A 110,190-nucleotide genomic window follows, 5' to 3' on the forward strand; every position below is an offset into this window, starting at 1 on the left:
TTAGCCAGGGATTTTCCAGATTCCAGAGAAAGTGGAGGGTGGGACCAACAGCTCAGAACTCAGGCCTTACAGGCTCTGTGCCCTAGAAAGTTCCCTGAGACACATGTCCCAAAAGCTTGCTGAACACTCAGCAGACCACAAAAGATCTGAAAACCCGACTCTCTCAAGAGTTTGACTTCCTATCTCCCTTGAATGGGAGAAAGAATTAACAGTATAGGACTCCTAGCTAGAAAACCCTAGTGACCAAAATTACTAGCAGTACACGCCTCTGCCCATAAACCAACATACCCCAGTGTGCTCACACTGTCTCAACACATATCCCTATTTGCATGTTCCTATGCACATTTGACAATGCCCTCAGGAAGCTTATACTCTAGTGGACGGAGCATACATGACTTCAACAGCAGTACAAGGCAGAAGGGGAAACACATCCTGCACTGAGAGTACTAAGAGAAAAATAACATATTCCCACTGAAGCGATGAAGAAAGGCTTGGTCAAGCAGCTGATACCAAGAGCTGACCAGAGTTCTGATAGTGGAGATAGCTACTCTAGGGAGAGGGAAGGTCATGTGCAGATAAGGTGTTCTGGAGTGCAGGATACTAGCATGCATGGTAGGGGCTGGGGTAGAAAGCCAGGTCAGGGTCTGGTCATGGAGAGCCTTGCAGACCATGCTAAAGAGCCTCGACACTGCCCTGTAGCAAAGGCGGGCAGGGAGAGAGTCACTGAGGACTTTGGTGAAAGAAAGTGCCACAGAGTGGCCTTTTTTTAGGATAAAAACTGGCAAGAGTGGAATGGCTAGATTGGAGAAATGAGAGACTGGTGTCAGGAAAACCACTGAGGAGACTGCCATCCAGGTGAAAGATGATGAGAGCTTAAACTAGGGCGGAAGCAGTGGGAATGGAAAAGAAGCGACAGATAGGAGGGATGCTATGATGTTAGGTTTAATAGGACTAGGACGTGAGGAAAAGAGTGGAAAGGAGTCCAACTTGAATCCAAGGTTTCTAGCTCCAGGGACTTGGTGGTGCCAAATTCTTCAAGTGACAAGCTGGTGCAGTTCTAGAATTGCTCCTCCCTTCCTATCCCTACTCCAGCAACTACCTCAGGACCCCCAGGTCACACCAACTCTCCCTGCTATGGCAGCTCCCACCCTGAAGCCTGATGACACAGAGACAAGTCACCCTGTTAAGGAGCTGCCGTAGACAGCTCTGCCCAGAGTTCGTCCCCCAATTAAGGAGGCATCAGCCACACTGGTGCGACCAAGAGGAGTCGGGAGAAGCAGGTCCTGACCTCTCCTGTACCACCTCTTCAGAAGCTGTCACTATTCCATCTGGAGCAGCAAGCATGACACAGCCCTCTAAAAACAGGGGAAGTGAACAGAAAGAACTTGTCATCAAAAGGAGGTCGGGATGTGTCCTGCAACGAGTGCTCAGGAAATGGCCAGATCTGTTGACTTTGAATCTGTTCCAAGATCCCTAGAGAGAGACCATGATAAATGGCAAAGGATCTATGAGGGACCGTTACCATGGCCCTCTCCGCACCCTGACAGCTAAGAGATGAGCAAGGTGTCTTGCTTTAGGATTCACAAGAGATGGTTCCCTTTGTCAGTCCACTGGACCCAAACGAGCCAGGCTCTGCTACCTATCATTCCTGCCATGACACCTGCAAGCAGTAACTTGAAGCAGTGCCTCACTAAGAATGATTAAGGGAAGAAGCAGCCATAAAACCAAATGGGAATCTGCTCCCTAACCTAAGAATCCATAACCCGATGCAGACACAATGCTTAAGCTTCTTTACACACAGCCACCGACTCCAAAAAAGCAGAATAGAAAAGTACCAGGAACCAGTGCAATAGGTGCGGCCCACTGCCTGGTAGTTTAAGGAATCACCGGCATCTTTAATCTTCTGAGTTAGAGATGAGGGAGAAAGAGAAAAAGAAGGGGTCCTGGGGAGGGAGAAATTAATATTAGTCTGAACATCAGGCTAGATATTATTCAGTCAAACAGGCAATGATCTATTCAAGATATGGTATCAACTATTTCAGAGAATTTGAAAAATTCTCTATTTGAGAAATGTGACGTATCCCAACACACATCCCATCTCCAGAAAGCATAGGGCAGGTAAAATCTCCGTCCTCATGGCAAAGTGCCTAATTAGCTATATACATAATTACCTATGTTTAACTATTTAAACATCAGGAAGAACCTGGAAAATCTGCATTTATGGATCACACAAATGTCAAACAAACCTTCTGCCAGAAAAAAATTTAAAAATGGGCTAGCTATATTCTACCTTCTTTCTCCTTTTTGCCTGGCTTCAGAAAAGATATGGGCAAGGACAGGGCCAAATGGGCAGGAATTATAGAAATGAGGACGGTGGGGGTAAGAGAAACCATATTTGTTTAATGACTACTAGAGCTCATTTATTCATTCGAAAAATATTGAGCTAGGTTTATTTATAGCTGGACACTAGCGATGAAATAGTGATTAAAAACAGATTCAGCTGCTACTCCCTTAGAGCTACAGTCTAGTGAAGGACAGTGACAAAGCAAACAGTCACAGATAAATGTATAAGTATAAATGAGGTAAGAGCTCTAGAGGAAATAAGCCTGATTTAGATGAAGCCTATGCTGAGAACTGAAGGACAAGTAAGTATTCACTAGACAAAGAGAGGAGGAAAAGGTGTTCTAACAGAAACAGCAGCACATGCAAAGGCCCTTCAAAAAGAAATAACACCAAACAAGAAGAAGCATGGTTGGAGATGATGCTGGGGAGGTCAGTGGAAGCCAGGCCATGCCAAGAATTTGGCCTTTATGAAAGCTGAAAGCCAGGAAATGGTTTTTCTACATACACATTTTAGAAAGATCATTCTGGCAGCCGCTGGGAATACATACTGGAATGGAAGCCAGATTGAAAGGAAGAAAATCAGAGTGGCTAGAGAGATTAGGTAGGAAACCATGAGCTAGTCTAGGTGAGAGAAAATGATGACCTGGGCTAGAGTGGTAACAGAGAAGATATCTAAGAAAGCAGCCCTGAGATCTGCTATAGCAAATATATGGCACATGTCCTAACATTTCCCTCCAAGCCTGAGACTATGGGAGACATCATTAGTCAATCATAGCACTCTAGACATGGCTTTAGAACCATCAATATTGTACTCCAAGTAGCACTTATCAAAAGATCAGATGAAACCTGATAAGATCTACTTGCCACCAGGCCTGAGACCCTCTATGAGCCATAACTATTATAGGGGAGGGATCATCCAATTGCACTCATCCATCTCCTGCTAATCCCAGAATCTAGCAAGAGAAAAAGGTAGCTCATATACCTCCTCCAGGAAGCCCTCCATGGCTAACCTCAGCCTCTCCCATCAACTTATAACCTCCTCAGCAGTGAGAACATAGTTTTCATGTGTTCATAGGCATATTACTCTTTTTTTTTTTTTAACGCCTACAGCACCCGGTCTTCCTAGGTGGTCTCCCATCCAAGTACTAACGAGGCCCGACCTTGCTTAGCTTCCGAGATCAGGCTTGTTCAGGGTAGCATGGCCATAGATGCATATTGCTCTTAATATTACTTTTTTCTATGGAAATGTGTTCCACCTCTCCTGTTAAATCACAAACTTGCATGGGCCATGCCCCCTCCTTCCTCTGCATTTTCTGACCAAGCCCAAAATAAGATAAGTAAACTGGAGGGACTCTGTCTCTGCTATAAACCACTAACACAGAACCAAAGTATCTCAAGAGCCAGAAAAACCCGTAAGAGCTTTCATCTAACTGCCCCCCACCCCATGCCAAATTTTTCCTCTCTCTGCTTTAAGTGATAGACAGCATAGCGGTTGAAGCATCAGCTTTGGGGCCAGAAACACCTGGATTCAAATCCCAGCTCTCACTCTTACCAGCTGTATTGGGCAAATTAAGCAACATCCTCTACCTCTATACCTCATGCATATAACAGAAACAATCATGATAATCTACATCAAAAGGTTATTTGAGGATGAAATGAGATACTTCTTGTAAAGTACCTAGCATAGTCCCTGGTACACCATAAACAAATTTAGCAGTATTATTGATGTTATTTGCCAATTCCATGGTTAGATAATTCTTCACTATGAAAAGGTCTTTCCCATATTAAGCCAAAAATCAGTTTCTCAGAAACTTCTTCTATTGCCTGTTCTGCCCTCTGTACCTACAGACAGCAAGTTTTCTCTACTCCAAGCTAAGCATTTCCTTCCATTCAATACATGCCACTGTTTCCCAGTCCTTCGATGTTGTGGCTACCTTCCTATGAATGCTGTCTGATTTGTCAGCATAGCCAAAAAACTTTGTACACCTGAACACTAACAGAGCAAGCATATACATGCATATGCATGATTACAGTTCCCTATGTATTTATTTCTTCCTCCCTCCTTGAACAATTATAAAGTTCACCACAGTGGGGGAAAAAAAGATTTACTGGAAAAGGCTTTAGGGAGACGGTGGAAGACATTAGAGTTGATTGTGTAGTAGTAATGAGCACAGTTTTTAGAACATTCTTAGCTTTAATGCCAGCTCTACCAATTACCAGCTGGGCAAGTTGCTTCAGTTTCCTCATCTGTAAAATGGGGATAACAATATCTATTTCAAAAGGTTGTGAAGTACTATAATCCAATACATGTAAAATACTTAAAACGTAGTAAGATCTCAATAAATGTCAGTTGTTGTTGTTATTACTATTCACATTTTTAAAGGGCTTGTTCTACATTGTTCCAGAAGACAAATTCAGTACCAGGGAATATAAGTTAAGGCCATTCAGACATTCAATAACCAGTTATTAAACATCTGCCACGGGTCAGGCACTGGGCTGTTAGGGCTACAGACTTGATTACACGTGGGCTTGAACTCCAGTTCGGCCTAATCAGAAAGCCAAGCACATAAACACATGATTACATAACATGTTAGGCAGATTAAGGGAAGTAACAGAAAATACAACGGGACACAAAATGGCAAATAACCTTACTTTGGAAGATCAGGGAAAGCATCATAGAGTAGAGGACCATTGCGATGGTTCTTAAAGGATAAGCAAGAGCTCACCAGGATAAGGGAGTAAGGGGATTTAGGGCAGAAGAAACAGCATGCACAAAGGAAAGAAGGAGGAAAGAATGTGGTGGCTGCAAAGAATTGATTATGACAACAAAAGCTTATACTCACTTAACACTTCCTATGTTCCAAGAACTGTACCAATGCTTCATGTAAATCATCTCACCTCATCTTGTCAACTAGATATTATTACCCCCATTTTTCACATAAGGAAACTGAGGCTTAGCAAGGTTAAAAAAAAAAAATTGCCGAAGCTTTTGCAGCTAGTAAATGGCACAGCAGAACACACACACACCCACAGCTATGTGACTCCAAAGCCTGAGCTCTAACCACTCTGACATGACCTGAGTGCTGGGCGCAAAGGAAGGGGTGTTAGAAGAGAGATTACAGTGGAAGGCAAGGAGCGCATTAAAAAGGGCTCTACCGTGTACATTATGAGGAGCCAATACAGGATTTCACATAATTATGACAGCTGTGTAAGAACTAATTAGAGAAGGGCAAGAAAAGAAGCAGAGAAACCACTCAGATTTTAGACATGGCTTTAGAACCATCAATATTATTATCCTGAAAGCACGGCCAAAAAATTATGAACTAAATTAGTGAGTGTGAGAATGGAAGGGACCAGAGCCTATAGGTATTAAAAGCAGAATAATAAGACTTGACGTCTACAGTGAGAGAGGAAGGAGGGAAATCAGAGCACTTAAGCCAGTATCCTGTTCGCTGTTATCTGTTCATTTCTACGCCAATAGCCCCACCTAGCATACTGCCTAGAATATAGGAAATACCCAACAAATATTCACTGCATATATTAGATGAATGAAATCCTGGTTCAGACTTGGCTAAGTGAATGGTTAAGTCCTTCACTGAGAGAGGAACTACAAGAAAAGGAACAGATGAGGGGAAACAGGAAGGGCTAGGGAAGTGTGCAGTTGAGGATGATCAGTAAGCAAGTCTGAGCTCAGGAAAGAGGTCTGGCTGTAGCCATAGTTTGGGAAGTCACTGTTAAATACATGGTAACTGAACCTCTGGGTAAAATCACCCGGAGCTGGCTGTGTGAGTAGAAAGGAGGCTGCAAGGGCGGCTGAGGAGGGCTGAGTTAGAAGAACCAAGAGAAAGCAATCTTGGAAGCCAAGAGAGGACAGCGGTTCCAGGTGGAGACGGTAGATTTTAAAGAATGTAAAGAAAGTGAAAAACAAAACCTTTCTAACTTCCCTGCTGCAAAAGACGGCAGAAGGTCTGCTAACCCTAAATTCCGACCTGGAGGAAGCTTCCCCACAAGAGAAATATTCAAGTAATGTTCGAAGGCCGGGCCTTACACACTGTGGACTGGACAAATAAACGAGCGCCTCGCAAGCTCACACACTGCCCGCGGTCACTCCTTCGCCAGCACCATGGCCCCTTCCGCCACTCAGAGATTTTGGATAGATGCACTGTAGTCCGGTCTCTCCTTTTTCACTTTTTCCTTCAGTTCCCGCCCACACTCGTGCACATCCCGCTCGTTGGCACACGAGTGCCTCGACTCTCCCTCTTCCTTCCTTTCCCCACCACCACCCAACCACTCCCTCAGGGACATCCTCACCTGTCCCCGACCCTGGGAGGCTCTGAGCTAGAGGGCTCCGGGAACTGCGCAGCTTCCCCAGCACCACCCCGGCTCCCCGCTTCCAGGGACGCCGGGGTGTTGCCCTGCAGCGGCCAACAACCACTTCCGGAAAGGGTACCAACTTAGCAACTGAAAGTCCCGCCTCTACCCGGAATCAATAGGTTACTGAATGAGAGCTCTGTAATTGGATTGGTTAGATGTCCCGTCGGATCACCAAGGCGTTCTGCCCAACGGGAGATGTAGTCCAAGACAGTTGATGAGGAGTCCTCAAGGAATTAAAAAAAAGCTCTGAATTTAGATATGAGGAGAATTTCTTCCGAGGCAGGAAAGTACCATTCACAGTATTTACAGTAACGTGAATTAACTAAGGCAATTTATTGCTCATCATTTTTTAGTAGTGCGATTAATATCAGGTGAATAATACACTGATCATCAATAATCAACCCACTGAAGCTTTAAATAAACAAAAGAAATGTGAATGTAAGGTAAAGAGACACCCCCCACACACACACACAAAAAACCGGCTCCCCCGTGCTCTGATTAAATCAACGAGCACCTGACCAGGAGTTAAGAGACTAGTTTCTAGTCATCTTTTCACCAGAGCACAGGGCTCAGTTTGCACATCTGCAAGATGGGGATAATAATATATCAAAGAGTCTGTTTAAGAAGAAAAAAAGTGGCACAATGTGTAGCCCCGCCACACACCTTGTTTGGCAGAAGGGTTGCTACTAATACAATTCCAAAGAGCTTCAGTTTTGCTTACGCAGAAGGCAAATCTTCCTTTCTCTCATACATCTTCAACTCCTGGAAAAGTTAAGAGTGGCAAAAACAGCTCTGGACTTTACATCAGTGGGAAAACGAGAACAGTAAATTTAAGAGATGCTACTAGTTGAAAAGGGGAGTGGAGCACCTGGAGAAGCTCCTGATCAATTCCGTTGTGGAAAAGTATCTGGCTCCTAACTCCTGAAACTAGTCCCAGCACCACTCTGGGCTGGTCCCAGAATGAGGAAATCAGATTATTCTTCCTGTAGATCCCAAACTAGATATCCAGAATGCAGTCATCATGGTTAACTTTAAATCCTTCTGTGGCAGGTCTGCCTCTAGTTCCTTCGGTCTGCCTGCAGATGACAAATCATCGCTCCCCTTTCCTCTTTATGCTCCTTAAAAGTCTCACAAAGAGGCCAAAGGGACCAGACTGGAAATAAACTCTAAGGGCTCACCAGTTCATCTATAACAGACCTTGCACAAAACAGATTCAAAAACCCATTTGTAGACTTGGTCCCTATGTCCAAGAACTTGCAATCAATCTGGTTAACTTTAATAGCCATCAAAATTCTTAACTGTTGTCCTTCAGCATGGATCTCTTGCTCTCTCAAAAGAAGACCTAATAAAATAAGGATCACTATGAGATTAGTGGGATTATCCATACAGATAAGCAATACGCATTTTATCAGGTTTCCCTATAGGTTTATACTCAGAAATGCAAACCAGTTTTTAAATGCTTGTAGGCAAAAATAATTAAGAAAGCAAGTCTTTGGGGCAGGGGGTAAATAACTAAAACGATGCACCAATTGATGTACCAGTAATACGCCCAATGAGTGAGGAAGAGAGGCTGAGAATTTCACATACTGTGTTTATCTTCTGCAGTCAGGGATGACCACTTAGGGGTGGTTTTTCAAGGATGGAGGAGGAAAAAAACAAATCGGTCCCAGATTTTATGATTTACTTCCAGGTCAGAAATTCCACTATTAAAATATTTCTTCTCTTTTCATACTGTTTACTTTTAATATACAGAAAATCACCCACACAATAAGAAAGAAAAACACTCGTTAATTCTATCATTTAAAAAAATTATATAAAGATGTGATATATTCCCTCTGTGCTTTCAATCCACCTTATTTAAAATTGCAAACTGCCCTTCCATCTCCCTCCTCTGCTTTATTTTTCTCCATACCACATATAACCATCTGAAATACTGTATATTTTATTTCTTTATTGTCTGTATTCCTATATTAGAATGTAAGCAGCATGAGGACAGGAATTTTGTCCACTTTACTTATTGTTGTATCCACAATGCTAAAACAGTGCTTAGCACGTAGTAGGCACTCAATAGACATTTGCTGAGTGAATGAATGAATGAGCAGACAAAGGAAGGAATGAATCCGACACTTCAGAGAAAACTACTGTTGACATTTTGGTTCCTATCTACCAGAATTTTAATGCTTATGCAGATGTAAATTTATATGTATAGATATATATGCACAAGTGTATACTTTTTAATTTTTACAGAAATGGGACCATAATGTACATATTGTTCTACAATTTGCTTTTTTCATTTAACATGTCATAAACATCTTCCAAGGTGAGTTCGAAAGAAGTTACTCCATTCTTTACAATGGTTAAGCAGGATTCAGTTGAATGAATGTCTCATTCCCTTACTGATAATCATTTCTTTTGTTTCCAGTTTCGATATTGTACACAATGCAAAATTACTGTTATTTTTGTTGGATAAGATCCTAAAATTAATATTGCTCAAAAAGTTTTTTTTTTACATTTTAATAGACATTGACAAATTTCTCTCTAAAAATGGAATAATTTACAGTCCAATCAACACCTTCACCAACACCAAATACTACCATTATGAGAAGCAAAAAAATAATGATAATGGTATCTAAATGTTGTTTTAATTACATTCTTTTACTTTTAATAAAGTCGAGTTTTTTTCATATGTTTATTGGCCATTTGAATTTCTGTGAGTTACCTGTTCACATCCTTTGTTATTTTTCTACCAAGTTATGGGGGTTTTATTGACTTGTAGAAGCTCTTTATATATTATAGACATTTATTTTTCGTCTCTTTATTGTGTAACAAATGTTGTCTACTAGTCTGTGACTTATCTTTTAACTTTGTCAATGTCATTTTTCTCAGAAATTATAATGCTAATAACACTAATAGCTAACCTTTATTAAGCATTTACAATATGCCAGACACCGTTCTTTGTGATTTACATGGGTTATCTCTTTTAATTCATACATTACAAGGTATGTACTGTTGTTCTTTTTTTACAAATGAGAAAATTGATACACTGAAAGGACAAGTAATTAGCCTGGGCTCTCTCAGTTACTAAGTGGCAGAACTGGAATTGGAATACTGGAAGTCTGATTCTACAGAAGTGTTCAAAATTTAAGTATTTAAGCCTGCCCATTTAAAAAAATACATCTTTTACCTTTGTTAGAGAGACATTCTTCAACATAAGATTATTAACATATTCTTCTATTTTTCCAATAGTTTTATTTTTAATGTTAAGCTCTTTGAACTATCTGAGATAGGGGTTTTCTTTCCTTCCAAATGGATAGCCAGTTGTCCCAACAACAGTTATTGAATAATGTATTTTTTCTGATATGAATGTCAGCTTTATCATATACAAAATTCCCATACATACACTAATCTATCAATTTTTATTTTTAACTTGTGCCTAATCAGTTTATTGATTAGGATTTTCTGTCCTATCATATGATCTGCAAATAATGATTCTTTTGCTTCTAATATTTATAGCACTTGTTTCATTTCCTCATCTTACTGAGTTAGCTAGACTGACCTAACCATGTGGGGTAAGAGCAGTGATAATGTCCTTTCCTTTCCTGAGCCTGACTTTGATGGAAATAACTTTAGCCTGTTACTATTATGTTTTCTGCGATTTTGTTACCTTATTTAAGAAGTTTCCCTGTAGTTTTCATCAGAATGACTGCTGAATTTTAACAACAGCTTTCCACATTTGATAAATAATATGTTGATATAATCAAATGGCTTTTCTCTCTTAAGCTATTAGAGCTCTAAAGCTTTTCACTTTAAGCTCTTACCAATTAATATACAGATATTTCTTGGAGTGATAACACTTTAAAGCTGACAACAGCCATTTACCTTTAGTGTGACTGACAGCACAGAAATCAGAAAGGTCATGAGAAGTCACAGCATCTGCAGTGAAGTGGAGGGCAGGTAGAGCATCAAAGACACAGAAAGATTCCGAGAGAAGACCCAACTGGCTCTCATCTGGCCACAGATTGCAGGCTCCAGTGCTCGTGGAAATTCCACCCATTCTTTAAGGCTCTTATTAAATATCACCACCTCCTTCACTGAGTCTTCTCAAATCTCCCAGGGGTCCCCCCCAAACCCCTACTCCTTAGGGCCACATCATTTTGTTGGGTTCATGTGCATTTTATTTCTCTCTGTAGCCCCAGTGCCTGGCAGAATGCCTGGCATACAGTGGATGCCAGAATGAAGGATGGACAGACAGAATGAGCGGTCTGCTGACACTCGACTCTAATGGCCCTTCTCATACTGCGAGGGACAAGGCAACCTTGCTCACCAGGGTCCTGCAGGGTGGACTCCGACTCGGCAGAGGGCATCCCAGACCCCTCACCAGCGCCGGAAGCTGGGCTGCCTGCCCAGGGAAGACTACACTTCCCAGCGATCCCAGGGAACAGCGAAAACCCTTGGCTTTGACAGCCGCCGCCACAAGTCTTTCCGCCTCCCCAGCCTGCCTGAGAGCTGGGAGCTGGATTATGGTGGCCTAACCAGCAAACGCAGCTGCAGGAGCCCGGAGCCTTGCTTCTTCCCCCGCTGCTGACCTGCCGGGAGGACGGAGAAACCAGTCGCTGCCGACCTGCCATGCCCGCCCCGCCCAGCCGCCCGGAGGTCCCAAGCCATCCTCTCCCAGACCTGTGCTGAGGCTGGACGCCGCTGGCCAGATGTAACCAGTATCTGTCTCTTCACCTTCTCCCTCTCTGCGGATTGCTCCTGCCGGATACCCACAGCCTGGACCCGGGACTGGCTCAGGGGCCTGCAGACTCTGGAGCCCTGATGCCGCACAGCTCTCTCTCCTGAGAAGCCACCACCAGAGTTGGGGGCAAACAACAGGGACAGACGTGGGCCCAAGTGAGTCCCGCGGGCCAGAAGGCCAGGGCCCACTATGGCCCAAGCACTGCCCTGGCTCCTGCTGTGGATGGGCTCAGCAGTGCTGCCTGCCCACTGCACTCAGCCTGGCATCAGGCTGCCTCTGCGGAGTGGGATTGGGGGGACTCCGCTGGGACTGAGGCTGCCCCGGGACACTGACGAGGAGCCGGAGGATCCTGGCCGGAGGGGCAGTTTTGTAGAGATGGTGGACAACCTGAGGGGCAAGTCCGGTCAGGGCTACTACGTGGAGATGACCGTGGGCAGCCCCCCACAGACGGTAAGGTCGTCAGGCTAGCCCTACCCTTCTTCCTGCATGAGCAGAGTGAGAACAGGCTGGGAATGCAGCATGCTGGCTCCTGCTAAAGTGGGCTGGATGGTGTGGGCAGGAGAGACCCTCTCCCAATCCTTTCCTCTGGGATCATATTGGTAACAATCATTCCCAAAGCTCCCCTTTCCCACCTCCCTTCCCCTCACAGGCTTCCCAGCCTCCCCTCAGTAAGGATTCAGGGCAAGAGAGACACTTCAGTGCAGAGAACCTGACCTGGGGAAGGGTCCAAGCCATAGGGGGCACTATGAACAGGTGTCAGCCCTGGCCAAGCCTGAGTCCACCAACCCCACCACTCCAGATCTTGGTCACCCAACCCTATCCCCTCCTCTGCTGTTCCTGGAACTGTGGTTCCCACCATAATTCCTGGCACCTTGAAGACCAAGGAATCCTGGCATGAGTTGGGTCAGGCCCTTTCTCCCACTGTCTGGACTGCTACATGGACAGCAAAGTAAGGTGTCTGAGCTCCTCTGACCTTCAGTCTAGCCCAGAAGCCCTGGACAAACTCTTGCCTTCATCAGCCCCTCCCTCCTCCTCCACCCTCACCTCTTTGCATCTGCACTCCAGTCCCTCCCCTGCTCCATGCCTCCAAGCCTCTGAACACAGGCCAGAGGGGACTGAACTGAGCCTGGAGAAAGGACAAATTGCAGCAAAGGAGCCAGTACCCTCTTCTATGAATGAGACTCCTTCCATGAGCTGATATAGGTGCTGGGGGGAGCAGGGATGGAAATGGCCATGATGGTGAAAATACTGCTAGCTCTTTCCATCCTTCCTTATAGTCCTCCAGGGTACCTCCAAGGTGGCTGGTGGAGGTTGCATCCTCTGCACCTCTGTGGGTGCATGGGAGTGTGGGCATGAGCAGCCCTCCATGGGGTGCCGTGGCTGACCTCTATGCACATTTGTCTCCTTTGTGGGTATCTGGGCATGGGTGCCAGGACGGTTCTGTGAGTGCTGGTGTGTGTCACCTTGAACCTGAGCCTGCCCATCTCTGTGAGCCACTCTTCCTTCTCTGGATCTCTGTCCAGGACTCCTGTCCTTGGTAGGGTCTGTGAAGGTACAAGTGTGTTTATGTATAGGAACAGCTACACTTCCCTGGACAGCTCTTACAAGCCTCCACCTCCCAATTACCTGATGGAAGCAAGCCTTCCTAGGTCCCTGCCATCCAGTCCTCCTGCCTCCCGGCTGATCCAAGTCTCTGGTCTCCCCCTACTTATCCCTTCTCTTTCTTGTGCACCATAGCTTGCCCAGAAACAGTCTCAAATCAGTCCTCAGTTTGAGGACATTTTCTGAATCTAGACCCCCAGCTGCATGGTCACCAGGATGCCAGGTGTTGTCAGGCATCAGAAGGACATGGAGACCTGGGACCGTGATGTGCTGTGAAAACTGTGCATAGATCCCGTGACATGGACACAGAACAGGGCTGTGGAACCAACAAGGGCTTTGGGGTCAGACAAACCAGGAATTCCAGTTTTTCCTCTTCTTAGCTATGTGGCCTCGGGCAAAGGATATAACCTCGGAGGCTGTTGCCTCTCTTTAAAGTGGGTGAAATGAGAGCTCCTTTGCTAGGTAATTGTGAGGATTAAATGAGACTATGTAGGCGAAAGCACCTGGAACAGTGCACCTGGACACATAATTGAGCTCCAGTAAATATGAAGTTGCTTTCTCTTATCTTGTCTAGCCACTTCTGCCTCTTCTGTGCTATGTGATGAAGCATAAAAACGAGTGTTTTGGGCCTCTGTGTTTTTTACACGTGTAGAACCGAGGGACCAGTTACTGTACTTCCTTGGACCTCTGTGATACATCCCCCAGCCCAGAAATTGGCAGAGTAATTGCCCAATAAATGTCAGTACCTTCCTGCTCCTTTTTAGGAGAAGGGGAAAGTGGGCTTAAAGTTCAACACCAGCCCAAGGAGCCAGTGCCAGGGAGACCACTGTCAGAAGGACTGTGAATATAAAATAATATTGAATTATTTCAATTCTACTTGAAAAAAATATTAAAAACTGGGTTTTTAGATGATAAACAACAAAAATGATTTAAAAAAAAAAAAAAAAAAAGGACTGTGGATTACCCTATGCTCCAAACCCGAATCAATGACAGCAGTCTCTGCTCTGCAGTGACTTTGATTCTCTCCCTGACAGTCTGCAAGAAGGAGGCCCTTTCTCCCTGCCTGGTGGGCTGTTTTAAGTACTATGTAAGAATATGGATGGCAAAATACTCTGAACAAGTAAAAGTGAGCACTTTCTATGTGCCATGCAATTAATTACTGGGTTTGGGGGCTGATCCACAAAGAGTTGGAACATAAGTTTTCTGCCTGTAAAAAGTTTAGTGTGGAAGTGAAAGTATAAATGCTGGTACAAGGTAATCCATCGCAGTGGCACTCAAAATGAGGTCGCCAGAATTTGTCATTAGAGCCTGTTAGAAATGTAAATTCTTTGGCCGAATCCCAGACCTACTGAGTCAATTTCAGAGGCTGTGGCTCAAGTTTGACAAGCACTGATCTATCTACAGTAGTACCAAGAGTGAGTGCTATAGGTGTTCAGGAAGAGGTAAAATCAGGGAAAGCCTCACAGAGGAGGTGTGCTGTAGGCATGGTCTTGGAGGATGGAGAAGGAAGGAGGCCATTCCCAGAGGGGAAATTCACCTGTCCCATGGAAATGTAATTGCATTTTACTTATATATCCACTTCTTCCCTCCCTTAGATGAGGTCCCGCAGACCAGGAGAGGCTCCACCAACAAATGAGAGAATGAGTTATGTGTGTTTGGGCTTAGGCATGTTTGTTCAGTGAGAAATCCAGTCCAGTTAATGTTACGGGTTTGGGTAAATAAGATAAAACCAAAATGCCAAAGGCCTTAAGTGTCAAGCTATACGGTTTGGACTTTCTTCTGCAGAGGGAAAAACTGGATTTATTTGTGCAGGGGAATGACATAAAGAAAGCAGTCTTTTAAGAAGAGATATCTGAATTTTAGAAATAGAACTGAGATACAGGACAGGAGTTTCTGTCACACAATCCAAATGTGAAGCACTAATGTCAAGGACAGTAGGAAGCTATGATAAGATGAAAAGGAAAGGGAAGACCAGGATGCAAGGAATAGTACAAGGCAGATGGAAAGGACTTGGTGACACTGGTGTGAAGGGTGAAGAAGAAGGTGTCAAAGATGATTTCGAGATTCTGATATGGAGTGAATGAAAGAAAACAAGACCATTAAGGGAATAGGCAAGAAGGCAGGAAGTGATGCCTTAGCAGAACTTGTATAAAATATATACCTGTATTTATAGTTGTAGTTTATGTAAAGTTTTGAAAATATATTCTACATAGATTATTTTATTCTTTACAATAAATATATATCTACATATACACATATATTCTCTTATGATTCATAGCTTCCAGCAGAAGGAGTAGAAACTGAAAAGGTAAACAGTTGGCAACGTGGCAGGCCAGTAAGCTGAGATCCCCGTCTTATCCTTGTTCCTCCTGCTACACCTAGCCACCTATTTGTGTGTCCTGGAAGAGAAAGAGAGTTTATCATGAACATCCCTCTTCCATTCTCCCATGATACCCGCTCATATGTCCCTTACTACACTTATCCAAATGTAATATAACTGTTTTTGTGTGTCTCCCAGATACAACATCAAGCACTTGAGAACGATGCCTTTTTAATTTGTTTATTTATTTTTTGCAGTGTCTTATTTCTCTTTATCTAATACTTATGACAGTACCAGGCTCAGAACATGCACCTAAAAATGTTGAGCAAATGAATAAATAAACTGTAAGAATGGGACTGTTGATGGGCAACTGTAACTGCAGAACTGGAGCTCTTGGTGAAAGTATTTTTATTCTTTTTTCCTTAAATGAAGGAATGTCATTTCATTATAATGGTATGAGCATCACTATCTAAGTACAGGATAATAATTGAATGTTAGGATTGAAATCTGGTGATAGTCGATTGAGTTTAACAAATATTTGTTGAGCACCTATTGTATGCAGAAAAGAAAAATAATGTCACAGTCTTAGCACTTGGAGAGCTCACAATTTGGCATGAGACACACATATAAACACCTAAATAACACACAAGACAAAATGCATTTAGTACAAATAGAAGAACAGTGAATCTTGGAAGTGCAGAGACAGAAGTGGTAACTTCTGACAGGGTGTTAGGAAGGCTTGCTGGAAAAGGGTAGCATTTGAATATGGCCTAGAAAGAGGAGAACGCTTTGCTATTTGGAGAGTGGTAGGGAGGAACACTTCATGAAGAGAGGCACGAGCAATGCTAAGAAGCTGGAAGTTGTCGTCAGGATGCTGTTTGGCGGGTGGAGTTTGGGTTTTATTCTAGAGGCAGCCGAGTTCTTGTAATAAATGAGAAGAGAAATGGTCTAGTGTAGTTTTGATTTGAGGAAAACGCCTTCAGTGTGGAGGATAACTTGGATACTCTAGAGACTGAGAGGAGGATCTCAGTTGGGATGCAAGAGGCCTAAAGGAGGGTGGTGGCAGTGAGGACAGAAAGAGGGAGAGGTCCTTCGAGGGCCAGCGCTCACCTATTGGGTCACCCAAGTGGTCTTTGCCCCTGGTAAGGGAAAGGGAAAAGAAGGTGCTTCCCCTCCTTCCAACCTCCCTGTTTACATCAGGGAACACTGCAAAAGGAACAAGCTTTTAAAGCATAAGATATAGTTTACCAAAATTTCATATCTATTATTCTGCTTTTATTAAAAGATATGGGTATTAGCATGTCCATTTGGGGGTTGAGAAAACTGAGGGTCAGTGAGATTAAGTGGTTTGCCCAGTTACTCAGCTAAGAACAAAGCTAGTGTTCAAATCCAGGTCTTTGGACTCCAAGTCCGAATACTGGATTCTTTCCAGTGTTCTATAGTCTGAGACATGTTGGTTGACTTTGAGATGCCCATGGACCATTCTTGTGGATGGATCCAGCAATCAGCTGAGAATGGGAATCTGGAAACCAGGAGAGAAATTAGGACTAGGCAGGTAGACCCAGAGTCATCTGCAGAGAGGTAGTTGTGGAAGCCATGTTAGCAAATGAAATACTCTTTGAGAGAATGAAGATAAAAGAAGAAAATGATCAGGGAAAAAATATCATCTGTAGACTAGGGATCAAGGAAGCAAGATGAAATGACCAGAGAAATATAAAATGATGAGGATTCAGGGTCTCAGAAACCAAGAAGGGCTAAGTGGTTTTCCTCCACTGTGCTTAAAATGGTTTTCAAACTGTGGGTTTTGAAATTCTGTAAAGGGACCATGAGCATGAGGGAGAAGGTTAGGAGAAAGGTAAGCTCTATACCTTCCACTCTTCCCATTGCCAAGTACTCCCCACTCCTACCTGTTCCCAGATCTCTTGGCCCTCCCAGAATAGCTCAACTTTTATTTTTTTTATATGGTGGAATTCTAGGTTATGTTTCTTCCTTTTCTTTTCTTTCTTTTCTTTCTTTCTTTCTTTCTTTCTTTCTTTCTTTCTTTCTTTCTTTCTTTCTTTCTTTCTTTCTTTCTTTCTTTCTTTCTTTCTCTCTCTCTCTTTCTTTCTTTCTTTCTCTTTCTTTCTTTTTCTTTCTTTCTTTCTTTTTCTTTCTTTTCTCTCTCTCTCTCTCTCTCTCTCTCTCTCTCTCTTTCTTTCTCTCTCTCTCTTTCTTTCTTTTTAAGTTCTGATACTAAAAATGTTGAAAACGATTGAATTCAAAGAATCACCCTCCAAACTAGACAAAACAGGAGGAATCCTAGTTCTAAGGGTGCCTACCCAGTCCCTGAGACCACTAGATTGACTGGGATTGGGCTTCAGGTTGCACATAGGCCCTTGCTAGGACCCTCCTGTTGTCAGTTCACACACTCCTTCTCTGCCTCCCCAGGTCAGGGAAAAAAAAAAGAGTTCATCTGGGAGTGGGGGCGTTGAGAAAGACTATGCCCTCTCACTAAGATTGAAGGTCAGGATCCCTTCTCCAGTATCTCCAATAAAGAGCTAAGCAGAAAATTCTGGTTGAAAATCCAGGAAGAGAAACATTTCCCAGGGAAGTCCCGCTACTTGACAGCTAACTTCTCTGTCTGCTGGAGCCATCTCTCTTTGGGGCCTGGGCAATGGGCATCTCTCTTTGGGAGTTCTGGGAAGGAGCCGGGCCATTTTCCCAGTCCTAGAGCTGCCCTGAGCTTCCCCTGGCAAGGGGCTACAGAGGACTGGGAAGCATTCACTGATGCTCATCTGTCACATCTTCAGGTGCTGTGGCCAGTGGATCCTGAGAAGGGAGGTACATGCTCTGAGGAGAGTGATGAATCAGTAGTCCTAGGGGCTGACATGGAGGAGCCAGGACTCCTAGGTCTTTTTTCTCGGAGATTCTGACAAAAACACAAAGCAACTGGCTGAGTTCCCTGCCTCTCCCACCACAACACATCCTTTCATCAAACCTTCTAAATGGTGACAGCCCTATGGCTACCTTCTCTGTTGCCCACTATAATCCTACTGTGTCCAGTCAATATGTCTCCTTGGTTGGCTTCTCAGGCTCAGTGAACGCCACCAATAATTCTTTTCCAGTGCCTGTGGAGTTTTTGCCAAGGGGCACAAGAAGCGAACCCTGGTATCTCCCAATGGCTCAAGCAAACAAGCCTATGTGCTGAGCATGACCTAAGTGCCATGGAGGAAAGTGGGTTTATGCCGCATCAGCTTCATTTGCAACTGAGGACAGACCCAGAGAAGATTGAAGCCACTGTGACCTGTGGGTGGGATATGGTTAGACAGCAGGAAGGACTTAGGTCTGACAATGAAAAGCAGGTAGCTAATAGCAGCCATGATACCTCACAGACGAGGGGTTTGCCAGCTACCTTGGGGATGGGATGGACACAGAAGAAGTAAAACCTCCTTCAAACAGAACATCTCTGCTTTTTCTCTCTTTGGGACACTGGGATTCTGCATGAGATTGGAAAAGGGTTCTACTGCTTTAAAAAAAAGTTTGCCAATCGTCTTAGATCTGATCTTTCAGAACAGACATGTATATTTTTGACCATTCATATCCACCATCTCATTGGAATCAGAAGCACTGATAAATATTGGTTGAGTTGGATTTAAGGCTGGGGGGAAATGGAGCATCCTGTCTAAACAGGGTATACTAGATAAGGTTTGGTGTGACCCACCCACCTTGAGATTCCCTACAAAATCCCAATCCAAGGTAGGGAGCCTGGCAGCCTGCTTGCTCCCAGGTATCAGTTGCCAGCTTCAATCTGGAGAGCGAAGTGGAAGGTGGGGGATCTATCTGGGGAAAGGAATCCATTTTCATTGAGTCAGCTGATTTGGTCAAGGTAGGAGAAACCTGGACAGGTTCCAATCGCTGGACTCAGTTTGAGGCAGGAGCTAGGTGCCCTGCTGCCCTCAGCCACTCCCAGCTGCTGACATTAGGCTCCTTATGTCCTTTCCTTGCCCCCTTCTCTCAGCCTTAGGTATGCTCAGGTCTGAGAACATCCACTTAGGAAAGCAGATGAAGTTGGCTCAGAAGGCTCTGGGAGCAAGGATCCCTGAAGTCACTACAACTTACTCTAAGAACTTGGTGGATATTCAGTCAGCTTGCATGGCTATGGTGGGTGTCAATGTCATCGTCACCAGGCACAGTACCAGATTGAAAATCACCCCTGCAAAGACTCTGGGGCTGAGAATTAATAGCAAGAGTCTGTGGTGTCACAGAGAACTACAGGAAATGAGGCAATTACTGTCAGTTTAAAAATATCATTATGGAGCACCTACTGAGGGCTAGGTAAGAATTAGATAATAAGGACACAAATGTGCTCCCACCCTGTGGAGCTCACAGTGTGTGGGACAGACAGGCATTAGATAAATAATTAAAAGTTTATGAGTGACATACAAAGAAGCACAGGTATTATTGAGGACCTACAAGAGGAGGGACCTAATCTTGTTTGGGGGCATCAAGGCAAGAGCTTTGGGAGAAAGTATGTTTAAACTGTGACTTGAAAGTTTAATTCAGGCAAAGAAAACAGCATACGCAAAGGTGCAGAAGTGAGAGTCCGTTGTGCTACTGAGAAACCTCACAAGAAGCATGGTGATGAAGGGGAAAAGTGACCACTGGAGTTGACCTGTGGTTGGTTAGATGCCCCCAAGGTCAAGAATCCCAGGAATTTATCCCAGTTAGATACTTTTACTATCAATTCAGATAGTTTTGTATGAGTTATCTGATGCTGTGTAACTACTCTAAAACTTGGTGGCTGAAGACAAGAGCCATTTTATTTCTTGGAATTCTGTGCATTGGCTTGTGGTTCTACAGGTCTTACCTGGTTTCACTCATGTAGCTACATTCAGCTCGTGGGTCAGCTGGGGGCCGGACTAAGCTGAGCCTGCTGGGCTTCTTTCTCCATGAAGTCATTCATCCTCAAGGAGGCCAGATTGAGCTTCCCATACAATCTCAGGGTAGCATTCCAAGAGGGCAATGCCCAATGCACAAGCACTTATCAAACCTCAGCTTAACTCCTTTGCTGATGTCCCATTGGCCAAAGCAAGTCACATGGCCAAGCCCAGAGTCAGTGTCAGAGGGGATCACACAAGGACATGGATACAGGGGGTATGATTCATTAGTGTAACAATCTACCATATGCTTTCTCTCCAATTGAGAGAAGGAAAGGTAAAGGAGATGAAAGAACACACTTGGGCTTGGTCAGAACCAATAGATCCTTCTCCTGGCTTTGTGGCTTATTGTGTAAGATAGGTCAAGTCGCTTACTCACTCTAGGTCTCAGTTTCCTCCTCAGAAATATAGAAGAAAGGCTTCTACATCTCAGTTTAGCTAAAAGGCTTGTTATACAAAAGTATAAGAGCTCTTCTCCGATCAACTCTGAGGCCAAACAGAAGGAAAAAGACTAGGACAATTAGAGGTAGGAAGAATTAGAGTTAAAGCCCCCTCCCCAGAGGTTTGCAAACTGGTAACACCCTAGGATAAACTACCAAGAAATGTGGATCTTAATAGAGATCTTTCAGAATTGCAAAGAGCCCCATCTCTCCAGGCTAATGGACAGATGCCTCCTAAAAGGTCTTTTTAGCCTGAAGTATCTGAGCTGCCTGCTAGTGTGAGCTGGGCCCAAGGTAGCTGGGATTTGGGGAACAAAGAGTTTACCATAAACTCACCACTTCTATACCTATCTAATCACCCAATATCTATTGCTGAAGACTTCCCCAGGGGAGCCTTATCTGCAGAGTGAAATGGGCAGGTGTGTCTTTCCCTGTGGTACTTGTTAGCACTTCCCATGAAGCTGGCTTCCCTCGAAGGTCCCAGGGGCACATTTGTTTGTTAAGTGATTGGCACTGACCTAGTCTTGACCCCCAGTCTTTGGTCCCCTGGGCACCTAAAGGCAATAGCTAGGAGACTCCTGAGTTGGCAGGGCCCCAAGTGATGTGGAAGAAGTAAGATGGCTCCAGGACTTCAGGCTGCCTGAAGACTCACATCTTGTGTCAAACCAGGGAGACTGGTGAGAGGAAGGCAGGTCTGAGAGCCACACTTATAACCTAAAAACTCTCACAGTTTGGGAGTCACTGAAGGAACCTTTCCTCCCCCAAAATATAGGGTAGCTCTTTCCCCTTTTCTTTCCTTTAATCATTCATTAATTCAAGAAATACTTACTGCTAGTCATTGTGACACCTACTAAGGACACAACGGGGATTTTTAAAAATTCAGATACAAAAGGAGATGAGAGTCAATGTGAAATTAGGGTGGCAAGTTTTATGGCAGCATTTTAACAAGAGAATACCACCTGGTCTTGCTCCCTTAGGAAGTCCCTTTTGAGCTCAGAATGAAGGATGATAGGAGATGAGTAGATAAGACGGCAAGTGAAAAGGAGGATGGTCTAGCAGAGTGAATGACCTGTGCAACAGCCTTTGAGTAGAGGGACCATGGCTGGTTTGAGGACCTGAAATAAGGCCAGTGTGGCTAGTAGGCAGAGGGCATGGGGGAATACGAGACAAGCTAGGCTAGATATGTAGGCAGGGCTGGACCATGAAGGACCTGGTAGGAAATGTTAATGCTTTAAGTTTTTATTTTAATAGCAAAGGGAAACCACTGACCTAGAGAGGGTTAACATGGTCACATTTGCACTTTGAAAAGATCACTCTAGCCAAAGTGCAAAAACAGGTTGGAAAGGTCAAGGGTGCTGGATGTGCCGTGACCAGTTGAGAAGCCACAGTCATATTCCAGGGTGAAATGATGATAGCTTGGCCTACAGGTGGCAAGGGAGATGGCAAGAAATAAATACATTCAAGAGTCTTTTAAGGCTGTTAAGTATTGAGGCATTGGATAGAAATGTGAAGAAGAGGAAAGTGTTAGGATGTCTTTGAAGTTGCTGACTTATGGAACAGAAGGATGGTGATGTCATTCACTAGTATAGAGAACACTGGGAAAAAAACAGATGGACTGGTCCATGTAAGGTCAGCTTTGGACATCATGAATGTGAGGTACCTTTGAGGCAGTTTGATATGTGTTTCTGGATCTCAAAGGGGAGGAAAGGGCTAGAGCTCTAAGCTTAGGAGTTATCGGCATATTGGTGGTAACTGCAGCTGCAACCATGTTAGGGAGAGAGTGCGGCAGAAGAGGGAAAGGGCCAAAGCCCAAAGCTTGAGAAGTGAGCCTGCAGAACAGACAGAGAAGATATGACCAGAGGGACAGAGGACAACCACACAGTAGGATGCAAGGAAGAGTGTTTTCAGGAGGGAGAAGTCAGCAGTATTGAATGATCCGGAGAAAGCAAGTAAAATGAGGCCCGATTTGAAAAATGTCTTTTGTATTGGGTGACATGAAATCATTGGTAACTGTAGTAAAGGCTGTTTTATAGTGGAGAGAGGGATAGAGGCGAAACTCACTTTTAGAATGGGTTGTGGAATGAGTGGGAGGTGAAGAAATGAAGACAGCTTGGCTGAGAACTTTGGCTGTGAAGGGAAAGGAGAGAGATGGTAGCTGGAGGCGGATGTGAGATTAAAGATTTTTTTTTTTTTTTTTTAATGTATAGACTCAGCATTTGTAAATGCCAGTAGGAAGAATGCAGGTTTGGGGTGGGAGTCAGATGGGGGAACAGCAGGGTAGTTGAAGGACCTGAAGGACAGGGATAATTAAGGGGTAAAGTGCCTGAGAAGGGAGGAGGGAATTGGCTCTCAAGCCAAGATGGAAGTCCCTCTGGAGCCAGGAGGAGGGACAGCTGAGAGAAAGGATTGGCCTGTGTGGCCAAAGGATTGGCCAGGCAGGTTGCAATGCCTGGTTGTGGGAGGTGAGGGAGGTCCCATCTGATGGCCTCTGTTGGGTGGAATAAGAGGTGAAATGAGAGGTAAAGGCGTTTGCTTAGAAGATTTGGCAGCACTATTTTCCTCTTTTGGGCTCTCCTTAACTGCCCTGTTTCATGGTGCGTGTGGTAGCCCTGGTTGCCAAAGGCCCCTGCCCTATCAGAGACTTCTGTGGGAGGTTGGCCAGGGGGTTCACGCTAGATATGTTGAAGCACAGGACCAGAAATCATTTCTCTCAGAGGCAGGATCGCACTGCAGAGGACAGACATTTTGGTCAGTAGAAAATCTCAACTGCTTATTTTGATTTCCCATTTTGGGGGGCGGGGGGGGGAAGAGAGATCAATGGTGGCCTGAATTCCTCTTAGAGGATGAGTGAGCAGCGAGTGGAGCGAAATGGGAGTGGAGGGGGTCATTCTTCCCTGGGCTTGACCTCCTTTGAGGTGAAAAGGGGAAGCCAGGTCACTCTATTTGCCCTTCCAGTCCCAGCCTTTCTTCCTCAGACAAGGAGAAAGGCTGGGACTGGAAGGGCAACTAGAGTGACCTGGCCTCCTGGCTGGAGAGGGAGTGGCCTACAGAAAGAGCCCCTCCCTCTGAAGGAGAGGAGAGGTGTTTGGAAGAGGGTGGGCCTGAAACAGCTGGGATGTCAAATCTCCAGATAAAAGCTCTATTCCAGTGTAAAAAGTGGTGATATTTTCCTAGAGCCAGCCAGGCACACATTCTAGGCAGTCCTCCCATGAACAGCCACGGGGACCAGTGTTGTGGTCACATGATAGCAGGGATCCCTGCCTATAGGAGGCTGAACTTGGGCTGGGAGCAGAGTCCTGACAGGTGGGGGAGGAGGATCCTGGGGAGTAGGTGGGTGAAGAAGCCTTTTTAATCATTAACTTTGTTGATTGAAATCTGAACTGCTGTGCCTCCAGCTTTATTGATTCTCTCTAAAAGCAGAGCATCTGGAGCCTGGAGGCTGCTGGGAGACCAGGGAAAGGGACAACGGAGAGAAGTCCAGGAAAGAGGCAGGGAGGAAAATGGGAACCAAGCCAGGAGTGGGGAGCTGGGAAGGAGGGCCAAAGCAGGGTCAGAGAGCTGGGGTGACAGTGAAGAGGTGTCTTTGGAGACTGAGGGAGGCCAAGAAGCCTGAGCAGGCCTTGGGGGAGGTGCAGTCAGCAGTGCCACAGAGGACCACTGGAGCAAGAAGGAGCCAGCAGAGAGGAGGATACTGGAGCCCAGAGAAGCATGGTGACCTGCCTATGGTGACAATGTCAGAGCCTGGACCCAAATTGATGTCAGCTGACTTCACTGCACTGAGGAGAAAAGATACAGAAAAGAAAAGCCCTGAGCTCAGGGGAGAAGCTGAGGTTGGTGGACCTGGCAAGTTGGCAAGAAAGGACTCACTTTACAGATGACTGTGTTTCTCAGGACAGTGACCTTTCCTCTTTGCCTATGAGGATATATTAGTCATTCGAAAAAGGGCTTTGGATTGACTAAGGGAGGGGTCAGGCCATCAAAAGAGGAAGGAGGGACAAGTAAAAGAGATGCTAGGAGCTGCACAAGGAATACCAAAAAGACACCTGTCCATGTTCATTTAGCCAAAAACCAGGGCCCTGATGAGATACTGGATTCCTGACTCCTCACCATTTCTGACAGTAGGACTCATTGGTCTGTGTCACCTCTGAGACAGAAGGGGAGCCCCTCATGGGAAGCCTCATTCTTACAGGCAGGGTCAGAAACATGTGGGCACCGACCTGCCATCATGGGCCCCACAGCCCCCCTCACCAGTGCCAGCTCCTAGAACAGTCCTTTCTGAGCTGGAGGAAGACAAACAAGGCTGCCTGCTGAGTGATGTGCTTCCTAGGAGAACTAGAAAAGGAGGGGAAAGGGCAAGCTCTGAAGACAGAATCAGACAGGTAAACAATGTAAGTAAGGGAAATCTCAGGGTAGAGAGACAGGACTAGAGATAATACATACACACACAGAGATAATGTGGCTCTGATGACACAGTAAATGTTGATTCTATAGAGAAGACAGTAGCAGACACAAGGTTTCTGAGGCCATGCTGAGGACGTCATAGGACAGCATGTTCTGTCTGTGGTCGTGGTACTGGACAGGTGCCTGCCTGTCCAGTCCTACCTCATGGAAGCTTCACCCTGGACATTTCAAAAGGAGGCTATGTGGCTGGCGGGGTGAAGGACGCTGTGGTGGTAACTCCAGAGCTTCCAGTTGATAACGTATTCCTCTCCCCTTTCTCTGACAGCTCAACATCCTGGTGGACACAGGAAGCAGTAACTTTGCAGTGGGGGCTGCCCCTCACCCTTTTCTGCATCGCTACTACCAGAGACAGCTGTGAGTCCTGGGGAGAGCTGAAGGGAAGAATCCTTCCCAAGGATCCAGGGCCAAGAAGGGTCAGAGAGAAAGAGGACTGAAGAGAGAAATACTAGCTCCTCAGATCCTGTCTTCCTGCTGGGGAAGGGGAAAGGAAAAGAAGGCAACAGTGACTAGGAACGAAGAGTGGGATGGGGGTGGATTTGAGGAAAGGTTAAGTTGAGGGGCAGCCAGGAAGTTCTTCAGTACTGAGACCAGGCAGCTTCCTGTGGGAGGGAAAGGAGAGCAGCCCCAGAGCTCCCAGAGCAATCTCAGCGGTCTCATTCTCTCTTCCTGAATGAAGAGGCAAGGAGACTTGACCCTACACCCCCTCAGTGGCTCTGTTTTCTGACACCAATGAAGTCTAGGCTGCAGTGATAGCTTGCTTTGTTTTGTTCTCACCTGGGGCCACTCTTGGTGACTTTGCACAGTTCACAGAAGTGAAGAAAGAGCTTTCCATAAAGCCCACTGCCTGGACCAGTATCAGGGAATGTAAGCTAAAATGTCTCCTCCCTGCACCACCTGGAGTTCGGCAGCTGGATTTAGCTAACTGGTGGAAGGGAGGGTTGAAGTGGGTTTTTAAGGTAGGAGAGGTAGTGAGGAATGACCTGGGAGTCCCTTTAGCATAAAAGCAGGAAGTGACGTGAGGATATCTAATGTCTGAGGTATCTTTGTGTGTGAAAACATGTGACTAGAGCCTTAAATCCCATTCTTGGACTTCTAGGCAGATGCCAAAGCCACCTTCCCCAACTCCTGCCTTCTAAGGCCGCCTTCCCTTTAACTTCCCTTAGAGAAATCAGTCAGGAAGTGGGTTGTGCTCAGAATCAATGAAAGAGAATTCATTCTAGGTCCCTGTCCCAGTCCCATCACTGTCCCCCATTACACACACACAGCCCTGGTTAGTGGCATGATTAAACAGGTGGGGTATCACATGTAGATATGCATGTTTCATACAAGTGTGGTATATAATACCTTCATGCTCTGCTGAGATGCTTATGCAAATCCCTCCTCCGGAAGAACCTGCAGAGGTTTCACATTCACTCTGCTTAGTATTTTCTCTACCACTCAGATGGTACCACTGGGTCCCAAGGCAGCAAGAGAATCAATGGCTCCTTTTCTTTGGGAGTTTGATGGAGCGGGGGTGGGGAGATGCCCCCTAGCTGTCCTTTCAGCAGCAAAAAGCACAATACACAAAGCCTAGGCTTGTTTTTCATAGGGCCTGAGCTCAAGATCTAGGAATATGAGTTATGGAGACAGGAAAGCAAGCCCCAGCAACAGCTTCCCTCTTCTATTTGCAACGCCACTTTACATTCTGTTCTGGGTGATTGATCTCCCTAGGGGTTCTGTTGAGCAGCTTAAAAGTATCTTACTTATCTAGGATGCCACTGAGATAAGGCTAGGCATTTGAGAATAGCTTTGAGGCTGGATCCCTATACCAACTGTTGTCCTTACGCATCCACAAATCTCTGCCTTTTTCCACAGGTCCAGCACATACCGGGACCTCCGGAAGGGCGTGTATGTACCCTATACCCAGGGGAAGTGGGAGGGGGAGCTGGGCACCGACCTGGTGAGCATCCCCCATGGCCCCAATGTCACTGTGCGTGCCAACATTGCTGCCATCACTGAATCAGACAAGTTCTTCATTAACGGCTCCAACTGGGAAGGCATCCTGGGGCTGGCCTATGCTGAGATCGCCAGGGTGAGTGGAACAAGGCCTAGCCTCAGACACTGTGACTACACATTGCACACTGCATGCTACACAGGGATGGAGTTGAGAAAGAAAAGGGGAGGGGACTGACTAAGGGAGAGAAATAAATCAGCTTAAAGGATTATTTAAAAAGGAGATAGAATGGCAGTCTGAATATTATCCCTATAGAAAGCAGAACTATCGTGAGACATGCTGTGATAGGTACAGGAATAGGCTGTGGTTTCTACTGACTAAGATCTTTAAGAATAAGAGTGCCCATTAATCTGAAACAGGTTAGGCATGCAGAGACCAAAGCTCCTAGAGATCTGTGGGCCCATCAGTACTTTTCTGTTTTCATTGCCAGTGTCTCTCGCTAACCCTCTCTCCACCAAACTCAGTACCTCAAGATGGTCTTTCCCAAGGAACATCCCCCAAGTCCTTGCTTTTGCCTTCCAGTTGAGGCAGAAAGCTGCCCTCAGTCTATTAAGACCCTCTGTGTGAGGGTTCACGCCTTGTCTCTTTCTGCCGCAGCCCGATGACTCTCTGGAGCCTTTCTTTGACTCCCTGGTAAAGCAGACCCACGTTCCCAACCTCTTCTCCCTGCAGCTCTGTGGTGCTGGCTTCCCCCTCAACCAGTCAGAAGCGCTGGCCTCAGTTGGAGGGAGCATGGTAAGTAGGTCCTAGGGGAGGTCCTGGCACTGGGCAAAGAGGTGGGTACCATCTGCCTCCCCTCCAAAGCTACACCAGTCTTAGGCTCCACTATTTAGAATCTCTGTACTCCCCAGCCCCACTTTTCTTTTTCAATCCTTTTCTTCCTTGCATTATTCCAGAAAGGATTCAAGGCACCTATGGTAAACTTGGAAAGGATCAGAAATGATTAGGAAAATTTCAAAGGAAATGAAAATTAGACCTATTGAATTAAAATTATTCAGTCTGATGATCAGAAAGCAGAGATATGTTTGAAAGTCTATTTATTAATTAATTAGGACAACTGGTGAATGGTGCTCCATCTCCAACAAGCAGAGAAAATAAAATTTATAATAGAAGCAAATAATCATTCATTCAACATTTATTGTGCTAGTTTAGGTTTAAATAACTTCACATCAAGGACTGTGTGATTCTGAAACAAATAATAAAAATCCTGAAAAGTCTCTTCCCCGCACACGTTTTCTTAACACATTTTAGAAACTATAAGTCACTTGGGGCATGATTTGATTAGAAGCAGGAAGATGAGAAAGGTGATCTATAGAGGGCTTTGCCACCCCCAGAAATTACTGGTTCTATTGCTTGCTCCCTGGGTGACTTGCCATCCTTCTGTGTTGGGACTCAGGTATCTGCCTCTTTTTCTCCCTAGATCATTGGGGGTATCGACCACTCACTGTACACAGGCAGCCTCTGGTACACACCCATCCGGCGGGAGTGGTATTATGAGGTGATCATTGTGCGGGTAGAGATCAATGGACAGGATCTGAAAATGGACTGCAAGGAGGTAATAAAACCAAGGGGGAACCAAGAAGACTAAGTGGGGAGGCAACGCAGAGTGAGGTCAGACTCTGGGTTATGAGATTGGGAGGACAAGGCAGAGGTGCAGGACCTGAGGAAAGGGTTGGGGGCTGAGCCTAGAACAGGAGTATAAGGGTCACACAGCAGGGCCTGGGCTTTGGAGCTAGGGACTTTCACAGGGACAACATGGCTTATGATCTAGTAATGAAAAAAGCATGTCTGGACCCTAGTCACTGCCTTGCTTTATGGCCTTAGGCAAGTTTTTTCAAGGCAGTATGATATGATTAATACAAAAGTCCGGCTTTTGGAGTCAGGAAGACTTGGGTTTCTAGCTCTACCACGTGCTAGCTATCTGTCCTTAGGCAAGTTACTATGTTGTGTTTCAGTTTCTCATCTGTAAAATACGTGAAAACAGCTTTCCAAAGATTATGGTGAAGCCAGATAATAAATAAAGTGTTTATTCCAATGCCTGGCACACAGCAGTACCCAATAAATGGCAGCTAAACCATTTGGGTCTTCCTTACCTTGTTTCTTTATGTATGCTAAATTAGAGTAGATCTAAGTATACTATGAAAAGTTAAGACCACTATACAAGATATTTTTATTTTCAAGACTTGAGAATGTCTGCCCACCCAAGATAATGTTTTAATACTTACTGAATGCTTCCTTTGTACCAGGCACTACTCTAAGCACTTCAATTGTATTAATTTAATCGTTATAATTCTTTGAGGTAGGTACTATTATTATCCTTATTTTAAAGATGAGGAAACTGAGGCACCAAGGTTAAGTAACTTGCCTGAGGCTATACACCTAAGAAGTGGCCAGGATGCCAACCCAAGCAGGACCCCACAGTCAGACTCGCCCTTCTGACTCTGGCCAGAGCCTGGCATCAAAAAAGGCTCCTGGGTCTAACAGTTGGCTCCTAACCCGCTCCTAACCCGCTCCTCTCCCCTTTAGTACAACTATGACAAGAGCATCGTGGACAGTGGCACCACCAACCTTCGTTTGCCCAAGAAAGTTTTTGAAGCTGCAGTCAAATCCATCAAGGCAGCCTCCTCGGTCAGTGGGACTAAGGACGGGGGTACAGAGATGATAGTGTGTCAGAGGAAGTCCGTGAAAGTCACGTTCTTCAAACAGGAGACAAGATGTCTACCCCTAGACCCTTCCGCTTAGAGCTCTTAAAAACTGTTCTCTTCCATGGGCCTGTTTGCTCATCACAAAACCACCCTGTTACAGAGTTTCGGCCTCACTCTCCCACTCTCTTCCTCTAATTCTTGGGTTTCAGTTTACCTTTCCCCAGTTTGGATATTCCATGGAAAAGCAAATCAAGGGCCCAGTAAATGTGATCAGAAAATGGGAGCAGAGAGATGTTGAAAGAGTCTGTTTCCTCATTGTTACCCCTTTCTTACCAACACAGACGGAGAAGTTTCCAGACGGCTTTTGGCTAGGGGAACAGTTGGTATGCTGGCAAGCAGGGACTACCCCTTGGAACATTTTCCCCGTCATCTCACTCTACCTAATGGGTGAAGTGACCAATCAGTCCTTCCGCATCACCATCCTTCCACAGGTATGTCCCTAATCTGAGTCAGTGGGATCCTAGGAAGAGGACAAAGTACATATAGGGAGATAGTGAGCAGGCATGGTTTCCTACAACTTGGAAGACAAAATAGATGAGTGTCCAGTGGTAAAGGGCTCTTGGAAAAACCAACCCCTCAGAGCTCAGTGATGACAAAGGGAAGAGTGACCTCAGGGCATAGACACCTAGAAGGCAGAGTTAAGGTGAAGGATGGAGTGAGGAAGAGAGCAAGACATACTTTCATTCTGATTCCTTATCCTTAGCAATACCTGCGGCCAGTGGAAGACGTGGCCACATCTCAAGACGACTGTTACAAGTTTGCCATCTCACAGTCATCCACCGGCACTGTTATGGGAGCTGTTATCATGGAGGGCTTCTATGTCGTCTTTGATCGGGCCCGAAAACGAATTGGCTTTGCTGTCAGTGCCTGCCATGGTGAGAGCGCCACAGTGTGGGGTCAGTCTATCCATGTTCTCCCTGTCCAGCAGTCAGTATACCTGGGCCCGTGAGTCTGGGAGGTGGTTAACAATTGCCTCAGGCCAGAGTCAACATATTGTGCAAAAGCCAGGGTCAGTGCTTATTTTTTCGGTATTGCCTGGCATGGTGACCCCTGCCTGGACTGGGAACCTCTGTTGGAGACCCAGGGCAGCAACAGCTGCTTGGCATCTTGGGAAACTATAGATCCAAGGGCAGTAGGTGAAGCCTATAGTGACCCTGGCAGCTGCAGTATGGTAAGGTTGAATGCTACTTCAGAATGGCAGCAGGGCTTTACAACTGGATTTCAGCAGTGGCAGGTGAGTTTACTCAGTGTGCATGAGGTTGGCTTTTTAGTCAACTCAGAACAACTGACTTTTACGTATCAGACCTACTATATAGGTATACAGGAAAAGGCCGTCACTCCCAATGACCTAGGAGGAGATACACCTTCACCTGGCCTCCTCAGGGGCTAATTTCAAGGCCTATCAGGAGTTCTTTTTGTTGTATAATCCTGTGATATGACAATGAAATCTGCTCACTCACATTTGCTGTTTCTCCAGTACACGATGAGTTCAGGACGGCAGCGGTGGAAGGCCCTTTTGTCACCCCAGACATGGAAGACTGTGGCTACAACATTCCTCAGACAGATGAATCAACACTCATGACCATTGCCTATGTCATGGCTGCCATTTGCGCCCTCTTCATGCTGCCACTCTGCCTCATGGTGTGTCAGTGGCGCTGTCTCCGCTGTCTACGCCATCAACATGATGACTTTGCTGATGACATCTCCCTGCTGAAGTGAGGAGGCCCATGGGCAGAAGACGGATTCCCCTGGACCACATCTGGTGGTTCACTTTGGTCACAAGGAGACAGATGGCACCTGTGGCCAGAGCACCTCAGGACCCTCACCCACCCACCAAATGCCTGTTCTTGACAGAAAAGTAAAAGCTGGCAAGGTGGGTTACAGGGATTGTACCTGTAGGAAACAGGAGAAGGAAGAAAGAAATGCTCTGGTGTGGGAATATCCTGGTCACTTCAAACTTGAGTTGGGAAGTTCTGCTGTTTCAAATTTCAGTCTGGAACCTTTGCCCACCAACCCTCTCAGTTCTCCAATCCAAAGTATTCTTTTCTTAGTTTCAGAAGTAGTGGCATCACACCCAGGTTACCCCAGTGTGTGTCTCTGCAGTACCCTGGCAGAGAAAGGGCCAATCTTGTTTCCCTGCTGGCCAAAGTCAGTAGGAGTGAATGCAGTTTGCTATTTGCTTGAGAAAGGAACTGTATCAATAAGCCTAACATTGGTGCAAAGATTGCCTCTTGAATTAAACAAAAAATAGACTGAATATCTGTACAAATGAGACTGAATGTTTGTACAAATGGGGACAGCTGGAAGAGGAGGAGAGGGAGTGTGAAGACGGGGAACAGTTGGGATTAAAACTAGAAAAGGCAGAAACATGACCACAAGCCAGTTCCAGTTTCAGACTTCATCTCCAAGATAGAATCTCATCTCCTAAGATGGGTGTTGCTTCCTAATGTTTTCTTTTCTGTGGTTGCAGCCTGACCGAAAGTGAGATGGGAAGAAGGGCTCATTTAGCCAAAAAGCTCTTTAGCTCTCTTAAATGCAAAGTGCACACTAAGAAGTTCCATCTAACAAATGACTTTCTACCTAATTAATTCCAATTGTCTCTATCCGAACATTTTGCTCTGCATATGCTAGGTAGCATTAAAATATCCCAACCCCCTTAAGCCCCAGGTGCCCTATGGGAAAGCAGTTGGAATATAGCAAATACAGCAGAGCTGGGATTTGTCTTCCTGGTTACATTTTCACTCCCACCTCCAACTCCCTAGTCCCTGGAGCTTTGTAGCTGATGTACTAAGAAGAATAAACAGGAGACCACTCCTAATTGAAAGCGAAATTCTAAAGATTCATTCAACAGGCATCAGAGTGATGCCCTATACCCCTGCCTGGGTTTCTTCTTGTTCAGGTGTAAGTTGTAGTAAGATCTTTGAGAGCCATTGCCTTCTCACTTCCTCTAATGTCCCCTCTATTTATTTGGCCGAAGCATCCCACAGTGGCATAAGTATTATACCAAGAGTGTCAGGAACACAGGGCTTTCTGGTTCTAGCATCATCGCCTTCAATAACAAAGCTGCTTGGAGAAAGGATGGCAGCTTTAGGGCTTCCTTACTTCCTTCACAAGAGCCCCTCAGTGGAGGCCATACTTTCCCCGTCCTGCTCTCTACTCCCCACTCCTAAGAGTACTTGGGTACCAAGGCTGGTTCTTGGGTTATGTATTGGGGACCAAGTTCATTTCCTATCAGTTCTAACACAGTCAGCTATGATGCCGGTGTTAGTGGGAAGAGCTGAATTTTCCTAGTATATCCACTGGATCCTATTCCTAGGTGGTCAACACACTTCTTCCAGGCATGGGACCTACCAAGTGTGGAAGTACCTGATGAGGGAGAGGGAAATAGAAGGAGGGCCTCTGGAGATCCTGGCCTCAGCCAGCTGACCACAAGCCATAAACCAATAAAACCAGGAATACTGAGTCACATCCGTCCGTGTCCCCAACCCCACCGCTGAATTCTCTTCATTCCCCTGCACTTGGTGCTACTTTGGCTAACTGGGAACAGCCCATAACCACAAAGACTGACAAGAAAGACTGGAGAGTGTCCACTTCCAGCTCGGAACTTACTGTGTAAATAAACTTCCAGAATTGCTACCGTGAAATCAAAATGCCACCTTCTGCTTTATAATTTCTACCCATATTGGGGAAAACTGGCTTTTCCCCAGTTCTTTCCAGGGCATAAAACCCCTTCATTAGTAAGTCTCATTGTCCTGTTTTCTTTTAGGAGAAAATTTGTGCTTATTTTCCTTTTTACAGTTTCTTCCTTTCTACCCTGAAACTAAACTCTAAGTGTAAAAGAAAATCTTGACAACAGCTTCTTGCTTGTAAAAATATGTATTCTATATCTCTACTTTTAAATTCTACTCCAGAAAAATGACTGTTCCATCTCCACTCACTGCATTAAGGGCCTTTCCCATTGGTCTGAATGGCTTCTATTGTGGCAGGCCAGTGGACAGAATGAAAAGGGAGAACGTGGGTGGCCAAAACTTCAGTGTTGCTTTCTGATTGATCTTGAACAAGAAAGAGAAAAAAGCAACAAATGAGGCCCCAGCTCCCATGAACAACTCTCTAAAACACCTGTCCTCCTGCTACAGTTGGCTTTCAAGGGCTTTTACTAGGAAGCAGTTAAACCCCCCTACCTACTCCCTCCTTTTCTCTCTACACCTTTGGCTTCAAAGATTTGTGGAAAAGAAACATAATATTTTTTATACCCATTTCTAATTTCTAAATTTTCAGGGGATCCTAAAAAATATTACAGGTGGCCCAAGGGCTGCTGCAAAGTTGAGGGGAAATAAAATCTGAAGATTATAAGATAAAAAAATGAATCCCCCCGCCAAATGAAAAGAACAAAGGAACTGGTCTTCCATTTTGCCACATTTCCTGATTGTGACAGCTACCAAACTGGAAACATTAATATTTCATTAACCAAAGTGGTCATCTGACCTCTACAAAGCGGGGTATACTCATGCCATTTCAATGACCCTAAAAGATGCCAATGAGGTCCTGGAAAACCCAGCTCCTAACACTGATGCCAGTCAATAAGCATGGGCAAGTAATGCAAGAGAAAGGAAAGAATATGTCCATGAGCTGACAGGCAAGGAAGCAAAATAAAAAAGGAAGAGAGAAACAAAAACAGGAGAGAATCTAGATGGATCTAAAAGGAAATGTTTTTGCTATCCTGATATGTATTGCTAGTGCCAGTAAGCACTTCCAGGTCCCAGAATGGGAAAATTTAGCTATTGGTAATATAATAATGTCCTTCCCCTAGAGCTAATTTTTTTTAAATTAACACTTCATTTTTACTTGTTTAATTCCAAAAGAAAAGGAGGGCACTGAAGACATTTCTGATAGGAGTAAAAAGGATGGGAAAAGATTCGAAACTCTAATAGAGTCATAGCTTTCCCAGGTATAAACCTAAAAACCAGAAGTGTTCAATAAGCAGAGGTGGCAAAATAAGCTAGTTCCAGATAGCTATCCATGGAACAAATGACTTATAAACCTGAAACTCAATCTCCCTTCTTCGAATAATTTTGGTCTCTATTTTTCCCAAGATAGGAAACATGTCCTCCATAGCTTTCTTGCTTCAAAAATTAAAACCCAGCATCCCGAGATCATTCTGAAAGTAATTTTGCATGGACATCTCCTCACCCCAGTGCCTGCCTGGAACTCACCCAAGGTCACTAAACAACTTATTTGTGAGCCAACTGCCTTAACCATCAAGGGGGAGGGGGTTAGCTAGACTAGACTAGAAATGAAGGGGAAGAGATAAGGACTTCACAAGGGTGGCCACATCAGTGGTGGCAAAGGATGGCTTGGCCCAGGAAAGACCTATAGGTCGTGCTAGTTTCTAAAGAGATGACTATCTAGGAAGTAGTAGGGTTGACAGAAGTTTGTGGGAGCATGGGGGAAATGGGACCTGGTTATGTTGTTATTCTTGGACTGTGAATTTTGCTGATGTAAAATAGAATATTTTTGTAAACCTAAAGTCTATGTACAAATAATGAGCATTAACACAGTAAAATACTCAATGAAAAGTCAAACTATTAGGGTTACATCCCCCCTGCCCCCAATCAGTCTCACTTTATCCATTTGGAGTAGAGTCGCTACCACAACACCAAGGATTCTGGAGGCTTTCAGTAAGCAAGGCATCTGGTTGGACAGCAGGTAAGCACCAGAATTCAAATCTGCATACATGAGCCTTAAGAAAATGGACTTGCAGTTGAGCCAAATCAAAGCAGGATGGCCTTAGAGCAACAGCAGCTTCCTAGATGGTTTTTATATTGTATTTGAAAACAGCCCTAGGCAGGAAGATCATAATTGCAAGATCAAACTAAACATCATCTTAGCTACACTCTGTATCCCCCAAACGAATTGCAAGATGAAGGGGTCAGACCATTTCTGCATAATATACATACTTTCATTTACGAACATTTGAATACAGACTTTCTATACACACATTATCTATATAATAAAAATGTACATGGCATGAGTATATGTCACTGTATAAATATAGAGTTTTAGAAATCTGAACCCGCGCTTCCTGTTCACATCAAGTTTCTCCTCTTCTTCCTCCCCAGTCAGGTCCGTCATTTAAGAGTTGGACAAAAGGGACAAGTGTCATTTGTGTTGGTCTGGGCCCAGAATTTGATACACTAGAAAGAAAGAAAAACATACCTCAGGTTTATCTGGAAAGATGGAGGGAAGGAAGAGTGAAGGTGCCATTAAGGTTCAACAGATCTAAGGAATATTTACTAAGTCAGAAAAGCTCTTATCACAGAGGATAAGAGGGCTATTTCACTGGCTCTTACCCACCCCACACCAAAATCTTCAGAGCAGGTGAATCTGTTCTTTTTATAGGAAATATTCACTATCAGCTAATAATAGCGTAAAGCTGCCTTTTGTTGAATAACTAGGCTTACTATTTCTTATGATCCATTTAGGCTGAGATGAGCTTCCATTTCCTAATAGCTATTGTTCTCAAATCTTATTCGGGATTTTCTCTTACCAAGAATTTAGATATAAATTCAGTTTCTACCTCTTAGAAAAACGAAACGAATAAAATAAAATAGTAAAAAAGAAATCATCCCTGCTGCTAAGAGATTTAACTCTGCCTGGTAACATAATAAAAGATGGGAATAATTCGTCAGTTTGAGAAGATAATCTCTAATAGGCAGGCCTTCAAGCTATTCTGTTAACAGAATTACTAATCTCAAATTGAGGTTCCCTATTCCATTCCTCTCATCTAAGCAAAGTCTATTGACAGTGCTATATTTGAAACAGTTAAGATATGTATTTTTTATCGTTCATTTTCTAAGAGAGTGCTCTAATATAAATTGCTCTTCTGTGAATTACTTATCCAGTCCCCTAAAAAGGTACACAGTAAAAGGAAGCTGGGAGATCCTAGCAGACAGTATCCTGAATTCTGCTGATGTTTAAGCCACAATTTACTAAAAACTTTGTTTAGATATGAACAATGAGTATCAAGAAATGTTCGAGAAAAGTTAAATTATCTCAGTTGTCAGAAAAGAAAGAGTAGAAAATAAAGAAAGTATGGAGCACCCACCTCTTTATGCAACACATGGGAACATGCCATTGGATGCAGCTCACTGGGCTGAACAAGTTTCTGGCACATAAGACACAGCTTACAGGTGGCTGGAGCCTGCAGAACAGAGAAGGGATGGTCAAAAGAGTAAGAAACCTCTGGGTCTCCTTGTCTACGATGTCCATAATTCCATCCATGTAGCAAAAAGACTTTATACCAAAAGAAATAAAAGTTCAAATATAGATTCTTGCTGAGATCATGGTTTCTCACTGCAGTCCATCTACAAACCTGCTCCCTCCTCATTAACCCACCCATTCCTTTCACATCCTACTTTTCAAAGAAAAAGAGTCTTACATGTGAAGATCTTCCAGGATATGAAACTTGGGCAGAAGGCAAGAACATTGGGGTACTGATTTGAGCCAATGGAGCAGGGAACAAGGCCCGGATCCGACCAAGTGGCTGTGGGCAGAAACAATGTTAGAGTAAGGAAAGAGTCTGAGTCACAGAGCATATAACAAAACGAAGTCATTTAGTTCCCAAGCCAGCAAAGACAAAAGCAGACTAGATACCCCTGACTGCCGTGCTGCTTCCCACCTCAAATTTTTCTGAAATTGGCCTCTTCCCCAACATCTCAGCAGGTCTGAGTTCTCTCCCAAGTAGCTTGTCTTACCTGAGTACTTGCTGCCACTCGCTCATGTTCTGCCAGTCGTGCAGCGACCAACTGGATCAGTTCCTCCATGGTCAGGCCTGCCATGGTAGTACGTGCTGTCTTGATCTGCTGAAGAATGTTGGTCATCTGGGCCCTAAAAAGGAAAGGAGAGATTTTATGCTATACTCAAGGGGAAGATCCATGAAATCTCCCCTATTTTAGTCCATAAACATTTCTCTGACAAACTGTTAAAAATTAGTCCTTAAAGATACTTACTTATTGCATTGTGGGAACCGAGTCAGCAGCTTTTCCAGGATCTTCTCCAGTTTATCTACTGGTTGGGGCCGGGGAGTTTCAGTAGAAGCCTTAACACCGCCCAAGCCTGGGGGAGGCGGGATGGAGGCGGCAGGAGGGATGTGTGGACCATGGGGGCCAACAAGGGAACCCAAGCCAGGGCTACTTCTCCCATGGGAGCCAGGAAGGGGTGGGGAAGGCTGGTTGGGCTGTGAAAGGGCAGGGTTCAGGATTGGGAAAGACAAGGAACGGGGATCTGCACTGGGCATAACCATGGGCATTGTGACCTGCCCAATGGAGAAGGGCATCCGAGGAGCCAGAGAGGGACTGGGTTGAAACACCTGAAGCATGAAGTCTGCCTGTAGAGGAGAAGAGGTGGAGAGCAGGAATGAAAGGAAGAAAATGAAAATTTACGAAACTGGAGCAGAATCAAATGAACAACTCTTATACTGAATAATACCAATAATAACATAATAGTAAAACCAGTATCTTCTTACAAAGAACAAGCGAAAGATGGATGCTGCCACCAGCACAGAAAGGTTGACCCCCAAAACCAGCATTCTTACCTCTGATGGGGGTGGAGGTAAAGTGGGAGTAGGGATTTGAGGAAGGCTGCTTAGCTTGGCTCCATTCCTCACTAGCTGGATATGACTATTAAATTGGTCCTAGAAAAGAAAGGAAAGGATCATTCTTTACTGCTTAGTTGGGTGAACCTCTCTAGAAAGAGAATACCATCCAATATGAAGAAAACAAAGGGAGGGGTAGAATAGGCCCTAAGCAGCAAGGCAAGACATCCCTCCCTATCACCAGAAATGTTTAAGCACAGATTAACTCAGACTCAATGATCACCCACTAGTACACTTACCCGAACATTCTTTTTCATCATCCGAACTCCATTTAGTCTTGTCTCCCACTCCTGTTTGGAACGAACTGTCTCTAGTGTTGGGGGAGTTGACCTTTCAAGGAACCAACAGGAATTTACAGAATTAAAGAATGCCTAACTCCTAACTCTCTGAGATAGCATATACTAGCTGGAGAGAGGAGACTGAACCAGATGCAAGAGAAGGCCAAGGATTTAGGTCTTTCTCTCACTTTAATTACAGCATCTCATAAGCCAAGTATTGCAGAAAGAAGACCAACCACAGAGACAAGGTTCTTGTCTGCCTAAAAATGCCACAGGGTCCTCCAGATTCCAAGGCAAAAAGAGGAGAAAAGACTACATAAGAAACAAATCTTCAAAGATATCTGTTATGCTTTGACAGCATAAAAGATACTGTTTATACAACTGGAAATAATACAATAGAAAACACAGAACTAAAAAACTGTAGAAAGGAAGAGTTAGAGAATGAGGAAGTTTAGAATACGGGAAAACAAATCACTGAACAATTACTTCTACACAGACCGAGATGACCTTGAAATTCCTGTGAAGACAGAATAAGTAACAGAGTAGCTGGCCTAGGATTTCAAACCTAAAAAAACAAAACGAAAAACAAACACAAAACGGAAGGACTGTTAAAATTCTAGAATGGGAAGATACTTACTTGAGGTAAGTAAGGTGCAATTCTGCCTCTTTTTCTGCTTCTTCTAGCTTCAGTACCAGCAACTCCTTCCGGCTCTCTAGTGATAAGATCTAAGGAAACCACACCCACACACCCACACACACAAATTTTTTATTAATTTTACATACACAAAGCTACCCCTAGAAAGTTAAAACAAATGCAAAAGCTTAGTGCCTATATGGTATAATATTTATATGGCTTAGTGGTGTAATACTATACTGAAAAGATACACCATCTTGGAAGCCCAAAATCAAGGCCTTCAACGTAGCAGCTCTTCTCACCTCTGCCTTCCAGGCCCGTTCTGTTTCTTCCATAATGTTCCGATTTATTTCACCATCCTGATTCTTGAGTCTATCCAGCTCCATCTCCCACACCTCTCTGTAAGATAAGAAACCAAGAATAAGGCTAACAGGAGAAAGACACGAAGGCAAAGTAAAACCCAAAATTGGTCTGCCGGGTATAGTACAGGAAGTCTTACCCTAAGTATTAACTATAGATAAAGACAAATAATATTTAAAGTGGTAATTGCATAAAGGCAAGTAAAATTTGAAAGTAAAAATGAAATGTTAAAATGTTCACATCTCCACTTCCTAAAGTTACCCAGAGAGGAAAGAATACACCTAGAACAAAAACCCCTGAATGCAGAACATTCTTCTATATCCAAAGAGGGCTCAAAATCATTATGGTGTTCCAATTATTTCCCAACTTGTCTTTTGACATGGGTACTGAAGAAGGCAGGACCAAACACAGGGGTCCATTTAATATTCATCTGTAATTCATTACTAAGCACACAGTTACTGGCTTACTGATTTTCCTATTTTCTTAGCTATAGCAAACATTCTTCAAAAGAAAATAATCTCTTCATACTTCAGGACTTCTCATTTCTATCACTTTCCTCCCTTCTTACATTTCCCACCCCACCAAGCTCCATGCCTACAGTGTACTACACACACTGGATTAACGTGACCAATTTCCTGGTTTGCCTAGCACTGAGGGATTTCTGAGGATGTAGGCCAGTCAAGCACCCTGCTCAGTACTGAAGGTACCAATAAAGGAACAGAGCCAGCAAAAGAAATTCCTTGTATTACACTTGACTATAGTAAGTTTTATGGCTGAAAGCAACAGGATTACCCAGATCAGTGGACAGAATAATCTGGAAATGTTTCAATTATTTTTGCTGGATTTTAAAAGGTGACAATAAGAAGAAAAGGTTGGGAAGAGTTACTTCTTTAAAAAAAAATGTTCCTAGTTTTCTTCAGTGAAATAATTTTATTCCTCTTCTTGATTTTCAGTAGCCGTATATATTTTAAAGGGAGCAATTCACTTAATAAATTCTGAGGTCCCTTTTTACACTTGACCCAATCCTCCACACATCCCTGTTCTGTATTTCACAGATGACGTATATAGGGTATGTGTGTGTGTGACATATGTAATCATTTACTGATTCACTAACATTAGTCTGCCCCTCTATAGACAAGGTCTACTTATGTAACAGAAATGAGTAGGTGGGCATTTTCTTCTTTGAACTCCATGTGTTGTCCTCTCCAAATTAACTTCGTTGCAGAGGAAAAATTCTCTAATAGTTCTTTAGAAAAAGGTTTATAGGTAGATGTGTTTTCCTGCTACAACATATTCCTCAATTAAAAAATATGAGTCAGGAGTCTCTTACTGTAAGAATATATGAATATGTTGTGAGGTCAATCAATCATCCCATTTAGCCTACTCGTCACTCTTTGACAATGGGATAATTGTAGGAAAAAAATTACAGTTGCCTTCTTTGATCGATGTTATTCTTGAAAACTACAGATGCTCACTGAACATCTCTAACTCATTAAATATATTTGTCAACTACAGATAAATGTTTATATTAGAAAAATCCTCTTACAGTGCCCATGGAGGCTTCCGCATATTCACATACAAAAAAATCTTTTCCCTTGGGCACTTGGCCACATCTACCTCACTGAGATAAAAGAGAAAAGGGATTGCTAGCAACCACAACCACAGTCACAACAACTACTAGCAAACAACTTAAACAGTCATAAAAATGTTCAGCCTTATATATTAATTAACCTGTAACACACGTATATAACAGATTTCACTTTACTAAAGGGTACTACTACTACCTGCCACCCATACCAGAAAACAAAATCAGTTCCCTATAGTAGACGGTCAAAAAAATTATTGGTAGAATAGAAACCACTGAGTCTATTTTAACTTTTTAAATGCTTGGTCTAATTTCTTTCAAGTCCTATGCTTCTGTTATTTTGCATAGCTAGTTCAGGGACACAATGGTTCAAATGAATAAATTCTACCAGAGTGTACAAGCCTGACTTGTTGTAGGGCCCAATGTTTGCATAATTTTTTAAATTAATATTGTTTTTGGTTATGTAAATAATAAATTATAAAAAGTTTAGAAAATATAAAACAAAGAATCTAAAGTAGAGGTATCGACTCTTCCATTTATTGGTTATATGATCCTAGACAAGTTACTTAAACTTCCTAGGCCTCAGTTTCTTAGCCCAAAAAATGAGTAGTACCTGCAACATGAGACTCACGGAAGAATTCACTGAGGAAACATGTAAAAAATTTAATATGGCATCTAGCACATGAGACATATCTAACAAATGTTCCTTTTAAAGTATTTTTAACTCAATTTCTTACAACTGCAGTACTAAGAATCATTATTATAATTCTTCTTAGTCTTTTAAAATATCTGTATATATAAGTATATGTAATATACAAATCCATTATATATGCTTCTCAAAGACTGCTTTTTTATCTTACCCTTTCAACCTAATGTATTTTTCCGTATCATTAATTATTCCTCAAAAATGAGATTTTTAAATAACTATCCATTGTACATATATATCATTACTTATTTAGGTACTCAAGTTATTTTCAATTTCACAATTATAAATAATGCTATAATGAGCATCTGTGCATATGTACTAACATAGGTTAATGATAAAAGTAATGTATTTAAATTTGAGAGGAAGCTACTTACAGTAGTTAACAACACAACTCTGGCGCCAAATTAAGCTCTGAGTTCATAACCAGACCCTATTACAATCTATGCAACCTTTGGCAAGTTACTTAACTTTTTCTGTATCTCATTTTCTTAAAGTAAAATGAGGATAATAAAAGAATCTACCTCTTCTACTGTTATGCATGTTAAATGAGTTAAAATATGTAAAACACTTAGAATCATCTCTGGCATGTAGTTAAGAACTTAGTAAATGTTAGTTATCATCTGGATGTTAGAACATCTTCCTTCAGAGAAACTAACACATATGTAGTTTACATTTTCTCCACCACTAGCAGTAGTGGAAATCAGGTGATTTTAATGGAGAAAAGCAGATGCTAAGTGTCTGTGAAATATCCTCAATAGTCAGAGAGTGAGCTAAAACTTAAGATGTTGAGTCCTCAGCCTAAATATCTTCTTTTCAGAATATCTTATGCCCTAGACAAAGCAAAAGGAAACAAAACAAAAACTGTTGGGCCAGTTAATATATAACATTATCTGTCCTAAATTTGGGGTAGGTTATGAACTCCTTTTCTCTGAAACTGAAGCTAATATAAATGAGAATAAATGAGATCAGACATAAAGCAGAAAAAACTTTACCCTGGAATGAACTGTAAATTTGTTGTTTATGAAGCTGGTATTCTTCCCTGATTCAATTTAACTCAACAACATTTACTAAGCAGCCTAGTGCTAGGCATTCTGCTAAAATCTGGGGATATAAAGATGCCCAGTCTCTGCCCCCAACAGGCCCACAACTCAGTAGTTTTCCCAGTGAACAAAAGAAATAAGAAAATTCTGGGCAAAACAAATAGCATGTGCAAAGGCCAAAGAGTTAAGAGAGCACCAAGTTAAGGAAGCAATCCAGGTAATTCAGCAGACAGTGGATTTATAAATCCAACACTTGGCGGTGTAATCTGGGCTGCAGATATAAATGACAGTGTCACTAGCACAGAGTTAGTAATGGAAACCCTAGGTATGAAAGAAATAATTTAGGATAGCACTTTGCACAATATAGTTCACAGTCTCCAAAACCCTTTGAGGGCCTAGTCCATGAAGCAAAAACTAATTTCATAATAATACTAAAATTATTTGCCTTTTTCATTCTCATTCTTTCATGAATGTACAATGGAGTTCTCCTGAGACCACATGACATGTGATATCATCACTTTGATGGCTAATGGAACATATACTTCTGTATTCTTATGTTTTCTAGCATTTTCTAAGGTACTAGGTTTAGGGCATAATTCAACCTCTCAAATTTTTTCCTTCTCAGAACTTCTGTTGTGCTCACTAGCTACCTTTAGTAATACTTGCTATAATTTCTATAATCTCATTATTGTCAAATAAATTACTGTAAAATTTGAAGTTCTCCATGCATCTAGGTAGAAACAAGTACTTTTTGTTACTTTGCTCTGTAATAATATTTTTAATATTTTTAAATATATAAAAATAACACTTCGAAAACTTAATTTTAAGTCATATCTAAAATGTATTATTTTATTTCAATATTATCTAAAATAAAAGAAATTTTATTTGTAACTTTTCTCTTATTTAAAAATGAATCACTAGTTCAAAAAAGGAAGATTATATCTAAAGATACTAAAAAAAGATGCAACTGGCCTAGAGGTATCTGACTCATGGAAAGAAAGAATCTACTCCAAAGAAACTGGGAAAATTGTAAATAAAAAAACAAAGTATGACAAAAAACCATCCTCTTGGCTTTATAGATGTTAATAATTTACTTTACTGTATCTTAAGCAACAGAGCATTTTCTAATTATATTGTGCTAGTTAAGTTATAGTGGCATTCTGAGACTACTCAGGGGAAAAAAAAGAATTATTTTAAATGCAGATGTGATGACTTCTTTAAAAATTCAAAAACTACTAAACCTTTTTAAACGAAAAGTAAAAAAGCCGTGTAGGCATCCTACCCAAGTAAGTTACTGTACTGCATTAACTGAAGAAGCACAACGTTGTACAGATGACACTGCTAACACACATGCCTGCTGGATGGAAAGTCAGTAAAATAAATCATGGTAGTTTCACTTTTCAATGATACAGTAATTCATTAAAGAATTTGCTGCAAATTTGAAGGCTTAAGATTTCATCTGTGGAATTATAATTTTGTTTTACAAATAAACAAATATACAGATCTGGTGAGACTTGCTATTTTGTTTGCATTTGTCTAGTATTGGCACCAATTAATACCAAAGATGATGATGTGTGAGAATTCTTAGCAACAAACACAAGTGATGCTCAAATTATCCAAGTTGAATAACTCTTCTGAATCTCATGGTTTATCGTAGAACAACTATGTTGACACTTACAGGGCACTTATAAAAACTATAATGGATAAAAATATTGGCACCACACACAAATCAAGGCAAGTGGCATCAAATTATACCACTAGCCATTGTATTCTTTACTACCACATACTTGCACTTGGGGGAAGGCAAACAGTTTTACTTAAGGATGTCCATGATAAAGCCATAAAAAACATTTTATTAAACCTCCACACTTAATACACATCTTTTAAATATTCTAATTGATGAAATGTTACATGCCAAAGTATAATGGCTGTTTCAAGGAAAAACACTTGTGAGAACATGTAAAGTTATAAGTTGAACTAACCTATCTTTTCATGAGACACCATTTTTACTTAAAAAAACAACTGGTAGATAAACTATATTTGAACTTGACAATTTGGCAGATGTAACTGAAAATGAATTAAGAACTCATGTTATTTCAAAGAAAACAACTGTCATATTGCCAACAATAAATTCTTACTTTCAAGCAAAAATTAGAATTTTAGAAAATCTGTACCAGCCATTGGGAGCTTGAAGGGTCCCACTACTTATAAAGACTATTTTGATAAAGTCAATAGTGATATAAACTAATGTGATTCTTTAAATATTATATAATAAAATGTGTCAACACTTGGAAGACCTGAATATCTCTGAACCAATATTTTCCAAACTACCAATGCATTGTTACCAAATCAACACTGAGACCCACTTGGAATTTCAGAATTGGAATAAAGATTATTTAAAGCTGAAGCTATCTGAGGTTCAACAGATACAGAAAAAAAGCCTTCTAGGAGCTTCCCTTATCTGACTAAAAGCAGCAACTTCTGGAAAATAAGGCTATCATAAATTCCTCTTCAGGGCAGTTCTATTCTGAAGAGAGCAAATGCAAATAAAAACCACCCTAACTCCTTCCTTCAGGGGAGTTTTATGGCCCTGAAGGAGACAGAAAAACTACTCATACGTGTATATCATCACAAACTCGTCTCTTATTTGTTCTCCTAAAAACTCATTTATATTCCCAAAAAGTCACACAGGTGCCCTTTCTCCCCTCCTTTTAAGAAGTCATTTATCTTCTCATAGGTGCCTTTCTCACCTCTCCTTTTCACCTACTAAGATGGTATATAAGCTCCCAATTCTAACCACCCCTTTTGAGTTACTCATTACTGAGTTCTCCCACATGAATCACATCGCATACGTAAACTGATTTTTCCTCCTGTTTAATCTGTCTTTGTCAGTTTAATTCGCAGGCCCCAGATGTTGAACCTAACAGGGTAGAGGTTAAAGTTTTTCCTCCCCTACACAACACGGTTAAAAGATCCATTCAAACTGCAAGGCAAGCCAATGGATTTTAGTCAACAGCACAAAATGTTCAGATTTCAGATTTCACAACGCAACTACCCCTTTAAGCAACGATCACCTGTAAAGTTTCAGGGAACTATCAAAGAGAATATCCACAATTATCTAAAAAGGCTATTAAAATACTCTTCACTTTTCCATTTACCAAGCTGTGTTTATTGCCAGATTATTTTCATATACTTTAACCAAAACAACGTATTACAATAAATTAAATGCAGAATTAGGATAATTAAGCTTCTTCCATTGAAGACACTTACAAAAATGTAAACAATGCCATTCTTCCGACTAAAATGATTTTTGCTTTGGGTTAGGCAAAGATTTCTTGAGACACAAAATGCATGAATCACAAAAGAAAAAAAGGTAAACTGGATTTTATCAAAATTTAAAATTTTGCATTTCAAAAGTGTAAAGGCAAGTCATAGACTGGGAGAAAATATCTGCAAAATGCATGTATGATAAAAAGATTATTGAGTAGTAAAATAGTAAGAAAACAACATGCCTTTTTTTAAATGGATAAAATACTTGAAAAGCTACATGGTCCAAAAAACCCAGACAAATGGCAGATAAAGACATAAATAGATGCTCAATACCAACAGTAATTAGGGAAATGCAAATTAAAATCACAATGAGATACCACTAAATACTTATTAGAATGGCTAAAACTAAAAAGACTGATAATATCAAGTATTAATGAGGATATGGAGTAAATGCAATGTTAATACACTGATGGCGGAAAAGTAAAATAATACACCTTCTTTGGAAAACAGTTTGGCAGTTTCTTATAAAGTTAGGCAAACATACAGCCCAGCAATCTCACTCCTAAGCATTTACCTAGGAGAAAAGAAAACATATTCACATAAAAACTTATATTTGAATATTCAGAACAGCTCTATTTATAATAACAAAAAATGCCAAGAACTCAAATGTCCATCAACTAATGAATATGTAATGATTATTACTAAACCAATTTAGTAATAATCTTATAAAGGAGTACTACTCAGCAATAAAGAGGTATAAACTATTGATACATACAACAACATGTATGAATTACGAAGCTTTATCCTAAATAAGTAACAAGACACAAAAGGCTATATATTGTATAATTCTAATTTACATGAAGTTCTAGAAAAGGCAAAACTGTAGTGAGAAATCAGATCAGGGATTGCCAGTAACTCAAGGTGGAGGCAGAAATGGACTCCAAAAAGTCATGAGAGAACTTTTGGAGTAGTGGGAGTATTTTATACCATGGTTGTGGTGGTAGTTACATGACTGTATACATTTGTCAAAACTCATCATTTAAAATAGGTGTATTTTACCATATATAAAATATACCTCCATGAAGCTGCATTAAAAAAAAGAAGCAGAATTTACAACCTCCATCCCCAAAGCCACTGCCCTAAACCGGGTCCATGTCCTATATTCACCTCTGCTATCCCAGACATCTCATTGTCACTACTACTCTTCTCCCTCTACCAGTCAACAAATCCCATGAACCCTACTTCAGAATAGCCCTCCTTTTGTTTCCTTGGCCACATAAATCAGGCCCTTATTTTATCTTGCTGAAACTGTCTTCCTTACACCAGTTTATCTGTACTTTAGCTCATTTAATTTAAAGCAGCCAGAGTTAACCTTTTAAAAATTAAATCTGGAGAGGTCTGCTCCAATAAGGGTAGAGTTGCTCCTAACAGACAGATCTGATAGGTCAAAGCTACGAATTCTAAATAAAATGTAAAAAAAGCACCTATTTGAAAGCACTAACAAACAAACAAGGCATAAATCAGAGAAGATCTGACATTTGGAAGAAGTGAATATCACTGTTTGGTTTTTTTTTTCTTTTAATGGTTATTTGTCTAAGGGCAAGCCCCAGCCAAGTCCATGCTGATGGCTAAAACTGAGATAGAAACCTTGGAGCCTTACCAGCTCAAGAACTAAAGGAGAAAATCAGGAGCTACCATAACAGCTGGAAAATGAGGAGAAAATTCTCCAAAGGAAAAAAAAAAACATAGATGGTGAGCCCCAAATTCTGCATTTAAATCTGTCCAAATCTCTGGATGATCCCTCAACTGTGCATGCACAGAAACGATTCTAAAGAACCCAGCTACAGCTAAATGAACTGAATAGAGCCCACAGCTGCTGTCTACCAAACAAGATTATGACAATTATGCCCAACCAAGGAAACAGGATAATACAATTTTTTTTAAAATCAAGACTTTTTGGAGAAATGTAACAGATTCCATAGTCTCTACAATACATTAATCAAAATATTTAGGATTCATCCCCAAATTACCAACATAAGAAGAAACAGGAAACACAATCCATAGTTAAGAGCAGTGGATGGCAAACTACAGCCTGTGGGTCAAATTCAGGCTGCCACCCATTTTTGTAAATAAAGCTTTTTGGGAACACAGCAACAGTCATTTAGCTTACACATAGTTTACGGCTGCTTGCATGCTACAAGAGTTGACTAGTTGTGGCAGAGACTATATGGTTTGCAAAGCCTAAAATATTTACTATATGGCAGTCAATCCCTTCCCTCCACTCTAAGCCACTGGCAACCACTGATCTGCTTTCTCTCACTATGCTTTTCGTTTTTTTCTAGAAATTCATGTGAATATAATTAAACGGTGAGTAGCTTTTATGCTGGCTTCTTATTTAGGATAATGCTTTTGATTCCAACTTCTGGTCAAGAAAAAAAGGCAATCAATGGAAAAGGACTTCAAGGTGACCAAGATGTCAGAATGAATAAGAAGTTATAGCAAGTTTGAAGGATACAAGGTTAATATACCGAAGTCAATTGACTTCCTATATTAACAATGAACAAGTGAAATTTGAAATTAAAAACACAAGGTGATGTCAGCATCATGGCAGAGTGAGAAGATTCTATCATTTCTCCCCCTAAATTTGTAAGTTTGACAACTATAACTTAACAGAGGCTCCCCTGCTCAGCACACAAACGTGCCTAAAAGATATATGCATCAGGACATCAGAAAGTGGGTCTACTGGTACAGGTAGGGGAGGCTAGTAAGGAAGGCGGGATGGAGGAAGAACAGGGATGGTGTCCACAGAAGCAGTTCAACACAAACCGTGGTTCCAGTGAACATGGTAGTAGGGGAGAAGTCAGGCTGCAGCCCTCACACTACAGAATGGAGGGTAAGAGGGGCAGAAGCAGTTTCCCTCCCAGAAAAGGCATCTCCCTTCTCCTCCTCTCCATCACAGCAGAGCTGGGTAAAGATGGCTAGGAAAGCGTTAAACAACAGTGTTGCCTACCACCATTACTGGAAAAGAAAAGGAACCGTGAGATCGTGAACCTGCTTCCTCTGCTCAAGAAACCCTGGCAGCACCCAGCAAAGCCAAACACACAGCAGAAAAAGGAGTTAGCTCTGAGAGCTATCAAAATCACTTCACCATCACCCACCACATTCCCCCACCACAGTGGTACCCTACAACCAAGGAGACCTGGTCTAAGGGGGATACCCACCATGCCAGTAGGTAGGTGGCATCTTCCTAAACCAAAGCAACTTGACTCTACCACAATCTCTGAGACACAAATAGTCCAGGTAACAGAAAACAAAAACTTGCACTGTAATACCATCTACAGGAAAACAAAGCACCCTACGTATCAACCTGCTGAACTGCTGAGTGCAAAACAGTATCTAAACAAGAAAAGAGATCACTACCTCATATGTGCAGAAAACAATCTATCAAATACCAGGAACCACCTAGGTAACTTGAAAGCAAAAGTCTCTAGAAAACAAACTCAAAGTCATGGAAGACTATGATTTAAATAACAGAGTATTAAAGGTTGTAGTTATGAAGAAACTCAATGATATACAAGAAAACTCAGAAAGGCAGCTCAATCAACTGAAGAATAAAATTAATGAACAAAAGGAATACTTTACCAAAAAGACTGAAACTATAAAAAAAGAACCAAAAAGAAATTCTGGAACTGAGGAACTCAATAAATGAGTGATGCATTATAACATTAGAAATAGAACAATCCAGATGGAAGAAATAGAGAACTAGAAGACAGAAAACTAGAAATGTCCTAGGGGGGGAAAGAGAGGGAACTAAGTTAAAAAAATAAAAATAAAAATAACGCTATAAGAACTATCTGACTATATTAGAAAGAGCAATCTAAGGATATTAGGTGTGCCAGGAGAAGAGAGGGCGAAGGAAAAAGAAAGCTTACTCAAAGAAATAATTGATGAGACCTTTCTAGGCCTAAGGAAAAAACTAGACTTTAGAATAAAGGAAGCTAACAGAATACGTAATTATATAATTGCAAAAAGACCTTCTTGAAGGCACATTTTATTAAAATGTCAAAAATTAATGACAAAGAATTCGCCAGACAGGGGAAAAAAACTGTAACCTACAAAAAAAACTCATTAGATTATCATCTGATTTATTACTAGAAACATGACAGAAGAGAGTGAAAAGAAATATTCAAAATACTGAAACAGAGAAACCATTGGCCAAGAATAATATATCCAGCAAGGTTATCTTTCAGATAAGAAAAATAAAGATGTTTCCAAACAAAAGTTGAGAGAATTTATCATAAACCCTGAATTTCAAGAATTGTTTAAAGGAGCTCTTTTGCTGGAAATAAAGAAAAAAGTTTACAAAACTTTGAATAAAATGACTAACAGACAGACAGAAGAAGGAATCTGCAAATCTACTTCAGAATAGGATATTAAACACTTAATTATAACATAAAGATTAAAGAGGGGAAAAAGAGGACATTAAAAAATAACTATAACTACTGTAATTTGGTAATGAACACACAATATAAAAAGGGATAATTTGTTACAAAATAATAAAAGGGGAGAAGAAAAGAGACTGAACAGGTACAGGTGGATGAAGACAAGAGGTAATCAAAAGAAAAATAATTCTTATATGTATAAGACATTTACACAAACCTAATGGTGACCACAAAACAAAAATTCAGAGCCGAGACACAAAACATTGAAAAAAAGGAAATGAAGGAAAAAAATCATAGAAAACTGCCAAACTAACATAGCAGACAGAATCATAACGGAAAAGAAACAATGGAGATACAGAGCGACTAGAAAACAAAAGATAAAATGGCTGTATTAAGTCCTCATATATCAATAATCACCCTAAATGTAAATGAACTGAACTCATCAATCAAAATATACAGTAGCGAATGGATTAAAAAAACAAAACGAAAACAAACAAACAAACAAAAGGCCTAACTATATGTTCCCTACAGGAGACACATCTTAGCTTCACAGACAAACACAGACTCAAAGTGAAGGGATGGAAGATGATACTTCAAGCAAATGGCTTCTAGAAAAAAGCAGGTGTAGCAGTATTTATATCTGACAAAATAGATTTCAAAATAAAAAAGGTAACAAGAAACAAAGATGGACATTTTATAATGACAAAGGAGACAGCTCATCAAGAAAACATAACACTTATCAATATATATGCACCCAAGTTGGGAGCACCAAAACATATAAAGGAATTACTAACAGACCGAAAAGAAGAAACTGATGAAAATGCAATTATTAAAAATACAAGTAGGGAACCCAAATACTCCATTGACAGCAATGGATAGATCATCTAGACAGAAAGTCAATTAGGAAATACCAGCCTTAAATGACACATTATACCAAATGGACTTTACCAATATTTATAGAACTTTATATCCCAAAATGACAGAACACCATTCTTCTCAAGTACACATGGAAAATTCTCAAGGACAGACCATATGTTGGGGCACAAAACTAGTCTCAATCTTTTTAAGAATATCCCAGACAAGAAAAAGCTGAAGGAGTTCATTACCACCAAACCAGTATTATAAGAAATGGTAAAAGGACTTCTTTAAGAAGAAAAAAGAATCAAGACTATGAATAAGAAAATATCACAAAGAAAAAAATGTTCACTGACATAGGCAAACACATAATAAAAGCAGTAAATCAACCAACACTAAAGCAAGCACAAAGGTTAAAAGATAAAAGTAGGATGATCATATATAATTACAACAGTAAATTAAGGGATATGCACAAAAGTAGTAAATAATGACGAAAACATAAACATGGAGAAGGGTGAGTAAAAATGATACATTTTAGAATGTGTTTGAACTTAAGCAACCATCGACTTAAAATAGACTGCTATAAACATAGCTTGGTATATATGGTAACTACATGGTAAGCACATGGTAACTACAATCCAAAAATCTATAAGGGATATACAAGAAATAAAGGGAAAGGAATCCAAACACAACACTACAGAAGTCAACGACATACAAGAGAGAGCAAGAGAATAAGAAAGAAATAGAGAACTACGAAAACAATCGGAAAACAGCTAATAAAATGGCAGTAACCACAAATGCATCAATAATTATTTTAAATGTAAATAGATTAAATGCTCTAATGAAAAGACACAAGGTGGCTGAATGGATAAGAAAACATGACCCATACATATGTTGCCTACAAGAAATCCAATTCAGATCGAAAGACACACACAGACTGAAAGTAAAGGGATGGAAAAATACATTTCAGGCAAATGGAAATGCAAAAAAGACTGGAGTAGCAATACTTATATCAGATAAAAAAGACTTAAAAAGGACCTAGTAATCCCACTTCTGGGTATTTATCTGAAGAAACCCAAAATGTTAATTCAAAAAGACATATGCATCCCTATGTTCACTGCAGTATTGTCTACAATGGCTAAGACAGGAAAGCAACCTAACTGTCCATTGATGGACAAATGGATAAATAAGAGGTGGTATATTTATAAAATGGAATATTATTTAGCCATTAAAAAAAAAAAAAGAATGAAATCTTGTCATCTGAAACCACATGGATGGACCTAGAGAGTATTATGGTGAGTGAAATAGGTCAGAGAAAGACAAATGCTATGTGATCTCATTTATATGTGGAATCTAAAAAAACAAAATAAACAAAACTCATACATACAGAGAACATTTTGATGACTGCCAGTTGGGAAAGGGTGCTGGGAGAATGGATGAAAAAGGGACAGGGATTAAGATGTACAAATTTCCAGTTATAAAAATAGCCTCAGGGGTATAAGATACAGCATGGGCATACAGTCAATAATACTGTAATAACTATGAATGGTGTCAGCTGGGTACTAGACTTATCAGGTGATCACTTCGTAAGACATTTAATTGTCTAATCACTATGTGGTACACATGAAACTAATATAAAATTGTATGTTAACTGTAATTGAAAAATAAAAAAATTATTTTAAAAAAACTGACTAACCTCTGGCCAGACTAAAAAAAAGTGACAACTCAAATAAATACAATAGGAAAAGAAAGAGAAGTTACAACACAACACCACAGAAATGAAAGTGTTTATACGAGAACACTATGAAATCCTATATGCCACTAAATTCAATAACCTAGAATGGAAATATTCTTAAAAAACTAAACAACTTTCCTAGATTGAACCATGAAGAATGGGAAAACCTAAATATCATTAGTAAGGAAAACAGCACAATTATAAAAACCTCCCAAAAAACAAATGTCCAAGACCAGATGGCTTCACTGGTGAATTCTACCAAACATTCAAAGATTTATTACCAATACTTCTAAACTTCTTCAAAAAAAATTGAAGAGGAAGGAATACTTACTAAATCATTTTACGAGCCTAACATTACCCTGATATCAAAACCAGGCAAGGACGACACATAGAAAAGAAAATTACAAGCCAGTATCTCTGATGAACAAAGATGTAAAAATGCTAAACAAAATACTAGCAAATAGAATACAATACATTAAAAGGTTCATACATCACAATCAAGAATGCAAGGACAGTTCAACAGCCTCCAATCAATGTGATATATCAAATTAACAAACTAAAAATAAATCATATGATCATATCAATAGATGCAGAAACAGCATGTGACTAGATAAAACATCCATGTATGATTAAAACACTCAATAAAATGGGTATAGAAGAAAAGTACCTCAACATAATAAAGGCCATAAAAACAAACCCTCAACTAATGTCATACTCAGTGGTGAGAACTGAAAGCTTTTCCCCTAAGAACAGGAACAAGACAAGGATCTCCACCCTCACCATTGTTATACAACATAGTACCAAAGCATTAGGTACGAAAAAGAAATAAAAAAGCATACGAATTGTAAATGAAGAAGTAAAACTGTCACTATTTGCAGATGTCATAGTTCTATATAGAGAGAACTCACTCTGAAGACTCCACCAAAAGATTATTTTTTTAAAAAAACACAAATATCTTAAAGTTGCAGGATACAAAATCAATATACAAAAATCTGTTGCATTCCTATATATTAATAATAAAATACTGGAAAGAGAAATGATACCATATACAAAAAAATGACTCAAATGTATTAAAGACTTGAATATAAGACCTGAACCAATAAAATACATAAAAGAAAACTTATGGACTTTGGTCTCAGAGGAGTTTTTGTGAATTTGACCCTAAAGGCAAGGGAAGTAAAGGAAAAAAATTAACGAATGAGACTACATCAAACTGAAAAGCTTCTGCACAGCAAAAAACAAAAAACAAACAAACAAAAAAAACAATCAACAAAACAAAAAGGCAACCAACCAAATGGGGAAAAATATTTGTAAATAATACCTCTGGTAAGGGGCTAATATCCAAACTACATAAAGAACTCACATAACTTGGCCTCCAAAAAAATCTGATTAAAAAATGGGCAAAGACCTCAACAGACTCTTTTCCGAAGAAGACATACAAATGGCCAACAGACATCAAAAGATGTTCAGATCACTAGTTATTAGGAACACGTAAATCAAAACCACACTGGGATCCTACCTCACACCCATCAGAATGCCCATTATCAAAAAGACAAGAAATAATAAGTGTTGGAGAGAATGTGGAGAAAAAGGAACTCTCATACACTGTTGATCGGAATATAAATTAGTGCAGCCACTATGGAAAACAGGATGCAGATTTCTCAAAAAATTAAGAATATGATCCAGCAATCTCTCTTCTGGATATTTACTCAAAAAGCACGAAAACGCCTATTTGTAAAGATATATTTAGCCCTGTGTTCAGTGTAGCATTATTCACAATAGCCAAAACATGGACTGACGGGATAAAGATACACACACCACACCACCCACATCCACACCCACACCCACACCCACACACACACGATGGAATAGTACTCAGCCATAAAAAAGATAAACTATTGCCATTTGTGACAACATGGATGGATCTTGAGAGTATTATCTAAGTAAAATAAGTCAGATGGAAAAAGACAAAACCTGTATGATTTCACTCATATGTGGAATATGAAAGAAAAAGTAACAAACTAACAAAACAAACAAAAACAAACTCATAGACACAAAACAGAATGGTGTTTATCAGAGGGGAATGAGGGTAGAGGGAGGGCAAAATGGGTAAAGGGGGTTAAATACATGATGACAAAAGGAGACTAGACTTTGAGTGGTGAACATGCAATAGAATATACAGATGTTGTATTATATATAAAGTAGTACACCTGAAATTTATATATTATTAATATTACCCCAATAAATTTAATAAAAAAACACAATATCATTTACATTAGCACCTAAAAAATGAAATACGTAGATATAAATCTAACAAAATAAGTACAAAATCTATATGAAGAAAACAATAACTCTGATGGACAAATCAAAGAACTAAATAAATAGAGAGGCCCCTAGGAAGACCAGGTGCTGTAGGCATAAAAAATAAAAAATGAAGAATTGTAAGCTGACAAAGTCCTTGCAATCTGTGAGGTCAACCAAGGGTTGCCTCGCCTAAAAACAAACAAACGAACAAACAAATAAATGGAGAGGTATTCCATGTTCACAGATAGGAAGACTCAATTATGTTAAGAGGTCAGTTTTTCCCAACTTGATCTATAGATTCAATGCAATCCTAATCAAAATCCTAGCAAGTTATTTTATGGATATCAACAAAATGATTCCAAAGTTGACATGGAGAGAAAAAGACCTATTTAATGTTGTGATGAATAGCCACAATATTGATAAAGAACAACGCTGGAGGACTGATGCTGCCCAACTTCAAGACTCAGTGTAGAGCTAGAGTAATCAAGAAATCAAGACAGTGTGAAACTGGCAAAAACAACAACAACAAAAAAAGACAAAAGATCAATGGAAAAGAATAGGGAGCCTAGAACTAGACTTGAGCAAATATAAAGATGTGATCTTTGACATAGGGGCAAGAGTAATATAATGAAGCAAAGATAGTGTCTTCAACAAATGATGCTGGAACAACTGGACATTCATATGCAAAAAAAAAGAATCTAAACACGAACTTTATATCTTTCCCAAAAATTAAGTCAACACAGATCACAGACTCAAATGTAAAATGCAAAACTATAAAACTCCTAGAAGATAACACATGAAAAAAATCTACTTGAACTTGGGTATAATGATGTCTTTTTGGATAGAACACCAAAGACAGAATTCATGAAAGAAATAACTGATAAGCTAGACTTCATTAAAATTAAAAATGTCTGCTCTGCGAAAGACAATATCAACAGAATTAGAAGACAAGCCACAAACTAGAAGAAAATATCTGCAGAAGACACATTTGATAAAGGACTGTTATCTAAAACATATAAAGAGTTCTTAAAACTCAACAACAACAAAAAGCACACATAAAAAATGGGCTGAAGCCCTTAAAAGAAGCCTCACCAAAGTAGATACACAAGTAGCAAATAAGCATATGAAAAGATGCTCCACACTGTTTGTCATCAGAGAAATGTAAATTAAAACAATTAAAAACCACTACACACCTATTAGAATGGCCAAAATCCAGAACACTGACACAGCAACTGCTGGCAAGAATGTGAGCAACAATAACCCCCATATATTGCTGGTGCAAATTCAAAATGGTACAGTCACCTTGCAAGGCAATTTGGTAGTATCTACAACACTGAACATACTCTTGCCATACTATAATCCAGCCATTGGGCTCCTTAGTATTTACTCAGAGTTGAAAACTTAGGTCTATAAAAAAATTGATATTTATATCACCTTTATTCATAATTGCCAAAACTTGGGAGCAACCAAGATGTCCTCTAGTAAACTGGATAAAAAAAAACTGCAGTACATCCAGACAACAGAATATTATTCAATGCTATAAAGAAATGAGCTATCAAGCCATGAAAAGATATGGAGAAACTTTAACTGCACATTACTAAGTGAAAGAAGCCAATCTGAAAAGGTTACATACTGCATGATTCCAACTATACAACATTCTGGACAAGGCAAAATTATGGAGACAATAAAAAAAACAGGGTTGCCGGGTGAGGGTAGCAGGAAGGGGACATGAATAGGCAGAGCACAGTGGATTTTTAAGGCAGTGAAAAATACTCTATAATACTATAATTATGAATACATGTCATCACACATTTGTCCAAACCTGTAAAATGTACAACACCAAGAGTGAACCCTAAGGCATGCTAGGGACTTTGTGTAATTATAATATATTAAAGTAGGTTCAACCTTGGTAAAAAAATATACAGTTCTACTGAGTGATGTTGATAATGGAAAGGCTATGCATGTATGGCAGTAGAGGGCATATGGGTAATCCCTACTTCCCTCTTGAATTTGTTGTATACCTAAAGCTGCTCTAAAAATATAGTCTTAAAAAAAGAATGAACTATTGTTAGAGTTCATATCCATCAAAACATACTCAAAAACATGCCAAGTGAAAGAAGCTAGTTATAAATCTCTAGAAAAGATAAGTGTCATCTACAGTAACAGAAAGCAAATCAGTGTTTACCTGAGAATGGGAGAAAGAAAGAACAGTGTCTGAGAAGGAATAAAGGGAACATTTCAAGATAATGGGTATATGCTATACCTTGATAGTGTTAGTGTTTACATGCGTGATCAATTTGTAACATCTCATCAAAATGTAACTTAAAATATATGCATTTTATTTCATGTACATTGCACCTAAAATTTTTTGATTTTTTAAAAATCTAAGGGATAGCTCTAAGTTTCTACAATTAAGACTATGAAAATTTCCCAAATACTTTACTCAAGAAAATTACAAGGCTTTCTGATATAGCATAAATAGCAGGCATGCAGTTTTCCTTTATGATGCATGTTGCCAGTGAATTTGGGTAACAAATGTATATTCTGGGGGACAAAAGGCCAAATTAAAATAGAATTCTAAAGAATATTCAATGAATTAATATGCCATTTACATAGTAAAAGAGGAGACCTAAATCCAACCATATCAATAATTAAATATAAACAGAACACAGTGTTTAATTAAAAGGCAGCTTGTCAGAATAGATAGAAAGACCAAAATATATGCTGTCTACAAGTTGAAAGTAAATGATGGAAAAATATACACCATGTAAAGAGCAAGCATCAGAAGACTGCAGTATCTCTATTAATAGTACATTAAACGCACTTTAACATAGAGACCATGATCAAGATAGAGACATTTCACAATGATAAAGTGACCAATTCACCAAGAACATATAACAATCATAAATGCATATATATCTAACAACACAGTTTCAAAATATAAGAAACAAAGACTGACAGAATTAAGAGGAAAAAGAAAAATCTATAATCATAGAGATATTAATATCACTCTCTTGGCAAGTAATATATTTTTTAAAATCAGAAAAATACAGACCAATGTGCCTCCATAAACATAGATACAAAAATCCTTTAAAAATATTAGGAAGACAAATCCAGCAATATATAAAAACGATTTATCTTGTCCAAGGAGAAAAATCATTTGATAATTTCAATAGATGCAGAAAAATCATTTCACAAAATTAAACACCCATTCATGCTAAGAACTCTCAGAAAATTAGAAATAGAAGAGAACTTCCTCAATTTGATAAAGGGCATCTATAAAAATCCTATAGCTATCATCAAACTTAATGGTAAAATATTGGACATTTTCTCCTAAGAGCAGGAATAAGGCAAGGATGTCTATTTTACCCCTCCTATTCAACACCATACTGGAGGCTGTAGCCAGTGCAATAATATTTACAAGAAATGAAAGGCTTAAGATTTGAAAGGAAGAAATAAACCTGTATGTTCACAGAAGCCATGATTTTGTATGTAAAAAATCTTAAGGAACCTATAAACAACTAATACACTAATTTAGAAAAATAGGTGCAATGTTTATAAACAAAAATGAATTGTATTTTTACATACAGCAAGAAGCAATTGGCTATTTTTTAAAAATTTAATTCTACTTAAATAGTGTCAAAGAACATAAAATACTTAGGAATAAATTTCTCTAGAGATTTAAAGAAAGATGTCTAAGACCTGTACACTGAAAATTATAAAATGTTGCTAACATAAATTAAAGACCTAAATAAACAAAGGTATATCATTTATGCATTGGAAGATTCAATATTATTAAGATGTCAATTTCCTCCAAGTTGATCTATAGATTCAAGTCAACTGTGTTATCACCAATTTTGTTTTTGTTTTTGTAAAAACTGACAAGCTGCTTCTAAAATATACATATGAAAATGCAAAGGATCTACAATATCCAAAGCAATCAAGAAAAAAAAAGCAGAAGACCTTGCATTATCTAACTTCATGACTTACTATGAAATCTTAATAATTATGACAGTGTGATTTGGCATAAAGATAAATATAACAATGCAATAGACTAGTAATCAGAAACAGACCTACTATTTATAAAACTGACTCATACTATCATTTGATTTTTGGCAAATACGGCAAGAAATCCAACAGAGAAAGGAAAGTCTCTCAACAAATGGTGCTGGAACTGGATCTCTACATGGAAAAGAATGAGCCTGAACCCCTACCACCATACAGAAAAACTAATCCGAGATAGATCAAAGACATAAAGATAAAAACTAAAATGATAAAGCTTCCATAAGAAAACAAAAGTTTGCTACTTCAGGGTAGACAAAGGTTTCATAGACAGGATAGAGAATGTAATAACTACAGAAGAAAACTTGATAAATTAGATGTCACTGAAATTAAAACTTCGATTCATCAAAAGATGCAATTAAAAAATGAACAGCTAAGTCAGAGAGAAAACTTTCTTAGAACACATAACTGACAAAGGACTTATATTTGGAACATGGAAAGAACTTCTATCATACACTAAAAAAAAGCCAAAAACTCAACCAAAAAAAAAGAAGAAAAAAGAGAGGCCAAAAATTTGCGCTGGGCACTTTCGCAAAAACAGATACATGAATGGCCAACAAGCACATGGAAAAAGTGAACATTATCATTAGTTATTAGGGGAATGCAAATTAAGGCCACAATGAAATACCACTACACAACCATTTGAATAGCAAGGATATGAATCAACCAGAACTCTCATACATTGTAGGCAGAGTGCAAAATGGTACATCTACTTTGGAAATATATCTGGCCATTTGTTATAAAACTAAACATACATCTACCTTACAATCTAATCTAGCAACTCTACCCCTAGGAATTTATCCAAGAGAAATAAAAGTATATGTTTACCCAAAGGCTTGCACTTGAATGTTCTTAACAGCTTTACTCATAATAGTCAAAATCTGGAAACTGCTACATGCCCCATCAATAGGAAGAATGGCTAAACAAACTATGGTATATTAACAAAAGGAATACTACTCGATAATAAAAAAGATACAACATAAATGAATGTCAAAAGCACTATGTTAAACTAAGAACTGATCTACCATATGATCCAGTGATCCCTCTACTGGGTATTTACCCCAAAGAAAACTCATATCTGAAAAGATATTTGCACACCAATGTTCACAGCAGCATTATTCACAGTGGCCAGGACATGGAAACAACCAAAGCGTCCTACGATAGATGATTGGCTAAAGAAGCTGTGGTACATATATATAATGGAATATTACTTAGCCATAAGGAGAGATGAAATCATGCTAAGCGAAATAAGCTAGACGGAAAAGGTGAAAATCACAATATAACTTACATGTGGAATATAAACCTAAAAGCAATAAATGAACAGGACAAACAAACAGAGACTCATGGACATGGACTATAGAATAGTGGTTAGCAGAGGATAGGGGGTGGAGGAGGAGAGGGGAGGTAGACGGGGTAAAGGGAGTCAAATATGTGGTGACAGAAAGAAATCTAACTATGGGAGGTGAACACACAATGTAAATATATACATGCCTTACTATTAAAGTGTACAGCTGAAACTTATTGGATTTTGTTAACCAATGTCACCATAAAAAAACTAAAAATTAATTTTTTAAAAAAGCACTATGTTAAAGAAGTCCTAAACGAAAGAGCACATTTGTATGATTTCATTTATGTGACATCCTAGAACATGCAGAATTAATCTCTGGTGAAACAATCAGAACAGTGGTTGCCTTTGGGAAAGTGGGGACAGGGACAGACTGGGAAGGTGCATGAGGGAGTTACTGGTTTAATGGTAGTATTCCCTACAACCTTACAGGGTTTGAATAACACAAGCATATAAATTTGTCAAAACTCATCCAATAGTACATTTGAAATTTATGTATTTAACTGCATATACATTTTTACTAAAAAAAAGGAAATGGAAATAATATTTAATGCTAATAATATACATGTTTATGGGTTTAGTGGTAAAATTACTGGAGAATGCAACTTACTCTGATACACATAAAAATAAGATGGATTGATAAATAAAAAGATAAGAGATAGATGGAAAAATATTACTAAAACAAATTTAGCAGAATGTTAATTGTTGAATATAGGTGGTAACTGTTTATGTATATATAATACTTTCAGCTTCTCCTACTGTTTGAAAATGTTCATAATAATATTGGAGAGAATAAATCCAATAATTTAATTCTCCTGCCTAAAAATCTATTGGTTATACTCAATAATTACCATGGCCTTTATTCAGACCTGGTTCTCATTTACTTCCCAGCAGTTTCTGACTCTTAATCATCTTCTCTCTTTTGAAACCCTATTCTGCTATTCTAAACTGTTTCCCTTTCTTTCTGTGATTATTCTTTTTGCCTTCTCTTCCTCTTTCTACTCCCAAACTGTAGGTGTACCTCAGGGTTCAGAACTGAGCCCTATCCTAAACTTTTCTCCACAGAAAATTCACTTCCATTGTTTCAACTATCACTTCTATGCAGTAAACTCCAACTCAAGACATCACATCTCCTCTGTAATCAAGTCTCCCATTTCCAATTGCCTACTGAGTATTTTAACTTCCATGTTCCACGTCATTATTATTTTAAGCACAAAACTAAGAACTGGAATTCCACTTCCCAATCACTATCCACATGGCAATATAGTTATCTAGGTCAAAACAGCAAAGTTATGTTTTACTTCTTCTTCTATCTTAATCTTTAAAATAATCAAGACATCGATTCCTCCTGAATCCATTTCCTCCTTTTCATTCCATCACCACTAGTCTTATAATGATGCTTTTAAACTAACTATATTGTATAAGAGCTTACTGGTCGATGTCCCAGCCTCTGTCTCTCCCTATAATTCATCCTGCATATTTCTAAAACATCTCTAATTATGAGTCTCTTATTTATATAACTTGTAAGATTTCCTTTATCTAATACATGCCGAACAGAAAAAGTTAAATGAGATATGTTACTTGCTGTGGTACCGAATCTCTAAAGATGGATCCTTCCCAATGAATCAGGCCTACTGGTGTTCACGTTCTTTGCAGTCCCCTCCAACACTACATCTGGGCTCGTCCTGAGGCTCAGAATGCCACAGAAGTGGCACTGTGCCAGTGCCAAGACTACACCTTATGAAAGCCTGGAAACTTCCATTTTTGTACTCCTGTGAGCTCTGAGCCACCAAGTAAGAAATCTGGCTCCTCTGCTGGAAAGACAATCTAAAGAAGAAAAAGCCCTAAGACAACATGGAGAGAAAGAATGAGAACAGCTAAGGCATCCCAGTGTTCCAGCCGAGCCCAACCTTCCAAGTATCTCCCAGAAATATGAATGACGCCATCTTGGAGGTTCCAGCCTCAGCTGCCATCTGACTACAACTACAGGAATGACTCCGAAGGAAACTAGCAGAACCATCAGAGACTCAATCAACCCAAAGAATTTTGAGGAATAATAAATTACTCATTTTAAGACACTAAGTTTTATGATGGTTTTGTTACACAGCAATAATAGAAATACTTGCCCTCAAGAAGCTAACTATATAATGGAGGAAGCATTCAAATGAGAAAAAAAAAAAAGACCATCAGAAGTATCTGTTAAGACAGAGGCATACACACCATGCTAGGGTAGTATGAAGGAGCAGTCATCTAAATGGTCAGGGTGCGTGAAGGGGAGGAGTAAGGGCGCATCTGGGAAAGGTTTCTAGGGATGATACAGGCTGAGTTTTCTGTGAGTTCAGGAAAGTGCATGTAGTACTAGGTATAAACCAAAATGGTGGTTTGGGGGAATGGTAAAAGATATAGTAGACAGGGACTAGGTAACTGAGGGCCTTTTATATTAACCTAAAGAGTCTAAGCTATTATCCTAAAAACTATATAGAACCATGAAGGATCTTAAGCAATGACATTATCAGAATGGTATCTTAGGAAGACTTCTACAATAGCAGTCCACTATATAAATGAGAAAGGAGGCAGACTGGAGGCAAAGCTTAGCAGCCTACCTCAGTAATCTAGCTGAGGAGAATCTGAACCGACAGTGGCAGAATTAATGAAGAGAAAGGGATAATTAATATTAAGAATCTACAGACCTTGGTAAAAGTAGATGTGGTGTAAAGGGGCTAAGGGAGAGGAAGTTAGGATGGCTCCAAGTTATTCTGCTTAGGCACTGGAGGAGACAGTAGTGCCACTACAGAGAAATGGTAGAAGCGAAAGTGAATTAAAGTCACATACAAGTAGAAAGTTTAGATTCGGACACAAAGACAGGAAGAAAGGTGGATGTGTCTATTGACAGTGAGGAAACTAAAGGAAGTTTTACTTGATGGCCTCTATCTTTCCAGTGAAATAAAAAGTTCTGCTAACATTAAGGAGAGAAATGGTGGAAACGGGAAGTTTAGAAAGAGAGGTAAAAGTTTGAAACAGCCTTCAGAGGAAGAGGGAACCCTGAAAATCAAGGTAATTGTTGGAAGTCATAAATTTATTCTGGCCCCAAGATACACAGTTGTATTATTTTCTCCAGCAGCACTCAGCAGCCAAGGTATAGAGGTCAGGTGACTGACCTGACCAAGACTGGAGTACTACAGAAAAATGAAAAGAAAGAGACATCAGAGAATTTATGTCAATGGTAAGAGAATAATTAAAGTAACGAACCATGAGTCTAGGCTGGCTAAGGAAAAAAAATGCTTCCAGAGAGCTGAAAGACTAGTAGAAAATGGAGTGAGGTCACTGAACAAGAAAGAGGACTTGATATGGTCAAAGTGTAGAATTACTGGGAATGATACAGAAAGCTGGAAAGACTGAAGGCTCTGGTCAAAATATGGGATGTTGCAACAGCCTGACTCACTGCTATTGCACCTAAGAAACACTAGGTTTACTGATTGCTGGACTATCAGGACTTCAAAGCATACCAATTACATAAACTAACATTTGAGGAGAAATTTCCAAAATCAATCCTATGTTCGTCAAATTCAGTTTAGCATACTCTTGTATCACATCCAAAGTAATGCTTCCAACAATAATTCCCTTGATTTGCTACTTATCACTCTATCATATAAGTTCATCAGGCAAGCTCAGAGCATTAAAAAAAAAATCATGTTTGATATTGTAGTTTTTTTGTTACTTGTTCTAATCTAGTACTTCTATGAATCAATTGATGATGTCCTTTAAAGCAGCAGTCCCCAACCATTTTGGCACCAGAGACAGGTGCTCCTATGAGAATCTAATGCCTGATGATCTGAGGGGGAGCTGAGGCGGTGATGCTAGTGCTGGGGAGTGGCTGCAAATACAGATTAAGCTTCACTTCCTTGCCACTCACCTCCTACTGTGTGGTCTGGTTCTTAAGAGGCAGACGATCAGTACCCGTAAGCGGCCTGGGGGTTGGGGACCCTGTTTTAAAGTGCAAGCTCAACATCTTTTATTCTGGAAGAGCCCTACTTGCTGCCATTCTTGATTAGTCACAAAGGTAGGGAGCTTAAAAAGAAGTTCTGCCCTAGAAGAGCACTAGTATGGAAGCTTCACTTTTCTAATGCTAGCAATAATCTTGAAGGACGCAAGCCAGGAACTAGATAGTGTTCCCAAAAAACCAAGACAACATCCATGAAAAAGGAGTCAAGTGTCCAGGAAAAAAAAAAAATACATGACTAACCTGAAATTTTGATTTGTTTGCTGTTGTTCAAAAGTTCAAAGAAAAATGTTGCAGTGGTGGGGGTAGATACAGGAATTAGCCCGGCAAAGAATAGGGAGAAAGGCATTGCAGGCAGGGGGCCCACCGGGAGAATAGCAACTGAGCTGTGAGGTGGAGCTCAATTCAGGATGTCTACTTTAAATTTTTAATTACATTAAAATACAAAGTGACTATGTCAAAATAGTACAAAGAACTTAGCAGAATTCTATTAAGTTTATCTTTATATAATATCAATGTGAAATTCTCTTAATTTCCTATCCAGTGATTCAATGAATACTTGTCGAATAATTATGAGATATATAGCTCTGAATGAGTCCTGAAAAAGAACACAAAAGAATAAAATTTATTTTTATAATACATGGAAAAAAAGCTTAGCCTTTACAATAAATGGCCAGCAAAGATACACACGAGTGGAAAAAAAAGTAGAGTACAGTATAAAAATAAGTGCTAAATGGGCAGAGAGCTGTAGAGGTGTTCCGAGGAAGGAGAAACTAGTTCAGGAAGAAATGTGAGGAAGATTTCACAAAGGAGGTAGAATTTAAGTTGAAACTTGTAATATGAATAAAATAGATAAGACATCTTATAAAAGAACTTCAATTTTCCAAGCTAGAACTATGGGAGTTACTAACTTTTCCCTGCACATCTACCAGTATTGCCCCTAGTGCCCTACAAGCATGTTCACTTCTCGCCTTTATTCTAACCTAGGCCCTGACAGATTGGTCTCCTAAAGGATTCTCTACACTACTCCAATCCATTTTTCAACTGCCAAAAAGTCCTCCATCCAAAATGCAGATCTCATCTTTTGTTACTTCTCCTCTCTTAAAATCCTTCAATATATCTTACTATAAGGGGAAAAACCCGTAAGCTCCCTAAGGTTGTATATGAGCCTTTTGTGATCTGGCTTCTGACTACTTTGCTAGCCTCATTCCTCTCCACCTCACAGCTCAGTTGCTATTCTCCCTGTGGGCCCCCTGCCTGCAATGTCTCTTTCCTCTGCCTGGCTAATTCTTCCTAAATCTACCCCACTATTGCAACTTTTTCTTCGAAAGTTTCACACCAAAAAGTTAATAGTACAATGAACATATGCCCTTCATCTAGATTCACCAGCTGTTACACTTTTGCCACATTTTACTTCTCTCTCTCTCTGACCATCTGAAAATTACAGACAACATGAAATTTAACCTTTGAAACTTTAGCAAGTTATTGCTTAAGAGCAACTTCTATATAATCACATAATACCAAAGTCACACCCAAAACATTTAACTGATATTATTACCTAATATGCAGTAGATATTCAAATTTTCCTAATTATTCCAAAATGTCCTTTACAGTTTAACCCAGGATCAAACCAAGGATGACGTATTTGGTGGTCATGTTCCCCCTTATCTTTTAAAAGGACTCAATTTTGGAACCATTTCCTCTGGGAAGCCCTTTCTGACTCCCTCTATCCAGTCTAGGTTACATGCTTCTTCTAAATGTTTCATACCACCGTTATCATAGTATCATTGTGCTACTTTGTAATTATCTGATTATTCACCTGTCTGCCCTATTAAACAATAAGCTCTTGGAGGGATTTTTATTCTCTAGATCTATATTGTCTGGCTCATAGTAGGTATTCAATAAAGGTTGGCTGAATGAATGAAAGAGCTGTGAACAATAAATATGACCATTATTTACTGAATTGTGCCCACCCCCAATTCATACGTTGAAGCCCTAAGCCCCAATGTGACTGTATTTGGAGACAAGGCCTTTAAGGAGGTAATGAAAGTTAAATGATGTCATTAAGAAAAAAAAGATAGGGCTCTGATCCAATAGAACTGGTGTCCCTATATGAAGAAGAGAGACAATAGGAGTGTGCATACAAAGGAAAGGCCATGTGAGAACACTGCAAGAAGGAAGTTGTGTCTGTAAGCCAAGAGGAGAGGTCTCACCAGAAACCAGCCTTGCCAGCATCTTGATCTTGAACTTCAAGCCTGTGGAACCGTGAGAAGATAAATTTCTGCTGTTTAAGCCACCCAGTGTGCAGTACTGTTATGGCAGCCTGAGCAGAAAATAAAATGACCAGAATCTTTGTACCCACAGTTTCTATGGATAATGGAATGCTAAACAAAACCTATGCTAGAACAAAGATACACACAGAACGCTTCTTCCTCTACTTCTGGAAAAATGAATCCCACATTTAACAGAAAGTATGACAGAAAGCATCATTCTTGACACCCATGACATACCTAAAAAAACCCAACTGGATCTTTAAGACTACAAGCAGTAAACTTGTTAGTATCAATCATCACTTGTAGCTACCCGATCAAATGGTAAGAAGATATCAAACATCAAAAGGAAATCTTTCATGAAGCTTAGAGTAAAATTACAGACTCACCTTCCCAACTTCTGTTCTTTAAATTTTTTTCTGCTAAGCTGTTTACATGTACCTGTCTATGCTTCATCTTTCCCAGATAGACTGTGAAGATGATTAACAAGGGCCATGCTGTTGATGTTGAGTGGTAATGGTGGTAGCTGTTTTGATCGATAATAAAGCCTAGGAGTGTTCTGCTCCTAGTACATTCTTCATAATTGCTAACATATGAATCATCATGGACAACTGAGCAATCATTATCACTAGATTCTCAACAGAAAAAGTGATTGGTCTTGAGGCCCTCTCCCAAACATTCTCAGTCATGTTGCCCTTTGACACTTATCATCTTTCATACTTGTTGCCCTTTGACACTTATCATCTTTTCATACTTGAAGAATGACTCAGCAACTGAGTTTGCTACTTTTCACTTAACTCTGATACATTAGCAAGCCAAGGTTTGCTTGAAAAACAAAAATGCACTTTAGTAAAATTTAAATAAAATCATCACAGTATTCACAGCTATTTTGATTTCCAAACAGTTCCCATTAAGAAACTTGGAAAATTTTTAAATCTGATTAAATTCTATGACCACTTTGGTCTTGCTACAGTACCCAGAAGAGGATACAGATCCACTAAATAAGTCTTCCCAAACAACTTACAATGTTACTGTTTGAAGTTTGCTTTTGGTGCCGAATACCATAACTATAATCAAAGTATTCTCATAGCCTAAACTTTAAAAAAAATCAGGTTATAAAGCAAGTAAAATAGATGTTAGATGCATATCAAAAAAAATTTTTTATATCAAAATCTTGATCAAACTTGAGACCCAACAATTATCTGCTATTATTTCAAAGTATTAATGAATCTCTGAAATTTTCTTTACTGAACCTAACATAGGGTGCTAAAAACCTAAAATCGCTGGGAGGTTTTTATTTGTGCATTTTCAAATAAAAATTAGACTGAAAGAAAAACTAGGAACACAAACAGGACTGGCCCTTATGCACATACATGTACACATCGGGTTTTTATTCTCAACAGCATCATTTACCTTCTGCCCTTCTCACAAAGTTTCTCAATTTCAGCTTTCAGATCCTGTTCCTTCTGCAAAAACTCCTTCTTTTCTTTCTCTATCTTCTTCTTTGTTTCTTCTCGCTTTATTGTTACATCCTGGATAGCCTTTAATATCTCCTGAGTCCCACACAATTACAGTCACACAAAAATAAAGAAGGAAATAGATTAGTTCTTTCAGTCTGAAGGTTATTTTCAACTATTACAAATGAACGTACTGACTTTAGTAAATTCAAATTGAATTTAAGAGAATCTTGTTGATGAGTAGCTCCAAAAACTAGAATTTAGATGCAAGAAAGAAAGTTACAAAAAAGCAGATTTCAATGCAACAGGAGAAAGAATTTCTAACAATCACAACTGTTGAAAAATGGAATGTACCACCTTGTGAAGCAGTAAGCTCTCCATTACTGGTGTTCAAATAAAGGCTGAATGAACACCTGTCAAAAAAGGCACTCTTGCACTGGGTAGGAGTTTGTTACTTCCAACAAATATGGTCCTGTTTTGTTTTGATCTGGTTCTACTTTATTTGTGAGATTTTTTTTTTTTTTTTACTATTTAACAAAATTATATTTATATATTTTCATAGTAGGAAGTCGAATAAAAAAGTGATAAAGTTAAGTCACCCCCTAATTCATACCATTTCCACCCACAAAGTAATCAATGTGTTAACTGTTTTGTACTTTCACATCTTTTTCCATTCACACACATATACAGGTATACTTCTATCATGAACTTCATTGCTTTTTGTTTTTTTAAACAAGGTCATTTTATATACATTCTGCATCCTGCTTTTTGTACTTGACATGAATATACTGTCAATAGTTCTAACTCAAAAACAGCTAACATTATGTGTATATAAACAATTTATCCAACCATTCTCTGTTAAGAGTCCATCAGGTTGATTCCAGTTTTTTTATAACTATAAACAATACTGTAATAAAGACTCTAGATGTCTACATTTTCATACAAAAACTTTTACTTCTGCAGAATAGACTCTTAATAATGAGATTACTAAGTCACAGTAAATGTACATTTTAAATTTTAACTGACAATTCCTAATAACTTTTCCAAAAAGGATGTTACAATTCAAACTCCTACCAATGTCTGAAGAGAGTTCATTTTTTCCACACTCTTAACAACTTATTTCATTTTGCCAATCTCTTGGGGGAGGAGAAATAGTATCTAATATTTGTAATGAGCGTTTCCCTAACTCACATTCTTTACTGTTTTCAGTGTCTCCTCCAACTAGAATAAGCATTCAACAAAGGCAAAGACTGTGTTTTGTTCACCACTAAACCTTCAGAGCCTAAATCAGGAACTCGAAATATATTTGCTAAATGAATGAGTGAATGAATACTAGTGAGGCTGAGCTTCTTTTCATATATTTATTACCCATTTGCTTTTCCTTTTTTGTGAATTACTGTTTATAACTATACATTCCGCATCCTGCTTTTTTTACTTGACCTAAACATACTGTCGATAGTTCTAATTCAAGAATGTAACTGTTATAGGCAAAAGAGTAGTCTCCCCTCCTCCAAAATATGTCCACATTCTAATCCCTGGAACCTGTGAATATGTTACCTTCCATGGGAAAAGAGACTTTGCAGATGTGATTAAGGTAAAGATTTTGATATTGAGAAGATAATCCTGGATTATCTGGGTGGGCCCAATCTAATCATAACATGGGTCTTTAAAAATAGAGAACCATTTCTAATTGTGATCAGAGGAAGGTGCGATTAGGGAAAGGTGGTCGGAGATGCCACATTGCTGACTTTGAAGATGGAGAAGAGGGCCACGAGGCAAGGAATGCAAACAGCCTCTAGAAGCTGGAAATGCAGAGTATTCCCTAGAGCTTCCTCCTGCCAATACCTAGATTTTCACCCAATGAAACCCATGTTGGACTTCTGACCTACAGATATGTAAGACAATAAATCTGTGTTGTTTTAAGCCACTAAATTCATGGCAATTTGTTACCACAGCAATAGAGAACTAATATAATAACCTTTCATGGTTTTTCTCTTGATTGACTTTTACCATGAATTTTTAGGAATCTCAGAATGTCATGGATAATAAACCCTGCATCAGATGGATTACAAATATATTCTCTCATTCTAACATTGATCCTTTTTACTGCTTTTTGCATAATTTGGAATATCAAAAGTTGTTAATTATATGTAGTGAAATTGATTAAATTTGTTTTGGCTTCTGGGTTTTCTGCCAGGCTTCAAATGACCTCTTACAACTTGAGGTTTTATAAATATTCTTCTATATAGATTTTCTTCTAATTTAAAATATTTTTCGTTTTTATATGTAGATTTTTAATCTACCTAGAACTGTATTTTTTAATATAATGTGATATGAGTCTAACCAAATGATTTTCTAGGAAGACAGTCAATTACATCACCAAACTATATTAAATAAATAATCCTTTCTTGCTGAACTAAAACAGAAGTGAGAATTTGAACAAGATGCCCTCAAAGGTTCTTTTTACTCTTAAAATTCTATGATAACCATTAAAAACTTAAATATTGCTTTTCTAATTTTATTAATTTGGAAACAAAATTAAAGTTAGGTTAGGGACTGTGGCTTTACTTATTGACAATTTTAACATAAGCAGAATACCTGGTGATTCTTCATTTCCTCTTCTCTCCTTTGTTGAAGTTGCTTTAATTGCACTTGAAGCTGATTCTCTACTTGCCTCTGCTTGTCCAAAACCTCCTGATAACGTTCCTTCAACAGAGTTCTCTCTGTCATCATTTTATCCTATTGATAACAGAAGAAAAGTGTAATTCCCAAATTTAATTGCAAGAAACATTCACCAGGTGCCTGTTCATGACACTGTGCAAAGCTCTACGGCTACAGTGCCTAATACTGCAACTACTACCCATGTGGCTATATAAACTAATTAAAATAAGAAAATTTAAATTCCAGCCTCTCAGCCAATTAGCCACATTCCAAATGCTAAGTAGCTACATGTGACAAGTGGCTACCATATTGGACAGCACAGATATGAAGCATTTCTATCATTACAGGAAGTTCTTTTGTACGACACTGCAGGGACTGGCAACCTATGGCCAAATCCAGCCACAGCTTGTTTTTATAAATACAAGTTTTATAGGAACAGAGTTAACAGCCAATGGCTTACAAGCTGTTTTCACACTACAACAGCAGAGTGGAGAGGTTACAACAGAGCCCATATAGCCCACAAAGCCTAAGATATTTATTAACCAACCCTTTAGACAAAAAGTTTGCCAATCCCTGCTCTAGGGAAGAAGGAGGCATTCATCATCCACAAAGAGAAAGAAGAAAATGGGCAAAAACAAAGAATAGATCATTTACCAAAATGCATCCAGAAATAGGATTTCTTAGTGGTCATTAGCTCTGAAAACGGACAGACCCACAAAGAGGTCTGGGGAACTTACAATTCAGATTGAACAAATTGGCAAGGAGTAGAAGGATCACAATTCAGCTCTGCCTCCCTCATATCAGTAAATCAAGAAAAGCAATGGTTACCTTTCAAAGAGATACTAAAACTTAAAGAGGGTCAATTTAAAACACATTTGGTACATGGTAGCCCAAGTAAAATGTAATGTGAGAACATTAAACTGACTTTTTTCATTAAAAAATAACTATTTTCAAAGAAAAGGTTTTAGAAGTGGATAAGGGAAAACATCAAATTTTGATAATAAAAAATAAGCCCTCAAGATGGGACTTCAGCTTTGGGATAAGCTAGTCCTTAGTCTATGTATGAAAATGTGATTAAGGCTCCCCAAACAGATGACTCCTCAGTATCACATCTTTACAGCGATTCTGAAACTGGGTCTTTGAATGGGCCTAGAGATCTTTGAACACTCTGAAATTGGGGTGTGTGCATTCTTGAGTATGTGTATAAATCTTTTTGAGATGAGAATTCAAAGTTTTCAAAAGATTCTGAAAGAGAACCCTAACCCAAGAAAAGTTAAAGAAAAGTTAAGACCCAATAAATGAAACTAACAGATTAGAGAATTCTTTTTATTTAACCATAGGTCTTTCCCTTTACTTCCTTATGGTATCTTCTCTGCTCATGATGATTCATTAGAAAAACAGGATGAGAAAAAAACAATGGTCTCATGGAAAGAAGTCTTAAGGTACATACTATTATTATAAGTAGATAATTTAAAGGCAAAAAGTAAATTACTTGATTCAATCCATCTCATCTTAACAAGCCAAAGGGCTGTTATATATTGTTTTATCAGTGGCTAATTTCCAAGCACAAGGAGTCACAATTTCAAATGCAGGCAGTGGACAATTACCATAAATGCGTGAAAAGGGTAGCAAATAAAACAGGAGCCAAGTTTCTTGTATTGCCACTAAGCCTAACACCTACCTAGTCCTACTGCCTTTTGAAAAGATTATGGACCACACCACGACCCAAAAGAACCCAGCCAAATAAAACAAAACTTTGGGCCTCTTTTGGCTCAATTGCTTGCCAGTTTCTACTCCTGCCTCGGACTGATACTAGAGTATATTTTTAACTTCTTAATTGGCCCCTTCAATTGCTATATAGTCATCCAAACCACACCTTAGACAAAAATAAATACTCTATGTAAAGTGTTTAGTGTAAGTGGTCAAGAAAAGATTTCTTCCTTCCCTGGAGATTCCTGTACCTGTTGCAACTGAGGAATGATCCTAGATCTTCAGCATTCATGATATCATATATCAACCATGACAGTTTAAGTACTTACCAGATTCTTTTCAATATCTTGATCTGTGTTTACCTCTGAATCAGCTGTCTTAAAGTCAGTCTATAAAGAAAGAAACAATTATACTCAGAACTGTTCAGTGACATTTTAAAAGGAAAAATTACTCTAATACATCTACCTAGAAATCTGCCACAAGTAACTAGCAAGCTACCTCTGGCTTCATACCAAGAAAAGCACTGACTGTAGTTCTAACTAATAGACACTGGCATCCATACTGGAGTAAGCATGTATCCCACAAAATAACTTGAACGAGACCCAACAATGAATGGAGAGGCAGCCTCAAGTCTGAGATAAGATTTCGCTTTTTACAACCTATGGTTCCCATCCTTCCTCCTACAACAAAGCACACCAGTCACTAGAAGGCAGGATACACTGTACTTCTAAGATGTAGGTCAGAGAATTAACAAGGATTTCTCCTGCAAAGACCAAGATGGGAAATATGAATGCTAATGATTTACACTCATCAATTACTCAGTGAGAGATTATATGTAGATCATAAAGTTCCTAGTCGCCACAATTAGACAATGGCTCCTGGCTTTATTATTTATCAAACATCAGGATGAGGTCATCACATAGCACTATATGGAAATAGTATCGCAGTTGCCAGTAAAAAAACGAGAAGGTAGTTTTCTACCAACCATGAAGAAATGTCTCCTACCCTCAAAAAAACCAAACAAAAAAAAGCCCAAATTCCATTTGAATAGTAGAAACTTGATACTTGACCTGTACAGCAATGTTCTGAGAAAGCTTCAGGGAAGAGCTATCCTGATCATCATCCTGATCCACTCTGACTCCTTCAACCCCATTTGCTGGAGGTACTACAGGTCGGAAATCCAAGCCTGTGTCCCTGCTACCTTCCTTTAGGATGGACGCTTGTGGGGATTTCTCTTCAGAGCAATTCCCGGAGGCAAGCTGCTTTGTATGGCACCCTGCCTTAAGAGACCGAGTGACAGGATGGAGGCTCTCCTGGAGGCATGTGTCCCCCTCCTCTCCTGCTGTGTTGGCCACGTCCTTCAAATCAGACTGAGACCCACCGCCAGAAAGACAAAGGGTTGTGGCTATCAAGTTTTCTGCTAAAACCGCCCGGTGCGCTGCTGAAGTGTCACCTGCTGACGGACCAGGATTCTGCTCTGGTTGTTCCAAATGGACATTTCTGTTATTCTCCTTGGTTATCGTTTGGCTACTTACACTCGACAGAGGTGAGTTCTTGTGCTTCTGTGCAGGGTCTTTGGGGCTATCAAAAACATAAGATAAAAGGTTTCTCTCTTCACATCTTAAAGAGGATTAAACATATAATACTTTTAACATAACCACTAAAAGAATAAAACTAGACCATATAAGCCCCCCAAATTATCAGAATGAAAGGGAACTTAGTTTTTATCTAGTAATGTTTACCTCACATGCAGGGAGTATAGCTTGATATTTATAAGAACCTGGGTTCTGAAGACAGTCTATAGTAAATGACCACATGTAATGACTCTCAAGATTCAAAAAAATTTTTAGGCCAATATGAATAACTAAGGAAACAAATGAGATAGTCTAATGCTAGTGAGAATCTTTCATTTAGTTGCATGTGTTAATTTAGTTACACATAATATTTTACTAAAATATTAATTCAGAAATAGTTTTTATTCTACTGTTTCACAAAAATAATTTTCAAACTAATTATATATAACTTTGATCAGAACCACTTTTTAGGTTCTTTCAACAGTTTTCCAGAGCATAGCATCTTTACTTCAAGTGGTCTGAAGTACAGACAATTCTGAATTCAAAATTCAAGTTGTCACTAAAAATTCTAACCGAGACAAGTCAGACCACATTGGGATAGCTGTTTTACTGTTTAGCACAGGCTTAACACATTGGTTTTTAAAGAGATCTTTAAAACCTATTTACAATGACATCCAATATTCACAACTGTAAGTATTTCACCCAGGAATAATAACTGAATCTGTGTTAAACTTCTTTATCTTTTTTAAACTGATTTTGTCAACTCGTTAAGCACGGCAAACTAGCACTGACTGAGGCTTCAGGTCACTGTGCCTTTCTTTCCTCAATAACACCTATTCAAAATATAACAACTGAGATAGCATCCTGTGAAAAAAAGCTTTATAAATACTCTGTGCTGATTCCTTGCTGGGAGTTGAGGGGTTGGGGGGACACCTAATTACAAATTTGGACATAGTACCTGGATGTGAATCCTGACTCTGCTCTTTACTAGTTGTTTAACTCTGGGCAAGTAACTTAACTTCATTTATAAAACAGAAGTAATATTACCTACCTTATAGGATTATTTTGAGGATTATATGATAATGCATAAGAAGTTACTTAGCACAGTGCCTGGCACATAATAAACGCTCAATAAACCTTAGCTGATATTATTACTAATAGTATGTGGCTGATTTTATTTATAAAATGAAGATCCAAGTTTGTAGTTAGGCTTACTTAACATTTTTCTCCACTACCCATTCACTAACAAACTTCTCTCTATTTAAACAAATATTTATTAAATACTCTGGAGTCAGACAAGCCTGGGTTCAAACCCTGACTCCAATACAGCTTGGTAATCTTCGGCAAGTTACTAATTTCTTCATGTTTGTTTCCTCACCTGTAAATGGGAATAATGTTAGCACTTACCTTCTGGGATTGTCATAAGGATTAAGAGTTTCTATAAAGCTGTTAGTACAGTGTTACCTATTGTATTAAGTCCTAGGTACTCTAGAAATAAGTTGAGGTAGAATATATAGTCAATTTAATACAACATTGTACATAACAATGTGTCAAGCACTGTAAGATGCAAGCTTGGGAAATCATAATTCCTGCCTTCAAAAGTTCAGATGGAAGACAAAATATATATATAAAGTGGTAAGTCTTATTACCAAAGCTATCCATTTATCTATAGACAGACACGTAAACACAAACATACATATATGTATGCATATATACATATTGTATATTCATTTTACTATATTTATGTGTAATACATATACATACAGATATTAATCTGTGTGTACATAACAGATGTTTATCTGTATGTATATATATTACACATAAACATGTAATAAAATGATTATACAATCCATGTAGGATAGAGTAGGGAAATATCTGCATTTCTGGATGCGTTTGACCACCTGTATTGTAATCTATTTATTCAACAAACATTTAGCATGTCTGCTGAGTGTCAGATGCTATCTTAGGTATTAAAAATACAAATATAGATCAGACGGTCTACCTTTAAAAAACTTAATCTAGTGTACTGCCACTAGAGTCAAAAAAGAGGAAAGATCCGCTATACGTCCAAAAGAAACCCAGTTCGAAAGCCCATTACTCAAACGAAATCTTCCCAGCCAAGAATCCACACATTACCTTAGACCATCTAGGAGATCTTCCTCTGATTTGGAAGCACATAAACTGGAAGAGGATTCCGGAGGACTGGGGGCATTGGCCACGACGCCAGCTACTTCAGACGCGGCCATCATGCTCTGTGCATTCAGAAACAAATTACAGGCTACAAGTTCCAACTTCTTAAAACAAATGTCTTTCCCCCTCAAAAGGTCAACACAACAGAGTTGTTCCAGAAAAGAAACACAAAGTTGGGCTCCAGGAGAAAACACCTAAGAGTATTCTACAGTAGGGCATTAATACAGCCATTGTATGCAGTTAAGTAGTTCCCAATAGACATCGATCCTCAGGAATCACCATATTTATACAAATATCTAGGGGTCTGCACAAAGCTTTTCAACTTTTGGCAGAAATGCCGTAATTTACAGTAGACTAGTCTGTGAGAATCTTCCAAATGATCCAGATACTTACCTTACCTAACGCATTTTTTTTTTTTTGCCATAGTATCAACAATATCCTGTTTTTAAATCACTTTATGGCATTCTTCATTAGTTTTAGAAGTTGTGAGGAAGTGTTTGCATGTGAGAGAAAAAAGCAATATTATATTGGGCAATCCAAGTATCTTTTACTATCAGTGTGCATCCCACTAATGAAAAACTTTTGATAAGCACTGACTGAAGAAAGTAGACTCTATAGTTACTACAAGGGAGTATGACAATCTTGGTTACGCTAGTATGAAAATGAGCTGAAAAACAGGGTAATCCAAGTAAGGGAACTGGGAGATTACTTTCTTACATCAAAAAGTCATCCTTTATGTTTCAGGACAAACTCATGGCTTTCTATGGTGATGAGAAAGAAAAAATATATCGGGGGGGCGGAGTGTAACACAGGGTTAGTTTAAATTCTTGTTTTGATTTTAGTAGTAGTATAGGTACACTCTTGAACCTTCGAGAACGCATAGGGCAAGAATGCATAGGACACTGGTCTTTGTCAACACTTCAACAACAGGCCAGAGACCCCCGCGCCTCAGTTTCCCCCATTATACAAAGCTCGTCGGAGAAAATGGACCCCAAGTTGCCATTACTGCTCCCTCAAGTGCAAACATCCTGCCCCAACAGAGCCCATGGGACAGGGTAAATAAAACGACAAGGCATGGGTCATACATGCAGCTCTGCGCTACAGAGCCCAAAAGGTCGGCGGCAGGTACATCGGGCTGCGGGCTGCGGGCTGCGGGCTGCGGGCTGCGGCGTGGGGTGGAAAATCAAACGTGCCGAGGAAAGCTCCGCATCGTAACTCGGCGGCGACCACCAGCTAGGCGGCGAGACAGGGCCTCAGGGGTTGAACAGGAGCAAGGTGGTGGGTGGGGGGGGACGGACGCGAAGGGGACAATGGGGGTTAGCAGCACCCAGTGGACACGGCTGCCTTCTACCAGAAGACTAGCTAAGCTGGCCGCTCCCGCCAGCCAGAGCCCCTATGCACCTTCCCCTCGGCCCGCCGACCCGGTGGCCAGCCCCCATTCCACTTCTAGGCCAGGACCCCCGCCCGCATCTTCCCGGCACCCTCCACGCCCCCCACCTCCGCTCCCGCCCCGACGTCGCAGCCCACCACCCGCGCGCCCACCCCGCACACCCCTCTGGCGCCGCGCCCTGGGGAGGGAAGTGGGGGAGGGACGGGACGCACCTGAGCGGGCGGAGCGGGGGGAGGGGGCGGCCGAGGCTCGGGGGGAGGGGTCGAGCGCGGGCCCGCGCGCGACACCTCCCACTTCCGGCGACAGGAGCAGAGGGGGCGAGGCTCGGCCGGGATAGGAGAGGCCGCGGTAGCACCGGCCGCCCCCGACGGCGCCCTCTGGCGGCCAGAGCTGGCACCGTCTAGCGGACGCGGATGTGCGGAAACCCACTAAAATACAAGTGGATTCTTCCGGAACGCAGGGAGATGCGATGGCAAGAAGGAGGGAGACCCAGTAGAAGGAGGAGCCCCTTTAAAAAGGTTACAGGGAGAGTCGGGGCAATGGTGGTCAGAGGGAGAAGAGGAATGAGATGTTTTTAAAGGTCGCAACCGAGGTGCCCTTTCCAGAGGACGCCATGAAGAAGACGGTCACTCTGGGTAGGGCCCCTCTTGAAGATGCCCGAGAACTCGGGACGGTGGTGCCCTGTGAGGGAAGCCCACCACACCTGCACGCTCCTCTCCCGGCGGAGGATGCCCCTAGCGCCGGTTGCTCCCCGCCGGTCGGCCCGGGCGGGGGACCCACTGCTGATTGGCTGCGCCGCCGGGCGGAAGTGATGCTACTGTCTCTAGTTCCTCAGGCTCCCGGGAATCCGCGGCGGCAGGAGCTGCGACCCGACCGGTGAGTTGGGAACTCGGTGGGGGCGGGGCATTGGATGTTCGGGTGGCCGAGAACTGGGGGAACTGCTGTCCGAGGATGAGGAAACTGCACAGAGTGCTTCTTTAGTCCTGGCGTGGGAGAGCGCAGGGACACGGGGCACCGGCGTCTGGGATTCCAGTGCAGTATGGGTCCCTCTACGGAGAGGAGCACATTGCACGGGGCAATCGAGGCCGGAAAGGGAGAAATCAATGAAACTGACTCCTGTACGCAGCCTGGTTTCTAGGAACAGGGTGTAGAGGGTGAGAGGAGGACAGTCTCTTGGGAGCAGAATCTTGGACTCTAGGCTGTCTATATTGTTCCTCTTCTTCCTTGGCACCTAGGAGCTATAAAGATGTACGTAGCAGTTGAGTGAGGTTGAGATCTGCTTTCACAGGGTATTTAAGGTTCCATTCCAGGAAGTCTGGGGGTGGGGGCTAGAGAACTGCTCTTTCAAAGGGATGGAAGGAAGTGGTGGTCTGGTTTCTCTTACGGAAGTCTATGGCATCTACTGGGACTTAAGGAGCCTGCCTAAATGGGTCACTATCTGGCTAACAAGATTTGTTTTACTTAATAAGTTATGCACACTGGCAGTGTCATCTGAATATCTTGGGACAATCGAGGCTGTTGGAGGGCAAGGAGGAATTTGAGAGGGAATATGCCAGAGAACATAAAAGGAAATGAGAGAAGGAGATGTGGAATGCAGAATATTGGAAGGAAATGTTAGGCGGCATAAATTCCTTTCAACCTTTCCAAAGAGATTTTGGTAAAACACTCATTTTTCTGTAATGTTTTTAGTCAAATCCGTTTGAGTGTGTGAGCCACCAATAGGTACACACATGTCATGCCACCCATTCACTTGTTTCTAGCTCCATGATTGCCCACCAGTTAGCTGTAATTTGGCCCTTCTATCTAACCATGGGTGGCAGTCCCAGGTTTGGAGCCAACCTGCTAAGCTAGTAACTAAGGGTAGCCCTTTAGTGCTGCTTTCCTGTCATTTCTTCTCTCTCAGTTGCCTTTTGGTTTCGTTTGCATTCTCAGGTTTATGCCTTTTGGTTTCGTTTGCATTCTCAGGTCTTCCCCATTTCCCTTTCCTCCTGCCTCCTCCTACTTCCCCTGACATCCAGAAATCAGGAAGTTAGCTACCATCTGGACTTCTAGGAAGCAGTACTACCTACTTTTTCAAGAGGGGTTTTTGATTACAGTTCAAGCCCTCTTCTTGGCTTCTAAGGAAAAAAAGAAAGGAGGGTGGTATGGTGGTTAGGACAAGAAGTAGAGTTTCTGGGTTTTGTACTGATTTGGCCTTACTGTACCAGTTCTGTTCAATCTATGACCTATTTGAGGTCCCTGGAAATGATTCTTGATGATTGGCCAGGTTTTTTTTGGTTACAGGTCCTGGAGTTCATGGCTAGCCTCTGTTTGCTCCACTGGGTTTGGGAGGACATCGTTTCTTCTTTCTTGGGGTCCACACGTCTGCAGTCTGTGCTCAGAGTCAGCAGAACTCACAGTGAAAATCATGTCCTTTTCTCCATTTGCACAAAATGAGTGTAAGGTGGTTAGCCGAACCAGGAGCTCAATCTCACATAGAGCTAGGTGGGAATGGGGCCCTACCGGGGGGAGTTAGTCCTAAGAACAACTAGACTGAAGTCAGCTGGGGAATGATTTTTGTCCCCTCTAAAGAAGGAAAAAGGATCTCTTCTAAAGAACAGTCATGATTCTGCCAGCAATTTGTGGGAGTGTTAGACTTTTGAGCCCTCTTCATGGCAACAATGGGAGAGAGCAGCATGGTGCCTGTTAGCAACTGGACGTGCTACATGATTATCTAGCGAGATGGAGATTGGCCCATCATGCGATGGAGGTGTCCACTGGGGTTAGTACTGGCCCACACTCCACGTGGGGGCCTATATTTGTTGGTCAGGAATAAGCATGAACAAAAATTTTAAAGGAGTGGATTGGGAGTTTCCAGTTATACATTGATGGCTCAGTCTCCTTCTCAGATTACTGCAGTTATCAACTCTTTTATCTTTCATGTCTTTTCTCTCTGTCTACAGCTTACTGCTCTGATGCCGAAGGGGAGGCAGAAAGTGCCACACTTGGATGCCCCCCTGGGCCTGCCCACCTGCCTCTGGCTGGAATTAGCTGGGCTCTTCTTACTGGTTCCCTGGGTCATGGGCCTGGCAGGGACAGGTGGGCCTGGGGCCCAAGGTCCAAGGGGGCTAAGCTGGGCTGTGCATCTGGACAGCCCAGAAGGCAAGAGGGAGGAAGAGACTCTGGAGCAGCAAGCAGATGCCTTGGCCCAGGCAGCAGGGCTGGTAAATGCCGGACGCATTGGGCAGCTCCAGGGGCACTACCTCTTCGTCCAGCCAGCTGGGCACCGGCAGGTAGAGGCCGTCCGGCAGCAGGCAGAGGCCGTATTAGCCGGGCATGAAGCTGTGCGCTGGCATTCAGAGCAGAAGCTACTAAAGCGAGCCAAGCGCAGTGTCCACTTCAATGACCCCAAGTACCCACAGCAGTGGCACCTGGTAAGTCCGGCCCTGTAGTTTTCAGCTTCAGATGGATAGATTCTGAGTATCCACTTCTTTAATAGGCTTTTGGCTATATTACTTTTCAGTTGTCCTCATCCTTTTCCTGAGGAGAGATTTCTGTAGACTTCTGTGGCATTCTTCCTCGTGATCCACCTTTCCTGTGTTCACTTCTAAAGAGCTAGTGGGCTGCAGCGGTTAAGACGTGGGTGCTGGGGCTAGGCTGCCTGGGCTCAGATTGTAGCTTTGCCACCTAATAGTGTGTGCTTTGGGGCAAGCTGCTTAACCTCTCTGTGCTTCAGTTTCCTTCTCTGTGAAATGGCGATTGTAATGGTACCTACCTTGTAGAGGTAGTTAGGACACATTAATTTACATATGTGTGCCCAAAACATGGTAAACTCTATAAGTGTTAACTACTAACATTATATTGTGTAATGTTAATATAATATATATTAGATGGTATAATAATTTTATCATCCATCTTTCACCCTAGTCACCATTTCATCTTTATTGCCCATGAATGCTGCCAAGCTTTCCTGGACACCTTGGTCCACAACCTCTGTCTGGCTCTTTGATGGCTACCAAGAGTGAAAGGGACTGCTAGCTATAACTTGTATCTCTGTGGGCTATGCTATGTGTCATTGGATTCCTAAGGCTTTGAAACAGTTCCTCACCCTGTTTGTCCTATAGAAGAACCAGCGGAGCCCCGGCAGGGACATCAATGTGACAGGCGTATGGGAACGCAATGTAACTGGGCGAGGGGTGACTGTGGTGGTAGTTGATGATGGAGTGGAACACACCATCCAGGACATTGCACCCAACTATGTGAGTGGCCCCAGAACTACCCCTCCCACCCCCGTGTCTTACCTCCTTCAGGCTTATTATCCCTTTTCTTAGAGGTCACTGGGCCAAACCAAAGGGCCTGGGAGGTGGAATGGTGTTTTTCATCTTCTTCCCCAACCAGCTTTCCACACTGGCAGTTAAGACACAGGGAGTAGCTTTACCCTCAGCAGGGGAGAGGATCCCCAGGGATACTTTCTGGTTCCTATCTTCACTCCCTGGTGGAGAGTAAGAAGTGGCCCCTGTAGGCAACTTCCCTGTCCATGCAAGTTCTGAGCACATTCCTCTCTCAGAAGCCTGGCCTTTGACCCTAAACCCTTTTTATCCCAGGTTTCCCAAGTCATGGAGTAGTCTCTTGGGTACATTTCTATAACAGACAAGAGAAAAGTTTGCTGAGAGCTGTAGCACGTCTCAGTTTTCCTCCAATGTGTCCTGTCCTCATATCTTGTAATCTGTGTGGTTTGCAGAGAGAGATGGTTCTGCTGCCCTGGTTCAGAGCCCCTGACTCACAGTTTCCCTCTCTCTCTCAGCTCCAAGACCTGACCTCTTATAACCAGTGAGTGACCACCTGTTGCCCCTCACCCAATGTTTCAGAGCCCTGAGGGCAGCTACGACCTCAACTCCAATGACCCTGACCCTATGCCCCACCCGGATGTGGAGAATGGCAACCACCATGGCACACGATGTGCGGGAGAGATTGCTGCAGTGCCCAACAACAGCTTCTGTGCAGTGGGAGTGGCCTATGGGAGCCGCATAGCAGGTACCTTCCAGTCTAAACTCGGTAGGTTTCTCCTGTGATGGCGGTCTTCATTCCCTGCCCCCATCCCCTGAATTCCGAACTGTCTTTATCCTACCCTCAACACGAACACAGCATAGAACAAAGGGTAAGCTCATAATAGCTGTCTGTGGGACAAATCAGTCCATTGATTTTTTTTCAGTGCAGTGGTGTTTCAGACATACTTTTAGCAGAAACCCCGCCATATAAAACAGATAAAGGTGAGAATGCTCTGATGTAGGAAAGAGGCCCCAAGCCCCACCTGCTCAGTCTCTCCTTCCCTTTTTCCGATCTTGGTTATGCCTATCTGTGATGCCTTCTTGATTTATCTGTGTTGTCTTTATTTTCGGTTTGCCAAATGCCTTCTCATCTGCCCTTCCTCCTTGACCCTACATGTCTGTGGAGATGTCTCTCCCGTCTCCCAGCTCTCCATTTTTTCAAGAGAACTGAGCAGCCCTGGCCTCCACTGAGGGTTGTTCTAGGACTCCTTCACTTCTCAGTCTTCAAGGCAGAAGGTGAGAAGAATAAATGAGGAAGCCCTCACCATGATTCCTCATAAATGCTTAGAACCCACCAACTGAATAGATTGGCTGTATTCCTCTTACACTCCAGCAGAGGGCAGTAGCCCTCTCTGTAAATGAGGCTACAGAAGCAGCCAAAAACCTTCAGGGCTCCAGTCCCTTCTGAAAGCTCCAGTGGTCCCTACGGAGTCACCAGGATGTCACCCACTTTAGAGGGTGAAATTAGGCATCCATGGGAGTAGTTAATGGTAATGAGTACCATTTATTGAGTACCTTCTATGTATCAAGCACCACAATGCTGTTTTACTTGATTAAAGATGCAAATAAGAAGGCAAACTTGGTTATCTACATTTCAGCCTGTGCCTCTTCCCACCAGACCCAATTGATCCTTAAAGTCTAAGATTTAGCATTACATTAAAAAATATTTCTGGCAGGTACATATGCCTGGTATAAAAAACAGGAGCACTTAGAAAGAAAGTAAGTCTCCACGTGAGGTTCTTCACCACCCAGTTTCTCATCTAGGAGATGAGCATTACTGAGGAGCTAATGTGGCCTTTACCACCTAGGTATCCGGTTACTAGATGGACCCCTCACAGACAGCATGGAGGCTGTGGCATTCAACAAGCACTATCAGATCAATGACATCTACAGTTGCAGGTGAGGCAGAGCCAGGAACAGGTGATAGGGTAAGAGGCTCAGGCACCTGGGATGAATTCTCCAACAAAAGAACAACAGAATGAGCTGACGCAGACAGGTCCCAGCCTAAAATCCTTGCCCTCATTTCTCTAGATCTCCAGCCAAAGGGTTCTCAGTCTTTAAGCCTGGTGTCACCCCAGTAATCAGGTTGTCACATGAGGAGTACTCCAGCCTGCCCCATGTTTATTTGTTTAATAAACTCATAAGACTCCTGGGAGAAAGTGGGCTTTCCTCTCCAACTACAGCTAAGCTAAACACCCAGCATCAGTCCTCTCTACCCTGTACACATAAATGCACCTGCCACTTCAGGTTATGGTTATGGCAGGAGAGTGGGGTGGGATTAAAGAGGAACTAAGATTAGGCTGCCTCCATTGCACTGATGACACCTGTTCTTCCCCGTAACCAGTACCTCCCTTAAATCCATGACAACACCACAATGTACATTTCCTCTTAGACAAAGAATAGAGAACTCCTTAGACCTAAGCACTTACACAGATTGAATACTTCCTTTGTGGGCGCTTCTCCATCAAGCCTAGTGATAGATCCCTGATCAAGAGAAGATGGCCCCCTGTTCCTCTCTACAACTGTGTCCTGATCCTGCTCCCTGGGACCTGAGAAAGGATTTTTAGGAGGAGCAGGTTGAAGTAGTCCTAAATTGGGAAAGTTTCCAAAGAAAAGAACTTTAGCACGTACTTCTGTTTTCCACTTTGGAGTGGGCCTGGACCTTTGACCCCTATGCCCCTTAATGCTCCTATATGGGAACCCTTGGGAGGAGAATAAGAGCCCAGGCAGAGGGGTGGCTAGCTGAGACTGTGGGGCCTGGATGGGCAGCTATGCCTGGCTCTGGCTCTTCCCTCTGGGTATTTCTCAACAGCTGGGGACCGGATGATGATGGGAAGACGGTAGATGGCCCCCATCAGCTTGGAAAGGTAACTATGAATTGCATGAAGATTTTAGCAGACACAAGACACCCTCCTCATTCAGTTCCTAGAAGAATACTACAAGTTGCTCCCTCTCCTACCCCACTCCCATTTGCAGTGTCAGTCTTGTGCCATCTAGCCTCGCCACCTCCTTTTAGGAAGAGCACTCCTAACTGGGAGGTGGGGGATGGGGCACAAATTCTGAGAGAGAGAAATGAAACAGTGCTCTGAAATCATTTCCATTTGATTTTGTGCTTGGCTTCCCATTTCTGGCCCCACCCCTCTGATAAGCAGAGTGCATCCATCAGACAGTTGCTCAGCTTAAAACAGCTTCCTGGTGACTGGCGTGGAAGGTAGAGGTCTTTCTGTGAGTTTCTCAGCTGATCCCTTGGTGTTTTTCTCTTCAGGCTGCCTTGCAACATGGGGTGATCGCCGGCCGCCAGGGCTTTGGGAGCATCTTTGTGGTAGCCAGTGGCAATGGGGGCCAGCACAACGACAACTGCAACTACGACGGCTACACCAATTCTATCTACACAGTCACCATAGGTAGCGACCTTGAGGTTCCTAGTGTGTGAGCGCACACGCATACACGCGCGTGCGTGCGAGAGATAGAGAGACTGACTCACTGGTGAGGAGACTGTATCTTGGTATGTGTGTCACTCAGTGACAAGGGGACTTTATCTTATTGTGTGTGTGTCACTCAGTGTGAGCACAATCTTCTCTTCAGGCTCAGATAGGAGGGACTAGCCCTGCTCTCAGAGGACCTCAGGACTTCCTTAGAAGTCACCATGTCCTGGGAACATTTTCAAGCCAGCATATGGACGTACCCCACCCCACCTCTACCTGCTACAACTGGTTAGGCCTGTGCTCCAGCCCCTCTTCCCTTGAGCCACTTGCCTTCTGCTTGAAGCCTTCCCTGAACCCCCTCCCCTTAACTAGCCTAAATTAAATGCCCTTTACCTGTGCTCCCTACCATAGCATTTGCTATCCCAGTTCTATTTATTTACTTACTCAACTTTCTCTCTGACAATAGACTCCTTGAGCTCAGTACTGGCCTTTACCATATGGCCCTAGTGGCACGCACAGTACGTGACTCACAGTAAATAATTAATAAATGCTGAGGAACATTAATGTCTGAGTGGATAGAAGTAGAATGCCCCTAGTTTTACCCTGAAGCGAGCCTATTGAAAGAATGGTGTTAGGGCACAGCACAGAATACCCTCTGCCACTTGAGATTGCCTGTTTGGGTAAGGAGTGCGGGCAGTCTGAGGCACTTGGGCCACTGAAATCATTTTTTAAGCTCAGGACAGCCCCTCAGCTGATAACTCAAAATAACTTTGATATTCTCAGACCCTGATCTCAGCTCTCGTGTCCCAAACTCTGTCCCTAGGTGCTGTAGATGAAGAGGGACGGATGCCTTCCTATGCAGAGGAATGTGCCTCCATGCTGGCAGTCACCTTCAGTGGCGGCGACAAGATGCTCCGGAGTATTGTGAGTGCCTCCCCAGGCCCTCCACTCCTGGCCCTGCCCACAATACTTCTCTCTTTCTTTTTGTTCTCTGCCTCCCTGTCCTGTCACTGAGGTTCCTCTTCCCTAGCAGAGCTGTATCTCTAAGGGTGTTCCACTGCTGGAAGAACAGAGCTGAGGACTCTAAATAAACCTATGAAAATGGTTTTGATTTCAAAATGTTAACTTGCAAATTTATATATTGTTAGAGGAACTATTAAGTGTCACATTGATTAAAGAACTTCTTGGAAATATCTTCCTTTGGTAGAATTTGGGCTTTGGCTAATTTCTGTGGGATTAAAAAAATCATCATCGCATTGCTGTTCAGCCCTTACGTAAGTACTATGAGTTCTGGTCATGTTCATTATCAGGAGTAAAGCTCATGGTTGTCTTTATAGGATGGGTGGGATAAGGAATCAGAGGAATGTCTCTGTCGGCCCAAGAGACAGCTCTTTCCTTGGAGCTAGAATTGGGGCCATCACAAACATGAGGTTAGATCAAAGGAATGGAGCTCCTCAAGCTATGGGAACCTTGTAAAGAATTCAGGGTCCAGTGCCCACACCCAGCTGGCTCAGCTCCATCCCAGCAGCTTCAAGCCAGGTTTCTGGGCCATCACTGAAGAGGTACCTGCCTGGGTCCCCGCTGCTCATAGTCATGTAATATGGAGATGCGGCTCCAGGCAGGAGCCGGGCTAGAGCCAGGTGGCGTCCGATTTCTTCAGTGGCTGGGTTTAGGAGGTCTCTCTGGGACCATTGGGAATTAGGCTGCTTTGTCTCCTACTGTATCAAATTCATTTTCCAAAACTGAAATTTTGTTTTGCCAGTAAATGACTTCTGGTCAACACAGTGTTCCAAGGCTCTGTGCCAGTTGATCCCTAGCCTCCGACCCCCACCCCAGGGAGAAGAGAAAAGAGAGTGGATTAAAGTAAAAAGCAAGACAGGCTTTGCTCAGTAGGCGAGGGTCGGGTACAGAGGGCACTTTCCCCACCACCCCTGCCAGGCTATGCTGGGCTAGGAGGAAGAGCGGAAACATACAGTACTCCACACACCCTGCCAGAACTCTCAGGAACCTGCCCATCCTGGCCCCACCCGGGGACCATCAGGGCGCCCCAGTTGTCAGTTTTGCTTTGAGGGACCTAGCTTTTTTCCTAACTCAACTCTTCTTGCCCCTACTACCACCTTTCATCGGAACTGTAACTTGTCCAGAAATGGAAAGTTTTATTTTGCCAAGTTCCCATCTTTGGGATGTCTTTGTCTTGAAAACCTCCTGTTTCCAGTTTCTGATCAGTGATCAGCTCGGCAGAGGGCAGGGAATGGAAGCACATGCCGCCCACTATTTGGCTGCCAGGGGCACTTCCCTGGACTTCGCCGTGGCTGCATGGGGATCCTGCCACCATCGGCAAGTTCACAGGCCTCACGGCTACACACTAAACTATCATTGTGAGGCCGTTTCCTTAACAGGAAAAAATCAGTCTGTTCCCTGGCACAGACCAGGCTTCCCACTCTCATTGAGACTACAACTTAGAGAGTTTTTTTCCCTTCTGGGAGTACACAGAGTCTGAAAATTGTATCTGTTGGCAGCTACTATAACAGCTAGGAGGGAAGCTGTGAGTACAGTGAAGAAAGGGCAGCCTTGGCAGAAGTTAGGACCCTGGTATCTCACCCAGAAGAGAAGTTTGGAAGAAAAAAAGTTCGCCGGTCTTAACACTGGCACCATGTGCTACATCTAAAGTGCCACATCGAGGAGCAGATTTGGGCAGGGCCCTCCTCAGCCAAAACCTTTGTAACGCCAGAGTTGACTAGAGCATGAAAAGAAACCGATGCCAGACAGATGCCATCTCTCCCCCACAGGCAGCTTCCTCTTTCCTACCCCCACTTTCAGCTCGCACTCAGAGCCACAGATAGAGAAGGGGGGACTCATAGAAACCGCACTGAGGTACCAGGCCCAGAACAGTGAGGCAGCTCATGCTGTCGATTATCCCAGGCCAGGGCGGGCAGGCAGTGTAGACAATAAACCCAGTGTAGACACTAAACCCACGGGGTGGGCAAGGGGACAGTTCTCTCTTGCTGGGAACACTCTTTGTCTGCACTGATGTCACTCCAGCTCCTTATCGCTGAGCTGCCAAGTTGGATTTCCTTGAATGGTGCCGTCACCGTTGTCCCAGCTCCAGCTCCCTAGCCACTTCCCCTGTCTAGCATGGTTTCAGGGTCTGGAGCATTGGGAGTGGAGGTTAGGGTGGAGAATTTGGGAATGGGTGATTAGAGCAATGGGAACCAGGAAACCGTCCTCTGCATATAGGCCTCTCCCATTCCTCCTGTGGCTTCCTGGAGCCACAAAGGGATTAGCTGAGAGGGCCCTGTCTGAATCCTTCCCCCATAACCAGACTCTCATGAGTAACTCTTTAATTTGTATTCTTCTTTCTCAGCAATCCAAAAATTCTCTTGTGAGGCTTTGAAGGATTCAGGATCTCCCTTGTCCTGACTGGCTAGTGGGCCTTTCTCTGGTCAAGGATTCAGCTCTCACAAAGGAAGGGCCCAACTGGGAGGCTTATTCTGAGGACCAGTGTGTACCCCACCCTCCACAGCACATTCTCTAACCCAGTCCCCCTCCTCTCTGTTCCACTTCCCAGGTGACCACTGACTGGGACCTTCAGAAGGGCACAGGCTGCACTGAAGGCCACACAGGGACCTCAGCTGCAGCCCCTCTGGCAGCTGGCATGATAGCCCTCATGCTGCAGGTACGGCCCTGCCTCACGTGGCGTGACATCCAGCACATCATTGTCTTCACAGCCACCCAGGTGAGATCTTCGCAGGCAGACAGATGATCTGGCCCAGCCCTCCCCAGAGTTCTGATTCCAAGAGATATCAGGAGGCTTCAGTCTCTAAATGTCCCAGACATTAGGTGCCAAAGCGCTTTCAGTGTTGCATGTGTTTAGGATGGGTGGGGACCCCATCAAGACCACAGACCTCAACTCATTTGTACCTTCTCTGCTGATGCCGTTTTACCTGCAAAGGAGGGCTCTAGTTGGGCTCCCTCTCTTTGGAGCCTCTGACTCGTGCACGGTTCCCTGTCTAGAAGCAGTCCATTGGGGTGGTGACATCATGGTGCTTTGACCTTTTGTCCCAGCTTTCCTTGGGGAATCCATTCCCAGTGGCCTTAGTGGGAGAGTCTGGATTGGATCAGCCAGCAGGATGAGCAGGGAAGCCAGAGGTGGGTTGTCGAGATTACTTTGGAAGTCCAAGAGACTAAATGGGACTTCTGTCCTCTCAGTACAAGGATCGCCGTGCGGATTGGATTACCAACGAGGCAGGCTTCAGCCACAGCCACCAGCATGGATTTGGCCTGCTCAATGCTTGGAGACTCGTTAATGCAGCCAAGGTGAACAGGTGTTGACAGGGCAGGGAACCCCGTATGGGACCAAGGTCTAAATGCCTAAGCCATTGCTTGGCATGTTATAAGTGTTTAGTAAATGTTCATTCATTCATTTACCCTCATCCCAACTGATACCCATTTCACAAATGAAGAAACAGACCCATCACTATAATTGAAGTTTCAAAACAATTTGTAAAGAGTAAATGGGACCTGAGTAGTGCTTGGGACTCTCAGAGTGCTCTGGTTCTCATCTTCCACCCGGGACACAGCCATTTCCTTCGGCTCTTTGATTCGGTGCCATAAGGAGCACTCCAGGGTGTCAGCCGGAGCCTCAGGAGTAGAAAGTAAGGTAATGAGGAAAGGAAAAATAGAGCTGGGCTCTAAAGATCAAGTTGATGAGAGAGAGAACGAGAACGTGAGTGTGAGTGTGTGTGTGTGTGTGTGTGTGTGTGTGTGTGTGTGTGTTCAGTCTTGTTTGTTCATCTACCATCCCCCCACTTTCCTTTGACAGATCTGGACATCTGTTCCATACTTAGCTTCCTACGTCAGCCCCATGTTAAAAGAGAACAAGGCTATCCCTCTGTCCCCTAGCTCACTGGAGGTCCTGTGGAATGGTAAGTAGTCAGCAGAAAGGGGGTTAATCTTGAGCTTGAGGTTTGGGGCGGGGTGATGGGGAAATCATCCTCCCTGAGTCCTACCCCCTTCCCTGAGGAGCTGAGCTCCAGCCAGACCTGTGGAGTTTTCTTTGACCATTTTAGGACATGTTGCTGCTTCTGAGTTGGCTGGGCCCCTGGCTGCTTAAACAAGACCTTTCTCCCAAGTCGCTAGTAGTGGAAAGGAGCTGCCTAGCAACTGATTAGAAAGGCTAATGAGGGGAGTGGGATTGGGACTCAGGGAGCCTAGGCAAGAGTTGAAAGATGTTCCTTTGACTTCCATGCCGAGAACTTGCCAGACAATTCTCTTCATCCCAGTGGTCTTTGGATGAAGTAAAGGAGTTGGGAATGTCTTCCTTTGATTCTCAGCTTTGTCTAATACAGAGAGAGTCACTTGGGGTCGGTTGGGGTGGAACAGAGGAGAATGCATGTCTCTTTAGACTGCAGTTGCCAGTCTGTCACTGCCTCCATTACACCCGGGGTCACTGGGGTTGTCTGAGGTTTGTAAGTCAGAGATTTGGTTTTGTGTTGAGCAGAAGTTGAGCCCCTCGCCAGAGAAGAGGGAAGCCGGACTGAGAAATTTGTGCTAGAGGATCATCTGTCTGCAGATTTTCTAGAGTTCCCACGTGAGGGTTTCCCTACCTCCAACTCGTTGGGGAATTTTTCCCCCTCAAGAAATTTTGACAGTTATTTGCTATTTTTTATGAAAATTGAAACATGTCATATTTTGTGCCTCTCATAGGAAGTGATCAAACCAGAACAGTGATAAGAGGAAGGATGGCCAAAGAAGGGAGCTCAGAAAGGAGGGTCAGGGGCAGCTTCCCTTGGGTAGAGGTGTCGCTGGGAAGAGTCCGTTGTCTCACTGGGCACCATGTCCAGTGCTTGCCCATTTGCCCTCTACATGGAAGGAAATCCATGGGCACAGTTCACTGCGTTTTCCGTAAAAGGAATGCTTTCTCAGAAAGGGCATGAAGCATCAGCCAAGGCAGACAAGTGCAGGAGCAGTCCCAGGAATGCAGATCAGTCGGAAACCCCTGGCTTTGTCTTGGAAACTCCTGTATCTTGGAGATAGTGTGCTTTTTAACTTTTACCTCCCACCCAGGACTGCTTCCTGTCATTTAAGGAACAGAGTAACCCACAGTCACATCTGTCAGATCAGAGTTTGACTTAGGAGAGGGTTAGGGTCCTTTCCAGCTTTGTTATCCTCCGCTTCCCGCCAACCAGGGATATTGCCCCAGCATGTCTGACAAACTTCTCTAGGAATGGAGGCATCTGGCAACTGCTTGTTTGTCACTAGGAAGCACAAGAAAGGATAAATTGTCCTGGGCAGAGACTGGGAGGTGGACTGGTGGAGAGAAGAGGATGAAACTAAGAGAGGTAGAAACTCCAGGAGTTTTGCTAGTGGAGCCTGTTATCAGTTTGGAGGGTGGCAAGCAGGACTGTGCTACAATTTCCGAGCTCAGCAAAGGTGCCTTCCCCTCTGTTAGGACTCACTTAACACTGAGTGGAAAGAACAGAAGGTATGTTTGTGTGCTTGGAGGTTGAAGGAAGTATGTGCAGTTATAGGCTGGAAATTGAACTTTTTGGAAGGTGGAGGGAGCTGAGCATGGCCGAGATAGAAGAGGTGAAATACCACTAAGACTATAGATCATTCGTGTCCAATAGAAATTTCTACAGAGGTGGAGATGTTCTCTACCTGTGCTGCTGAGTTCAGTGGCTACTGGCCACCTGAGGCTATTGAACACTTGAAATGTAGCCAGTGTGACTGAGGAACTAAAACTTCATTTTATTATAATTAAATTTAAATAGCCACGTGTGGCTAGTGGCTATCATATTGCGCAGTGCAGCTTGAGAGCAAAACAGGTTTTTATTTCTCCCTATTGGCAGGAAATGGGGAAAATATTAGGGCCCCTCAGTTCCTTTAAATCTGACTCTGGGTCTGAACTCTCTACCAGAGGGTATGAGGGAGAGTGGGGTTTAGGAGGATTGTCTAAAACACAGGAAAATCTGTGTGTATTTATAGAAGGTTCCTGAACACTGCTTGTACTTATCCTTTTATCCTAATCTGCAGTCTGAGAATGTGGCTAACACTCTGTCTAGGCATTTAACCTGTTATCTTTCAAATAAATTATCCAAAGCAATCGCTTGCTTTTATCACACTCTCTCTGGACCACCAAAGCCTAACTTCATTATCAAGGTACCTCTCCTGGTCACACCCAGGAGCTGGGTCAGAGGTCATCTTTCGACCCTATAAACGAGGCCATTGTAGCAGCCCCTTTCCTTCTCCAGCATCCGTGGGTTCCTTGCCCCATAGCCTCCTCTACTCCTCTGCCCAAGGCACGTGCTGTCTGTTTCCTCGTCCCCATGCTCCCAGGCGTGAGCACCTTCTGTACTCGTTCCAGGCTCTTGGTCCTCCCGCGACATTTTCTTACTTAACAGTGCAGCTGGTTTTAGAGCTTCAGCTACCACTTCTCCCGTACAAATGATTCCTAGATTGAAATCTTATTCTGACCCTTTACCAGAGAGGACAGAGATTGTCATAGCTTCCCCAAGATTATGGGCAGATAAAGCCCTAGGATCTTCTGACAAGAGGGTAAGAGTTGAAAAAGACTCCACCTTACCAAAAGCCAAATAATAATAAGATGATGATCATCAAGTAGGACTTGAGTGCTGCTTCTGTGTCAAGCACTTTTCTAAGTATTAACTCATTTAGTTCTAGTAAAATAATTCTAGTGTTCTCACATGCGTGGCCACCCAGTCCCTATATAGACCAATAAGAAAATACATGTAGCATGCCACTGTGTATACATGCTAACCCAGACAAGTACTCACAGGGCCCTTTTTGGATCCTATAACATTCTGTAATGTTCTATGTCATTGACTTTCTGTAAGCTCCTTCTCTGCTATATTAATGCTCTCCTCTAACTGTGCTATGAATATTTTCCTTGATTTGCTATTAAATATTCCACTGATAGATATTTAACATATACAAAATTATAGATTTCATTACCACCTCTCAAAAACCAGCTTGCTCTCCAAGTGTCTTCCATTTTTGTCAGTGCTATTACCATTCCTGAGGCTTCAAAACTTGAAATGGGGTTTTCAATCCCTCTGTATCCCTTGCCCCTCCCCAGATCTTTCCCTATCTTTTCCCCTGCAATTTAGTCTTTTATTTATTTCCCTGAAGTGTCTCTTAATTGATTCATTCATTTATTCTACAAATATGTGACCCCTGCCTTGTCCCAGCACCGCATTCGGTTGCGGGGAGTCAGAGGTAAGGCATGATTCTGCCCTTAGAGAGCTCACTATCTGGCAGGGAAAACAGCCCAGCCTGCAGGTAGAGTGCGGTATTATAAGCACTGCAGTCGAGATGACATAGGTGTCAGAGGAGAGATGCCTCCTGCCACTAGGGAAGACAGAGGAGGGTTCTCCAAGAAACTGGTGACTGACCTGAGTTTCACCATATGAGCTAGCTAGGAGAAGAGGTGAAAATGGGACATCCAGGCAGCGGGGGCAGTATGTGCACAGTCAATGCAATCTTCAGGGAGCTGCGAGTCACGTGATATGGCTGGAGCATGGGGTATGAGGGGCAGAGGAAGATCTGAAATTGCAGGCGGCAGGGCCAGAAAACCGTGTGTGCCATGGTAAGGAGTTTGGACTTTGTCTTGAAGTCTGTGGGGAACCCTCCAGATAAATTGTCACCAGTTGATATTAGCAGTAAGTGAGAAGGAGAGCAGTCAAAGAGATTCCCAAGGCCTTATTGTTTAGAGATACATACTAAATCTTTATCGATGAAATGTTGTGACGCCTGGGGATTCCATTTAAAGAATCTGGGAAGGGGAAAAAGTAGGGATCATTGATGAAACAAGATTGGCCATATATTGATCATTATTAAAGTTAGGTGTTGGGCACATCTGTTCTGCTTTTATATATGTCTGAAATTTCCTACACTAAAAGTTTATATGCAAATGTATATATAAATATACTTATGTAGATAAGTATTATATATTTTTTTTCATATATAAAGAGATTTCTAAGTTTTTTTAGCTTGGGCAACTGGTTAGATGGTGATGCCATCAAATGAGATTAAGAACCCAGGAGGAAAAATAGATTTGGGCAAGGGCTACAGAGTGTGAAAAACTGAGGAGGAGAATTTTGGTTCTGCCATGTTTTAGGCTTCTGTGCATTATCTAAACATTATATCCAGGAAGCAGTTGAATAAATAAGTTTGAAGGTCTAGACTGAAAGTAATAATTTGGGAGTCATCAGCATAAAAATGGAAGTAAAAAGGTCTGAGAAAGAATGAGTTCACAAGGTTTGGTGGGTAGATAAAGAATAAAAGAGGACCCAGGACACAACCAACGTTAAAGCAGTGGCCAGAAGAAAAGAGCCTCTGAAGGAAATGACTGAGAAGAGATGGCCTTATCAAAGAGGCCATTGGTGACCTTGAGAAGAACTGTTTCAATGTATTCATAGGGGGCAAAAGCTAACTTGCAGTTGGTTGAATAGTTCATGGGGACAGGAGATTTCTGGTTAAAGATGGCAAATTGAACACGTGCTTTTATCTCTGCTTTCTCCCAAAACCTCACCAAAGTAAGAATAAAGGAATAAAAATGGTATAAGCATAAGGACAAAGTGAATGAGAGAGGAGACCACAGCAAATGAGAGATTTCATCACATTTTTGGAAGATAGAAATGAATGGAGAAGTGAGCAGGGCTAAGAAAATTGCGTAGCAAATACCTGCAAGGGCGATACTAAGAAACAAGCCCATTCACGCCACAGAATCCCAAAGACTCAGGACTTGGAGGCCCCGTGTTCTCCAGAGGACAGAGACGAGGTATGAGACTAAAAACAGGGATCAATTAAGAGGTAAACTCCCAAAGACCTTCTCCCATCCTTAGTAGCCAGGAGATAGCCCCTTCCTTATCCGGGCAGGAGTTGGGAAGTTTATTTTCCAGAGTCAGGGACCCCTGGAACAGCAGAAAGTGAGAGACAGTGTACTGAGAGAGAGGGACCCTCTCTACCAAGCAGCCGCTCAGATCCCAAGGCACCGGCAGCCAAGAGGTTGGAAGATTCCTCCTTGGAGAAATGTAAGGATCCCTCATTGAAAGACTTAGAGATACTGATATGTGGGAAACAGCCCTGTCCCAGTCCAGTTACCTTTAGGGAAGCCCACCAGTTGAAAAGCTCCACCCCATAGTTAGAGCTTCCAACTGGCTTTCAAAGATAATAGGGACCACTGGCCATTTGAAAATATCCTCCAAATACCTCCCAAATTCTGAGGAAAATTATTTTCAGTTGGTAAAACCCAGCCTAACTAATAATCATATGGGATGGTAGAATAAGGATGTTTTCAGACACACACACACATTTGTCTGAAAACTGCTAGAAGATGGTTTCCTCTGCAGTGAAGGGGAAACCAAGAAAAGGAAAGGAGGAAAGAAAAGGGAGGGAGGGAAGTGGAGTAGTGAGAAGGGAGAGAAGGGGAAGAGAGAGGAAGCAAAGCCCAAGTGAGAGGTCAAGGAAGGTCCCAACCCAAGAGCAGTGCAGCAGAGAGGAATGGCACAGAAGGCTCCAGGGAGAGGCTCTCCAGTAGGACAGTGGCATTGAGGGGGAGCCCCTGACTTGTTTGTTTGTTTGTAAAATTGTATTCAGAGAAGTTAGGTGGCTCTTTTGTGGAGTTTGGGAAGAAATAGTGATAGGGGCATGAATTCAAGTAAACGAAGCAACGGGACAATTAACTCCAGAGGGGAAAATCAAATTCAAGAAATGAAATATAATCATTGTACACTACTTGGCTAAATTCCACATATTTATAATGCCATTGTACGGTAAATAAAACATCAATCTAACGAAAAATTGTGATATAATTTGAGAAGGCAGAGGAGAGGGCCAAGTGGGGAGAAGGTATGGGTGTGATATTAAATCCTTATCTGCTATAACCGAAAATCAATAAATAATCTGTAAAATTGATAAATCATGAAATAGCTACCCATACATGCTTATTACTTAGAAACATGAAGGTAGATCCCAGAAGAAAACAACTAAAAGTAGTAAGTGTTGGTTTGTGGGGAGCAGATGACAAAGATTGTTTGGAACGGGGTAAGGAACTGCTCCTTTATATTATAAGCACTCCAGAAACAGTTTACTTTTAAAACCACGTACACTATAATTTTCTGATAGGAAAAAACAATGTTAAGAATGGATGGGAGGGTAAGAGGTAGAGATAGTGAATACAGGCATCGTTTTCAAGAAGTTTAACAGTAAAAAAAAAGGAGTAATACACTTATATAATCTTTTTATTTACCGGGTACTGTTCTAAACACTTTATGTACATTAACTAATTTATCAATTCTATGAAGTAGGTCCTGTTACTACCCCCATTTTACAGCTAAGGAAACTAATGCAATTCTCACAGCTAGTAAATGGCAGAGCTGGGATTTGAACCCAGGCTGAATGGCTCTAGAGTCCAAATTGCTAACACTAGGCAGAAAGAAGTGAGTTGAGAAAGGGTTTGTTTTTGTTTTTCATTTGTAATAGGAAAGACATAAGCGGGAAGATCCAGCCAAGAAAGGGGATAATTGGGCTGATCCAGTTTGGGGCTTTTGCCAGATAGTTACTGTGAAAGGAAAAGAAAGCAAAGGGAGCTGGAGATGTGAATAAGAGAGTGCTGAAGAAATGAGCTGTGGGATCCTAGCCGGGTAAGAAAGAGAAGGCCGATGGATAAAGGGGTCGGGAAGGGAGTGAGGAAGGTAGAAGGACAGGAAGTCGCTCTCAGAGAAGGGAGGGTATTGGCTTTGAAGAGTAGGCAGATCGAATTAAAGAAAATTAATCTCTCCTGTCACCAGTTTCTTTTTTCCTACTCCAATTCATTCCACCCGGAGCTGTTAAGAGTAACCTTCTTTAAGCACTTAAAAAACAAAACAGACAAACAAACAAAACACAATAAACTTCATCCTTGTTCAATAATCTGTAATAGCTCTTGGTCGCTTATGTAAAATAAATTTCCTTTTTACGTCAGATGGGTAATGTGCCGATGTTGTAACGAGGTTTAAAGGAGGCACATCTCACACAAGAGTGTGAACACCCAGTCATCACACTTATGAACTACAAAAGGATCTAAAATAAGTTTTTAAAGCCCTTCTCATCCCTGCCCCAACTTTCAGTACTTCTCTGAGCTTCTTCGTCTGTAAAATAGTTACTGCTCTCTGCCTTGCCTGTTGGAATGAATTAATAGAAGAAAAGGTGCTTTAGAAAGAATTATTTCTTGTTGCAACCTGATTTCTTAATATTCCCTAGTTGAATCTTCTACTTTGGTCGTTTATATTTTTTTAAACTTTTTCTTTTGAAGTAATTGTAGATTCGCAGGATGTTGCCAAGAAATGTTCGGGGAAGTTCCCGGTACCCTTCTCCTGATGTTAATGTCTTAAACAATTATAGTACAATACTGAAACCATGAAAATGACATTAGTACAATCCAGAGAGCTTATTCGGATTTCACCAGACATGCACTCATATTTGTTTGTGTGTGTGGCCCTGTGCAGTTTTACCACATGTGTAGCCTTGTGTAACCACTGCCACAACCAAGATCCAGAACAGTACCATCCCCACAAGACTACTTTGTGTCACCCCTTTTTGGACACACCTATCGCTAAAGCCCGGCAACCACTGATCTGTCTCCATCTCTCTAGTTATGTTATTCATGAGTATTACATAAATGAAATCACGTACTACGTATTCTTTTGATTTTGTTTTTTTCATTCAGAATAATTTCCTTGAAGTTTATCCACTTCAGTAGGTTTTTTTAATTCTGTATTCCCTTCAATATGAAACTTGTTTGTTTCCACCTCTGCCATTGTACATGCCATTTTCCCTTCTAGAATACCCTCTACCAGCCCTCTCTGCCAATCTGCATTCATTTCTCTCTTCAGAGTGTCTAACTGCTATGTGCCTAAACCTATCTGACTCATCTCTGTTCTAGTATCAGTTACGTATACCTCACGCCATATCATTTTCCACTTGCAGGTAGAAGGCAGAGACCATGTCCAACTTATCTTTATATTTCCAGCACCTAGTACAGTGCCTGAAATGTAGGAGGTACTCAGTAAATTATTTTTTGGATGAATGAATGGTTGAAGTTGCTCCATTTGGTTCTTATATTGTGTTTTCAGTATGTGCTGTCTTCCCAACTAGACTCTACACAAGATTATAAACTCTTTCAAAGCAGCCACTGCATTTACTTACTCATGTACACGAGGCCCCAGTCAGGGTTGCCATGGGTATTCGTATGTGCCTTCAATAAGCATGTGCCTTTGTGTATGTTGGGGTGAAGTAAGAGCGTAAGTGTTTATGGGGCTGGTTTCCCAGCTGCCCAGCCTGACTTCCTACAGTCAGCAGGATGGACCTGGAGATGTCGGGGCTGAAGACCCTGGAGCATGTGGCAGTGACAGTCTCTATCACTCACCCGCGACGTGGCAGCTTGGAGCTGAAACTCTTTTGCCCCAGTGGCATGATGTCCCTTATCGGCGCCCCCCGCAGCATGGACTCGTACGTATACCTGCCTATACCTTCTGAACTCTTTGCCGCAAGGGCCTTTTCGAGGAAGAGATACCGACAAAGTGGACGCTGGCACTGTCCTAAGTTACCAAGACTGACCTTGGCAGCTGAAAGCCATTCGTTACATGTTTTGTGCACGTGCTTACAATGTGCTAAGCATGATGCTTTACATATATTTTCTCTAATTTTTATAAGAACCATGCAGAGTAGACTTTGCGACCTCCTAATGAGGAAACAAGTCACAGAGCTAGTAAGTCCCTGAGAAAGTAACACTAAACCTAGATCTGTCTGACTCCCAGCCTGTGCTTGTTCCACATTTGCTTTTTCCATTACAACACATTGACACAAGTCCCTCATCCCATGAGATCCCAGGTGCAAGGGACAGCATGTGAGGACTCTTCATGGCACCCTCCCTAATAGCTATAGCTCAGACAACGACTGCTACATTTTCATGGCTACTATAGTAAGAAAGGGATGTTTCTTGGCAAAAGGGTCAGTTGCCTGCTCCAGGCCTTCCAGGTTTTCTGTTCTGTTCTTTCCCCCAGGGATCCAAATGGCTTCAATGATTGGACCTTCTCCACTGTGCGATGCTGGGGGGAAAGAGCGAGAGGGACTTACAGACTCGTTGTCAGGGATGTAGGTGAGCCTGCCTGTCCTTCCATCAGGGCCCTGACTTTCTGCCTTTTGTGATTGTCGTCTGGTCCCTCTAGATCTCAGAGTCCCCACGGAAATTGCCCCATGTAGAATACATAGAGTTGCCATTGGACCGACGAGGAAGATACCAAGAAGTATGCTCATCCAAAAAAGGGGCTTTAATATCTAACATTATTCATTTATACTACCTCTCATATTCCCTGGAGAAGTGACTGATCCATTTTTCCTCAGGAAAGCAACAAACCTTCCTTGTTGAAACCGCATTTCAAGTCTTTTCACATGTAACTATCCTTTGGCCAGCCCCGGTAGTCAGGGAAGGGCAGGACTAATTTCCACCATTATTTTGGAAAAATTGAGGCCCACCCAGAAGTTTGAAGTGACTTGCATAATAATGTCATGCGGTATTTTAGTGAGGAGACTGGAAATTGAACTCAACCCTTCCAGTTAGGTATTCACTAGACCAGTGGTTTTCAGACCTTTCTTTCATTTAGTAGGACTTCTTTTTTCCAAGCATAATTTCAGTTGAAACCCCAAAATGATAAAGAGGTAAAGGCAAAACAACTCTGCTTCGGAGTACCACCCTTCAACCTCCCCTTCCCATCCCTGAGGGCACCCCATGAGACACATCTGCAGAACCCTGGGGTCAGTGGGACACAGACAACTGCAGCAGACCATGTGGTGGGCGGGAAGGGCCTCTGCTGTTTTCATGGCCAGCGGGGTGTGGCTCACTTGCTGCCCTAGGAAATGAGACTTTCCAGGCTGGCGTTCTCCGGCAATGGCAGCTGACCCTATATGGCTCTGTGTGGAGTCCGGTAGACATCAGGGACAGACAAAGGTAGGTATAGACACATGGCAGAGGGAAGGCAACTCTTGGGAATTGGAGAAAGAGGCCACTCAGGAAGTTCCACCTCCCTGGGAACCCACAGCACATCCCTCCTCTTTTTGCCACGGGGCTTCCCTCTTCAGTTATAAGGTGGGAGGATGGGTGAGGGCAGGTGACATCAGCAGGGCATCCCTGTCTCTTTTCTTCACAGACTATTAGAAGGTGCCATGAGTGGAAAATACCTGCATGATGGCTTCACTCTGCCCTGCCCTCCTGGGTTGAAAATTCCTGAGGAAGATGGTTACACCATCACCCCTAACACCCTCAAGGTAGTAGGGTCACGACTCACACTAAAGGCAGGCAGGAAGGTCCTGGGAAAGTTGGTCCCCAGTTGGTCCCCAGAGAAAGGAGGTGGGAAGACCAGGGCCGCCCCTCTGCTAGTTAACTCTCAGAGGGCATTCCTTGTGTATGTGGGTGAGTGGTTTGGGGTGGGAAAGGCAGTCTCTAGTAGAGAAACTTTCTGAGCTCATTGTTCTGGGCTGAGAAAGGCTGTGGGCTTTGGGAAACTGTCCCTAACTTAGGTGGTGGACTTTCCCCGCAGACCCTGCTGCTGGTCGGCTGTTTTACCATCTTATGGACAGTATACTACATGCTGGAAGTATACTTGAACCAGAAGAATGTGGCCTCTCACCCGGTTTGTAGGAGTGGACCCTGCCACTGGCCCCAACGAAGCCGAAAAGCCAGGGAAGAGGGGACAGAACTAGAATCAGTGCCACTTTGTAACAGCAAGGATCCAGATGGAGTGGAGACAGAGAGTGAAGGCCATTCTGCCACCTCTGGTCTCTTTGTCCCAGACCTGCTGGATCAAGGGGACTGGAGCCTGTCCCAGAACAGGAGTGCCCTGGACTGCCCTCGTCAGCACATACCCCCAGACCTGCTGCAGGGGAAGGAGGAGATTTGCTGACCCAGGGCCTAACAGACTCAACATGGAGTAGGCTCCTCCTTCCCCAAATTGGGGAAGCTCTGAAAGCTGCTCCGAAGTCCTGGGAGCTCTCAGGAGAAGGTCGTCCTGATACTTCCAGCTGGAGTCCGGAGTCTATGCTCAGGGAGGGCCGGGGCTTTCTTAAGGTACAACTGGCAGAGGAATGGTGCTGGAGAGCAGTGTGGCAGCAGCCACAGGATCTTCCTCAAACCGAACAGGAGATTTTGCCGAGGTCTTGGACAAGAGCTTGTCCCCCGTTCCCCATTGGGCAGGCCTCCATCCTCATTTCTCCTGGGCAAGTCATTGGTATAGGTCATAGGGACCCTCACCCATGCATGGATGAGAAGGTACCCACCATGGCCAGAAGAGCATCTCAGCAGAAATATCACTGGGGTCACTTGGGAAAAGGGCTCAGGGATGGATTCTGGGAAGAGCCCCTGGACATGCACATCCTGCTAGTGACCCAGGAACCCAGAAACAGCGGGCTTTTCCTCTCTCCCTTGCCTTCCTACCTAAGACTTGGACCTTGGACATTCTGGTATGGCAATCAGCTCTCAGCCCAGCACACTTGCCCTGAAAGCAGCTGCCTGATCAGAAGCCAACCATGAACACACCCCTGACTCCTTCACCATCACCCCCACCCTTCATCCCGAAGGACCGGTACAGTGCTCCTGGCAAAGCTGGGAATGGGCACAGCACCTAGGGCTGTGCTGCTTCACTAGGGGAGTCTATTCAGGACTGTGACGGGTATCAGCCACTGCTGCCCCAACCCTGCTACCATCCTGTCTTCCTCTGCAAAGTGAACACTTAAGGCTTGGTTTTCTCTTCACAGCAACATTTTGTTGAATTTTTTTCTGCACAGCTTTTCCAGAATAAAAACCTTCCACACAATTCTGCCATTCCGCATCTCCTTTCCTCTGCCTCCCCAGAGCTAATGCAAGTTGCCAAGTAGTTCCTCCTTCCTGTCAGTCCCCCAGAGATTCACTTTCTTCCACTGCCTGGTTGTCTGAAAGAATCTGACCCCCTGGGATCCTGGAATGTGAAGAGTCCTTCAGAGGATGGCAACCAGGACAACACAGGTGGCCCTGTTCCCTGTTTGTATTTCCCGAAACCACACGGAAGTGACTAGGGCAAATCAAACTCTACCAGCCAGGCCCGAGAAAAGATTGAGATAGGTAGATATATATATATATATATATATTATTTTTTTCCTTCTTGAATTTCAACCCCCAAAATATTCCAGCAAAAAATGGGGGGAGGTTGGGCTGGGTCTCCTTCAATGGGCATCTGCTGCCAAGGAGCGCAGTGGACTTGCCCCACCCCCAGACCACCCCCAGCCCACACCCCCTTGCTCAGCTCAGTAGAGGTGGTGGGAGGTTGAAAGAGGGCCCAGGGAGCAGTGCTTTGGGGTAAGAAGTTCAGCTGAGGCTGAGGAGGGTGGGGAGAGTTGCCCAAGCGCAAGTCACCTTTGCTCAGTGACAGAGCCTCGGAGACTCGAAGCTTGGCCGGGGCTGAAGGAATTACACGGGTGTGGGTGAGGTGGGCTAGGCGGGATAGATGGCTGCAGCCAATGAGCCGGGGCAGGAAAGGACTGGGGGCTGGCCCTCGTCCTCTAACTGATGATCTGCCGAGGTCGTCCGTAGCCCGTCATGCCAGCCTGGGAAGCCCCTCTGTTGCTGCCCATCTGTAGGCCAATGACATGCTTTCCCTCCTGCAGTTGGCTCTCTGTGAATTCCCTCTTATGCTCCTGGGCTTTCCTAGAAGAGGAGGAACCAGGATAAAGACTTGCCAGGACTTCATACTTTCCACCTGTTTTATGTTTGTTGTTACTTCCTAGCCCAATCCCATTGCCTCCCTGTTTCACTCCCCTTGTTCATTAATCTAGCTTGTTCCCACAGGCCAGGGAGATTGGTTGAGCACAAGAGGGAGAAGTTAAGAAGCATCGGGGACCCGTTCGTCCCTATCCTAGACCTTCACTTTGTCCCTTCCTAGCTATCTGCTTCCCCAGGTCACTCACACTAATGGGTTAGCCCAGTCCAACACCTTTCTCATGCAGACAGTGGCCACATACTTCATAAACCAGTTGGGATCTCCACGGTAGTGCCCATCGTTCTTGGTCACTGCCAAGCTGCCCAGAGCCATTAGGGTCCTCTGTACTGCTGCCATGTCTTTGCCTGTGAGAAGAAAGAGGGGAGGGCGGACGAACTTAAGAACTGTAAAGAAGAGTCCCAAGGCAAGGCCTGCTCTCACCTCTCAGAAAAATGGCCAACCCAGGGGCAAAGGTTGTCCCAGAATCCAAAGAGGCTTCAGTAGGTCACATGGTATGCCCTTGTAAGTGTGGTGCGGTCTCCCCTTGGCATATCCCATTCCTGCTATGCTGACCCGTCATCGTGGCATGCTTTGGTCATCCCTTGTCTCTGCCTCAGTAACTTGTCCTTCACCTGCCTCCTCTACCCCTTTTCTCTCTGTACCTTCAAAGAGGTCAACAGTCTGGAACATGTCAGTCTTGGTGACTCCATAGTCTTCAGCTGCCTTCAGGAACTGAGCCACCTGCTCCATCTGCTTGAAGACCATGGAAGGGGGGTTCTCAGGCACCTTCACTGGCTTGGAACCATCAGGATACAGGCTGTTCACCAGTTTGCTCAGAATCTGCCAAGCATAGAACACAGCTTGACACTTGGCTCAGGGTGCCTGCCCCATGACCCCAGCAGGGCGGCACAGCCCCATTCCCCTTCCCAGGCTGTCACTCACCACGCCGTTCTTCAGCCAGACCTGGAAGCCCAGGCGCCCGCGGTCTGGGCGACCCACGTCAGGGCCACACTGCACCACAATCCACTCCACCAGCCGCTCCTCCAGCTCCTCGTCGTACTTCTTCTCAATTTTGGATTGCACTTCACGACTCATGCCGTAGGAAGGTCCCTTGTTGGCCATGTTTAGGGAGAGCTACAGCAGCACCAGCCAGCAACGGGGAAGATCGGGGTGAGAGAGCAGCCCCACTTTCACTTGTGCCGGGCAGGTCTAGCTCTGTGGCTGCCCAACCCTCCTAGATGTTTATCTTTCTCCCCTTTCTTCCTGATATTGTTTTCATGGCATTGCCCATCTAGGCCAGGGGCTTCTCCAAACTTGGAGACCAGAGAAACAGGAGACCAGATCTTGGGCATTCTGGAGCCAGGGGTCAGTGAGCTTTTTTGTAAATTACCAGACAATAAGTATTTTAGGCTTTGCAGGCCATTTCTGCTATTGTTTCATAACAGCAGCCTTAAACAGTACATAAACAAATGAGCATGGCTTTGTTCCAGTAAAACTTTATACAAACAGCAGGCTGTGTTTACCCTATGGGCCATAGTTTGACAATCCCTAATCCAGAGCATTCTTTTTTTGCCAAGATTGGCCACAGATACACTGGAGAGGCCTTCTGGAGGAAGCCACATTGTCCCCCAAAATAAAGCCAGCAGGTGTCTTTTTCCAGCTAGGTGTGAGGCGGTTCACTGGCTCTGCCTCAGGTTATGGGGTTACCTCCAACTCATGTCTCCGCTAGCCCAGAAGCTGGAACTCAAAAATGCTAGCTCTTTGCCAGGTCAGCTCAGCCTCTGGCCTGCAGCTGAAAAGGCTCAAACTTATCTACCCCTGGCAAGGTCTAGGAAGACAGCAAAGCCCAAGAGCTCTTGGCCAAGAAGCTGCATTTCCTCAGGGGAGCCACAGGGAAGAGAGAGAGAGAGAGAGAGAAACGCAAACTGATCTACCCATGGACTTTCCTTCATGCCGTTTCTCACCACTGTAGTAGCTTCCCCTGAGTAACCAAGAAGCCAAATCCTCCAGGGAAAACCCGAAGCCAAGGACCTGCCTGTCCAGACCAGCAACAAGTGCTGCCCTGAAGGCCCGAGACTGGCCCTGCTCAAGGGAGCCGTACTGCTGGAGGCTAAGTCTACAGGGGCAGGGCCGGGTAGGTGGATGCCAGGCAGACATGGGCATGGCTGGTCAAGAGGAGCCTAGCCTGGCCACAGGTATCAACCTGGGGTGGTGCCCAGAGTTCATCCGAAGTACCAAATGAGGCCAAACCCATCCCTGGCCTCAGAGAGGTCATGAGTTGGGAAGGAAAGAATGGTCTAAGGATGGAAATAGCTCATTCCTCTGACTCCCTCTCTTGTCATTGCTGAGACCCTCTCCACACCAGCTACCATGGGAAGCAGAGTGAACATCGTCACTTCTCATGGTCCCAGGTCACCTGCCAAACTCCATTGTCCTAACCTTCCTTTCCCCACGGCTGACAACTTTTCTGAGCTCGAGTTCCCCATCTGCTCAGTGAGGAAAATATCTACCTCAGAGGGCTGTGAACGTTTCGATGAGACAGTGTCTGTGACTACCTAATATACTGCCTGTCCCTCAGCAGAGCTCCTCCAAATGCCAGTCCTGTGCCTCCCAGAGCTAGTCTCCTGGAAGTGACCTGGGAGAGCCAGCCCCTGACCAAGGGGAAAAAAATAGTAAGTGTTCTTCCCCCTCCAGCCTCCACACCTTTTCAAAATCATGCCATGAGAGGACAACAAAGTCTGAGAGAAAGAACAAAAGACGGATTCATCTAAATTCTAGACAATGGGCAACTCACTTCTCCCTGGGTCTGCTTCCTTATTTATAAAGTGAGGGCTGGGCCACCTCCGAGGATGAGGTTCTCTGAGTACCACCACCCCTCCCCCAGCCGGTGATGCCAGAGAACCCAAAGGCAGAGGGCTCTGCTCTGTTTGTCTATAAATAGTAAGTTCCTCCCATTCCCCCGCTTTGCTTCGTATCTCACCCCTGCTTCACAATAACTCAAAGTCTCCTGGGCAAAGTGCTATGATCAAAAACCATCAGTCAGCTGGAACAAGTGATTTCAGCCCATCCTGTATGCTGCTCCCCGTCCCATCTCAGCTTACCCGTGCATCCCCCATCCCTCTCCGCCAGTCAGGCTGCATGCATCCCTGTGGCCCAGTCAAGCACTACCTTCTATGCCCTGCCCTCTTGCATTCCCCACCCAACCACCTTCCACAACACAAGCTGGTGATGTGAAGAACAGGATGGAAGCAGATTATTCTCCCCACCCCCAGGGTTACAGTCTCAGGAGACTCAGAACAGTCAAGGTGTCAAGGTTCCCGGTGACAAGGACATAAAGTTGCAACCCCTAGATTTAGAGAAAATATTTGGATTTTGATAGGAACAAGTGGGGCAGGGGGTGAAATGCACACACCTCCACCCCCTCCCTGCTCCCTCCTGGTGAAGAGTCTGACAATGGAGAGTTCCAAGAAATCCCTCAAAGTCCTCCGATGAAGACCAACCTGGTCCCACCTTGGAGCTGCTAGGGAGAGGAGAGGAGGGGGAGGGAGACAGCTGCACAGAAGCCCGCCCAGGAAACTTTCTAGACAAAGGTTCCTGGGACAAAATGGATAAGGGTCTGCTTTGACCCTCCTGCCCTTTGGTTCCCATCGGCCTCCCGTCTCCTGAGAGAAAAAACAAAGTCCAGCTGCAAAAGGTCAGAGGACACCTCCTACCAGCAGGAACTTGGAAAACCTAGCAGAACCAGAGGCCTCTCCAGGACTGCTGTGCCCCCTCTCTCTTAAAAATAAAACTCAGAAAATAGGAGTGAGCACCTATGGATCTCTGAGATGGCAGGATGGGTGGCTCATCTAAATTCCAAGAACGGAGAAGAGTGATCCTACTCACCACCACCCGTTGAATGGCAACTACTAAGGGGACTAGGCAGACTCTTCTGAAGGGCCCAGAGTCCCAGGCCTGCCCAGCCCTGACAGCCAACCAAGCCATCGCTCCAAAGGTCCTGGCAGTGCCCACACTCCACTCTTTTGTCTGTAGCGGGATGACCTCTCATTCTCAGTGTACGGATGGAGCTGTATACCCAGAAAATCATCTCTCTCAGCTGTCCCTGCACCCTGCCACCCCAGTCTGTTCCAGAATCCAAGAATTTCGTGGTCCTTCCCACTGCCTCAGGGGCTTCCCAGGGGTTCTCCCCATGCAGCTCAGACCCTGAGGACCCAACAGTGGGACACTACTCTCTAGCATTAGTGTGCTCACACACCTCCTCACCTCCTTGGACATCCATCTTCCTAGATGCACAATGGACAATAGAGCCTTGGGTCTAACCTGACAACACCTCAAGCCTATCACATACCCTATGGTATGACTATGGCTAAAAATGGGAAGTCTCCCCCTCACACTGGTTCCCAGGTTACCACCATCAATCCTTCTTCACCAGCCAAGTCTTCTTGGGCATTTCAGTGAGCCCAAGGCTGCCCAGTCTAAGCAACTCAGGATTCTAGCAATCCCATCCCACCCATTTGCTAGGACCACCTCCCCATCTGAAGATTAGCAATGCACGCTGGCTGAGAGGGTGGGCTCCCCCAGCCAGGGAGCTAGGGACCAGACCCCTCCCCCGAGCCCTGCCTGCAATACACCCACTTCTGTCAAGCCTGAGCCCAGCTTCCCTCCAACCCGGGGACAAATGCACTCACAGGGGCTCTTCAAGGCTTGAAGGAAGGAGTCAGCTCTGTCTGGACTTGGACAGACAGGATGGGGCGCTGGCTGGATGAGGGGTTTAAAGACTGCTGCTGTGGTGATGTCAGCCTCCCCCGCTGGCTCACCCCGCGGCCCCCTCCCTGCTAGAGGAAATGGGCTTTGTTCCCCACCCCCAGACCCCCCAGTGACTCCACGCAGGCTCCATATTTGGGGAAAGACACCAAGTTGGAGCAGTCTGCTGGGGCTGCTGGAGACATTCTCTGCGTGCTTTGGAGATGGAGCGGGCAGGGCGGGGCTGTGCTGCCTGCAGGGAACCAGCGGGAAAAGCCTTTTATGGACAGGACCAGAAGGCTTTCCCTGCTATCTGGACTTAGGGCTGCTCCTTCTTCACTGTTTCCTGCCCTTGAGTTTGAGGGGAGGGGGAAATTTAAGAAGGTCTGGCCAGAGAAAGAGAGAGAGGAAAGGGGGTGGGGGTGGGGGTAGGGGAGTCCATCTCTGAGGCCTGTAGGGGACAAACCAGCCACCCTCTCCTCCTGGGCTTTTAGCTCTAGTCAGAGATAGGAAGTAACTTTTACTGAGAACTGACTACGTGCCAGGCACTTTGCAAATGTTCTCATTTAATACAGCCACATCGTGAGAACATAATCACTACCCCCATTTTACAGATGAGGAAACTGAGGCTCAGAGAACATCTTACACAAGGCCACATGATGAGTCATGAGTAGCAGAACCTGGACCTCCCCGTAGAGCCCCGTGTGAGAGCTGGAGAGGCTGTCCCACTCACCCTTTCAGTGGTGCCGCTCTGCTCAGGTTGAGAAGAGCTTTCAGTTGGGGTGGGTCTTGAGTTATAGGCTTTAGTGGGGCGGGGCGGGGGGGGATTTAAGGGTTTCGAAGCGGCTCAGTTGACCCTGGCCCCCATCCAGAGGGTCTCTAAGGCCTGGCAGGGCCTGAGACTCCAACACCAGGGTAAGAGGCTCAGGTGCTGCTCTCATCCCTTCCTCTGCCCATTTAGGAATGGTCCCTACCTGTCCTGAGAACAGACTGGACTCTGTGACCCCAGGAAGGAGATCCACTCATATCTTGCTTGTAATTGGCTTCAGGGGTCTCAGGAAGGGATCGAAGGAGGTAAAGAAGGTGAAAGACTTCAACTGGGGTCTCTGGGCGGCCCACTGAGTCAACCCCCACCCCCATCCTAGGGCAGCCTGGCAGGAGCTAATACTCTCCACCACACACTCAACAGACACACCTAGCATCACCAGGAGAGGGCTGGCTCCTGCAGTCAGCCTCCTGACTCCAGAGCTCACCCCTTGGCGGGCTTCCTGCTAGAGGAAAGGAGCTCCGTTCCCCACCCCCAAGCCCTAAAGTGACGCCACACAGGCTAGCAGTGGTGTGTAGAGCTATAACGCCCTCTAGTGGTATCTGCAAGGAAAGCATGCCAAGACCTCTGGTTGGGTTCTGAATTCACCAGTTTCCTCGCTCCCCAAATCTTATCCTCCTTAGCCTGTTGAAACCTATACCAGCCTTCCAAGATAATTTCAAAACTCTGCCCCCCTTGGAGTCTGTC

At 42.7% G+C, this 110,190-nt stretch overlaps 5 protein-coding genes and 1 non-coding gene across 34 annotated transcripts in view; 2 read left to right on the forward strand and 4 right to left on the reverse strand.

The window, feature by feature from the left end:
• CEP164 (centrosomal protein 164) overlaps positions 1-6,799 on the reverse strand; it is a 66,872-nt gene extending 60,073 nt beyond the window's left edge. For all 11 annotated transcript variants that reach the window (XR_002777758.1, XR_002777757.1, XM_011383165.2 and 8 more), the window contains exon 1: positions 6,655-6,799. The gene's annotated coding sequence lies outside the window, so the exon portion shown is untranslated. The remainder of the gene's footprint in view (positions 1-6,654) is intronic.
• A 4,343-nt stretch (positions 6,800-11,142) lies between these two features.
• On the forward strand, positions 11,143-33,536 carry BACE1 (beta-secretase 1). Of its 4 annotated transcripts, none has more exons than XM_023524900.1 (9): positions 11,143-11,905; positions 25,460-25,548; positions 27,049-27,265; positions 27,860-27,922; positions 28,608-28,742; positions 29,714-29,815; positions 30,174-30,323; positions 30,596-30,788; positions 31,370-32,722. In XM_023524900.1, the coding sequence occupies exons 1-9, from the start codon at positions 11,645-11,647 to the stop codon at positions 31,609-31,611; spliced, it is 1,452 nt and encodes a 483-aa protein (XP_023380668.1). In that variant the 5' UTR covers positions 11,143-11,644; the 3' UTR covers positions 31,612-32,722. The 4 variants fall into 4 exon arrangements, with proteins under 4 accessions (XP_023380668.1, XP_023380667.1, XP_011381483.1 ...); XM_023524899.1 differs by having other exon boundaries at positions 11,146-11,905; positions 27,785-27,922; XM_011383181.2 differs by having other exon boundaries at positions 11,146-11,905; positions 30,596-30,767.
• A 1,919-nt stretch (positions 33,537-35,455) lies between these two features.
• RNF214 (ring finger protein 214) lies at positions 35,456-78,752 on the reverse strand. 7 transcript variants are annotated; one of them, XM_023524898.1, is made up of 16 exons: positions 78,626-78,752; positions 76,970-77,085; positions 74,795-74,840; positions 74,330-74,535; positions 73,589-73,648; positions 71,487-71,627; positions 68,845-68,984; positions 39,760-39,856; positions 39,461-39,549; positions 38,785-38,875; positions 38,486-38,584; positions 37,902-38,278; positions 37,647-37,779; positions 37,331-37,435; positions 36,998-37,093; positions 35,696-36,086 (listed from the first exon to the last, which is right to left on the reverse strand). In XM_023524898.1, exons 2-16 carry the CDS (start codon positions 77,009-77,011, stop codon positions 36,021-36,023), a joined length of 1,788 nt encoding a protein of 595 aa, XP_023380666.1. In that variant the 5' UTR covers positions 77,012-77,085; positions 78,626-78,752; the 3' UTR covers positions 35,696-36,020. The 7 variants fall into 7 exon arrangements, with proteins under 7 accessions (XP_011381476.1, XP_023380666.1, XP_011381478.1 ...); XM_011383176.2 differs by having other exon boundaries at positions 74,330-74,539; XM_011383175.2 differs by having other exon boundaries at positions 74,713-74,840.
• A 390-nt stretch (positions 78,753-79,142) lies between these two features.
• On the forward strand, positions 79,143-103,016 carry PCSK7 (proprotein convertase subtilisin/kexin type 7). Of its 6 annotated transcripts, none has more exons than XM_011383167.2 (17): positions 79,143-79,289; positions 80,697-80,856; positions 81,356-81,826; positions 82,517-82,651; positions 83,261-83,447; positions 84,529-84,619; positions 85,533-85,587; positions 85,986-86,124; positions 86,969-87,069; positions 89,714-89,881; positions 90,355-90,462; positions 90,968-91,070; positions 99,501-99,657; positions 100,212-100,306; positions 101,062-101,155; positions 101,355-101,472; positions 101,745-103,016. In XM_011383167.2, exons 1-17 carry the CDS (start codon positions 79,225-79,227, stop codon positions 102,105-102,107), a joined length of 2,610 nt encoding a protein of 869 aa, XP_011381469.2. In that variant the 5' UTR covers positions 79,143-79,224; the 3' UTR covers positions 102,108-103,016. The 6 variants fall into 6 exon arrangements, with proteins under 6 accessions (XP_011381469.2, XP_011381470.2, XP_011381472.1 ...); XM_011383168.2 differs by having other exon boundaries at positions 79,151-79,289; positions 83,261-83,426; positions 101,745-102,107; XM_011383170.2 differs by lacking the exon at positions 80,697-80,856 and having other exon boundaries at positions 79,153-79,289.
• Positions 98,126-98,229, reverse strand: LOC111732933. The gene has a single exon (XR_002777762.1). It is a non-coding gene; the product is annotated as a small nucleolar RNA U13 (small nucleolar RNA).
• Positions 103,017-103,306: 290 nt separating the features above from the next.
• TAGLN (transgelin) lies at positions 103,307-108,780 on the reverse strand. 5 transcript variants are annotated; one of them, XM_023524903.1, is made up of 6 exons: positions 108,623-108,736; positions 107,347-107,454; positions 104,877-105,068; positions 104,597-104,774; positions 104,143-104,299; positions 103,307-103,882 (listed from the first exon to the last, which is right to left on the reverse strand). In XM_023524903.1, the coding sequence occupies exons 3-6, from the start codon at positions 105,054-105,056 to the stop codon at positions 103,738-103,740; spliced, it is 660 nt and encodes a 219-aa protein (XP_023380671.1). In that variant the 5' UTR covers positions 105,057-105,068; positions 107,347-107,454; positions 108,623-108,736; the 3' UTR covers positions 103,307-103,737. The 5 variants fall into 5 exon arrangements, with proteins under 5 accessions (XP_023380671.1, XP_023380669.1, XP_023380672.1 ...); XM_023524901.1 differs by lacking the exons at positions 107,347-107,454; positions 108,623-108,736 and adding an exon at positions 108,190-108,319; XM_023524904.1 differs by lacking the exons at positions 107,347-107,454; positions 108,623-108,736 and adding an exon at positions 108,190-108,311 and having other exon boundaries at positions 104,169-104,299.
• Positions 108,781-110,190: the final 1,410 nt, after the last annotated feature.

The sequence above is a fragment of the Pteropus vampyrus genome, unplaced genomic scaffold (genome assembly GCF_000151845.1).
Source record: "Pteropus vampyrus isolate Shadow unplaced genomic scaffold, Pvam_2.0 Scaffold505, whole genome shotgun sequence".
NCBI lineage: Eukaryota > Metazoa > Chordata > Mammalia > Chiroptera > Pteropodidae > Pteropus > Pteropus vampyrus.

Excerpts from the sequence above, each read along its gene's own strand:
- RNF214 (XM_011383174.2), bottom strand. The coding sequence starts at position 77,082 with ATGATGGCCGCGTCTGAAGTAGCTGGCGTCGTGGCCAATGCCCCCAGT. Across the intron at positions 37,780-37,901 it reads CGGTTCCCACAATGCAATAA|GGCCCAGATGACCAACATTC; the intron begins GTAAGTATCTTT and ends TTTCCTTTTTAG. Across the intron at positions 37,094-37,330 it reads ATCCTGGAAGATCTTCACAT|GCTCCAGCCACCTGTAAGCT; the intron begins GTAAGACTCTTT and ends TCTGTTCTGCAG.
- TAGLN (XM_023524901.1), bottom strand. The coding sequence starts at position 108,213 with ATGGATGTCCAAGGAGGTGAGGAG. Across the intron at positions 104,775-104,876 it reads TCTGGCTGAAGAACGGCGTG|ATTCTGAGCAAACTGGTGAA; the intron begins GTGAGTGACAGC and ends TATGCTTGGCAG. Across the intron at positions 103,883-104,142 it reads GACTGGGCTAACCCATTAGT|GAAAGCCCAGGAGCATAAGA; the intron begins GTGAGTGACCTG and ends CTCCTCTTCTAG.
- BACE1 (XM_023524899.1), top strand. The coding sequence starts at position 11,645 with ATGGCCCAAGCACTGCCCTGGCTCCTGCTGTGGATGGGCTCAGCAGTG. Across the intron at positions 30,324-30,595 it reads GCATCACCATCCTTCCACAG|CAATACCTGCGGCCAGTGGA; the intron begins GTATGTCCCTAA and ends CCTTATCCTTAG. Across the intron at positions 30,789-31,369 it reads TGAGAGCGCCACAGTGTGGG|TACACGATGAGTTCAGGACG; the intron begins GTCAGTCTATCC and ends CTGTTTCTCCAG.
- PCSK7 (XM_011383167.2), top strand. The coding sequence starts at position 79,225 with ATGCTACTGTCTCTAGTTCCTCAGGCTCCCGGGAATCCGCGGCGGCAG. Across the intron at positions 80,857-81,355 it reads TTGCACAAAATGAGTGTAAG|CTTACTGCTCTGATGCCGAA; the intron begins GTGGTTAGCCGA and ends CTCTGTCTACAG. Across the intron at positions 87,070-89,713 it reads ACAAGATGCTCCGGAGTATT|GTGACCACTGACTGGGACCT; the intron begins GTGAGTGCCTCC and ends TCCACTTCCCAG.